General features: G+C 37.4%; 1 long non-coding RNA gene across 1 annotated transcript; it reads right to left on the bottom strand.

The window, feature by feature from the left end:
- Positions 1-36,963: 36,963 nt before the first annotated feature.
- On the bottom strand, positions 36,964-113,209 carry LOC144308385 (uncharacterized). The gene is made up of 3 exons (XR_013374847.1): positions 113,120-113,209; positions 37,996-38,089; positions 36,964-37,705 (listed from the first exon to the last, which is right to left on the bottom strand). It is a non-coding gene; the product is annotated as an uncharacterized LOC144308385 (long non-coding RNA).
- Positions 113,210-144,179: the final 30,970 nt, after the last annotated feature.

The raw sequence follows: 144,179 nt of genomic DNA, 5'->3' as shown, positions 1-144,179 counted from the left end.
AGTCTGAGAGAGTTCAGTGAATATACTCCCTAATTTGCCCTTCTTTTTCCTTGCCCTTATTCTTTATCTAGCTCCATAGGGTTAAGCAATAAGTAGTACAGGACACTTAACTTTGTTGCATTAAAGGTATGATTTTGAGACAAAAATGTCAAAGCAGAAAGGGCCAGAAAGATATTGGATATATCTTATAGAATACTGGTTCTGAAATTGCAATGCACATATCTAAGTGGTTTTCCCCACTGCACTAAAGGTACATGAACTATAGGGTCACTCTTTCCTGAAAATTTGACTTTACCAGAAGATTGGAAATATTATATTAAGGTAAAAACATATTTGTTATAGAATAGAATGCAAAAATGGGATTCCTGGGTAGCTCAGCAGTTTGGCGCCTGCTTTCGGCTCAGGGCGTGATCCTGGAGATAGGGGATCGGTCCTGCATTGGACTCCCTGCATGGGGCCTGCTTCTCCCCTCTGCCTGTGTCTCTGCCTCTCTCTCTCTCTCTCTCTCTCTCTCTGTCTCTCATGAGTTAATAAATAAAAATAGAATGCAAAAAATACAGATGAACTTTTTTTTTAAGATTTTATTTATTCATTCATGAGACACACACACAGAGAGAGAGAGAGAGAGAGAGGCAGAGACACAGGCAGAGGGAGAAGCAGGCCCCATGCAGGGAGCCTGAGGTGGGACCTGATCCCGGGTCTCTGGGATCACACCCCGGGCTGCAGGCGGCGCTAAACCACTGTGCCACCGGGGCTGGCCGACAGATGAACTTTTTAAGTTAAAACAAATTTACAAAGAATTTGTACTCTAACTTGGATTTGAAAAAGTCCAAAATGCAGTCTTCTAAATCATTATATTGCCGTTGGGAAAACGGATATTCAAACAGAGGAAGAGTCTTCTTCCTCAGATTCACAAGTCACAAAGAAATGACTTGAATCTAAATCTTCGGTCTCCTGAACAATTGAGGTTTCTTCCACCTAGTTACTACTGTCATATTAGGCACTAGAAGGCAGGAGAGAGCCAAGGAGGGGTTGAAGACTGTTCCGTGGTGGGTGAAAGAGCACCTCACTAATACGAACCAGTTGTTTTGCTTCTCAAGGCCTCAGTTTCTTCATCTGTAGGAAACTGACAGGAAATACAATGTGTGGATGATAATTCGGGCTCTGGTTTCATTTTTTTTTAAATTTATTTTTTATTGGTGTTCAATTTACTAACATACAGAATAACCCCCAGTGCCCGTCACCCATTCACTCCCACCCCCAGCCCTCCTCCCCTTCTACCACCCCTAGTTCGTTTCCCAGAGTTAGCAGTCTTTACGTTCTGTCTCCCTTTCTGATATTTCCCACACATTTCTTCTTCTGGTTTCAAAATGTTACTATCTGTCTGAAATTGGGCAAATTGTATAACTTCTCTGTGTCTCAATATCATGTAAAAATGAGGATAAATATAGCACCTAATTTAAGGGCTGTTGTGAGAACTTAATGAGTAAATAAAGGAAAAAAGCACTTAGAACAGTGCTAATTACGTAAATATTATTGTTAAAACTGTGAACCCATGGGGCACAGCTGCCTCCTTAAACATGTCTATGGGGCCATAAACATAGAGAGCATAGTTCATAACCCACAGATCATGGCAAAGGTAGTCCAGATCTGCATTGTTGGAAATGGAATGTGTGACATGCTGAGAAGCTTCCAGAAAAAAAAATCCATACTGTCCACATATTGATATAGATTTCAGGCTTTGTATGCATTCCTGAAGGGGCCATAGTAGTATCTTATAGGGGCATTGAAATATGTGCTTATATTTTCTTTTTTTTATAAATTTATTTTTTAATAAATTTATTTTTTATTGGTGTTCAATTTGCCAACATATAGAATAACACCCAGTGCTCATCCCACCAAGTGCCCTCCTCATTGCCCATCACCCAGTCACCCCCAGCCCAGCCCACCTCCCCTTCCGCCACCCCTAGTTCATTTCCCAGAGTTAGGAGTCTCTCATGTTCTGTCTCCCTTTCTGATATTTCCCACTCATGTGCTTATATTTTCATAAAAACACTAACTTCTATCAGGAAAAACATCTGATTCTTTGAATGCCAGACAGAGGAAGAAAACATAGTAAAATAGGGATCCCTGGGTGGCGCAGCGGTTTAGCGCCTGCCTCTGGCCCAGGGCGCGATCCTGGAGACCCGGGATCAAATCCCACGTCAGGCTCCCGGTGCATGGAACCTGCTTGTCCCTCTGCCTATGTCTCTGCCTCTCTCTCTCTGTGTGTGTGACTATCATGAATAAATAAAAATTTAAAAAAAATCTAAAAAAAAAACATAGTACAATAATTATTAGAAATAGTTTCAAATAGTGTGAAATGGATTGCTAGAGAAGCAGATTCTCAGACAAGGGATTTGTTACCTTTGGAAATGGAGAGACTTAGAGTAGTGGGGGAATTACTGAAGACAGAGCCTGGGGCTCTGACCTTTCCTACACAGGCATTTTGGGGTTAGCTATCTGGTTGTCCCATTTACATGGCCTCACCAAAGCCCTTTGAAGATGTCCTTATTTCTCTGTGAGTGCTTGTTATAATTTTTGTCCCCTATTATAAGGCAAACTTTGAACAGGTCTTCCAAGCCATGGTCCCAAAGTCACCTTCAGGCCCAATAGGTCTCTGAATTATGACATTTACAGTTAAATAATCATTCACCAAGAATGTATCTTAATTTTAACATATTCTTCCCCAATAGCCCTTTGAGATAATTATTTAAAAACTGTAACTCATGAGCCCTAAAGTATTCCATGGAAGTGCCTAGGAAGCACCTGAAATGGATGATTCCCCACTTCATCCAGAACCCCTCCACTTTAATCTGTTTTCTACAGATTTGTGGTAAAAACTTATACTGTTAAAAACAAGATGAATCTTCGCCAATGACATGATACTCTGCATAGACTCCACCCCAAGATTGTTAGAACTCATACAGCAATTTGGCAGCGTGGCAGGATACAAAATCAATGCCCAGAAGTCAGTGGCATTTCTATACACTAACAATGAGCCTGAAGAAAGAGAAATGAAGGAGTCAATCCCATTTACAATGGCACCCCAAAGCATAAGATACCTAAGAATAAACCTAACCAAAGAGGTAAAGGATCCATACCCTAAAAACTATAGAACACTTCTGAAAGACATTGAGGAAGACACAAAGAGATGGAAAAATATTCCATGCTCATGGATTGGAAGAATTAATATTGTGAAAATGTCAATGTTATCCAGGGCAATTTACACGTTTAATGCAATCCCTATCAAAATACCATGGGCTTTCTTCAGAGAGTTAGAACAAATTATTTTAAGGTTTGTGTGGAATCAGAGAAGACCTCGAATAGCCAGGGGAATTTTAAAAAAGAAAACCATAGCTGGGAGCATCACAATGCCAGATTTGAGGTTGTACTACAAAGCTGTGGTCATCAAGACAGAGTGGTACTGGCACAAAAACAGACACATAGATCAATGGAACAGAAGAGAGAATCCAGGAGTGGACTCTCAACTTTACGGTCAACTAATATTTGATAAAGTAGGAAAGACTATCCACTGGAAGAAAGACAGTCTCCAATAAATGGTGCTGGGAAAATTGGACAGACACATGCAGAAGAATGAAACTAGACCACTCTCTTTCACCATACACAAAGATAAACTCAAAATGGATGAAAGATCTAAATGTGAGACAAGATTCCATCAAAATCCTAGAGGAGAACACAGGCAACACCCTTTTTGAACTCGGCCACAGTAACTTCTTGCAAGATACATCCACGAAGGCAAAAGAAACAAAAGCAAAAATGAACTATTGGGACTTCATCAAGATAAGAAGCTTTTGCACAGCAAAGGATACAGTCAACAAAACTAAAAGACAACCTACAGAATGGGAGAAGATATTTGCAAATGATGCATCAGATAAAGGGCTAGTTTCCAAGATCTATAAAGAACATATTAAACTCAACAGCAAAGAAACAAACAATCCAATCATGAAATGGGCAAAAGATATGAAGAGAAATCTCACAGAGGAAGACATAGACATGTCCATCATGCACATGAGAAAATGCTCTGCATCACTTGCCATCAGGGAAATACAAATCAAAACCACAATGAGATACCACCTCACACCAGTGAGAATGGGGAAAATTAACAAGGCAGGTAGCCACAAATGTTGGAGAGGATGCAGAGAAAAGGGAACCCTCTTACACTGTTGGTGGGAATGTGAACTGGTGCAGCCACTCTGGAAAACTGTGTGGAGGTTCCTCAAAGAGTTAAAAATAGACCTGCCCTACGACCCAGCAATTGCACTGTTGGGGATTTACCCCAAAGATACAGATGCAGTGAAACACCGGGACACCTGCACCCCGATGTTTCTAGCAGCAATGTCCACAATAGCCAAACTGTGGAAGGAGCCTCGGTGTCCATCAAAAGATGAATGGATAAAGAAGATGTGGTTTACGTATACAATGGAATATTACTCAGCCATTAGAAATGACAAATACCCACCATTTGCTTCAACGTGGATGGAACTGGAGGGTATTATGCTGAGTGAAATAAGTCAATTGGAGAAGGACACACATTACATGTTCTCATTTATTTGGGGAATATAAATAATAGTGAAAGAGAATAGAAGGGAAGGGAGAAGAAATGGGTAGGAACTATCAGAAAGGGAGACAAAACATAAAGACTCCTAACTCTGGGAAGCGAACTAAGGGTGGTGGATGGGGAGGGGGGCGAGGGGTGGGGGTGAATGGGTGACTTGCACTGAGGGAGGCACTTGATGGGATGAGCACTGGGTGTTATTCTGTATGTTGGCCAATTGAACACCAATAAAAATAAATTTATTATTAAAAAAACAAGATGAAAATCTCTATAGTAAACTGCTTAAATTATTTTAATAATTCAGAAATGTCAACATGTTGGCAAACAAAGGATATTTCTTGTACTCCAACTAGTGTCAGATTGCAGGTTCTTTTTTTTAAGACTGTATCTATTTATTCATGAGAGATACAGAGAGAGAAGCAGAGACACAGGCAGAGGGAGAAGCCAGCCCCTCACAGGAAGCCTAACATGGGACTCAATCCCCAGACCTGGTATCACGCCCTGAGCCAAAGGCAGACCAGATGATCAACTGCTGAGCCACCCAGGTGTCCCTGCATGTCCTAATTTTCTTTTTGCATGTCCTAATTTTTGAGGCAAAACCAAAAATACAACACAACACAACAAAAACAAACAAAAAGCATAATGCATGAAGACTTGATTCCTTCATTCAAGATGCTGAGGTTCATTTAAAAATGCAGTCAAACAGCTTGGAATCACATGAGCCTTTAATAGTTCAGAGCTAAACTACGTGGTTCAGATTTTAAGAATTCAGATGGTATAGACCTTGAGGAAGAAGAAGTGGAATTGTAGTTGAACATCTAAAAGATGAAAAAACAAGCCAACTACAAGAAAGAAAATAGAGAGGTAAAAAGGTGAATCAAAGATTGAAGTAAGTATAGTATTGGGAATATAAGAGATTTGGGAAGAATGGATTCTGTAAGGAACTAGGCCTGAGGATCTTGGATGATTGATACAGGGGACCAGTGAAAGAGAAGGTCACTAGAGCCAAGATGGGGAGACCCTAGAATACCAAGCAGAGGAATTTGGACTTGATGTACATTCTGAGCATATTCAGGATGGGTAGAAAAGGGAAGGGGACACTGAAGGAACTAACACTAGAAGGAGGACTTAAGGAATGATCCAGGTAAGGCCAACTGAAAGTTTGCCTTGGAGACAGAGTCTCACTTACCATTGCCCCTCAGCCTAGTGTTTGTCATTCTAGTCATTATTCTTTATCTATTTCTTATTGTACTTCTCTCCATATCTCATAGCACCTAATAAGATATTCTTCACATAGTAAATGTTCAAGAAATGTTTGTGGACACAAAATGAAAGCCATTTAAAAGGTAAAACCAAAAGCCTTTGGTGGCTAATACATTTTGGGGGGAAAGTTGCAAGAAGTCCTCTATGAACCATTGTCACTACCATCACTCCAGAGTTTTCCCATACCTCAGACAATCTGCACAACTCCTATGCCCATAAGACCACTAAACAGGGTTCATTCTTCTCATTTTATTTTATTTTTTAAGATTTATTTATTTATTCATGAAAGACACAGACAGAAAGAGAGATGCAGAGACATAGGCAGAGGGAGAAGCAAGCTCCTTGCAGGGAGACTGAAGTGGGACTCGATCCCAGATCCTGGGATCATGACCCGAGTCAAAGGCAGGCACCCAACCGCTGAGCCACCCTGGTGTCCTGCATTCTTCTCATTTTAAAGATGGCAAAACTAAGATTCAGAAAAGTAAAGCAACTTGCCCAAGATCACCTAAGTAATGGCTGTGAGTGAAACCTGGATCTTCTGATTGTAAATCCGTTCCTATTTTGAACCCTCTGGTCTATTAGGAAATACAGGTGCTAAAAGCCTTCAATTGTCTGAGTACTCTCTGGTCAAACTAATTCTTTCTTCCTTTATCCACAGAGATGATTAGTAAATAAAATTAACTATTGTGACATGGCAGGGACACTGGGCTTGTAGTCAGAGACCCTGGATTCCAGTCAGTTCTGTCACAGCCTCAGGTTCCCGATCTGTAAATAGGGCACCCTGGGGAGCTTTCCTGCATAGTTCATGTTCTCAGGCCAAGAAGCATGTATCTATCTCCCTAGTCTGCCAAGGTAACACAAGGTTGCAAAGCCCTTGAGCTTGATTATTTCAAACTATTCCCTCATCTCCCAATGAGATTGATGAATTTGTCAGGGAGAGGTTTGGAGACCTAGGATTATGGGAGTTTGTTTTTTTTTTTTTTTAATGATTAGTGATTCCTTGAATCACTGGAGTAGGCTAACTCTGGTATATTCACCCCAGTACACGCTTTTATTAGAGGGGTCTCTTTGCTTACTTAGCAAGTTCTTTCCTAATCAGGAAGCTTTTAAATTCTGCTCTTTGTCTTGCTTCCTTCCTGTATTTATGCATCGTTCTTAGACACCTAGAGGCAGCTGCGATTGGCACATCCTTGCTCATAAGTCTGGGAGATCCGATGATACATTTTATTTATCACTGATGATTCAATGATGGGCAACTTCCAATGGCTGAAGCAAATAAATAAAATCAAAATGATGAACTCCCTTGTCCTTTTCTGTTAAATAAATAGTTGCCTAGGGAGATTATCGCTGAGTAAACAGAAGATTAAAACATGACCTTGCTGAAAACTTGTTTGACTGGGGCCTTGTTTCAGTAATTGATTTCCCCCCAATACCACTGGCCTTTGTGTCTGCCTGCTTTCTCATTAGTGTAGGTAACATGTGCTCATCACAAATCCCTGAGGACAGAAGACAGGGCATGAACTTCAGCCTACCTTTCTTCTCTTACATCCTTTCAAAAATCCACACCATGAGGAACCATATTCCTCATATCCTAAACTGAGTATCTGAACTCCCAACTCCCCAGAAGTAACCCACATCCACCCAACGGAGGAAATTCTTCCTTTTTGGCATCTAATGCAGCCATGTGTTATAATGGAAAGAGAAGCTCTTCAGAGACACTAGCATCTGGTTTCAAAAAACACATTTGCTAATAGTAAAATTTTGAGGAAGTGACTTCTCTGTAAGTCTCAGTTTAGAATTAGTACAGGATTACAGCTAAAAGCCTTTGCTATAAATTTACACTGAGTTCAAATTCTGTGTGGGTTTGGGCAAATTGTTTCACCTTTCCATGCCTCAATTTACTCATTTGTAAATGAGTATTATAATAAGATAAGCCTTGCAGGATTATTGAAAGGATTAAATGAGATAATTCATGTATGGGCTTAGCCTAGTGCTTTGAACATAGCAAGTAATCAATAAATATTAACCATTGTTATTAAAAATGAAATCAGGCAAACAGCAAAAACACATTGCTTGCAAAGAGTGCTGTGTTTAAAAAGTCTTGGCAATAAATTCCAGCTCTGTTACTTATTGGCTGGTTGAGACCTTGTACCCTTAACTTTTCTCAACTTCAAGTTCCTCATCCATAAAATGGCAATAATAATAGTGTCTACTTCACCAGGTTGCTACAAGAATGGCACAAGATCAGTAATTATTATTTTGCATTCAAGTTTTGTCAAGTGACCTTCTTGAAGCTCCTCTGTGTACCAAGCTATGGACTCAGGGCTGGGAAGAAAACAATTAGCAAGATTATGGTTTCTGCATTCAAGATCCCATGGTCTAATTGCGGCAAGTGGTCCATAAACAAATAATTGAGGTACAAAATGCGTCATCACTATAAAAGTGTGTACAAGGTCTAGATATTGTAAAAAAAAAAAGTGAATTCCTAGGTCAAAGCAGGGAAGTAAGATGGCAGTAGTCAGGAAAGGCTTCCTGGAGGAGGTGATACCTGAGATAGCTTTTGAAAAGAGAAGAGGAGTTTTCTTAATAAACTAGATGGAAAGATTATTGTAAGCCAAGGCTAAGCCACAGAGATATACAATCACTGATACGACTAACTAATGCTGCACCTATTTCATTCTTGGGGGATGCAATTTTAAGAACCAATATGATATGAGGATGGAGAAAAAGAGGCTTGATTAAGAAAAAAACCCTAAATATCATACTAAGGAAATAGTTTATTTAATAATTATTATTTTTAAACAACATTTATATAGCACTTGGTATGCACTAGCCACTATTCTAAGCACTTTACACATACTAATTAGTTTAATCCCCAAGAGAACTCTATAAGATAATTACTATTACTGATGCACACAGTAACCTGTCCAATATCTCACATATAGTAAGTAGCAGAGCCAGGAATCCTATCTGGGATGTCAGGTTCCAGAGTTCACACAGAGGTGAGGACTAATAATCTCTTTGTTGTATCCCCATCAAGGCCACTGTATATTTATGTGGTCTTGCTCCATCTGCCCATCAGAGCTTAGTATCTCTCTGGATCTCCTGCAGCTCCAGGGTGTGGTCTCTTCCTTAGTATTGATGATGATCTCATGACACACCTCAGTGCTTAGCATACTGTCTGACATATAATAGGCACAGTATATATGACTGCTGTTTTTCTATTTACTTTTCTACTATCCGATGTGACTGAGATCATGTATTCTCATGGTGCTCTGTATTTCAGCACAGTACAAAGTTTAGCACATAGTAAGTGCTCCGTATTTATAGAATCAAGATGTTAGTTCCCTTGTAGTCTCTTGAGGATTACCTTATATCTTAGTTTCCTTATTTGAAAGATTGGGATAATAATATATGTAACATGGGATTCTTTTACATATAATTGGTCGGGATTAAATAAGTTCATATGTGAAAAGTACTCGGTCCAGTGACTGGCACAAATTTTTTATTATTATTATTATTATTATTATTATTATTATTATTATTACCATCATTATTACTATCATGGCTTCCAGATCTGATGTTGGGAATAGGCTCCTCAAACTGTGTGGGTCTTGGTCAAGATAGGCTCCAAGAATGGGGAGGGGCAGTTGTTCCTGTAGGTTTCTCTCTCCCCTGTCCCATTACGTTGCCTTCACTAAGATACTCTGTGCTGTATTAAAGCTGCAGCTGAACCTAGAGGATATGTCCACAAAACTGGAAACTCTCTGAGGATGGGGCCAACTTACATCCAATTCTGGAATGTGACCCAGAGTCTGATCACAAGTGACCTTTCAGTGCTTACTAAATTCACTTGAATGATGGTCATGGATTATCAGTTATGGTGTGGAAGCTTCCTTCTCTTGCTGGATGTCTTGTTATCACCCTCTTTCATCTGCTTAGCAATCCTCCTACCCAGGTCCATTAAGAGAGGAGGACATGAGAATTCCATAGTACGGAAATATGGATAACACAAGAATCTGCTTGGTGAGCTGATGTTCTTCCCTTGTAAAGGGGGTGAGATGCTTATGCTACTTGCTAAGGCCACCTGCACCTTCTTTCCTCTCTCATATTACATTTAAAGGTATTAGTTGTGCAGTTTGCTGTGGAGATACTTTTAGGAGCACTAGGCCCAGAGGCAGGTAGATGAGAGAATCAGGCATGACTCTAATACAGATTTATTGTATAACCCAAATACAAATCATTCCCCCAAATAAAAGAGTAAGATCCTCATATTAATATAGCCCTTTATATCTTACAATTAACCTTTAACACTCATTTTCAAATTTTAAGGCTCAACACAACTTTTCAAAAGAAGCAAAGCAGAGATTTGTTAAAACAATATGGAAGGAACTTATATTCTCTATCTATATGACTTAAGTTCTCTTTATCCTCTGTTTCCAGAAAGCTACCCCCTCCTTGGCCTGACATCCCCAAATTCTCCAGTTCAAATAAACTCTGAGAATGAAGATCATAAGACTTTGGGTCTACTGTTTCTCCTCCTCCAGCCTTAGTTCCTCAAGAAGTCTTTCCTAACTAGTTGTTGAAGGACAATATAAATAAGAAATGCTCAGACAGAATTGAGCTTGAATCAGCTACTGTGATATAACAACTCAGAGCTTCAGGGTCAACATTTGAATAAGGGAGAATACTGCTTGTGTTACAGAGTTGTCTGAGGATTAGAGAGAAAGTAAGGATAGCATCTAACTGCGGCCAGAAATAATGAGATTTTTTTAGGATATTCAAGCCACTTTATAGTCTCATGAATACAACGTATGGAAAGAGATGCCAAAACAGAAAAAGGACCTCTTTCTGGAGATATTTCTGGCATTTCTTCACTTTAAGTCAAACCTGTAAGAAAGTATGTTTTGAGTTCTCACTGGGGGCCTAATGGGCTGTTCCACTGGTAAAATATATCATAGCACTGGATAGCCCAGTTGAAAACAAAAGACTGAAAGGAGGAGACTAAAACTAGGCAGTCTCAGGAATATGAGCCCAAGATTTACAAACATTTATCCATTTACATAAACAAATAAGGGGTGAAATAAAGTTACCCCTTCACTGAATGCCAGATACGGTATCCTATTTGACCCTGACAACTCTGGTCTCTAGAGCAGATGTAACTGCCGTAAAATAAGAATCCAGGCATTTTAACTCCAGAGCCTCATTTTAATACTACACTAATAATACTTGTACTACACTATGCTTTTCCCTGTCTTGGGCAAAGGGTTGGCCATGGCTCCAGTGGTGGGCAATCTTTCTCTGTAAAGGGACAGATTGGAAATATTTTAGGGTTTAGATGCAACAGGTGATTTATTCTTTTCTTTCTTTTTCTTTTAAAAACATCTGACAACCATTCTTAGGTTACAAACTTTTGCACAAGGACTTTAGTTTGCCTACCTCTGCTTCAATGCTCTGAAAGAGACCTGTTCTCTGACTTGCTGTGTTTCCTTCTTAAGCATTGGATGGCCACTGGCCTTGACTCTGGTTCTAGGAGTGAGAAGCAGTGAAATAGTAGAATGGATGTGTGTGTTCACTTTTACCTACCTCTTGGGGAAAAGATAAGCAGAAAAATCATACATGTGTATATGTTGTACGTCAACTGATTACTCAATGCTTATGGTGTGCCTGGCACTGTGCATTACTTCATTAAATTTTACAATATCACTTTGAAGAGAAAATTAATACCTCCCTTTTATGGTAGCAGAAAATGAGATTCAAAAGAATGAAGTAGTTTGTCCAAAGACACCCAGTGGGGAAATAGAGCCAGGATTTGAATCTAGGTGTGTCTGAATCTTGAGCCCCATATACGTAGTCATTGTGCAGTTTCAAGGAGCATTTGCTGCACCTTATACAAAAAACACCTGAAATTTATGGTTTATCATGAATAGAAAAAAGAAAAATAAAGACCAAAGAGATAGCAAGCCAGACTATTGTGGCAAATATAATTAATTACTGTATCTTGAGCTTCCTAGCAGCCAAGACAAAATGAACAGATTAGTAGTTTATGTGGAGAAACAAAGGTTTTTGTAGGAATGAATTATAAAATGAAAAAGAATATTATTACTTTTAAGGTTCAACTCTATATGTGTTTACTGTACTGTTGCAGGCTGACTTTGTTTCTGCTCTGTACCAGATACTACCTTAGGGGCTGAAGATACTGACATAACAAAGGTTTAGTCTGATCACTTCAGGAGGTCAAAATCTGGAGAGAGAGACAGATAGGTCAGTATTTGATGCTAAAACATGACAGACTAGTAATTATTCTCTATAGGTATAAGCAAAGTACAATGAAAGTTCATTTCCTAATTTCTCCTACATGTACTCTTCTTCACAGATCACAAAGTGCTGACACATTTATTTCTCATTTAATTGTCACAAAAGCCTTGAAAAATAGGTGTTTACTCTCTTATTGTACCACTGAGAAAACTGAGGCCCTGGGAGATAAAGCAATTTACCTAAAATCTTAGTTTATCTAACTCTAAGTTCTATATATCTGCTATACTCAATTGTTTTCCTTAAAAAAAAGAGAGACTGTCCAAAAATATATATAGACATAACCAATTTTGCCTAATGGATCAGGCAAGGATTAATGAAGGAAGTGTCTTTTAAGGTGGACCTAAAAAGGAAGGGTATTTGGACAAAAAGAAACTGTGAAAAGGGCTTTATGAGGACTAAACAACTGAGTCTTAAGAAGAAAAGTCAGGTCATGGGGAAGTAAACTAAAGCTGATAAGGCTCACTCTGAACCCCAGTGATAAGGCTGAGCCCTAAGGGTCAAGAGAAATGCTAGTCTTAGGTACAATAGATTAGGTTAGTTGGAAATACGGATAAATTTTAAAAATTTTATAGTTTAGACGGGACACCTGGATGGCTCCGCAGTTAAGCTCTGCTTTAAGCTCAGGTGTGATCCTGGAGTTCAGGGATCAAGTCCTGCATCAGTCTCCCTGTGGGGAGCCTGCTTCTCCCTCTGCCTATGTCTCTGCCTCTCTCTGTGTGCGTGTCTCTCATGAATAAATAAATAAAATATTTAAAAAAATATTTTATAGATTAGTGACTACCTTCTAGTATTACCACATATTCCCACCCCATTTTATAGATGATGATACTGAGGCTCAGAGTGGGGTCTATAACTCAGGACTCTAGACTCTTAATCTCAGGTTCCTCACTTCTCTCAACTTTTGGCTTCCCTTTGCTGTGAGACCTTTCTGGGTGCAGATTTGCCTGGAATCTTGCTTTACTGGTTGGGTCTCCACTTCTAATCCTTTGCCTCCACCCCACCTGTCACCATGCACCCTTTTATTCCCTGGGAAGTGTTTATTCTTCAAGGCCACTTTCAGCCACCAGTACTCCCTGCCCTGGAACACTTGGTGTCCTTGATAACAAAAAAAAAAAAAAAGAAGAAGAAAAGCACAACTCATAGCTCCTGAGCACAATATTACACCAGACCTTGTAGTGGACAATTTCATATGGTTCTGATTCAAATTCTTGTGAGGTTAGTGACTACTGTGCACATTTAACATTGAAGAAACAAAGGTTTCAAGTTATAAATGGACTGTCTTAAGGGCTAACAACTAGTGAGTGATATAGTCAAGGTTTGAACTCAAATATGTCTGACCTGGAAGCTCTTTCTACCATTTGAAATGGGCAGAACTCTGTCCTCTCCATTTTCATCAGTCATGGAAGGAAGGCAAGGCAGAGATACTTATTCCCATTTTATAGTTGTGCTAGTCAATATGATATGTAGTATCCACATGTGGCTATTTACATTTAAATGAATTGAAATTAAATGCAATTTAAAATTTAGTTCCTCAGTCACATTAGTCATATTTCAAGTGCTCAGAAGACACATGTGGTTAATGACTTCCCATATTGGATAGTGCAGATACAGAACTCCCTGAAAATTCTATTAGACATTTCATGTGGCCACAAAAGCCACATTTGGCTAGTGAGTATGATATTGGAAAGTACAAATATAGAACTCATAGAAATGAAAAAGAATTATGTTTTTATAGGATATTGTCAAGTTACCAGCTGGATTTGCCCAATCAACAAACTTGGCTAATAAATTAATAGCATATCAAGGTTTCTGTGGTTGTGCCCTAACACGTGGATGTGGATTAGATACTCCCCACATCAGTGGCTTACATATCAGTGAGCAATGAGATAGACAGCTGAACTGGATATGGAAACCCTAGATTCAAGTCCCAGCTGAGTTTCTGACTCTGTGACCCTGAAACATTACTCTCTTGCCTCTTTGCCTCAGTGTCCTTGCTCAGCATAATGAAGGAGGTAAAGTCAAAGGCCCTTACAAGCCTATGTTCTGTAGGCCTGTGAATCAATGGCCACATTTTCACTAAATTAATTTGCAAAGTTCTGTGTAATAGACTTGTGGAAAATGCTACCAGGAATTTGGCTTATGAAATGCCAGCCTTTCTGTACTAAGTGCACAAAGAGAGAGAGGTGCACAAAAAGAGAGATGATAAGGACTAAAAAAATAGTTATTTCTTGGCTTGCAGAGAGCCTTTTAATATGTGCATTGCCCATTGCTCGTCCATGTGTCTGTTTGTCCTTTGGCAATCTGTCTGCCTTCTGTCACTGGCTCCTAGAGGGCAAAGGTGGTAGCTTTAGCTTCTGTCAAAAAAAGGTTGAAAGAATGATAATCTTTGCTTTGGCAAGTTGACCTTTCTGGAAAAAACAAGTAATATTTTTATTTATTCAACAAATAATTATTGAGGCCTTATTATGTGCCAAGTATTGTACTGGTGAGCAAAACTTAATCCAGCACCAAACTTTCCTCCCCAAAGGGCAGAGCTTTGGATTCCTGTAATCCTTCCCAGATGGAAATTTGTGGAATTTCTGTTTTTTTATGCCAAAACAGATATTTCAGACAAGAGGGAGAAAGTGGCAGCTTTTGTATCATTTGGCTACTTGAGTAATCCATGGAACAAAAAGTTTTGAGAAGAGCTAATAGAATTAATTATCTGTTTGACATGCTGAAGAGCAACATGAATCTGAGAAACTCAGTGGGTGCAATGCTGGGAAACAGTACTTCTCTTTCATTTCTCTACCCACCTCCAAACAGTACCAAACCCGTGTCTCCTTAGTTTTCTTGCTTTACCTTAACCTGTTTCCCCTCCCCATTTATGTGAGCCACATCCCACTTTCTCAAGGACTTACTTCACCAATACTCAGAGAAGCAAAATAAAACTCATAGTTATGGATTAATTAGGCTTCTGATCTATAAAGCACAGTGTTGAGACTTTCACTTTTGTCTTTTCACTGAGTGCACCACAACCCTGTAAGTTACAACCCTGTGAGTATCTTCTACTTGATAGAGAAAAATGGAAGCTAAGAGAGGGTATATTCTTTTCTAAGACTCACAAAACTAGTAGACTCTAGAACCTGAACTTAAACTCATTTCTTCTACTATTGTGCCTTCTGCCTTTATTGAGGTGAAATAAAATTATTGCTTCACCTAATGAGGTCCTAACATGGCCAGGACACAAAATGGCTTAATCTACTTACCAATACAAGTCTGTTTAGTTCTGCAAACATATTTTTTAAATATTTAATTTATTTTTTCATGAGAGATACAGAGAGAGAGAGAGGCAGAGACACAGGCCAAGGGAGAAGTAGGCTCCCTGCAAGGAGCCTGATGTGGAACTCGATCCCAAGTCCCAGGATCATGCTCTAGGCCAAAGGCAGACGCTCAACCATTGAGCCACCCAGGGGTCCCTCTGCAAATATTTATGATGCACCTACTGAGTAGCAGCCCTTTCTGAACTATTGCATAAGTGTAGCCATTTAAGAGCGTGGATTCTGGAGCCAACCATCCTGGATTTGAATCCTGGCTCCATTAATTACTTGCTTGTGACCACAATGATGACAACCTCAGGGCATGAAGATAAATTAGACTGGGCCTTGTTCTTCAGGTCTCTCAGATGAGAATTAGAGCTTTAGTCTAGTATGTAGTAAGTCTTCAATAAGGGTTAGTTAGTATTATTTTGATTTTACTCATTCAACAAGTATTTATTGATTCTTACTGTGGCAAGTTCTGTTTATGTGGCTACTGGAGACTGTGGTTTCTCATGAATCTCAAAGGAAGAAGGAAGAAGTCAGAGAACTCGAAAAGTCTTTATTTCCAAGTTTTTATTTAAATTCTGGTTAGTTAATATACAATGTAATATTAGTTTCACATATATAATTTAGAGGTTCATCACTTACATACCACATCCAGTGCTCAACACAAGTGACCTCCTTGATCCTCATCACCCATTTAACCCATGCTCCCACCGACATCCCCTCCAGTAATTCTCAGTGTGTTCCAAATGGTTAAGAGTCTATTTTCTGGTTTGCTTCTCTCTTTTCGCCCTCCTATGATCATCATTTTTGTTTCTTAAATTCCACATATGAGTTAAATAATATGGTATTTATCTTTCTCTGGCTGACTTATTTAGCTTAGCATAATACACTCTAGCTCCATCCACATCCTTACAAATGGTAAGATTTCATATTTAGGGCTAAGTAATATTCTATTGTATATATACTATATATTATTAATCCATTCAACAGTTGATGGACATTTGGGTTCTTTTCATAATTTGGCTATTGTTGGTAACGCTGCTACAAACATTACAGGGTATGTATCCATTGGAATCAGTAGTTTTCTTTGCTTCCAGCAAATACCGAGTAGTGAAATTTCTGGATCATAGAGTAGTTCTATTTTTAATTATTTGAAGAACCTCCATACTTTTTTCCATGGCAGCTGAACCAATTTACACTCCCACCAACAGTGTAGGAGGATTGTCCTTTCTCTGCACTCTGACCAACGCCTATTGTTTCCTGTATTGTTAATTTTAGCCATTTGAACAAGAATGCGGTGATATCTCTCTGCAGGTTTGGTTTGTATTTCCCTGATGACGAGTGATGTTGAACATCTTTTCATGTATCTGTTAGCAATCTATATATCTTCTTTGGAAAAATATTTATTCATATCTTCTGCTCCTTTTTAAACTGGATTATATGGATTTTTTGGGTGTTGAATTTGTTAAATTCTTTATAGATTTTGGATACTAACCCTTTATCAGGGATTGTATCTTTGAGAATGTCTTCTCCCATTCTGTAGGCTGCCTTTTAGTTTTGTTCATTCTTTCCTTCACTGTGCAGAAGCTTTATATCTTGATGAAGTTCCAATAGTTCATTTTTGCTTTTGTTTTCCTTGTCTCTAAAGACATGTCTAGTAAAAACTTGCTATGGCCAATGTCAAAGAGGTTGCTGCCTGTGTTCTCTAGGATTTTGATGATTTCCTGTCTCACATTTAGGTCTTTCATCCATTTTGAATTTATTTTTGTGTATGGCATACAAAAGTGTTTCTTATATCAGTTTTATTCTTCTTCATGTTGCTGTCCAGTGTTCCTAACACCATTTGTTGAAGAGACTGTTTTTTTTCCCCCCACTGGATTTTCTTTCCTGTTTTGGGGAAGATTAGTTGAACATATACTTATGGGTCTACTTCTGGGTTTTCTATTCTGCTTCATTGATCTCTATGTATGTTTTTGGGCCAGTACCATACTCTAGTGATCACTATAGTTTTATTATATAATTTGACATTTACAGTTGTGATGTCTCCATCTTTGTTTTTCTTTTTTAAGGTTGCATTGGCTATTCGGGGTCTTTTGTAATTCCATACAAATTTAAAGATGATTTGTTCTAGCTCTGTGAAAAATGCTGCTGTCCTTTTGATAGGGATATGTGTAGATTGCTTTGGGTCGTATACACATTTTAGCAATATTCTTCCAATCCATGAACATGGAACGCCTTTTGATTTATTTGTGTCCTTGTCAATTTCTTTCATCAGTATTTTATAGTTTTCAGAGTAAAGATCTCTGAAACCTGCCTACCTACCTCTTTAGTTAGGTGTATTCCTAGGTTATCTCATTGATTTTGGTGCAATTGTACATAGGAATGATTCCCTGATTTCTCTTTCTTCTGCTTCATTATAGATGTGTAGAAATGCAACAGATTTCTGTACATTTATTTTGTATAATGTAACATTACTGAATTCCTGTGTCAGTTCTAGCAGTTTTATGGTGAACTTTTTTGGGTTTTCTACATAGAAAAGAGTGAAATTGACTTCTTCCTTGTCTGTTTAGATGCATTTTATTATTTTGCTGTTCTCTGCTTGCTGTGGATAGGACTTCCAGTGCTAAGTTAAATAGCAGTGGTGACAATGGACATCTGTGCCTTGCTCCTGACTATAAAAGAAAAGTACTCAGTATTTCCTCATGGAAAATACAGCTATAGGTTTTTGCTATAAGTCCTTTATTATATTTGCTCTGAAGCTACTTTTTTGAGGGTTTTTATCATGAATGGATGTTGTGGTTTGTGAAATGCTTTTTCGGCATCTATTGAGAGGATCATATGGTTCTTTATCTTCATTCAACTTTTTTTTTAATTATGGTTATCATATATTGTAAAACTGGTTTCAGGTGTAGAATTTAGTGACTCACCACTTACATACAACACATGGTGCTCATCATAACAAATGCCCTCTTTAATACCCATCACTTGTTTAGCTCAACCCCACCTCCCTCCCTCCATCGATCCTGTTTGTTCTCTACAGTTGAGTCTCTTATGGTTTCCTTCCATCTCTCTTTATCCCCCTGCCCTAGGCTTATCTGTTTTGTTTCTTAAATTCCACATATGTGTGAAATCATATGATATTTGTCTTGCTCTGACTGACTTATGTCACTTAGCATACTACATTCCACCTCCATCCATGGAGGATCATATTATTCCTCTCCTTTCTTTTATGAATATGGTTCTTCCCCTTTCTTTCATAATGATTGATTTGTGAATATTGATCACATTTCAGTCCATGAATAAATCCCACTTGAGCGTGGTGAATGATGCTTTTAATGTACTGTTGGATTTGATTTGGTAGTATTCTGTTGAGAATTTTTACATCCATGTCATCAGGGATATTGGCTTTACTCTTCTATAATGGTTCTTCTGATTTTGGGAACAGGGTAATGCTGGAATCATAGAACGAGTTTGGAGATTTCTTTCCATTTCTATTTTTTTAATAGTTTGAGAAAAATAGATATTAGCTCTTCTTCAAATATTTGTAGAACCCCCTTTGAAGCCATGTGGTCCTGGACTATTGTTTATTGGGAGATTTTTTATTACTAATTCAATTTCCTTGCTAGATATCAGTCTGTTCATGTTTCCTATTTCTTCCTACATCAGTTCCGTAGTTTATATGTTTCTAGGATCTTATCCATTTATCCTAGATTGTCCAATTTGTTGGACCATATGATTTTTGATAATATTCTCTTATATTTCTGTGGTAGTGTTTTTTTGTTTTTTTTATGGAAGTTCCATTTGACAACATATAGTATAACACCCAGTGCTTATCCCAATCAAGTGCCCTACTCAGTGCCCATTACCCAGTTACCCCATACCCCCATGCACCTCCCCTTCCACTACACTTTGTTTGTTTCCAAGAATTAGGAGTCTCTCATGGTTTGTCATCTTCTCTAATTTTTCCCACTCATTTTCCCTCCTTTCCCCTATAAGCTTTTTTACTATTTCTTATATTCACTGTATAAGTGAAACTAGATAATGATTGTCCTTTTCTGATTGACTTACTTCACTCAGCATAATACCCTCCAGTCCCATACCAGTCGAAGGAAATGGGGGGTATTCATCCTTTCCAATGGCTGAGTAATATTCCATTGTATATATACACCACATCTTTTTTTATGAATTCATCTGTTGAAGGACATCGAGGCTCCTTCCACAGTTTGGCTACTGTGGACATTGCTGCCATGAATATTGGGGTGCAGGTGTCCCAGCTTTTCATTGCACTGTATCTTTGGGGTAAACACCCAGTAGTGCAATTACTGGGTCATAGGGTAGCTCTATTTTTAATTCTTTGAGGAGCCTCCACACAGTTTTCCAGAGTGGATGTACCAGTTCACATTCCCACCCACAGTGCAAGAGGGTTCCCCTTTCTCCACATTCTCTCCAACATTTGTGGTTTCCTGCCTTGTTAATTTTCCCCATTCTCACTGGTGTGAGGTGGCATCTCATTGTGGTTTTGATTTGTATTTCCCTGATGGCAAGTGATGCAGAGCATTTTCTCATGTGCTTGTTGGCCATGTGTATGTCTTCTTGGGTGAAATTTCTGCTCATGACTTCTGCCCATTTCATGATTGGATTGTTTGTGTCTTTGCTGTTGAGTTTAATAAGTTCTTTATAGATCTTGAATACTAGCCCTTTATCTCATAGGTTATTTGCAAATATATTCTCCCATTCTGTAGGTTATCTTTTAGTTTTGTGGACTCTTTGTTTTGCTGTGCAGAAGCTTTTTATCTTGATGAAGTCCCAATAATCCATTTTTGCTTTTGTTTCCCTTGCCTTCATAGGTGTATCTTGCAAGAAGTTGCCGTGGCCAAGTTCAAAAAGGGTGTTGCCTGTGTTCTCCTCTAGATCTGGGGTCTTTTCTGATTCCACAGAAATCTTTTTTTTTTTCTCATTAAACTTTTGTTTTAATGGGTCTCAAAATTCTGTGACAGATTTTTGGTCAAGTTGTTTCCATTAAAAAGTACTGATTTTAAAAACTAATAACTTAAAACTGCCACACACGCACAAAAAAAAAAAAAAAGCAAATGGTCCACAAAACATTCTCCTTTCCTTCTGAAGGTTTTACGATACATTGTTATCATTAACCAGTCTTTTACTATTAAACTTAAATGGCCAATTGACACAAACAGTTCTGAGACTGTTCTTCCGCCACTGATTAAGACTGGGGTGGCAGGTATTGGGGATAATATTCATTTACCCTTCTGAGGTTTCTGGGCAGACTTGGTGACTTTGCCAGCTCCAGCTGCCTTCTTGTCCACTGCTTTGATGACACCCACAGCAACTGTCTGATTCCACAGAAATCTTAAGATGATTTGTTCCAACTGTGTGAAGAAAGTCCATGGTATTTTGATAGGGATTGCATTGAACATATAAATATCCCTGGGTAGCATAGACCTTTTCACAATATTAATTCTTCCAATCCATGAGTATGGAATTATTTTCCGTTTCTTTGTGTCTGTGTCAATTACTTTCAAAAGTGTTCTGTAGCTTTTAGGGTATAGACCCTTTACCTCCTTGATTAGGTTTATTCCTAATTACCTTATGCTTTTGTGTGCAATTGTAAATGGGATTGACTCCTTAATTTCTCTCTCTTCAGTCTCATTGTTAGTGTATAGAAATGCCACTGATTTCTGGGCATTGATTTTGTATCCTGCCACATTGCCAAATTGGTGTATGAGTTCTAGCAATCTTGGGGTGGAGTCTTTTGGGTTTTCTATGTACAGTATCATGTCATCTGTGAAGAGGGAGAATTGGACTTCTTCTTTGCCAATTTGAATGCCTTTTATTTCTTTTTGTTGCCGATTGCTGAGACTAGGACTTCTAGTATTATGTTGAATAACAGTGGTGATAGTGGACATCCCTATCATGTTCCTGAGGTTAGGGGAAAGGCTCTCTGTTTTTCCCCATTGAGAATGATATTTGCTGTGGGCTTTTCATAGATGGCTTTTAAGATACTGAGGAATGTTCCCTCTATCCCTACACTCTGAAGAGTTTTGATCATGAATGGGTGCTGCATTTTGTCAAATGCTTTCTCTGCATCTATGGAGAGGATCATATGGTTCTTGATTTTTCTCTTCTTGATGTGATCTATCATGTTGATTGTTTTACAAGTGTTGAACCAGCCTTGCATCCCAGGGATAAATCCTACTTGGTCATGGTGAATAATCTTCTTAATGTATGTTGGATCCTATTGGCTAGTATCTTGTTGAGAATATTTGCATCCATGTTCATCAGGGATATTGGTCTATAATTATCCTTTTTGTTGGGATCTTTGTCTGGTTTTGGAGTCAAGATGATGCCTCATAAAATGAGTTTGGAAGTATTCCATCCCTTTCTATCCTGCAGAACATCTTTAGTAGAATAGGTATTAATTCTTCTTTAAACGTTTGATAGAATTCACCTGAGAAGCTGTCTTACCCTGGATTTGTTGTCTTGAGAGATTTTTGAGGACTATTTCAGTTTTCTTGCTGGTTATTTACCTCTTCAGGTTTTCTATTTCTTTCTGTAACAGTTTTGATAATTTATGGTTTTCCAGAAATTCATCCGTTTCTTCTAGATTGCCTAATTTATTGGTGTATAGCTGCTCATAATAAGTTTCTTTTCCTTGGTATTGGTTGTGATCTCTCCTCTTTCAGTCATGATTTTATTAATTGGAGTCTTTTTTCTTTTTAATATGGCTGGCTAGTGGTTTACCTATCTTATTCATTCTTTAAAAGAACCAACTTCTGATTTGGATGTGTTCTATGGTTCTTTTGGTCTCTATTTCATTGAGTTCTGCTCGAATCTTTATTATCTCCCTTCTGCCTGGTGTAGGTTTTACTTGCTGTTCTTCCTCCAATTTCTTTAGATGCGTGGTTATCACAATTGTGTATTTGTGTTTTTTACAATTTTTAAATATATTTTAATGAAGTTTGATTTGCCTATATAGTGTATAACACCCAGTGCTTTTCCCATCCAGCGCCCCCCTCAGTGCCCATCATCCAGTCACACCATCCCTCCACCCACCTCCACTTATCCTACCCCTTGTTCATTTACCAGATTTAGGAGTCTCTCATGTTTGTTACCCTCTCTAATTTTTCCTACTCATTTTCCCCCACTTCCCCTATAAGTTCTTTCACTACTTCTTATATTCTTCATATGAGGGAGGCTCTTACAATACAATTGCAATGTATTTCCCTCTTAAGACTGCTTTTTACTGTATCCCAAAGATTTTGAATTGTATCTTCACTTTCATTAATTTCCATGATACTTTTTAATTCTTCTCCAATTTCCTGGTTGACCCATTCATCTTTTATTAGGATGCTCTATAACCTCCATGTGTTTGAATTTCTTCCAAATTTCTTCTTGTGATTGAGTTCTAGTTTCAAATTATTGTGGTCTGAAAATATGCATGGGACAATCCAAATATTTTAGTATCAGTTGAAACCTGATTTGTGACCCACTATCTGGTCTATTTTGGAGAAAGTTCCATGTGTACATGAGAAGAATGTGTATCCAGCTGCATTCTGATGGAAAGTTCTGCATATATCCGTGGAATCCATCTGGTCCAGTGTATCATTTAAGGGCCTTGGTTTTTTTTAGATGATGTTGAGCTTGGAAGATCTGTTATATGCAGAAAGTGCCACGTTGAAGTCTCCTACTATTAGTGTATTATTATCTAAGTATGTCTTTACTTTGGTTATTAATTGATTGATATATTTGACAGCTCCCACATTAGGGGCATAAATATTCATGACTGTTAGGTCTTATTGTTAGATAGACGCTTTAATTATGATATAGTGTCCTTCTTCATCTCTTATTACAGTCTTTGGGATAAACTTCAATTTATCTGATATGAGGATTGCCACACCTGCTTTCTTTTGATGACCATTTTTATGTTAAATGGTTCTCCAAACTTTCATTTTCAGGCTGGAGGAGTCCTTAGATCTAAAATGAGTCTCTTGTAGACAGCATATAGATGGGTCTTGCTCTTTTATCCAGTCTGAATCCCAACATCTTTTGATGGGATCATTTAGCCCATTCATGTTCAGAGTTACTATTGAAAGATATGAATTTAGTGTCATCATGATACCTATTCACTCCCTGTTTTGGTGGATTATTTCGTGTTGCCTTGTCTTTCTTTTACAGAGTCCTCTGTAATATTCCTTGCAGAGCTGTTTGGGTGGTCACCTATTCTTTCGGTTTCTGGCTTCCTGGAAACTCTTTATCTCTCCTATTCTGAATGACAGCCTTGCTGGATAAAGTATTCTTGGCTGCATGTTCTTCCCATTTAGGACCATGAATATATAATGGCAGTCCTTTCTGGCCTGCCAGGTCTCTGTTGAGAAGGCTGCTGTTAATCTGATATTTCTTCCCGTATAAGTTAAGAATCTCTTGTTTCTCACTGCTTTAGGGATTTTCCTTTATCTTTGTAGTTTGCAAGTGTCACTATTAAATGTCAAGGTGTTGAACAGTTTTTATTGACTTTTGGGTAGGACATCTCTATCCATTATCTTAATGCCTGTTTTTTCCCCATAATAGGGAAGTTCTAAGCTATGATTTGTTCAAATATACTTTCAAGCCTTCTGTCTCTTTCAACCTCTTCTGGAACCCCAATTATATGTAGATTCTTCCTTCTCAGGGTATCATTTATTTCCCTAAGCCTTTCCTCAAGGTCCCTTAAATGTTTTATCTTCTTCTCAGCTTCCTTCCTTACCATGACCTTGTCTTGTATGTCACTTGCTCCTTTTTCCACCTCATTAACCCTAGCAGTTAGGATCTCCAGTTTGATTACATCTCATTTAATTTATTTTTAATTTTAGCCTGATTACATTTCAATTCTGCGCTAACAAGGCCTCTAGAGTCCTTTATGTCTTTTTCCAGAGGCCCCAGTTGCTTTATTATTGTGCTTCTGAATTGACTTTCTGACATTGAATTGTAATCCATATTTTGTAACTCTGTGGCAGAGAGTACTGTTTCTGCTTCTTTCTTTTGTGGTGAATTCTTCCTTCCATCCATTTTGTTCAGTGTAAAGTGGCTACATGAGCGAGTTGAGTCAAAAATATCAACCAGGACCCAAGCAAAATCCATCCTAGATGATTCTGATGAGGTCAGAGACTAGAAAATGAAAAAGATCAGAACAAATAAATTTAAAAAAAGAACCACTAAGGTAAAAAACAAATTTTAAAGCAAAGTGTTAAAATATAAATGGACAAAAACCCCGAAGAAGAAGAAAAAAAAGAAAAAAGAAAGAGGAAAGAGAGAGAAAAAAAGGAGGGGCCTAGGAGATGGTGTTGGTGAAGAAGTTGTAGTGGAGAGAGAATGTTGTTTACCTGAGCAGTCCTAGTGGATGATCCTCTTGTTTCTGAGTCTAATTTGTTCTGTATGTTAGGAGATGCTCAATCCCAAATTTATATAAACTAGCAATACTTATAGAAAGCCTCAACATTGGGCAGCCCCAATGGCTGAATGGTTTAGCGCTGCCTTCAGCCAAGGGTGTGATCCTGGAGATCCAGGATCGAGTCCCACATCAGGTTCTCTGCATGGAGCCTTCTTCTCCCTCTGCTTGTGTTTCTGCCTCTCTCTCTCTCTCTCTCTCTCTCTCTCTCTCTCCGTATGTCTGTCATGAATAAATAAATAAAATCTTTTAAAAAAAAGAAAGCCTCAACATTGACCACCAAAACATATTCAAGATAAAAGAGTCAGGCAGAGTGGGAAGGAAAAGAATATAGTCTCACAGAATGAACCAGCATGGTATTCCACTTGTTTCTGGGTGTATGCTGGTCATGTTTTAGAAGGTATTACCTTCTGCCATTGAAGAACAAAACAAGGTAGAGGAAACCAAGAACACAAAACAAAAACCCGTATCTCGTATATCTCACAAATTTAAATTGAATACGTTGTCAGAAATCCAGAAGTGAAAAATATATTTAAGACATGTAATTGTAAAAATATGAAAGTCAAAAAGGAAAAAACTTAAAAATGAAGAGCTGGTAAAATACTGTAATTAAGGCAGGAAAAGAAAATATATTGGAAAATTTTAGTCTGATATAAAAATGAGATGTAATGGATAAAGGAAAAAAAAATTTAAGAGGGACCCACTAGTTCTATATACTATTTTCCCTCGATTTTCCCTTGGTCCTGGAGCTTTCCAGATCTACTTGGTCAAGTACTTGCTCTTCCTTTGTTCTTCCAGCTGGTCTACTGGCAGAGGGGTCTGCTGTGCTGATTCTCAGGTGTATCTGTGCCAGAGTGGAGATGCCTTGCCCCCTGCAGGGTCCCTGGCTCAGCTTGAGCTATTTATCCTGTGAGGTCTTTGTTTCCTGGTGGCCCCTCCCTTCCAAGGCACAAAGTTAAACAGGGAGGAAAAACATCAATGGCAGCAGCCAGATTTTCAGCTCTGGAGTCAGCTCTCCACTAGTAACTAATGCAGTCTCCCAGGCCACACTGGCTTAGATGGTCTTGGGGTCGACACGTGTGCACTAATCTGCACAGCTTGTGGGGCTTCCAGTAACAGTTGAGTTCTTGTTGTCTTGTGCTGTCCTCACAGGAGAGTCTGTCCCAGGGGGAACGCAAGATTGCTGGCTTTGTGTGCTTGGGCACCCTGCCATCCAAGGCTCTGTGCTGCTGGAACCATTCTCCCGGGGGCTGAGGCTCCCATAGGTAATGGGACACAGCCACCTCTGTCCTGAGCTGGCCCACCTAACCTACTGGCTTCTCCCAGATGTCCTGAGGGCTGCACATTCCAACCCTTTAACAAGATCTGTCCACGGTTTGTGGTGTGCTTTACCCTGGGTGCACCTCCTCTAATAGTGACTGGGAATCTGGAGGCTTCACTGCCCCTCCTGAGATGTCAGATTTCCCTGCTAAGCACTTTTCCATCTGGGAAAAATCTGGTGCAGATTTTTAAAGTTCCTGCTTCTCCAGGGCTGGGCTTTCCTCTCCTGAAGGCTCTCACTGCTCCGCTTTAGCCAGGCTCCATGCGGTGACCCTCCCCACTTTATTCTTTTTATGTATTTTTTTCCCACCCTCCTACCTTGCTAGAAGCAAAAACTCTTCTCTCTGTAGCATTCCAGCTGTTGTCTCTTTAAATCTCATGTTGAATTTGCAGGTGTTTAGGATGTTTTGAAAGTTATCTAGGTAAGTTGGTGGGACCAGGTGAGTTGAGGACCCCTACTCTTCTGCCATCTTGCCCCTTCTCCTGTTATCTCTTTTGGTTGGAACATTTAGCCCATTTAAATTCAGAGTGATTACTGCAACATGAATTTAGTGCCTTTGTGTTATTTGTAAGGTTAGTGTTTCTGGTAATGTTCTCTGTTCTCTTCTCATCTTTGTTGCTTTTCCTCTTGTTTTTTCCTCCCTACTCAAAGAATGTCATTCAATATTTCTTGCAGGGATGGTTTATTGGTAAAAAACTCCTTTTGTTTTTGTCTGTCTAGGAAGCTCTTTATCTCTCTTTCCATTCTGAATGACAGCCTTGCTGGATAAAGTATTCTTGGCTGCATATTTTTCCCATTGAGCATGATGACTATACCTTGCCACTCTCTTCTGGCCTGCCAGGTTTCTGGGGATGGATCTACTACTGGGAACCTAATATGTCTTCCCTTGTATGTTAAGGAGAATTTTTCCCTTGCTGCTTTCAGAAATCTTTCCTTGTCTGTGTATTTTGTGAATTTATTTATACATGCCTTGGTGATGGATGGTTTTTATTTAATTTAATGAGAGTTCTCTATGTTTCTTGAATTTTTATGTCTGTGTCCTTCTCAGATTAGGAAAGTTCTCAGCTATCATTTGTTCAAATAAACCATCTGGCCCTTTTTCTCTCACTTAATCTTCTGGGGCTCTTATGATATGAATGGTATTATGCTTTAAGGAGTCACTGAGTTCAATATATCTACACTCATAATCCAATACCTTTCTTTCCCTATTTTTTCCACATTTATTATTTGCTATTATTTTATCTTCTATATTACTAATTTGTTCCTCTGTTTCATCCATCTTCATTGTCATTGCATCCATTTATTTTTTCATTTCAGTTATAGCAATTTTTATTGCAGCCTGACTAGTTTTTAGCTCTTTTATCTCTACTGTCTTCTATGCTTTATTCAAGCCCAGTTAGTTTCCTTATTATTATTGTTTTAAATTCTGGTTCAGATATATTACTTGTACTTATATTGATTAAATCCCTGGCCATGACTTCTTCCTGTTCTTTTTTTGGAGTAAATTCCTCCATCTTGTCATTTTGTCTGGGTTACTGTATTTTTTATATCATTATTAGGAAAACCTGTTGTATTTTTGTTTCTGAGAGTAATGACTTTATTAAGGAGAGGTCCAAAGAAAGAAAAGAAAAAAGAAGCTTATTTTTCAGGTGTGTTTTGGTTTGCTTGTTAAAAAAAGATAGATCCAGGGATGCCTGGTTGTCTCAGCAGTTGAGCACCTGCCTTCGGCTCAGGATGTGATCCAGGATTCCCAGGATGGAGTCCTACACTGGGATCCCAGCATGGAACCTGTTTCTCCTCCCTCTGCCTGTGTCTCTGCCTCTCTGTGTCTTTCACGAATAAATAAATAAATAATCTTTTAAAAATCCAAAAAAAGGAAGTTATATCCCATTTCTCATAGAGCTGAAGCTTTGAAGCACTCTATGATCAGTAGACTTGGTGTTTGCATGGGTTTTGTGCTGGTCTCCTGGGGGTTGGACATGCTGCTCTGATTCTGATTCTGAATTCACATTAGTGGAGATGCACCTGCAGTGTGCAGGGGGACGGGCTTGGTGTAAACAGCTTGTATCTCCACTGTATGGCGCTATTTTGCTCACTGGAGTCAGTCAGTATCCTGCTCTCTGGTACCTGGAGATTGGAGTTCATGACTGTCCGTCTTCAGGAAGCCCTCATAGAAGAGCAAATAATCACCTCTCTTGTGTCTTTGGCTTCCACCAGATCCCTGCCTTCAAGTTGCCTGCATCCGAGCTGTCTGCCTGCCAAGCAACACAGTACTCCTGTGTTTCATCTCAGAGACACAACAGCATTTCAAAACTTCGTATGTTAGAGATCCACGTGGCTGGACCCATGCTGATCCTCTGAGGGACTATTTCACTGCACTGTGGCCAGTGCCAGTTTGTCCCAGAAATCAGTTGTGTGACTTTGCAGTGGTTTGGAGCTTATGGCAAACTCAGCAAAAAGCTGGGAGCAAGGCTTGCTGTCCTCAGCCAGTGTCTTTATTTTCGTGCTAGGGAACATGGCAGCACATTGGCACCACTAGTTCTTTTGTCCTGGAAGAGGCCATGCCACCACTCCCAAATGAACTACAAACAGGGGAACTGTTTCTCCCTGTGCAACCTAGGGGATCTGCAAACCATAGATGAGTGTAAATTTAGATAGGTTGAGAAGGGAAGTCTCCCAGAGAAAGTGAGATTTGAGTACACAACAGAAGTAGGTGAGAGTAGTCCAATTGAATATATGAAGAGGGAATGGCAAATGTGAAGATCATAGTGTATCTGAGTAGTTCAAAAAACGACAAAGAAGTCAGAGCAGCTGGAGTGAGCAAAGTGAATGGTAGTGGGAGATAAGACCAGAAAGGTAGTAGAGGAGATCATAAGTGGCCTTGTAGATCATTGCAATTAATTCTCAATGTTGTTATTGCTGCTGCTCTTTAAACCACCTCTGGCTTCCACCACCCAATTCTGGTGCCTTTTTAAGCTGCCTTAGTTCTCTTTTTAAGGGTCCTGATTCAGTCATTTCCCTCCTGGGCCAATTAGGGCTACGTTTGCTGCTCTGTTCTCCTAAACTGTTCTTGAACTTTCTCTCCATTCTGATTCTCCCAGGAAATGCTACAAAGCAAGACCCCTTGCATCACAGAAGCTCCAACATCTAGCCCAGTGTTAAAATGTATGACTGAGATGAGGTGTTTAGCTAAAGTTTGTTGAAGGAAGTGATTTTGCTACCTCAAAGCTGTAAGGTTACAGTGCCCTAAAAATGATATGTGATGCTTTACAGTGCAGGTCATTGTGCTTCCCTGACAAGAAGAGTCACAAATTCAGAAATTATTCCAATAGAAAGAAAAGAAATTATTCCAACAGGAAGAACATTCAGCCCAATTATCTTTTAAGCTACTATCTACTATATTTCTGTTAGGTGCCAAGCATGATGCTAAGTAATCTGAGTTAGCCTTTACTACAACTACTTGTACAGATAAGAAAACTGAGACCCAAACAGTGGGAAAGGATTTGTGAAACATCACACAGTGAATCAGTGGCAAGGTACTGGGTATTGATGCTTTGGGCCCAGAGCAGTGGGAATGGACTTCACTCTCTTGCCAGCTCAGTATCAACTCCCATGCCCAATAGCACACTTCACTTAAGATGGTCTCAGATGTAAAGTATGGAGCCTGGAACCATTATCTAAAATCAACTAAAGCTTACTGATTCAAAAAACAGAAGACAGTCTGATTTAGAGACAGATATTCTTGGAACTAAATCCTAGCTCTTTCACTTATAGTCATGTGAACTTGAGGAATCTCTCCTACTCTCCATTTTTCTCTCTGTGAAACAGGATTATAATATCTATCTTGGGTAGAAGCAGTAGGTTGTGAGAATTAAATGAGATAAAGTATATGATTTAACAACATGTCTGGCACATCGTTTAAATATTCAACGAATGACAGTTTTCTTAACTATCAGCCTTTGATTGTCCCAACTTCACTCCTGTTGAGGCTGATGGCCCTTGATAATTTCATGTTTCATTCTCTACTCATGTTTAGTCTTTCCAGCTTGCCCATAAGTAGCAAACATGTCTTGATGACACCAGCCCAACTCCAGGTTATCATCAAGTCTTCATGGTGTCAAGTCTTCATATTATTCTCCCATTCCAGGAACCTTTGATAGTTAGGTACACATATATGTACACACATACACAGAGATCTGGACATGAATAAGTCTGAGACAAATGAGTGGCTTGCAAGGGATAGGTTTAGAAAGATTTTAGACACCCCCCCCCAAAGGCTTATAATTATATGCATTATCTTTTCAAAGCCACCCCAAATACACATACCATATATAAAATCAATACACTTGCCCAAAAAAATGCCTCCCCTAATTCCTCTTTATATGAAGATACTGAGACCATCACCATTCAGGGAAGAATGGGCAAGGCTTAAAGCTTACTATCTCTTTTCCCCCTCTTTCAACTACAACTGGCACCCTGACACTATCCACTGACTAACATTGTCCCTGACTGGCAGTTTCTAAGTAAACTCAGAGATTTAGTTTCAGAGGAGCTCATACAGGAAGCTATTGGCCTGTTCTGCAATAACCAGGGCAAAAGGAGCAGCTCTGGATGTGAGCAGAGTATATAAGGAAGATTTAGGCCATGGTCTCACCAGGACCAATGTTTCTAGGGATTAAGTCAGGAAAAAAGGAGTTACCATGGATCCTATATATGTATATCCCATGTTTGGGTGTCAGTTATGAAAGGGATGGGGCACTGATGGGCATGAAATTTTGGGAAAGCAATTCATCTGGACTTGAGAGCTGAAGATTGGATTTGTAATGGTGGTACAAAGCTTTCAAGCTTTCAAGTATAGACAGACTGATCCTAGGAGAAAAGCATATTTCTGAGCTTCCTCTCAGAAGGAAGCTCATATTTTTGACACTTGGTGTACCTTCTTGCCTTAGACTACACTCCCATTCTTGGAATTTATCACATAGCTAATTGGTCAGACATTAACTGGAAAGTTATATCAAATTCTGGGCCTCACATTTTCATGGGGAAACAACAAATCAGAAACTTGTTCAGAGAAGAGTGAACAGACTAAAGAGGTAGATCCCAAGACTCTTGAGTGACAATTGAAGAAAATAGGGATGTTTTGCTGAAACAAGAAAATAATCATGAGGATATGGTGTCTGGAAGGTTTCTGAAGGGCTTCTCATAAAGTAAAGAGAATATCTAGAGTCTGGGGAGTCCAGGGGATAGAACAAAGACCTACGGATGGAATCCACAGGGAGAAAAAATTCAATTCAATGCAAATAATAATCTCTCATGATACTCCATGGAAAAAATAAATCATGTTCATGGGTAAAGATTTCTCCTTCACTGTAAGGTTTGTTTTTTGTTTTTTTGTTTTTTTTTTTTTTGTAAGTTTTTGAGTAAGGGATAGTAGCATGCATTTTCAGGCATCCAGCAACCCAGAGATTCTGTTAGATTTCTGTAAGCACAAGGCTATTAAGAGATGGATCCAGGGCTCAGAATCCATGAATCTTGATGTCTATTTTTGTACTTTTGATCTCAGATCCTGCCTCTTGACCATGGTGGGAATACAGCCCTGCCTCAAGCTTTGGGAAATGTAGTAATAGTGACTAAGGATGGTTTTGTTTTCATTTACCCAAATCTCATTCTCCTAACTGAGAAACATCTGCTACTGCCATCTCCATGTTGTCACTGCTGCAGGGCTCCTAGAAATATTCAAAGGAAGGGGTCCTGGGAGGATGAATTTTCAGGATTTCTTTTGGGCCCTGTGTCTGCCTTCTCTTCAGCCTGCCTGATTTCCTTTCAACAGTAGCCACTACAGAATGTGTGTGTGTGTGTTTGGGGTTGCTTTGGTGGTGAAAGGCAGTAATTTCCCTGGTGTGAGCAGGCCTGGAGGCAAGCTGAGAACTGACATTGTTTCTCAGAGAAGACTTCCCTCATGTGCACCCACTGCTTAAGGAGCTTCAGTTTCCACTCATTTTATTCAACATTTAATTTTCTTGATCTTGACAGGAAAGAAAAATAGGAGGAGAAGGATAAAAAGAAAAGAACAACATAGAAAGGGCTCAATGGGAGGGGTGGTGGGGCACTAAAACCACTGCTATGTAACCAGCCAACAGTGATACTGCATGTTTATGGGCTTTGGTTGCCATGGAGATGGTTATGTAACTCCAACTGGTGGTGAAATTTCATACTGCTTGTGGTGGCGAGCGATATTTCAGTCACTTAGGACTACTTTTAAAGGGAACAAATAAAGTAGCTGAGGGGCCCTTTGTCTTGCAAGCTACAGCCTGCACCAAGTTTCAGTCTCACACACCAGTCATTTTCCAGTTTTTTGTGTGTAGCAAAATGTTCCCAATTATTATCTGAGTAGAGCTGGGCACTTAGTCCTCTCCTTGGCCCAAAATGGCTAGGCATGAGGCTCAAAGCAAAAAATAAAAAAAAATGAAAAATAAAAGGCCCTCTTTTGGTGTGGAAAGTCTGTGTGGAAAATTTCAGCTTAGGAAGCTTGTTTAATTTTGTTTTGTTTTGTTTGAAAAGTTGAGTTTAGGGATCCCTGGGTGGCGCAGCGGTTTGGCGCCTGCCTTTGGCCCAGGGCGCGATCCTGGAGACCCGGGATCGAATCCCACGTCGGGCTCCCGGTGCATGGAGCCTGCTTCTCCCTCTGCCTGAGTCTCTGCCTCTCTCTCTCTCTCTCTCTGTGACTATCATAAATAAATAAAAATTAAAAAAAAAAAAGAAAAGTTGAGTTTAAAAGAAGGCATGAGTTTACTAGTACGGAGTCCAAAAGCTAAGTATGTTCTCTCTCAATTTCTCTCTCAAATTCTCTCTCTCTCTCTCTCTCTCACACACACACACACACACATACACATACACACACACATATACAGACACTGTACACATGCACACATATATGCATATACTTAAACTCACATGCATGGTCATATATAATCTTATCCTTCCTTCCAAACATTTACATTCATGTTCATTCTCATCTAGATTCACACTCACATATGCTCTACTGAAAATGTACACGTTAGATTGCATATACAGTTTATTTACACAAAAATACATATTTGCTTAAACATACACATCCACTCATATATATATGACTTTGGCTTGTTCATGCATAATTCACTGATATTTTGTGTATTTCATCCTCACATACACATGAAATTTTACATAATTACATAGTAGGCTGAACCATATGAAATTGTTAATGTTAAAGCATAATGAAAATATAAAAGAAGGAATTTCATATTGCCTTACCTATACATTTACATATACATATATATATGCTATCATTCACATTCATTCTCTGATAAACTCAAAGAATTTCATAAGCTCAAAAATGTTCATATTTCCTCACTCACAATGTCTTTCATGTGTTTCCAATCAGACATATTAGCTATCACACAAATACCCATACACATTGATTTTTCAACTATTCTCTCACACATATCCCCTCACACATTTCTTATCCCTTCCTCTACTTTCTCACACCCAATCACACACATTCAGTTACACACGCTGACATGATGATAGTCTCTCACTCATGCACACTGTATCACTCACTCATCCATACGTACTCACTGTGGAGGTGGACCTAGACCCAGCATTTTACAACATGTGAACTGTTGGTTTTCTAAACATGATCTCCCTGGGTCCTCAGAAACCACCCTCAGAAAGGAAGTACAAAAGGGACTGTTATCCCTATTAGATTAACTAAAGAACATATACAAAAGTGGCCCAAGTTCACACAACAAGTAATAAGAAGAGACTTGCACCCAGATTTTTTTAAAGATTTTATTTATTTTTATTTATTTTGTATTTTTTATAATAATAAATTTATTTTTTATTGGTGTTCAAAGAGAGAGCAAGTGAGAGAGAGAATGAGCAGGGGTGGGAGCTGTAGGGGCAGAGGGAAAAGGACAATCAGACTCCCAGCTGAGCAGGGAGCCCAATGTGGGGCTCCATATCAGAACCCCAGGATCATTACTTGAAGGCAGACACTTAACCAACTGAGCCACCCAGGCACCCTGAACTCAAATGTTTTGATGTCAAATCTGGTGCTATTCCCCTGTGGCATCTATCTGCCATGGCTGGGGTGGATACATTTTGAATGAAAGCTCTCTGCATGAGGTATTAAAACCATAAAATTTTTGCCTCTGTAGATTCATCTAGAATGTAGAAGCTAAGCTTTAGATATTTCTTGCCCCTTTCCTATCTCAACTAGCAATGGGTTAATGGTCATTCCATTTAGCCAGATCAGCATTTTTCTCTCATTTGGTACTGCTTCTGCCTCCTTAGTCCTCAAATCATTTCTTACTCTGCCTTGATGGTCCAGCCAGTAAGCAATGTCAGTCTCCAATTTATGAAACTCCTCTTTCATTATTTATAGTGACAATAGCTTGTCTGTGTTGTGCACAAAGGAGCAAAAGACCCAATACCTGCCCTAAAGCTGAAGCAATTCAGCCATGCTTCTTATACTCCAGCTAAATTGATGGGGAAAGGGGACTTCAGAATCAATTGAGTTTTCAGAACAAAGATTCCTAAAAGGATTCTGAATCAGCGAAGTTCTAGAGTCAAAGATGCCAGGGAATTTCTAATATTAGAAGCTTCTAAGACTAGAAGGTTCTAGATTGAATGCTGGAGCTAGAAGTCTTTGGAGTCCAAGAATTTGGATCTGAGAAGATGTCAGAATAGATAATAGATCCAGAATAGATTTTATGGCAGAGAAAGTGGTTTGGAGAGCTGGACTCATCAGCCAAATTGTGCGAGCTAACTTCCTTTTTCCTCTCCAGATCCACTCTACTCTTCAACATGCTTCCTGTCCCAGGAGGCTGACTTATACCTTAAAAAGCTCCAGTGCTGGGACGCCTGGGTGGCTCACGGATTGAGCATCTGCCTTTGGTTCAGGGCATGATCCTGGGGTCCTGGGATCGAGTCCCACATCAGGCTCCCTGATGGGACCCTGCTTCTCCTTCTGCCTATGTCTCTGCCTCTCTCTGCCTCTCTCTGCATCTCTCGTGAATAACTAAATAAATTCTAAAAAAAAAAAATTAAAAAAAGCTCCAGTGTCCTCTGGCTTCCAGTTAGGTTTGGTCATGGGGAAATCCTGGCAGAAGATTGGAAGGAGGGATAAGAGTAGAGTCAGGGTCTTTGTTCTCCCAGCTCCCTCACTGCAGTGTCCCTTTAAGTTACCTGCCCTTCTTAACTTAAGGTCTGAGCTCCTCTTCTGACAGTCCTTTCCTTAAGAAATTTGCCCTCCTAATTTCAGTAGCTCCCTCCATTAACCCCTTCAAGCTTAAGAGGGATGACAAGCCCCATTGTGAGCACAGTACTAGGCCCTCTGGTTTCCCTATATCCCACTCACACCTTGCCCTCTGGTTTCCCTATATCCCACTCACACCTTTGTACCCTCTATTAAACCCTCCCTCTAGTCTCCTAATTTTTATGTGCTTACTATTTCCTTTTTGGACCAAAGTGCAAGGGAGATCTGTAGAAAACAGTTCTGTTACAGTCTTTCTGTGCTTCAGACCCAAGTTAGAAGAGAAACCTAGTTTGATTTTCCTAGGATGGCCAGGGTACCCTGAAAAACCTTGCCCTTGTTACCCTGGGGACCCCCTCACAGTGCACCCTTGGGCAGTACTCAAGATGCTTGTCTAAGTGCCTTTCTAAGCAATGAGCTCATTTCAAGGGTGCAGAGCCCCAGACATTGTACAAGTCCTTTCTATTATTTTAACATGTTTCTTACTTCATGTCTTCTATGAACAGAGCCTAAGGCATGAATCCCAAACTGGAAGGAGATACATTTTTTTCTCTACTGGCCCTGGGAAGGGCCCAGAAAAAAGCATTGATGACACTTTACAGAGCTGCTTGAGGGAAGCAAGATGCTAAGGGATTCAAACATGGGACATGGAGTAGAAACAAAGGAGACTTTTGTACTCCAACAGCCAACATTTCCATCAGAGCTGCTTGAACCTACCCATGTAGGTTGGTTTTGCCTTTGGTCTCAGAAAGGCAAAAAAAAGCCCAGAGAAGGCACGAGATTTATTTGACAAATTTGACACTGCAAGTCAAGACTGGAATCAGATGCAGACTCAGGAACCCTCAGGTTCCTATCACTGGCAATATCATTTCCAAGTTGAATTTATACCTTCTAACTCCTCTTTCTCTCATTCTTATCCTTAGAGGCAGGGGTTGTGGTCAGGAAAGCCACTTTTTTAGCCTCATTCACTACCTAAAAACACATACATGTTCCTGAATTTTTTTTTCTGTGAAATATTGGGAAGAGTTGTCTTAGCTATACCTGGGCCTTTTTCTTCTTCACTATTCCCAGGTACCCCATTTTCCTTACTACCATAAACTGTAAGAACCTCCATTTAGATGGGGACCTCAAGACTAGAGCAGAAGTTTTCATGTTGTATTCCCCCAAGGTTCTTCAGGAGCTACCATGTGGGTATGAAGGTTAGTATAAGCAGGTAGGATTCCAAGACAGAATTCTCCTCTTTTAGCCACTGTTGTCCCTGCCACCCGTGCCATCCCTGTCCACAAGAGCAACTCTCCTGCTTTCCTGTTTTACATATCAGGCTTTGGTTCAATATTGCATTTGAAAAAAGAAAGTAATTTCTGCTTAAAATAATTAGAAAATTACTGATTTATTTAAACTCCTTTATCACATAGATGGAAAAAAATAAATAAATATCACATAGATGGTAAATAGTCTCACAGAGAAAAAAATAATTTGTTCATGATCAGACAGTAAATCTGTCAGTAGCACACTCAACTCAATTATCATTTAGCATCAATCTCACAGCCTTCTCTGCCAGCAGCCCCAAGGTGAATAGGGGCAGGAGGAAACACAATAGTCCTAGAGGATATAGCTATAAAAGGGGAGTTACTAAAAAATACTAATTAAAAAATTAAAAATTAAAAGGGAACTACTATCTGGGTGCTCTTGGTACCTGTAGAGAGGAGATCTCTCCCCCTGCACACAGGTGGTTTTTTGGTATACCTAGGACTAGATTGTGCAAAACTACTATCTCTGGCTGAGCAACCTATCCCTCTGCATCCAAGTTCCTTAGTCCACTAAAAATGTTTCCACCCAATCAAATAGTGAAACATAAACTTCAATCATCCTAGCTGATTACAGAGTCACAGGTAGAGAAGGAGTGATGATTGTCTTCCAGGCCAGAGGAGTTTGGCTGCTACAGTAGCAAAGTGGTGACAGTAGCTGTGTTTGGGACAAAGTACATTTGAGAAATTCTTACATATCATGCTCTTTTGCCAAAGAATTACAGTGTTGGTCTCTTCATAGGCCTAAGTCATTGAACACAAATGTGAAGGGGAAAAGTTGCAGCAGTGGGTAGTTGCAGCCTTTAGGATGGCTCTGACTTCTGCTTCTCTGGACAGGCCTTAAAGAGAAAAAAAATGAGAGTTTTGAGTTGGTGTTTTCTCCAGTCAAGCCAAGTCTAATTTTACTAGACATCTGATATAGCAGTTAGAAGCAAAGACTCTTTAAATTAGACTTTTTTGGTTCAAACTCTGGCTCTATCTCTAGCTGGGAAAATTATTGAACCTTCTTACACCTCAGTTGTTCTGGGTAGTTGTCTGGATTAAATGAGATGGTGCATGTAAAACACTTGGCTCAATGTCTGTGGCTATAGTAAGCTAACTTTGTGTAAGAATTAGCTATCATAATTACTATTTTCCAGCTCTTGAAACCAACCTAGAGTCTTGCAGGCCAGGATCCAGACAGGTTATGACTCTTCAGAAAGTAGATGCCACAGAAATCATTTCTGGTAGGAAGTAAAAGACAAAAATAAGGAAATTACTTATCCTATCCCTGTCCCATGGTAGATATCTTATTCTTACATCAAAGTTATATCATTGAACTCTCAAAATAGCTTTGCAAGCTATTTATTATATCTCCCTTTTTTTCATATGTGTAAACTGTGGCTGAAAGAAGTTTAATGATTTGCAAATGTTTTCACGGAATCAGGAGTCAAACTCATCTGTGCACTGAGTACATGCATGTTATTTCCCCTTATAGCCAGGCAGAGCTGATGGGGAACTCAGCAGAACTGTCATTGAAAATTTGAAGGCAATGAATTAGAAGTAGTGCCATTTTGACTGTGCCTTAAACAAACTGGAAAAACCTTAAAACAGAAGGTAAACGTTAGGAATCCCTTGCATCTTGATTTAGCATCTCAACTGTTCTGGCCTGCTCCCAATGGAATCTGATGACCATGTTCATTTTCTTTTTCTTTGTCTTTTGCATGTTCAGGATGGAATACTCTGGGTAAGTCTTTTATTTATGACCTCTCTGAAGAGTGCTTGTATGCAGTGGGCTCAGGACAGTCTCAAGTGCCAGAGGCAATTCTTCCGAAGCTTCACTGGGCAATTGAACACCACACACAAAAAAAACCCAAAACAGTGACCAAGGTAGAGTCATAAAAATGTTGGTGAATATGATCTGAAACCATCAGAACTAGGGTAGTGGCAGAATAAAATTCACAGCTCCTCTATCCCTTGCCCATTCTAACCTGAAGCACTACTTCTAGGGCATAGGAAAACCCAGGGCTAGCTATAAAGCTTTGCCTGTAACTTAAATATGTATTCTGCTTCTAAGAGTGAAGACATAGGCTCAAGACAAGTAGAAACACTACTCCTTGTGTGACAGTGTCATCTTATGGTCTAGGAGGTGAAATTGTGAACTTAACTGGTACAAGCAATTGTGCAATTGGAAAGCAGTAGTATAGGCTGGGAAAGGGCAGATAGAGACATCGATAATGAAGAAGTTGTCATACAAGCAGGAAAACTTTGGCCAACTCACCAAGGAGTTAAATTAAACTTACAATATGCACCAACACATACACTTAAAACACCACAAATTGCTACACATTGAGACAGTAAGAAAGAATAACAATTAGGCAAGCAAGGAAAGAATTTCAGCTGGCTGATAAAACGATTGGAACAAACTTCCTTTATCAAACATGACAATAGAAGACTGGGGAAATGTCTAGGTGTGAGTAGAGGGTATTTATGATCTTTAGAAGGGCAAAAGGTCAAGATAAGTAAAGGATTGCACTGGGCTCAAGCTTTATCTCCTTCACCAACTCCTAAGTCCCAAGGGCCTTAGAATGCCTAGCTTGCTGATGGCTTTCAGCAAAAGATATTTATTATTATGCTCATAGGATGAGACAGGCAGGAGTCATGAATATTGGCAGGAAAACAAGGCTAAAGGATTTGTTTGACTAACTCATATAACTTGAAAGGTTTATTGCTGAACTGATTATGTAATGTAGCATTGAAAGAGCAGTATCATTTAAGTAAAGATTTGAAGCCCTTAGGCAGGTTTGGAAAGAAAATTGGGGAAGGACTGAACACATTAATAGGCCATTTAAGAATTGTCTGCTTTTTATATCTAGTTTCAGACTATAAAACTGGAAGGCAGTGGGACAATGTGAAGGGCACTAATTAGGAGTCACAAGACCTGGGGTCAGGCAATAACTCACACCAGGCAATTCCTTTTCTTTCTCTGTATACATATGTTCTATAACACTAAATGGAGAAGGAGGACCTGAAGTTAGACATGCGAATCACTAAGGCCCTTTCAGATCTGATACCTTAGGCTTCAGAATAACCCTACTTACCACACCCAGGTATTTGACTCCCCCTACAACCTCGAGAGTTTGCCAAAGGACCTAACTGGATTGATCATACAGGTGGGCATTCCTCCTTCAGTCTCTTCTCTCTTGGCCATATCCAGTTTCTTTTGGCCCAGCCCAGGAGTTTTCCACTCTGTCAGTCTGTTGCACTCACACAGGAAACTTTAAAAATGCCGAGGCTCAGGCCCCACCTCAAGAGATTCTAAATTAAAAGCTTCCCTGCTGATTTCCATATACAGCTAGGGTAAAGAATCCCTGGCTTAGACAAACTTTCTGGTGGATTTCATGTAAATAGTCCTAACTTCTTCAATCTTGATTTCTTCTCTTGTTATTATTTTCACATTTGTTCAGTGGCCCTTTGATCACTCACAAACCGAACATTTCTAATGCATTTCTTTATTCGTGGGCTTATTTAACACTGCTTTTTTTTCTTGAAAATATGTCTCTTAATCACTCCAACCAGGTTCAGATTCATCTTTAGGGCTCTTATTCCTAGGCACTTAGATAATTGACTTTAAATTTGTTTGTATTTATTGATTCATAGCTTACAGAGAATAGATAATAAAATATTTAATTAATGCATGTCATATAAATTCAGATTTTATGCTATTTGGTTTAACTTATGTTCATCTTCAATTATCTACATTCATTCAATTATTAATTAATTCTTCCATATTTACACAGCTTTACAGAAATATAATTTATATAGCTTACTATTTACCCATTTAAAGTGTATAATTCAATTGTATTGGGTATATTCACAGAAATGTATAACCATCACAACAGTTAATTTTAGAACATTTGCATCATCTCAAAAAAAAATCCTGGTATCCTTTGCCTGTTGCTCACTTAGCCCCTATGCCCCCAACCCAAACCCTAACCCTATTCTCTATAGATTAGAGAATCTATAGATTCCCCTATTCTGGAGTTTCATAAGAATGAAATCATACAGTATAAAACCTGTGACTTATTTCTTCTACTTAGCATGTTTTCAGGATATATTCAATCTATAGAGTGTATTATCACTCCTTTCTTTTTATTGTTGATTAATATTCTATTACATAGATACACCACATTTCTTTATCCATTCACCTGTTGATGCACATTTGGGTTGTTTCCTGTACGCTGTTTTGAATAGTGCTACTATTCACAAGTTTCTGTCTGGAACATATATTTCCATTTTTCTTGACTGTATCACTCTAAAAGTGAAATTACTGAGTCATAATGATGTGAAATGTTGGGGCTTGGGGGTGAACAGTCAAAAAATAATTCTTGAAATCTCTTCAGTGCCAAAAAAGATGGTTTTATTAAAGCACAGGGACAGGACCCAAGGACAGAAAGAATAGCAATGGGTTTGTGAGGAGTGACTGGTTATATACTTTCAAGTTGAGAGACTGTTAGGGATAGTGTAAGTCTCTAAGGAATTTGAAGCAAGGTTTCCAGGACCTTGAGGGGCTAGCTGCTGTTAGGAGAAAGTCATTTATGACTGTTTAGTAAAACTTTAGTCATGAGACCCTTCAGATGTATATCAATGTGATATATGTTTGCAGGATGATTGCTAACATATATCTTGGGGGTAGAGATAAAAGAAATTTCCAAAGAAGGACACCTGGGTAGCTCAGCAGTTGAGTGCCTTAAGCTTGGGATGTGACCTCAGTCCAGGGATAGAGTCCCACATAGGGTTCCCTGCGAGGAGCCTGCTTCTTTCTTCCCTGCCTACTTCTTGTTGTGCCCAAGATTGCAAATCCGAGAAACCACCAAGGAGCCGACACGGATGCAAACACAGGAGGGTTTATTTACAAGCTCGAGCTTGGGTCCAAGTATACCCGACACAGCGGAACAGGGACTTGGACCCCAAGGTGGGTTTCAGCTTAGTTTTAAGGGCTGGTCTAGGGGACCTCCAGGAGGGAGGGAGGAATTTCTCAAGTTCTGTTTATATTCTGATATGGGGCTTTCAAGGGCATTGAGCTCTGTTCTTATTCTAATAGGGGGCTTTCTAGGATGTTAAGCTGTAAGCTGTTTTCTTCCTGTAACTGAAGTAAGATAAAGTTCAGCTCTTATTCACAGGGACCTGGGATGGCTGTACTTGTGCTAACGCTGAACTTAAAGTAGAATGGCCTTAATTTTCTCGGCCTCCACACTTCTCTGCCTCTCTCTCTCTCTCTCTCTCTCTGTCTACCATGAATAAATAAATAAAGTCTAAAAAAAAGAAATTTCCTAAGAGATTTTTACATGTTAAAGAAGACTTACAGGACCCTGGAGGTCAGGCTAATGTCAAGGTTGCCTTTTGCCTTAAGCAAAGTATTAACATTGAGGCAATTGAGTTACTGGAAGAAGGTCATTGCCTGTCTCAAGTACTTGTCAATGGATATCAGTTATAAGGAAGTTTAATTTTTTCTATATTTCTTTTACTTTTGCTCTCCACATCAACATGGTATCAGTATGTTTAATCATTTGAGGAACCTCCAGACAGTTTTCCAAAACAAAAATGTAGGAGATTTCTAATTTCTCCATATCCTTGAAAATACTTCTTATTCTCTGGGTTTTGATTACTCTATCCATCATAGTGGGTGTGAAGTGGTATCATATTATGGTTTTGATTTTATTTCCAGATAACTAATGATGTTGTTTTCATGTGTTTATTGTTAATTTATATATATTTTTTGAAGAAATGTCTACTGAAGTCTTTTGTTTATTTTTAAATTGGATGATTTATCTTTTTATGTAGTGTAAGCCCCTATTAGCTTTTTAAATTTTAATGTAAATGCTTAACATTAAGCTTTTGATTGTCAAGGTATCCAGTTCAAAGACGTGAATTTTCAATAAACATTGCCAGGTACACAATTAGATAAAGAACTAGGCAACCCAACTATGAAGTTCCCTTGTTTTGTTTTGTTTTGTTTTTCAGAAATTTCTGATTGACCTTGATAACTGATTATTTAACTCACTACCTGTTTTTCTCTTCCCCTTCTTTAGTTCCCACTGTTTTTTAAAGATTTTATTTATTTATTCATGAGACACACACACACACACTGAGGCAGAGACAGGCAGAAGGAGAAGCAGGTTCCCTGCAGGGACCCCAATGTGAGACTCTCTCCCAGGACTCTGGGATCATTACCTGAGATGAAGGCAGATGCTCAAACACTGAATCACCCAGTGTCTCCCCATTGTTATGTTTTAAATTCACCAGTAGTGACTCCTTGAAACCCTAGGCATCTCATTTTAAACCCTAATAAAGGCAGAACCCAAGGTCCACTCTCTCCCTCTCTCTCTCTCTCTATGACCTTGCTGCATGGCCCCAGATTTGTGGACCCTGTGTAACTTCCAGGACTTGTGAGTAATAAATTTTGTTTTGTTTTATTTCTTCCAAAGTTCCCTGATAGTTGTTACTGAGATGTGTCTTGCAATCATAAAAAGAACCACAAGCATTAGTCCAGCTACAACAATAGCTCTGGTCAAAAAAAATGTCTATAGGGTCTAGCCACAAATACTACCAGTCCAGGTGAGTGCCTCCAGGCATTCCTAGACAATAGCATAATTACTAATAGGCTAAAACAAACAAAAATACTTATATATTCAAGATACAAGTCCCTTACCAGAAAAAGGTTGGAATTCTCAACAAGATACTAGCCAATAGGATCCAACAAAACATTCAGAAGATTATTCAATAAGGTCAAGTGGGATTTATCCCCGGGATGCAAGGGTGGTTCAATACTCATAAAACAATCAACGTGACTGATCACATCAACAAGAGAAAAAACAAGAACCATATGATCCTCTCAATAGATGCAGGGAAAGCATTTGACAAAATACAGCATCCATTCCTGATCAAAACTCTTCAGAGTGTAGGGATAGAGGGAACATTCCTCAGCATCTTAAAAACCATCTATGAAAAGTTTACAGCAAATATCATTCTCAATGGGGAAACACTGAGAGCTTTAATCCTAAGATCAGGAACAAGACAGGGGTGTCTACTCTCACCACTGCTATTCAACATAGTACTAGAAGTCCTAGGCTCAGCAATCAGGCAAAAAATAAATAAATAAATAAATAAATAAAAGGCATTCAAATAGGCAAAGAAGTCAAACTCTCCCTCTTCACAGATGACATGATACTGTACATAGAAAACCCAAAAGACTCCACCCCAAGATTGCTAGAACTCCTACAGCATTTTGGCAATGTGGCAGGATACAAAATCAATGCCCAGAAATCAGTGGCATTTCTCTTCACTAACAATGAGACTGAAGAAAGAGAAATGAGGGAATCAATCTTATTTACAATTGCACCCAAAAGCATAAGATCATAGGAATAAACCTAACCAAAGAGGTAAAGGATCTATACCCTAAAAACTACAGGACACTTCTGAAAGAAATTGAGGAAGACAGAAAGAGATGGAAAATTATTCCATGCTCATGGACTGGAAGAATTAATATTGTGAAAATGTCAATGTTACCCAGGGCAATTTACATGTTCAGTGCAGTCCCTATCCAAATACCATGGACTTTCTTCAAAGAGTTGGAACAAAGAATCTTAAGATTTGTGTGGATTCAGAAAAGACCCCGAATAGCCAGAGGAATATTGAAAAAGAAAACCAGCGCCGGGGGCATCACAATGCCAGATTTCAGGTTGTACTACAAAGCTGTGACCATCAAGACAGTGAGGAACTGGCACAAAAATAGACACATTGATCATTGGAACAATATAGAGAACCCAGAAATTTGCTCTCAACTCTATGGTCAACTAATATTTGACAAAGCAGGGAAGACTATCCACTGGAAAAAGGACTGTCTCTTCAATAAATGGTGCTGGGAAAATTGGACAGCCACATGCAGAAGAATGAAACTAGACCATTATCTTACACCAGACACAAAGATAAACTCAAACTGGATGAAAGATGTAAATGTGAGACAAGAATCCATCAAAATCCTAGAGGAGAATACAGGCAATAGCCTTTTTGAACTTGGCCACAGTAACTTCTTGCAAGATATATTTATGAAGGCAAAGGAAACAAAGGAAAAATGAACTATTGGGACCTAAGATAAAAAGCTTCTGCACAGCAAAAGATACAGTCAAAAAAACTAAAAGACATCCTACAGAGTGGGAAAAGATAATTGCAAGTCACATATCAGATAAACGGCTAGTATCCAAGATCTACAAAGAACTTATTAAACTCAACACCAAAGAAACAAACAATCCAATCACAAAATGGGCAAAAGACATGAACAGAAATTTCACCCAAGAAGACATAGACATGGCCAACAAGCACATGAGAAAATGCTCCGCATCACTTGCCATCATGGAAATACAAATCAAAACCACAATGAGATATCATCTCACATCAGTGAGAATGATGACATTTAACAAGTCAGGAAACAACAAATGTTGGAGAGGATGTGGAGAAAGGGGAACCCTCTTACACTGCTGATGGGAATGTGAATTGTTACAGCCACTCTGGAAAACTGCGTGGAGGTTCTCCAAAGAGTTAAAAATAGAGCTACCCTATGACCCAGCAATTGCACTGCTGGGTATTTACCCCAAAGATACAGATGTGGTGAAATGGCAGGACACCTGCCCCCCAATGTTTATAGCAGCAATGTCCACAATAGCCAACCTGTGGAAGGAACCTCCATATCCATCGAATGATGAATGGATAAAGAAGATGTAGTATGTATATACAATGGAATATTACTCAGCCATTAGAAACAAAGAATACCCACCATTTGCTTCAATGTGGATAGAACTGGGGAGTACTATGCTGAGTGAAGTAAGTCAATGGGAGAAGGACAAACATTATATAATTTAATTCATTTGGGGAATATAAATAATAGTGAAAGGGATTATAGGGGAAAGGAGAGTAAACAAATGGGAAATATCAGAGAGGGTGACAGAACATGACAGACTCCTAACTCTGGGAAAGGAGCAAGAGGTAGTGAAAGGGGAGGTGAGCTGGGGGTTGGGGTGACTAGGTGACGGGCACTGAGGAGGGCACTTGACGGGATGAGCCCTGTGTGTTATACTATATTTATACAAATCAAACTGCAATAAAAAAACTGTCAGAAAAAAATAAAATAAATTTTATTGAGGTTCATTTATAGCTTAGCATATGTTCTTTTTTGTAGAATGATACATTTTGTACTTAAGAAAATTTTATTTTATTGTTGAGTTTTTGAATGGAGTATTCTAGTGATGTGCTAGGTCTAGTTTCTTTATAGTGCTTTTCAGGTATTTTATTTTCTTGTTGACTTTCTGTCTAGTTGCTTTATGAAAAGTGGGATATTAAATTGTTTATTATTGTTAGATTTTCTGTTCTTCCTTCATTTCTATCAATTTTAAATACATTTTGCATTCTCTTTTTAAGTGCCTGTATTTATAATTTTTATATCTTCTTGATTGATGTTCTTATCATTATAAAACTTCTTTATTTCTAGTAATATTTTCTTTTTTTAAAGAATTTATTTATTCATGAGAAACTTGGAGGGAGAGGCAGAGACACATAGGAAGAGGGAGAAGCAGTCTCCATGCAGAAAGCCTGATGTGGGACTTGATCCCAGGGCATTGGGTTCACACCCTGAGCCAAAGGCAGATGCTCAATCGCTGAACCTCCCAGGAGTCCCTTTAGTAACATTTGCCTGTTTAAATTTTTTTTGAAAAGATTTTATTTACTTATGAGAGAGAGAGAGAGAGAGAGAGAGAGAGGTTGAGACACAGGCAGAGGGAGAAGCAGGCTATACGTAGGGAGCCCGAAGTGGGACTTGATCCTGGATCTCCAGGATCATGCCCTGGGCTGAAGGCAGCTCTAAACCGCTGAGCCACCTGGGCTTCTCTCTCTTTTAAACTCAATTCTTCTGTTTTTAGTATAGACTCTCCATCTTTCCTGTGGTTTCTATTTCCATGACATATACTTTTCCTTTTATTTTCAAGTTGTGTCTTTTAATCTAAAGTGTGTCTCATGAATATAATTTAGTGGAACTCTTTTATTCCTGTCTAGAAATGTTTTGTCTTTCATTTTAATTGTTAATACATTCATATTTATTGATAATACATTTGGAATTATGTGTGGCATTTTGTTTTGTTTCCTATATGGCTCATGTCTTTGTTACTTTATTTTTTATAATTCTTTAAAATTTTTATTTATTTATGATAGTCACAGAGAGAGAGAGAGAGGCAGAGACACAGGCAGAGGGAGAAGCAGGCTCCATACACCGGGAGCCCGATGTGGGATTCGAACCCGGGTCTCCAGGATCGTGCCCTGGGCCAAAGACAGGCGCTAAACCGCTGCACCACCCAGGGATCCCATCTTTGTTACTTTAGTCTTGCTTGCTCCATTGTTTTTCCAATTAAAAATTAAAATGAAAAGCTATCATTTTAATTTCATTAGAATTATTTAATTATATTTTCAAGGTTATTTTAGTGATTGCCATAGGATTTATCTTTACACCTTAATTTATCAGAATCAGCTTCAGGTTTATACTTGTATAATTCTAGTGATATGTAGAAATGTAATTCCTGTGTAGCTATAGCCCTTTCTACCCCATTTTATGATATTATTGTAATACATCTTATATCCATTAATGATACAAACCCAACAGTATGTTGTAATATTATCTTATCATCTATTGTTATTTTCTTAGACTGTTATAGCTTTTCTCCCATCTACTTCCTTTGTGCTATTATTGGCAAATATGTTAATATATTTTGTTACATTTTTAGTATAAGTCCAAGAATGCAATTTATACATATTTTATGCAATTAATTTTTAAATCAGTTTAAAAAAAGGACAAAATAATATACATTTATAATTTATCTTATAATTATGTAATTACCTTTATTAATGCTCTCTGTTTAGGTGGACTCAAATTACCATCTATGGTCACTTGCTTTCACCCTTAGGAACTTCCTTTAGTATTTCATGTAAGGCAAGTCCAAGCAATAAATTATCTCAGCTTTTTTTATCTGCGAGAGTATTTTTTCTTTATTTCTGAACAATAGTTTAGCTGAATAAAGTATTTTTGGTTTATTTCTTTGAGCACTTCTCAAAGAATATGTTATCCCACTGCCTTTGGCCTTCACTGTTTCTGATGAAAAGTCAACTGTTAATCTTACTGGAGTTCCTTTAAGTGATGTGCCATTATTCTCTTGCTGATTTCAAGATTTTCTTTTTATATTTGGCTTTCAGCATTTTACTATGTTATATCTGTTTGCGAGTCTCTTTGTATTTATACTACTTGGAGTTTACTATGTTTTCTGAATATATAGGTTTGCTTTTCAATAAATTTGGGGAGATTATTGCTATTTTTTTTAGATAGTTTTTCTTCTTTTTATCTTTTATCTCTTTCCAGTACTCCCATTACACATATTTTGATGCCCCTAATGGTGTCCTACATTTTTTTGAAGTTCTGTTCTGATTTCTTCATTTATTTTCATTTGTTCTTTGGCTAACTTTTGATCTTTTGATCTAGCTTCATGTGTGCCAATTATTTTTCTGACAGTTCAATGCTACTATAGAAGGATAATTTGTTTTTTTTCTTTTTAATTTCAGTTATTTTACTTTTCACTCCAGAATTTTAACTGGGTTCCTATTAAAAATTTCTGTCTGCTTATTGATATTTTCTATTTGATGTAACATTACCATTATACCTTCCTTAACTTCTTTAATCATGTTTTCCTTTAGTTCTGTAAACATGTTTAAAGACTATTTCAAAATATTCTCTTATTAAATCCAACTTTGGATTATTCTCTCAGGTGATTTCTCTTGCCTTATTTTTTACTGATGTGTAGATTATATAGACATAGGCATTGTCTTCAATCCTAATAATTTTTATTTAATAACCAGACATTTTAGATAATATATTCTAGCAACTTTGGGTTCTTCTCATCCTTCTGGGATTTGTTATTATTATTTGCTTGCTTTAATTAAGTAACTAGCTAGGTTATTTTGGTGAGGTATGTTCCTTACTATAGTGTTAAGTCTACGATGCTCCTCAAGACAGCTTTGGGCATGCTCATACTCATCTTGGGAGGACAGTGGTACCAGTAGGATTTTCTTCCACTCTTACTTTGACCACCTTCAGTTGTTATGCTCCACCAATTGTCGGCTGATTCCTCTACAGTTTCCAACAATGTCTTGAACGATAAATGCCTCTACAAACTAATTTCTTCAAATTATAACTCCTTTGATAAAATAGGTATTCTGAGATCAGTATTTGATATTTGTTCTGATCCCAGGAGGATGTCTTCCACCAATTTACCAACTATAAGGCAACTGGCCTATGTTACTGTTTGTAACTTCATTAAGCTCATGAATCCACCTAAGTGCCTTTCACTATAGCCTCCACAGTTCTTGAGTATGCTCTAGATTTAAAGTTTTCCATGTTCTATTGCAAATGAAGTTTATACTTTTGGGGAGAGATTAGGAACTACATGCTTTATAGTCTGTTTCTCCCTCCAGGGATAATATCTGAGCCAGGACTCTGGAGCTAAGGATGGATATGATAAGCTTATCTATAAGTGACACCCTTGCTTTAGAAGCTGATCATTTAGTGGAGGTTGAGATGCATAATGGTCAGCAGCCTGGAGTGATCTGGGCTTGTCTGCCTTTGAGGGAAGCATTACCTCATGAGCTGGAAGGATGGCTGTCAATACTCTAATATTTTCAGTGTGTCACACCTAGTGGAGAGCCAGCATTCCAAAAGTGGAAGCCAGGTGGACAATGTTAGCCTCCACCTCTCAAAAACACTTGTGTAGGCCTTAGCCACTCAAACAGGCAGCTGGATACAGGATACAAATACTGAAGTCATATTTTCCTGGGGACAAAGTCCTTTGGTTCAGAGCTGGGAAGACAGGGATCATTGTTTTGGCTGCAGCAGTCTGGGGTGAATTCATTACCTCACTGAACTGGGAGAAATGAGGAAGTAAGAAGTCATGGTTCAAACAAAATAGACTATCACTTTTCTTTCCATATTTTCATAGATTATCTTAAATAGATGTTCCTCATTTGATGTTTGACTTTGAGATTATTTCCAGAGGACTCAATTTTTTCTTTACTGTTTTCACCAGTTTCACTAGAGAGCAAGGAAATAGAGTTACTCATGCAGTTATGCCAGAAAAATACTTTCCATTCTTTTATTCTTACATCAGAGAATTATTGATGACTGATGTGTGCCAGATCCTGTGATGGTTGATGAGTAATATTATGGTTTGAATGTTTGTACCCCCATTTCATATGTGACTTGTTTGGACATAGAAACATTGGAAGATAATTAATGTCAGGTGATATAAGGGGACCCTCATGAAGAGATTCACTGATTAATTAATCGAAAATGTTGCTATCTTCATGGACTTTTGTTTGAAGGAGACAAACACTAATCAAATAACAACACAAAAATATGTAAAATAGAAATGTGATTGACAAGAATGACAGTACAGTGACATGCAGCATATAAAACTTTATTTGACAAAACTTAAAAAAGGTCAGGAAGAAAATATTGAGTCCCAAAAGAAGAATAGGAAATTAATTGTTGAAGAAGTATCCCAGGATTAAGCAACAGCATTTCTTTCTCTATGACTACTTAATGGGGAAAACATTACAAAGTTTTTAACAGGGAGGTTAAAACAATACAAATGACCACATTTGTATTGTAAAAACATTCCTCTAGCAGAAACATGGAAAACGCTTTGCTGTGTGCCAAAAGCAAAAGCAAGAAGACAAGTAAAGAGATGACAATAGCCTAAATTAGAGTGCTGGTGGAGATGGGAAGTTGAGGATATAGTGGTAAGAGATAAGAGAAGTGGAGAAATTAGCTATATACATAGGAAGCAATTGTGAGAGGACCACTTCACGGATTGAAAGAAGTGAGGGCAGCCCCGGTGGCTCAGCGGTTTAGGGCCACCTTCAGCCCAGGGTGTGATCCTGGAGACCCAGGATTGAGTCTCATGTCAGGCTCCCTGTGTGGAGCCTGCTTCTCCCTCTGCCTCTCTCTCTCTCTCTCTCTCTCTCTGTGTGTGTGTGTGTGTGTGTCTCACGAATAAATAAATAAAATCTTAAAAAAAAGAGGGGATCCCTGTGTGGCTCAGCAGTTTGGTGCCTGCCTTTGCCCCCTGGCATGATCCTGGAGACCCGGGATCAAATCCCGCGTCAGGTTCCCTGCATGGAGCCTGCTTCTCCCTCTGCCTGTGTCTCTGCCTCTCTCTCTCTCTCTCTCTCTCTCTCTCTCTCTCTCTCTCTGTGTCTCTCATGAATAAATAAATAAAATATTTTAAAAAATAAAAAATAAAAAAAATAAAGAAAGGAGAAGTGAGATGGAATAAGGGAGATAATGATGAAATGCCCAAGGTTTAAACATGATTCAGAGAGATGGCGAACACTGACAGAGAATCATATTTGAAGGAATATGCCATAAGATTTGTTTTTGAGAGGGATCCCTGGGTGGCTCAGTGGTTTAGCACCTGCCTTCAGCCCAGGGCATGATCCTGGAGTCCTGGGATGGAGTCCCACTTCAGGCCACCTGCATGGACCCTGCTTCTCTCACTGCCTGTGTCTCTTCCTCTCTCTCTCTTTCTCTCTCTCTCATGAATAAATAAAAAAATCTTTAAAAAAAGATTTGTTTTTGATCCTCTTAGTATCAATCCTTCAGATTGGGTTGCAGGAAGACTGTAAGCAGAACTTTTAAATAATATGGTTAATTATAATTTATTCATTTCTGTTCATTCAAAGCTTATTCATAGACTATATATTTGGTAGCCCTGTACTCAGTAAAGTTTTCCATGTATACCAATAAACCCCATGTTACAGGAAAGAAGAACATTATTTTCAAAATCAATTATATCCTATCTAGACAATACTAATTGTCCCAGAGAATCTAAGATATGTGTTTCCACAGTTATGGAAAACTGAAGCTCTGTCCCAGAAGGAAAAGACCTAAATTATGGTGCCAAATTTTAAAACCTTGAGCTATTTTCTTCTTTGCAAGGACTCTCTGAAAAAAAATATTTTAATGGTCCATTGACCGTGGGTTGTTTAGAGCTCTATCAAGAAGTCCATGAGCACTAGGATGCCTTGTGGCTCAGTGGTTTGGCACCTGCCTTCAGCCCAGGGCATGATCCTGGAGTCAATGGATCGAGTCCTGAGTCAGGCTCCCTGCATGGAGACTGTTTCTCCCATCGACTTTGTCTCTGCCTCTCTCTTTCTCTGTCTCTCATGAATAAATAAATAGAATCTTAAAAAAAAGAAGTCCATGAGCACTATGATGGCTTCAGAGGAAAAAAAAATAAATGAAATAATTTGTTCATATCACTTTTGAATATTTAAATTTCATTTTTATTAAGTTTTACATTTTAATTCTAGTATTGTTAATATAAAGTGTTATATTAGTTTCAGGTGTATAATACAGTAATTCAGCAATTGTATACATTACTCACTGGTCTTCATGATAAATATATTATTTAATCTCCATCACATATTTCAACTAACTGCCCTCCTACTTCCCCTCTGGTAACCTTCAGTTTGTTCTCTGTAAATAAGAGTCTATTCCTTGGTTTGTCTTTCTCTTTTATTTTCTTTGTTTTATTCCTTAAATTCCACATATGAATGAAATCATATGGTATTTGTCTTTCTCTGACTGACTTATTTCACTTAGTTTTATACTATCTCACTCCAACCATGTTATTGCAAATAGCAATATTCCATTCTTTTTAAGTCTAAATAATATTCCATTGAATATATATACCACATCTTCTTTATACATTTATCTATCAATGGACACATAACCTACTTCCATGATTTGGCTATGGCAAACCATGCTGCCATAAACATATGGGTATATGTAACCTTTGTGCTTCTTTAAGATTTTATTTATTTATTAATGAGAGACACAGAAAGAGAGAAACAGAGACACAGGCAGAGGGAGAAGCAGGCTCCATGCAGGGAGCCCCATGTGGGACTCGATCCTGGGTCGCCAAGATCACGCCCTGGACTGAAGGTGGCGCTAAACCGCTGAGCCACCCGGGCTGCCCACATCCCTTTGAATTAGTGTTTTTTGTTTTTTGTTTTGTTTTGTTTTTTTGTAAATACCTAGTATTGTGATTGCTGAATCAGAATAGTTCTATTTTTAACTTTTTGAGGAATTTCCATACTGATTTCCAGAGTGGCTGCACCAGTTTGCATTTCCACCAACAGTGCACATAGATCCTGTGTCTCCATATTCTTGCCAACACTTGTAGTTTCCTGTGTTGCTAATTTTAGTCATTCTGACAGATGTGAGGTAATATATCATTGTAGTTTGGATTTGCATTTCTCTGATGATGAATTATGTTGAGAATATTTTCATGTTTCTGTTGAACATCTGAGACTCTTCTTTGGAGAAATGTTGTTTATGTCTTCTGCCCATTTTTAAATTGAACTATTTGTTTTTTGGATGTTTAGTTTTATCTTTTCTTTACATTTTTGTATAATAAACATTTATTGGATATGTCATTTGCAAATATCTTCTCCCATTCAGTATGTTGCTTTTCAGTTTTGGTGATTGCTTCCTTCACCGTGCAGAAGTTTTTATTTTGATGTAATGAAAATAGTTTGTTTTTTATTTTGTTTCCCTTGCCACAGGATACATATACAGAAAGATGTTGCTATCACTGACATCAGAGAAATTACTGCCTGTGCTCTTTTCTCAGATCTTTATGGTTTTGAGTTTCATATATAGGACTTTAATCCATTTTGATTTTATTTTTGTGTATGGTGTAAAAAAAGTGGTCCAGTTTCATTCTTTTGAATGTTGTACAGTTTTCCCAATACCATTCCCAATATTTGTTATCTGACTCCTCTGGCTAGGACTTTCCACTATTGTGTTGAATAAAGTGATAAGAATGGACCTCCTAGTAAAAAAAAAAAAAAAAAAAAAAAAAGAATGGACCTCCTTTTCTTGTTCCTGACCTTAGGGGAAAAACTCTCAGTTTTTTACCATTGAGTATGATGTTAACTGTGTGTTTATATATGGCTTTTATTATGCTGAGGTATATTACCTCTAAAACTCCTTTGTTGAGGTTTTTATCGAGACTATTTGTTGTAAGTTTTCAAATGCTTTTTTCTGCATTTATTGAAATAATCATATTTGTTTATCCTATCTTTTATTGAGGTGATGTATCAAATTGATCTGCAAGTGTTGAACCACCCTTGCAATCCAATAAATAAATCACATTTCATCATGTTGAAAACTTTTTAAATGTATTATTGGATTTGGTTTGCTAATATTTGATGGAAAATTTTTGCATCTGTTATCAGAGATATGGATTTGTATTGTAATTGTTCTTTAATAATTTTTTTGTAGTATCCTTACCTGGTGTTGATATTGGTATAATGTTGGTCTCATAAAATGAATTTGGAAGCTATACTTTCTCTGCCATTTTTGGAACTATTTGAAAATAGGCATTAATTCTTCATTAAATGATTGGTAGAATTCACCTGTGAAGCCATCTGGTCCTGGACCTTGTTTTGTTTGTTTGTTTTTGATCACTGACTCAAATTCCTTACTTGTAAATTGTCTCTTCGACTTTTCTTTATTTTTCTTTAAATATTTTATTTATTTATTCATGAGAAACACAGAGAGAGAAAGAGGTAGGGACATAGGCAGAGAAAGAATCAGGCTCCACGCAGGGAGCTGATGTGGGACTCAATCCTGGGACTCCAGGATCATGACCTGGGCCGAAGGCAGGGACTAAACCACTGAGCCACCTAGGGATCCCTGAATTTTTTTTATTTCTTTCTGACTTTTGGGAGGTTATCTTTCTAGGAATGTTTCAATTTTTCTCGGTCATCCAATTTGTTGGAATATAATTTTCATAATATTCTCTTACAATTATTTCTATTTCTATGGTGTTATCTCCTCTCACTGTGATTTTATTTATTTGATTTTTTAAAATCCTTTTCTCTTGCTAAATAAGGCTAGAAGTTGACCAATTTTATTGATTATTTTCAGTGAACCAGTCACTGGTTTCATTGATCAGTTCTGTGTTTTTTTAGTTTCTATATCACATATTTTGGCTCTAATCTTCATTATTTCCTTCTTTCTACTGATTTTGGGTTTTGTTTGCTGTTCTTTTCTAGCTCTTTTAGGTTATTCAAAAGTTTTCTTGGTTCTTGAGGTAGGCCTTTATTCTATAAACTTTTAAAACTGCTATTGCTGGATCCAAAAGATTTTGTACAATTGTGTTTTTATTTTCATTTGTTTCCGTGTAATTTTTTATTTCTTATTTGATTTCATGGTTGAGCCATTTATTGTTTAGTATGGTGTTATTTAACTTCCATGAATTTGTGCTCTTTCAGAGTTTTCTTGTGTATGTTTGATTTCCAGTTTCATAGCATTGTGTTAAGAAAATGTGCATAGTATGGCTTTGCTCATTTTGAATTTCTGAGATTTTTTGTGGCTTAATATGTGATTGATTCTAGAGAATTTTTCCATGTGCACCTGTAATGAATGATATTCTGCTGTATTAGTGTGGGATGTTCTGAATATATCTGTTAAATTCATCTGGTCTATCCTGAACACCTATGAATTCAACATGAGATGTAAAGACAGCTGGAGAACTACAGAGAGAAGTTTTCTCTCCTAACAAGATAGGACGGTGGAATAAAAATAAAAATAAAATAAATAAATAAATAAATAAATAAATAAATAAATAAATGGTGGAGGGGAACCATGACAAGCCTGGGAAAGCAGAGCAATGAAAGTCTTCTGCAAGAGGACTTGATTAAGTCCCAAGATATATATAGATATATATATATATATATATATATATATATATATATATATATATATAATGATTTTGGGTTTTGTTTGCTGTTATATATATATATCTTGCAAGAAGTTACTGTGGCCATGTTCAAAAAGGGTGTTCTCCTCTAGGATGAAGCCCAACACTGGACAAGTTGGAACTTTAAAAATCTGCGCCTGAGTTTTCCCTGACTGAAAAGTGCTTAGCAGGGAAACATGGCAGAATTGCAGGACGCAGGATGGGCAGTGAAACCTCAAGATTCCCAGAGACAATAAGAGTAGGGCTGCCCAGGAGAAAGCTCACCACAAACCGCAGTCTGATCTCTGTAAAGGGCTGGAGCCCCACAGCCCTCTGGGGCATTTGGAAGAAGCCAGCCAGTTGTGTGGGCTGGCTCCAGAGCTCCTTTTACCCTAGAGCCTCGTGATGGATGGAGATAGCTGTCCTCCATTCCCTTCTGGAGAGATGGTCCCCAGGAGAGCTGGCCCAGCAGCAAAGGATCCTCTATCCAAAGGCACAAAAGTGGGCAAAGCCAACTATCCTCCATTCCCCCTGGGACAGCTGGAAGCTTGGAGGCCACAGGAAATCGAGAACTCTCCTACCACTGGTTGCCCTGCAAGCTGTGCAGATAGTGCACCTGCACCTGCCCCCAGGAGCATTAAGGCCATTGTTGACTGGGAAATTGCCGTTCGGTACTCGCAGGGAGCTCTTGGCTCTGGAACTGGAAATCTGACTGCTGCCATTTTTTTTCTTTTTCCATTTCTTTTTGCCTTTTACCTGAGAGAGGCACAGTCTCTAGGGAACAAAGGCCTCACAGGATAAACAGTTCATACTGAGCCCAGCACCTGGCAAAGGGTGGAGCATCTCCCCCCAGGCACAGACACCTGAGAATCAGCACAGCAGACCCCTCCCATAGAAGAACTGCTGGAAGAACAAGGGAAAAGCAAGTTAACTGAACAACCAGGACTGTAAAGGTCCAGGACTGAGAGAAAATAGTATACAAAATTAGGGTTTTTTTTTTTTTTTCATTATGATTCATTTTTATTTCAGGTTAAAAATTTCCAGTATTTTTTCCCTTTTTCCACCTTAACTACAATATTTTACCAACTTTCGTTTTTAAGCTTTTTCCTTTTTGACTTTCATATTTCTACAATTACATGTCTTAGATAGATTTTTCACTTTTGGATTCCTTTCAATATATTCAATTTAATTATGGTAGATATATGAGATATGGATTTTTGTTTTTTGTTGTTTTGTTTGTTTCTTTTTTTCTCTCATTTTGTTTTACAATGGTGGAAGTTAGTACCTACTAACACATGAACCAAAATACACTCAGAACCAGGTGGAACACTATGTTGATTCATTCTGTGAGACTATATTCTCTCTTCCTTCCCATTATTTCCCCCCCCCCATTAGATCGTGTTTATGTTTTTGTGGTTGATGTTGGATCTTTATATAAGATTTGTTGGTTCATACAAATTTGAAGTTGAACATCTTCTAACATACAGAACAAAATACTCTCCAAAGCAAGAGGATCACCCTCTAGTTCCCCTTGGGAGACTATATCCTCTCTCCACACCTTTTTTACTTCCGCTTTGTTTTTTTGTTTTTATTTTTTATGATTTTGTTTTAAAATTAGTTTTTCACTTTAGTGTCCATTTGCTTTATTTTATTCTGTCCTTTTTCTTTTATTTTCTGGTCTCTGACCATTTTGGAATAAACTAGTGTATATTTTACCTGGGGTCTGATTGATATTTTTTACTCAGCTTGCTCATAAAGCCACTCTGCACTGGAAAAAATAACTAGAAGGAATAATTCACCACACAGGAAAGAACCAGAAGCAATACCAATTGCCACAGAGTTACTGAACATGAATTTAACTACCATGCCAGAAATTCAATTTAGAAGTACAATTATAAAGTTACTGATGGCTCTGGAGAAAAGCATAAAGGACTCTAGGACTCTGTTACTGAAGAATTGAGATCTAATCAGAGTGAAATTAAAAATAGATTAAATGAGATGCATTCCAAACTGGTTGCCTTAACTGCTAGAGTTAATGAGATGAAAGAGAGAGTGAGTGACATAGCATACAAGGTGACGGAAAGGAAGGAAACTGAGGAAAAAATAGAAAAACAATTAAGAACCGACAAGGAAAGGCTTAGGGAAATAAGTGATAGCTTAAGAAGGAAGAATATGAGTCTAATCAGGATTCTAGAAGAGGCTGAGAGAGATGAACACAAGGTATATTTGAACAAATCATAGCCCAGAACTTTCCTAATCAGATCCAAGAGATAGAGAGGACCTCCCCAAATCAATAAAAACCATTCAACACCTCAACATTTAATAGTGATACTTGCAAATTTCAAAGATAAAAAGAAAATTCTTAAAGCAGCCCAAGACAAGAGATACTTAGCTTAAGTGGGGAGAAATATCAGATTAACAGCAGACATGGTACTGTATACAGAAAACCCAAAAGACTCTACCCCAAGATGGTTAGAACTTATAAAGCAATTCTGCAATTTGGCAGGATTCAAAATCAATTCACCGAAATCAGAGCATTTCTGTACACTAACAATGAAACTGAAAAAAGAGAAATTAAGGAGTCCATCCCATTTACAATTGCACCCCAAACCATAAGATGAATAGGAATAAACCTAACCAAAGAGGTAAAATACCTGCAAACTACAGAATAGGGATATCCCTGGGTGGCTCAGTGGTTTAGCACCTGCCTTCTGCCCAGAGCATGATCCTGGAGTCCTGGGATCGAGTCCCATATCAGGCTCCCTGCATGGAGCCTGCTTCTCCCTCTGCCTGTATCTCTGCCTCTCTCTCTCCCCCGCCCCTCTGTGTGTGTGTGTCTCATGAATAAATAAATAAAATAAATTAAAAAGTAAGTAAAAAAATAAAAAAAGCTACAGAACACTTAAGAAATTGAGGAAGACAAAGCGATGGAAAAACATTCTATGCTCAAATATTGGAAGAATAAATATTTGAAAAAGTCTATGCTACCCAGGGCAATGTACATGTTCAATGAAACCCCTATCAAAATACCATGGACTTTCTTCAAATAGTTGGAACAAATCATCTTAAGATTTGTGTGGAATCAGAAAAAAGCCAGAGGAATATTGAATAAGAAAACCAATGCCGGGGGCATCACAATGCTGGATTTCAAGCTGTATTACTAAAACTGTGATCATCAAGACAATATGGTCCTGGCACAAAAACAGACACATAGATCAATGGAACAGAGTAGAGAACCCAGAAATGGGCACTCAACCATATGGTCAACTAATATTTGACAAAGTGGGAAAGAATATCCCCTGGAAAAAGGACAGTCTCTTCAATAAATGGTGTTGGGAAAATTGGACATCCACATGCAGAAGAATGAAACTAGACCATTCTCTTACACCATACACAATGATAAACTCAAAATGGATGAAAGATCTCAATATGAGACAAGATTCCATCAGAATCCTAGAGGAGAACACAGGCAACACCCTTTTTGAACGTGGCCACAGCAACTTCTTGCAAGATACATCCACGAAGGGAAAAGAAACAAAAGCAAAAATGAATTACTGGGACTTCCTCAAGATAAAAAACTTCTGCACAGCAAAAGAAACAATCAACAAAACTAAAAGACAACACACAGAATGGGAAGAGATATTTGCGAATTACCTATCAGATAAAGGGCTAGTATCCAAGATCTCTAAAGAACTTATTAGGGATCCCTGGGTGGCGCAGCGGTTTGGCGCCTGCCTTTGGCCCAGGGCGCGATCCTGGAAACCCGGGATCGAATCCCACGTCGGGCTCCCGGTGCATGGAGCCTGCTTCTCCCTCTGCCTGTGTCTCTGCCTCTCTCTCTCTCTCTGTGACTATCACAAATAAATAAAAATTAAAAAAATTTTAAGAAAAAAAAAGAACTTATTAAACTCAACAGCAAAGAAACAAACAATCCAATCATGAAATGGGCAAAAGACATGAACAGAAATCTCACAGAGGAAGACATAGACATGGCCAACATGCACATGAGAAAATGCTCCACATCACTTGCCATCAGGGGAATACAAATCAAAACCACAATGAGATACCACCTCACACCAGTGAGAATGGGGAAAATTAACAAGGCAGGAAACCACAAATGTTGGAGAGGATGCGGAGAAAAGGGAACCCTCTTACACTGTTGGTGGGAATGTGAAATGGTGCAGCCACTCTGGAAAACTGTGTGGAGGTTCCTCAAAGAGTTAAAAATAGACTTGCCCTACGACCCAGCAATTGCACTGTTGGGGATTTACCCCAAAGATTCAGATGCAATGAAACGCCGGGACACCTGCACCCTGATGTTTCTAGCAGCAATGTCCACAATAGCCAAACTGTGGAAGGAGCCTCGGTGTCCATCAAAAGATGAATGGATAAAGAAGATGTGGTTTATGTATACAATGGAATATTACTCAGCCATTAGAAATGACAAATACCCACCATTTGCTTCAACGTGGATGGAACTGGAGGGTATTATGCTGAGTGATGTAAGTCAATCAGAGAAGGACAAACATTATATGTTCTCATTCATTTGGGGAATATAAATAATAGTGAAAGGGAATATAAGGGAAGGGAGAAGAAATGTGTGGGAAATATCAGAAAGGGAGACAGAACATGAGAGACTCCTAACTCTGGGAAACGAACTAGGGGTGGTAGAAGGGGAAGAGGGCGGGGGGTGGGGGTGAATGGGTGACGGGCACTGAGGGGGGCACTTGATGGGATGAGCCCTGGGTGTTATTCTGTATGTTGGTAAATTGAACACCAATAAAAAATAAATTTATTTAAAAAAAGACAGGAAATACAAATGTTGACAAGGATGTGGAGAAAGGGGAACCATCTTGTACTGTTGGTGGGAAAGCAAACTGGTACAGCCACTCTGGAAAACAGTATTAATCCAATTTTAGTTTATTTTTATATAAGGTGCAAGAAAGGTGTCCAGTTTCATTTTTTTTTGCATGTTGCTGTCCTGTTTTCCCAACACTATTTGTTTTTTCCCCATTGCATATTCTTTCTTGCTTTGTTGAAGACTAAATGGCCTTAGAGTTGTGGGTTTATTTCTGGGTTTTCTATTATATTATATTGATCTGTGTTTCTAATTTTATGCCTGTGCCATAATGTTTTTTTTATGTGCCATAATGTTTTCATCACTACAACTTTGGAATACTACTTGCAGTCTGGAATTGTGATGCCTCCAGCTTTGCTTTTATTTTTTAATTTTTCTATGGCTGTCTGGATTCTTTTCTAATTCCATACAAATTTTAGGATTTTTTTCTAGCTCTGTAAAGAAAGGTGTCAGTTTCTTGACTCAAGATTTCATGAAATTTGTAGAATGCTTTGAGTTAAATTATTTTAACAATAATTTTTCTTCTGATTCAAGAGCATTTAATGTCTTTCAATTGGTCTATATCATCTTCAATTACTTTCATCAATGCTTTATATTTTTCAGAGTATAGGTCTTTCACCTCTTTGGTTAGATTTATTCCCAGGTATTTAATTGTCTTTGCTGCAATTGTGAGTGGGAGTGATTAATTAATTTCTATTTTTGCTGCTTCATTACTGGAATATGGAAATGCAACAGATTTGGTAAATTGATTTTTAATCCTGTGACTTTACTGATTTCATGTGTCAGTTCTAACAGTTTATTGCTAGAGTGCTTCAGATTTTATATATAAAGTATCATGCCCTTTGCAAATGGTGAAACTTTTACTTCTTCCTTGGTGATTTTCATGCCTTTGATTTCTTTTGTTGTCTGATTGCTATGACTAGGACGTCTTGTACTGCATTAAATAGCAGTGGTGAGAGTGACCAGTTTTTCTCAATTGAGGATGATATTAGCTGTGGGTTTTTTATATATGGTCTTACTATGTTGATGTCTGTTCCCTCTAAAGCTACATTGTTGAGGGGTTTTAACATTAATGGATATTGTACTTTGTAGTTTGCCTTCTCTGCATCTATTGAAATGATCATATGGTACTTATCCTTTCTTTTCTTAATATGTGGTATCAAGTTTATTGATTTGTGAATATTGAACCACTCCTGAAATCCAGGAATAATTTACAGTTGATTGTGTTGAATCATTTTTTTCAGTTAATGACATAAAGCTCTATCTAGCCAGTACAATGAAAAACAAAAAGAAGGAATCAATCAACAAATTGGATAACCTGGAAGAAATGGATAAATTCCTAGAAACATGTAAAATATTCAAAGTGAAACGGGATGAAATAGAAAACTTTAGCAGACCAATAACTAGCAAGGAAATTGAATCAGTAATCCACAATCTCCCAACAAACAAATGTTCAAGATTAAAAGTCTTCACAGGTGAATTCTACTGAGTATTTAAAGAAGAATTAATACTTATTCTTCTCAAACTACTCCATAAAATAAAAAAGAAAGAAAAATCTCCAAATTCATTATGAGACTACCTAGAGTGATACCAAAACCAGATAAAGACTTCACTAAGACTTTAGTCTTAGACTTTGCTTCTCTAGCCTTTGAAGATGTCATTAAAAAGAGTATGATGTGCTGAACACTGGGTGTTATATGTAAGTGATGAATCACTAAATTCCACACTTGAAATTAATTTTACACATATTTTAACTAACTAGAATTTAAATGAAAAACTGAAATAGAAAAAAAAAACCCAAACTATAAAAAAAGTACAAATTAGGCCAGTATTCTTGATGAACATGGATGTAAGAATTCTCAATTAAATTGTATGTCATTAATTTCAGAGGTAGAGTTAAGTGATTCATCAGTTACATATAACACCAAGTGCTCATTACATTATGTGCCCTCCTTAATGCCCATCATGCAGTTACCCCATTCCACATTCCCTCCCCTCCAGCAACCCTCAGTTTGTTTCCTATAGTTAAAAATCTCTCATGGTTTTTCTTCCTCTCTGAATTCTTCCCATTCAGTTTTCCCTCCCTTTCTCTATGATCCTCTGCACTGTTTCTTATATTCCACATATAAGTGAAACCATATGATAATTGCCTTTCTCTGATTGGCTTATTTCATTCAGCCTAATACTCTCCAGTTCCATCTACAGTGATGTAAATGTAAGTATTCATCCTTTCTTATGGCTGAGTAATATTCCATTGCATATATACACACACCACATCTTCTTTATCCATTAATTTGTTGATGGATTTCTTGGCTCTGTTGACAGTTTGGCTATTGTGGACATTATTGTTATAAACATTGGGGATCAGGTGCCCATTTGGATCACTACATTTGTATCTTTGGGGTAAATATCTAGTAGTGCAATTGCTGGATCATAGGGTAGCTCTACTTTTAAGTTCTTGAGGAACCTCCACACTTTTTTCCAGAGTGGCTGGCTATACCAGCTTACATTCCTACCAACAGTGTACAAGGGTTCCCCTTTCTCCACATCCTCTCCAACATTTGTTGTTTCCTGTCTTGTTAATTTTAGCCATTCTGACTGGCATGAGGTGGTATCTCATTGTGGTTTTGATTTGTATTTCCCTGATGCCAAGTGATGTGGAACATTTTTTCATTGTGTCTGTTGGCCATTTGGATGTCTTCTTTGAAGAAATGTCTGTTCATGTCTTGTGCCTATTTCTTGACTGGATTATTGATTTTTGGGTATTAAGTTTGATAATTTCTTTGTATGTCTTGGACACTAGCCCTCTATCTGATATATCATTTGCAAATATCTTCTTCCATCCTGTTGGTTTTCTTTTGGTTTTGTCGACTATTTCCTTTGTTGTGCAAAAGCTTTTTATCTTGATGAAGTCCCAAGATTTCATTTTTGCTTTTGCTTCTCTTGTCTTTGAAGATGTGTCTAGCAAGAAGTTACTGCAGTTGAGGTCAAAGACCTTGCTGACTATATACCCCTTTAGGATATTGATGGATTCTTGTCTCATATTCATCCATGTTGAGTTTATTTTTTTATGGAGTAAGAAAGTGATGCAGTTTCATTCTTCTGCATGTAGCTGTCCAATTTTCCCAACACCATTTGTTGAAGAGACTGTCTTTTTCCTTACAATCAATTTTTCTGTATTCAAAATATAATTTGCTGCTATTTTGTTTAGGATCACATTGAATCTGTAGTTAAACCTGGAAAAAATGATATATTGAAAATATTGAGTATTCCTGGCCATGAACAAGGAATATTGCTTCATTTATTTAGTTCTTCTTTAATTTTGCTCATAGGTTTTGTCATTTTTTTCTCATACATACCTTGTACATGTTTTGTTGAATTTACACCTTTTTCATTTTTGGGGGTGCTAATGCACATGATATTGTTCTTTAATTTCAAATTCCACTTGTTGATGGCTGATATAAAGTAAAGCGAATGACTTCTGTATATTAATTTTGTATCCTAAAATCTTGCTATAACCAAAGAGATTTTTTGTTGTTTCAGATTTTCTACATAAGTGATCATTCAATCTACAAAATAAATAGTTTTTCTTTCTTCCTAATCTGTATGCTTATTTCCTTTTCTTATTATGTTACCTAGTCCTTTCAGTATGATGTTTAAAAGGAGTGTTGACAGGGGTAGCCTTGCCTTATTCTTGATCTTAATGGGAATGTCTAGTATCTTACATTAACTATGATGTTAGCTATAAGTTTTCTCTAGATATTCTTTATCAAGTTGAGAATATTTGCTTCCTCCAGGTATACTAATAGTGGGTTTTTAATCATGCTATTATTGACTGAATCTATTGATGTGATCATGTGATTTTTATTTTTTAGCCTTTTGTAAGTTACATTAATTGATTTTCAAAACTGGAACTATCCTTGCATACCAGATATTCTACATGGTCATGGGATATAATTATTTTTACATAATTTTGCATATAATTTGTTAATTTTTTGAGAATTTTTACATTTATGTTTATGAGAGTTATTGGTCTATAATTTTTTCTTGTATGTCTTACATTACCTTACTGGCTTTTGTATTAGGGTAATGCTGGCTTTATCAAATGAATTAGGAAGTGCTCTCTGTTTCTATCCTGAGAGAGATTATAGAGTGTTGGTGCCATTTCTTCCTTAACGAATTTACCAGGGAATACATCTAGGTTTGTTGCTTTCTGTTTGGAAATATATTAATTATTGATTCAATTTCTTTAAGAGATAAAAGCCTATTTAGATTTTTGGTTTCTTCTTTTGTGGGTTTTGAGAAATTATGTCTTTCAATGAATTGGCCCATTACTTCTAAGGTATCAGATTTGTGGGCATATATTTGTTCATGATATTCCTTTATTATCTATTAAGTGTTGATAACATATGTATTGATGTTTCTTCTTTCATTCTGATATTAGTAATATGTGTCCTGTGTCTTTTTAAAAAAATTAGCCTGGATAGCAGCTTATCAATTCTATATAAATTTTCAAAGAACAAGCTTCTGATTTAGTTGATTTTCTCTATTGATTTTTTTGTTCAACTTCATTGATTTATGCAAATTTTTATTATTTATTTTCTTCTTACTTTACATTTAATTTCTTCTTCTTTTTATAATTTACTTAATTAATATAGCTACCTTTGTATCTTCTAGATTAGTTTTAACAGGTATTTTTTCTTCATTTATTTACTTTTTATCTATTTGTGCCTTTATATTTCATATGGCTTTCTTATACACAAAATGTAGTTGAGCCATTTTTACAGACTCTGAAAATCTCTCTTTTCTTTGCATTGCAATTATTTTTGTTATAGACCACATGAATACATTTTCAGCTTATAGATTTAAACAAAATGTTGTACATTTTGTCCCCAATGAGTGCTCCTTCATTTATACATTTCATTTTTTGTTGATTTCATTATTTCTTAATTTGATATTTACCTCTGAAATTTTACTTCAAGCTGGATGAAATAGTGGTATTTTATAGAAATAGGAAAGGTTATATTGTTTATTTACTTTATGGCTTTAGGGTACAGAATCAACATTTTTTAAGTTTTTATTTTAATTTAAGATAGCTAATACATAGAGTCATATTAGTTTCATGTATACAATACAATGATTGAACAATTCCATATATCACCTGGTGCTCATCATGATAAGTCACTTCTTAATCCCCATCACTTATTAAACCTATTGCCTACACACCTCTTTTCTGGTAACTATCAGTTTGTTCTCCATGATTCAGTCTTTTTCTTGTAATCTATCTCTCTCTCTTCTCTTTCATATTACTTGTCTTGTTTCTTAATTTCTACATGTGAGTAAAATCAGGTGGTATTTGTCTTTCTCTAACTGACATGTTTCACTTAACATTATACTCTCTAGCATCATCTATTTCACTGTAATGGCAAGATTCCGTTTCTTGTGGCTGTATTATATTCCATTGTATATATAGACCATATCTTCTTCTTTCTTTCTTTCTTTCTTTCTTTATCTATTTATTTATTTATTTATGGCTTGATCCCAGGACCCTGGGATCATGACCTGAGCTAAGGGCATATGTGTATCTGACTGAGCCACCCAGGTGTCCCTAAAAGATATCTTCTTTACCCATTTATCAGTTGATGAATATCTGAGCTGCCTCCATATCTTGGCTATTATAAATAATGCTGCTATAAATATTGGGGTGCATGTATCCTTTTTAATTAGTCTCTTTGTATTCTTTGGGTAAATACCCAGTTGTGCAATTGCTGGATCATAAGGTAGTTCTATTTTTAACTTTTTAAAAAACTTCCATCCTCTTTCCCACAGTGGCTGCACCACTTTGCTTTCCCAACAGTGCATGAGTATTTCTTTTTTTCCACATCCTGGTCAACAACTCTTATTTCTTGTGTTGTTGATTTTAGTCATTCTAACAGGTGAGAGGTGATATCTCATTGTAGCTTTGATTTGCATTTCCCTGATGGAAAGTGAAGATAAACATATTTTTGTGTATCTCTTGACGCTTTGTATGTCTTTGGAGAAATGCGTGCTCAAGCCCTCTGCTCATTATTTAGTGGATTATCTATTTTTCAAGTGTTAAGTTTCATAAGTTCTTTATATATTTTGAGTACTCTTTATCTGGCATGCCATTTGCAAAAATATTTTCCCATTCAATAGATTGCTTTTTAGTTTTTCTTATTGTTTCTTTCAATATACAGAAGCTTTTTATTTTGAAGAATTCCCAATAGTTTGTTTTTGCTTTTATTTCCCTTGACACAAGATACATACCTAGAAGGATGTTGCTAATGGCCAACATCAGGGAAATTACTGCCTGTGTTCTCTTCTAGGACTTCCAAGATTTCAGATCTCACATTTAGGTCTTAAATCCATTTTTTAAATATTTTATTTATTTATTCATGAGAAACACAGAGAGAGGGAGAAACATTGGCAGAGGGAGAAGCAGGATCCTCTCAGGGAGCCCTATGTGGGACTTGATCCCTGGACCTCAAGATCATGCCCTGAGCTGAAAGTAGACACTAAACCACTGAACCACACAGGGGTCCCTTTAATCCATTTCGAATTCATTTTTCTGCATGGTGTAACAAAGCGGTTCAGTTTGTTTCTTTTGCATGTTGTCCAGTTTGTCCTTTTGTGGTAGATTGTCTTTTTCCATTGGATATTCTTTCCTGCTTTGTTGAAAATTAATTGACTGTAGAGTTGTGGGTTTATTTTTGGATTTTCTATTATTTTCTATTGACCTATATGTCTATTTGTGAACCAGTACAATACAGTTTTGATTGCTACAGCCTTGTAATAACTTGAAGTCCAGAACCATGATCGATCATCCAACAAAGCTTCCAACTCTGCTTTTCTTTTTCAAGGTTGTTTTATTCAGGGTCTTTTATGGTTCCATACAAATTTTAGGGTAGTTTGTTGTAGTTCTGTGAAAAATGCTGTTAGTATTTTGATTAGTATTGCATTAAACATAGTGTATACATTTTAACAATATAACTTCTTTCAATTCATAAACATGGAATATCTTTCCATTTGTTTGTGTTCTGTTCAGGTTCTTTCATCAGTGTTTTATAGTTTTCAGAGTACAGGTCTTTGATTTCTTTGGTTAGGTTTATTCCTAGGTATCTCATTACTTTTTGTGAATTTGTAAATGGGATAGTTTTCCTAATCTATATTTAAGCTGCTTCATTATTAGTGTATAGAAATGCGACAGATTTCTTTGCATTTGGGTAGTTTATATATTTCTAGGAATTTATCCATTTTTTGTTGGCATATAATTTTTCATAGTATTCTCACAATTGTTTCCATTTAAGTGGTGGTGTTCGGATTTTTCCTCTCTCATTTGTGATTTTATTTATGGTCCTTTCTGTTGTCTTTTTGATAAGTCTGGCTAGATGTTTATCAATTGTATCGATTTTTTCAAAGAACCAGCTCCTGGTTTTGTTGATCTGTTGTTTGTTTCTTTGTTTTGGGGGTTTGTTTATTTGCTTTAGTTTCTATATCATTTATTTCTGCTCTAGTCTGTATTATTCCTTACTTCTACTGGTTTTAGATTATGTTTATTATTCTTATTCTGACTTCTTTGGGTGTAAGGTGAAGTTGTTTATTTGAGATTTTTCTTGCTTCTTGAGGTAAAACTGTAGACTGTATTGCTATATACTTCCCTCTTAGAACAGCTCTTGCTGCATCCCAAAGGTTTCAGATCACTGTATTTTCATTTTATTTATTTTCATGTACTTTTCCATTTATTTTTGTTTTATTTCCTGGTTTACTCATTCATTGTTTAGTAACATGTTATTTAACTTCTATGTATTATAGTCTTTACAGAATTTTTCATGTGGTTCACTTCTAGTTTCATGGTCTTATGTTCAGAAAAGTTGCATAGTATGTCTCAATCTTCTTGAATTTGTTGAATTTTGTTTTGTGAGCTTATACGTGACCTCTTTTGGAGAATAATCCATGTGCACTTGAAAAGAATGTATATTCTACTCTTTTAGGAAGGAATATTCTGAATATATCTGTTAAATCCATATGTTCCATTGTGTCATTCAAAGCTATTTTTTCTTTTTCATTTTCTATTTAGATGGTATACTCATTGATATAAGTGGAGTATTAAAGTCCTCTACTATTATTATCATTTTCAATTAGTTCCTTTATGTTTGTTATTGTTTTGTAAACTTGAGTGCTCATCTGTTGATTACATATTTACCATTGTTATATCTTCTTGTTGAATTTTTTCTTTCATTACGGTACAGTGTCGTTTTTCTTTTGTTGCAGTCTTCATTTTAAAGTCTAGTTTGTCTGATGCAAGTATTGCTACTCTGGTTTTTTTTTAACAAATATGCATATCTAAATGCTTCTCCATCCCCTCACTTTCAATGTCCAGGTTTCTTTCAGTCTGAAATGAGTCTCTTGTAGGCAGCATATAGATGGATCTCTTTTTTTAATCCATTCTGTAACTTATTTTAAAATTTCTTGCAAAGCAGGTCTACTTGCAGAAAGTTCCCTCAATTTTTGTTTTTCTGATTTTTTTTAAATTTTTATTTATTTATGATAGTCACACAGAGAGAGAGGGAGAGAGGTAGAGACATAGGCAGAGGGAGAAGCAGGCTCCCCCTGAAGGGAGCCTGCTGTGGGACTCGATCCCAGGACCTCAGGATCACAAAGTGAGCCAAAGGCAGATGGTCAACCACTGAGCCACCCAGACATTCTTTTGATTTTTTTTATTGATAACTGGGCATAATGTGCCATGTATATAGACATTTCAGTAATGTGATGGTAATCTGTGAGAGGAGAGGAAGCATTCTATGATTCAATCTCAGTATTTTAGTAAGCATGTGGCTCTGGATTATGAACTCCATGAATTTTTCTGTTTCTTTTCTACCTCTCTTAGGTGGGGCAGGATGGCTAGAGTGGGATAGCATTTTTCCCCCTTCTTGAGTGTGAAAGAGTTGAGCTGGGTGAAGTTGGCTATTTCCCTCACCCTGGTCATTTAGGTTCTGATATTACTCCCAACATGGTTAGGCTTGGGTTAACCAGGGTTTTTCCTGAGGCTTATTAAGAGCAAAGTGCTGTGTTATATTTCAAAATTATCTCTTTTCCCCTTCCTTTGCTGGACACACAAGAAAATTATTTTTCTAGCTTTATTGAGATTTAACTGACATATAGCATTGTGTATATTTAAGGTGTACAATGTAATGATTTGATACATGTATAGATTGTGAAATGTTTACCACAATAAGTTTTGTTAACACATTTTTACTTCACATAATTACAATTTGTTGTTGCTATGATAAGATTAAAGATCTATTTTCATAGTAACTTTCAAGTATAAAATATTGTTAACTGTAGTCACCATACTATATACATTATATCTCTGGAACTTATTTATTTTAAAATAAAAGTTGTATGCTTTGACATACTAACATCTTCCCATTTTTCCCCATACCTCAGCTTCTGACAACCACAGTTTTACTCCCTATTTCTGAGTTAGATGTTTTTAGATTCCACATATAAGTGAAAGCATACATTATTTGTCCTCCTCTTTGTGACTTATTTCACTTAGCATTATATATATTCACATTTTAATTAACATATAGCACACATTATGTGTGATAATAGACTCTATATTCACATTTTATTTATCCATTCATCCACCATCAATGGACATTTGCTTGTTTCCATCTTGGCTATGGTGAATAATGCTGCAATGAACACAGGAGTGCAGGTAGGTCTTAGAACTGGTGATTTCATGTTTGGATTTATATCCAGAATTGAGATTGTTGTGTTATATGAGATCACTAATTTACATTTTTTGAGAAGCTACCATACTGTTTTCCATAGTTCCTGTACCAATTTACATTTCCACCAAAGTCCACAAGGATTTTTTTTTTGCTCCATGTTTTCACCAGCACTTGTAATCTCTTGTCTTTTTTTATAATAGCCATTCAAACAGGTATAAGATAATATATTATTGTGATTTTGACTTCCATTCCCCTGATTAGTGATATTGAGCATATCTTCATATACTTGCTGGCCATTTGTATGTCTTCTTTGGATAAACATTTATTTGAGTCTTCTGCTCATTTTTTAATCAGGTTGCTTGTGTTTCTGTTATTGAGTTGTATGTGTTATATATTTTGGATATTAATCCCTTATCAGATATATGATTTAAATTTTTCTATCTCATTCTACAGGATGACTTTTCATTTTGTTGATTGTTTCTTTTTTTTAAGATAGATAGATTTATTTATTTATTTATTTATTATAGACAGAGAGAGAGAGAGAGAGAGAGAGAGAGAGGCAGAGACACAGGATGAGGGAGAAGCAGGCTCCATGCTGGGAGCCCAATCCCGGGACTCCAGGATCAACCCTGGGCCAAAGGCAGGCGCTAAACCATTGAGCCACCCAGGGATCCCCTGTTGATTGTTTCTTTTGTTATGTGGAAGCTTTTTAGTTTGATGCAGTTCCACTTGCTTATTTTTACTTTTGTTGCTTAAGCCTTTGGTACAACTAAAAAAATATTGCCAAGACCAATGTCAAGGAGCTTTTCCCTATGTTTTCTTCTAGAAGTTTTAAGTTTTATGTTTAAATCCTTAATCCATTTTAATATCATTTCTGAGAGTAGTGTAAGTTATGAATTAGATTTTTTTAATGATGGGATCCCTGGGTGGCGCAGCGGTTTGGCGCCTGCCTTTGGCCCAGGGCGCGATCCTGGAGACCCGGGATGGAATCCCACGTCGGGCTCCCGGTGCATGGAGCCTGCTTCTCCTTCTGCCTATGTCTCTGCCTCTCTCTCTCTCTCTCTGTGTGACTATCATAAATAAATAAAAAAATAAAAAAAAAGATTTTTTTAATGTTCCCATTGTTTTCCAAGCACCATGTATTGAAGAGATTATCCTTTCTCCTTTAAATGTTCTTGGCTCTCTTCTCAAATGTCATTTGACCATGTGGGTGGGGGTTTATTTCTGGGATTTCAATTCTTGTTCTATTCAGGGATTTTTCTGCAAATTTAGTGAGAACACAGTTGAGCTTTTGGAAGTAAATTTCACAAAATTGTGTTCCCCCTCCTATGACTGGCCCTTTCTGGAGTTTTTAACTCTAAGAGTTACTCACACTAAGCCTCAAGCAATTCATCAATCCCAGTTCAAGTTTTCTTATATTGGCAATGTTTGCTATGAGTTTTGCTTGTAAGACATTGCTTTCATAAACCATTACTCAGTATTTCCTTGTTTGTCTCTCCAACCTTGGTGGTAGTAGTTTGCCCTTTGTCCTCCTGTCCCTTACTAATCACAAAAAAGTTTTTGATTTTTCAGTCTGTTTAGCTTTTTACTTGTTAGGATGGAGTGGCTAATTTCAAGTTCCTTACATGCATAAATGAGCCAATACTTATTGTAATATGTATAAAATAAATAGTCTGACTATGTGTAAGGTAGTGCTCTGGGAACTGGAGAGAAAACTCTAAATAAGACAAGTGCTTTCCTTCTCTGCTGGTCTTCTATACTAGTGTAGGAAACAGATATTATAACAAATAAGCAAGAAATCCCAAAAACTATGTTTCCTTGCTTTTTGGCAAGGAATAAAATACTTGGCAGAGCAGAGACTTGAAGAGAGGATTGTAATACTCTTGTTCCAGAACTCACCCCTAACAGAGTTCTGCCAATGCTTGAGGGACCTAAGACTTCCTTTGATCCCCAAAGGAGTGTATAAAATTTCAGCTGGGGGATCCCTGGGTGGCACAGTGGTTTGGTGCCTGCCTGTGGCCCAGGGCGCCATCCTGGAGACCCGGGATCGAATCCCACGTCGGGCTCCCGGTGCATGGAGCCTGCTTCTCCCTCTGCCTATGTCTCTGCCTCTCTCTCTCTCTCTGTGTGTGTGTGTGTGTGTGACTATCATAAATAAATAAAAATTAAAAAAATAATTTCAGCTGGGTTGCAAATGGATGGTTGAAAGGCAGAATCCTGAAACAATCACAGAAACTCTCTTGGAGCCTAGGGGCTAGAGAAATCCATACTTAAAAAAAAAGAGCATAGAGGTTTCTCATAAAAGACTTCAGGTCTTCCAAGATGGAAGCTCCATAGAAAAAAAAATGTTACTATTGTTATCACTAATAAGAATTAAAATAAATTAATAAGGGATAGACACCTTAGGTCAACTCTGGTAATTGTGAAATATCTCCACCTATTTTTCCAAATGTTTTGGGTTTAATGTTAGCCATGCTTTATTTTGCCCTGAGTCTTTTTCGCTGTAGTTGAGTTGGTGGGGGGGGGCACAAATATGTATTTTAAGGAAAATGCAGATAAATTGAACAAAATCCACGTGGTGTTCAATTTATCTGCATTTAAATAATTTAAGATGTTCTTTTAGAATGCGCTGGATCCTGTCAGCCTAAATAAATAAATTTTCTTAAAGAAATTTTCTGAGTTTCTTTTCCCTTGGCTTATAAATAGGAAATTCTCTTCAATTGGAAGCCAGTAATGGGGTTGGGTATGGTGGAGTGGGAAAAGTTACCATATTCTGAAGTTTTATCCTGAAGCAAAAGAGGATCTCTTTTTACTATTACCTTTCAAAGAGTCTAGTTGTTTTTGCTGTGGCCTTATTTTATTTTATTTTTCAATACACCTGAATCTAGAATATGTTCAATATGAGCCCTTCAAGGCAAGGATATGATACTTAGATGGCAGGGGGATAGAAATCATATCATAACTAATGTAAAAAATAACTCTACTCCCTCCAGACGGTTGCAAGATAAGAAGTTTCTGCTCCTTCAGGATCAAGAAAATCAGTTCCCACATTAGCTTACAGTCCCCTGTCACATCTTAGATCTTTTATATTTATCTGTAGCTATTATATGTGACATAATAGAGCAATGATACTGTGCTTTGGAGCCTGGCAGGTCCTGAGTTCAAATCCCAGCCTCATCTTCTGTGCCACATGGCTTTTGTTCATAGACAAGATAGTGAATGCCCCAGACTCATTTCCTTACCTGCCTCCTGAATTCCTGTCAGGAAGTATTGGAGACATGATTTCAAAGGATTCAACTTTTTTGGTCTTCTTCAGCAGTTTCACTTCCCTTTAAAGCTCAAATGGCCTTTATATCAATTACCAGGAAGTCACATCTCTTACCATATTTTCCTCCCCAGTTTATCTCTGATATTTGCTTAGGAATGAACACATGTTGTAATGGTATGTCCTTGTCATTTTGCTTCTGTTTATCTAAAACATTCTGAGATGTAATCTAAACTGGATGTTCTAACAGCAAGGTTAATGAGGCTGTAGAGAGAATAAGTGATGTAGAAGACAAGCTGATGAGAAGGAAGGAAGTTGAGGAAGATAGAAAAACAACTAATAGACTATGAGTAGGGGCTTCAAGAGATATGTGATGCCATAAAAAAAGAAAAAAAATCTGAATTATTGGAACTGAGGATGCAGAGAGAGAGAGGGGACCAGAGGGTATATTTGAACAAATCATAGCTGAGAGCTTCCCAAATCTGTGGAAGGAAACAGGCATTCATATTCAAGAGGTAGAGAGGAACCCTTCAAAAATAAAAAAGTAGATCAACACCCCAACATATAATAGTGAAGCTTGCAACTTCATAGATAAAAAAAAAAATCCCAAAAGCAGCTAGAGAAAAGAGATTCCAAATATACAAAGGGAGAAATATTATACTGACAACAGACCTATCCACAGAGACCTGACAGGCCAGAAAAGGTTGGCCTAGTATATTCAGAGTACTAAATGAGAAAAAACATGCAACCAAGCATACTTTATCCAGCACAGCTGTCACTCAAAATGGAAGGAAAGATAAAGTGCTTTCAAGACCAACAGAAACTGAAAGAATATGTGACCACCAAGACAGCACTATAAGAAATATTAAGGAGGGTCCTGTAAGTGAAGAGGGAACCAAAGAGTAACATAAACCACAAAGATACAGAAATAATCCACAGAAACAGGGACTGTATAGGTTATACAATGGCACTAAATTCATATCTTTCAGTAGTTCTTCTGAAAGTGAATGGGCTAAATGCTCCAATCAAAAGACACAAGGTAAAAAAAAAAGACACAAGGTATCAGATTGGATAAAAAAAGAAACAACAACAACAAAAAAGAAAAGAAACAAAGCCCATCCATATGCTGTCAAAAAGAGTCTCATTTTAGACCTAAAGACACCTTCAGACTGAAAATGAGGGGGCGGAGTACTATATTCCACGCAAATTGATCTCAAAAGTAAGCTGGGGTAGCAATCCTCATGTCATAAAAATTAGATTTTAAATCAAAGACTATAATAAGAGATGAAGAGGGACACTATATCATATATTATGGGTCTATCCAACAAGAAGATCCAGCAATTATATTTATGCATTAAGGAGGGTCCTGTAAGTGAAGAGGGAACCAAAGAGTAACATAAACCACATGTTCAACTATGTTCAAAAAAGGTAATCTCCAATTATATCAACCAATTAATAACCAAAATAAAGAAAGATATTATAATACATTAATACTAGGGGAACTCAACACTCCATTAACAGATTACCTAAGCAGATTAACAAAGAAACAAGGGCTTAGAACAGCACACTGGAGCTACACTTTACAGATATATACAGAAAATTCCATCCTAATGCAACTGAATACACATTCTTCTCAAGTGCACATGGAACTTTTTTCCAGAATAGACCACATCCTGGGTCACAAATCAGGTCTCAAATGATACAAAAAGATTGAGATTATACCATGCATAGTTTCATAGCACAATGCTTTGAAACTTGAACTCAATCAAAGAGGAAACTTGGAAGGAACTCAAACACTTGGAGGTTAAAAAGCATCCTACTAAAGAATAAATGTGTCAACCAGGAAATTGGAGAAGAATTAAAAAGATTCATGCAAAGGGGTGCCTGACAAACAGGAAGTGAAACTCTCACTCTTTACAGATGACATGATACAGTATATGGAGAATCCAAAAAATTTTACCCTCAAATTGCTAGAATTCATACAGCAATTCAGGAATGTCGCAGGATACAAAATCAATGCACAGAAATAACTTGCATTACTTTACATTAACAATGAGACTAAAGAAAGAGAAATTAGGGAATCAATCCCATTTACAATTGCACCCATAACTAGGAATAAACTTAACCAAAGAGGTAAATGATCTGTACTCTAAAAACTACAGAACACTTATGAGAGAAATTGGGGAAGACACAAGGAAATGGAAAAACATTTCATGCTCATAGATTGGAAGAAAAAACATTGTTAAAATATCTATGCTCCCTAGAGCAATCTACTCATTCAATGCAAATTTTATCAATATACAGTGGACATTTTTCACAGAGTTGGAACAAATAATGCCAAGATTTGTATGAAACCGGAAAAGATGCCAAAGAGCCAAAGGAATGTTGAAAAAAAAGCTGGGGACATCACAATGCCTGAATTCAAGCTGTATTACAAAGCTGTTATCATAAAGACAGTATTATATTGGTACAAAAGCAGACATACAGATCAATAGAACAGAATAAAGAACCCAAAAATGGACTCTCAAGTCTATGTTCAACTAATCAAAGCTAGAAATAATATTCAATGGAAAAAGGGTAATCTCTTCAATAAATGGTATTGGGAAAATTGGACAGCCAAATGTGGAATAATGAAATTGGACACAAAAGGATAAACTAAAAGTGCTTGAAGGATCTAAATGTGAGACAGGAATCCATCAAAATCCTAGAGAAGAACACAGGCAGTAACCTCTTTGACCTTAGCCACAACAACTTCCTGCAAGACACATCTATAGAGGCAAGGGAAACAAAAACAAAAATGAACTATTGGGACTTCATCAAAATAAAAAGCTTCTGCACAGCAAAGGAAACAGTCAACAAAACAGGCAAACTGTGGAATGGGAGAAGATACTTGCAAATGACATATCAAATAAAGGTTAGTATGCAAGCTCTATAAAGAACTTATCAAACTCAACACCCAAAAAACAAAAAATCCAATCAAGAAATTGGCAGAAGACATGAATAGATATTTCTCTAAAGAAGAACTACAAATGGCCAACAGGCACATGAGAAAATGTTCCACATCTCTTGGTACCAGGGAAATACAAATCAAAACCAAAATCATATACCACTTTACACCAGTTGGAATGGCTAAAATTAACAAGGCAGGAAAGAACAAATGTTGGCGAGGATATGGAGAAATTTCATTGATATTTATAATGTCCTTTAATTAATTTGAGTATTTTTTTTTCTTTTTCTAAACCCTTTAGGTATAAAGTTAAATAATTTATTTGAGATTTTTCTTGTTTCTTGAAGTAAATCTGTATTATTATAAATTTCCCTCTTAGAACTGCTTTCACTGCATCAGAGACTGTTTTTATATAACTGTCTGCAGACCATTGTGTATTTTCATTTGTCTCAGGATATTTTTGGATTTCCTGTTTGATTTTTTTGTTGACCATTGGCTGTTTAGTAGCAATTTATTTAGCTTCTACGTGTTTCTTCCAGTTTCTTTTTTTCTTGTGATTCATTGCTGGTTTCATACCATGCAGTCTGAAAAGATATATGATACTTTATTAATATTTTTAAATTTATTGAGACATTTGGTCCACATTTTATGGTATAAAATATGATCTATTCTGGAGAGTGTTTCACGTGCAGTGGCAAAGAATGTGTATTCTGTTGTTTTTGAATGGAATGTTGTGAATATATCTGTTAAGTCCTCTGGTCTTCATTCAAAGACACTGTTTTCTTATTGATTTACTACCTGTATAATTTACCAATTGATTTAAATAGAGTGTTAAACTTTCCTACCATTATTTTATTATTGTAAAGTTCTCCCTTTAAATCTTTTAAAGTTTTCTCTATGTATTTAGTTCTTCATATGTTGGGTACATAAATATTTATAATTGTTTTTACCCCTTATTCAATTGATCCCTTCATTATTATGTAATGCTCTATTTCTCTCTTGCTACCATTTTGTTTATTTTTTCTTAGTATTGCTATCTTGGACATTTTTTAATCTGTTTAATTTGCATGGAGTATCTTTTTTCCATCCTTTCACTTTCAACTGCACATGTCTTTAGGTTAAAAGTGAGTCTCTTGTAGGAAGTATATACATGGATCTTTTTTAATGCATTCTGCCATCCTATGGTTTTTTATTGGAGCATTTAGACCATTACATTCAATAAAATTATTGATAGGTATGTACTTATTGCCATTTTATTAATTGTTTTCTAGTTGTTTCTGTAGTTTTTTTATGTTATTTTCTTATCCTGTTATTTTCTTGTGATTAATAACTTTCTATAGTGTTATGCTTTGCTTTCTTTCTCATTTTTTGTTTATCTGCCATAGATTTTGAATTTGTGGTTACCATGAGGCTCATATATAACATACTGAGCATATAGCAACAAATATTAAGTTAATGGTCACTTAAGTTCAAACACATAGTAAAATAATTTTTTTCCTCCTCCATATTATATATATATATTGCCATATTTTACATTTTTATTCATTATTTTCTTCCTCCTAATTACAGCCTTTTCTATTTCAGTAAAATATGTCTCTTACACATTTCTTATAAGTATGTTTTAGTGTTGATGAGTTAACAAAGTTAAACTTTGTTCATCTGGGAGACTCTATGTCTCCTACAATTCTGAATGATAACCCTGCCTCTGGCTAGAGTGTTTTAGTTTTAGTATCATTTTTTTCCTTTCTGCTCTTTGAATATGTTATATCACTTCTCTCTGGCCTGCCGAGTTTCTGCTCAAAAGTCAGCTGACAGCCATTTGACATTTCCTTTGTGTGTTCATTTTTTGTTTCTTGATATTTTAATTTTTTGTTTATTTTTAACTTTTTTTGAGAAAGAGAGTGGAGGAGGAGAGGGAGAGGGAAAGAGAGAATCTTAAGCAGGCTCCCTCTCAGCACAGAGTCCAACTGAGGTTCCTTCTCATGACCTAAGCAGAATCAAGAGTTGGATGCTTAACTGATTGAAACACTATTTTTAGTTTCTATTTTTAACCATTGATATTTTAATTACTATATGTTATCATATGGACATCCTTGGGTTCATCTTTTTTAGAGTATTCTGTTCTTCCCGAACCTAGATGTCTGTTCCCTTTCTCAGATTATGGAAGTAAGCTGTTCGTATCCTTTCCTTCTCTCTTCCTCTTCTAGGACCCCTGTATATAAATGTTTATTTGTTTGATGTTGTCCAAAAGATTCCTTAATTTATCATTTTTAATTTTTCCCTTTTGTTATTTAGCTTGGGTGTTTTCCATTAGTTTCTCTTTCAGATTACTGATCTGTTCTTCTGCATCCTCTAATATGCTACTGATTCACTCTAGTGTATTTTTCGTTTCAGTTATTGCATTCTTCAACTCTGATTGGTACTTTTAAAAATATTTTCCATCTTTTTGTTGATGTTCTCTCTAAGTGCTTCCACTCTCTTCTTCAGTCTGGTGAGCATCTTTATGATTAATGCTTTAAACATTTCATCCTAGGCATATTTATTATCTTTATTTCACTTAGTTCTTTTTCTGAGGTCTTGTCTGTTTCTTTCATTTGGAGCATATTTCTTTCATTTCCAACTTTGCTTGACTTTCTGTGTTTGTTTCTGATTTCAGTGGAACTACTGCCCCTATACTTGAAGAAATGGTCTTGTGCACAGTGATCCCATGTGTATACTGACTGACTAGTGATTTTGGCTAGCTGGCTATTTCTGTGGCTAGTGTAAACTGGGTTTCAGCACTCTGTGCTGAGTCTTTCCTGGTAAGATAGCTGGAGCTGAAGTGAGAATGGGCCAGGGAAGTCTGAGGGATCTCTATGTAGAGGTGCCTTTTGAGAATATCCAAAGGTGACAAGAGTATAAGCCAGGGTTCCCTCAGTCTCTCCATGTGCAGGACATTCTGGGAGGACAGATGAAACTGAAATAAGTCTAGGCTGGGGTGTCTTGATGTTCTCAGTTCAGAGCATGACCAGGCAGGGTGGCTAAAGCTGAGGCTGGCACAGACTGGGGTGTTCTGGCATGTTCTTTGCAGTGAATGCCATGGCAGGGCAGCTGGAACCGAAGTAGGCATGAGCCAGGTAATCCCAGAGTATTCTGTTTTGGGGATATCTTAGCAAGCCATCTGGAACTTAGGTTGTGTGGGCCTGGAGTCTTCTAAATTTCTTTACACATGTGTCACCTTAGCACAATGGTTGGAGCTTTAGTGAGCATAAACCAGGGGTCTCCCAGTGTGTACCATGATAAGGCCACAATGGTAGGATGCCTGGGGCTTATTTAGGCTAGGGGCCCAAGGCTCACTGAGGTGATAGGTCTGCTAGGGAAAAAAGATTCTGCTTGCATCCATGTTATCAAGGTGGAGAGGGAACATAAACCATGGTGCTGTCTGTCTTCTATGACCCAGAGCTAGTTTCAATAGCTCCCTTGCCATTTGGCTAGACATAAGGCTAGTTCCTATATATATTTTTAAATATTTTATTTATTTATTCATGAGAGGTGAAGAGAGAGACAGAGACACAGGCAGAGAGAGAAGCAGGCTCCATGCAGGGAGCCCCAAAAGGGACTCGATACCGGGTCTCCAGGATCGCTCACGGGGCTAAAGACAGGCGCCAAACCACTTAGGCACCCAGGTATCCTGAACAAGTTGTTTTGTAAACAAATTAAAATATTTACCTTTTCTCCCTACCTGTGACCATCCAGAGTTCTGAAACTCCCAGCGAGTAACCTTTCTTTAATGGAAATTGGAGATCATATGCGGAAATTGCATGGGAATCTGTTCTCATTGTATTCAGACACCAATGGAAAGATTGGTGGAATTACCAAGGCCTTGAAAAGAATAGCATCTATTTTTCTTTTTCTTCCTCACATGCTCCCCTCGGCCACTTACTGCATTACATTTTTCAATGTAATCTCTACTTTATTTATTTTTGAATATTTTTTATTGGAGTTCAATTTGCTAACATATAACACCCAGTGCTCATCCATCAAGTGCCCTGCTCAGTGCCCATCACCCAATCAACCCATCCCACCACCCACCTCCTCCTTCCACTACCCGTTGTTCCTTTCACAGAGTTAATAGTCTCTCATGTTCTGGCACCCTCTCTGATATTTCCCACTCATTTTCCTTCCTTTCCCCTATAATCGCTTTCACTATTTCTTACATTCCCCATATGACTGGAACCATATAATGTGTGTCCTCCTCTGACCGACTTACTTCACTCAGCATAATACCCTTCAGTTCTATTCACAGTGAAGCAAATGGTGGGTATGTGTCCTTTCTAATGGCTAATATAGATAGATAGATAGATAGATAGATAGATAGATAGATAGACACACAAATTATGCATATGTGTGTGTGTCTTCTTTGGTGAAATTTCTGTTCATGTATTTCTCCCATTTCATGATCACATTGTTTGTTTCTTTGCTGTTGAGTTTAATATGTTCTTTACATATCTTGGATACTAGGCCTTTATCTGATAGGTCATTTGCAAAAAAACTTTTCCATTCTGTCTTTTAGTTTTGTTGACTGTTCCTTTTGCTATGAAGAAGCTTTGTATCTTAATTAAGTCCCAATAGTTCATTTTGTATTCAGTTTCTCTTGCCTTCATAGATGTATCTTGCAAGAAGTTGCTGTGGCCAAGTTCAAAAAGAGTGTTCAAAAAGAATGTATTCTCCTCTAGGATTTTGATAGATTCTTGTCTCACATTTAGATCTTTCATCCATTTTGAGTTTATCTTTGTGTATAGTGTAAGAGAATGGTCTAGTTTCATTCTTCCGCATGTGGTTGTCCAATTTTCTCAGCACCATTTGTTGAAAAGACTCACCTTTTCCCAGTGGATAGTCTTTCCTGTTTTGTTGAATATTAGTTGACCACAGAGTTAGGGTCCATTTCTGGGTTCTCTATTATGATCCATTGATCTATGTGTCTGTCTTTGTGCCAGTACCACACTGACTTGATGATCACAGCTTTGTAGTACAACTTGAAATATGGCATTGTGATGCCCCCATCTCTGGTTTTCTTTTTCAATACTCCCCTGGCTATTAGGGGTCTTTTCTGATGCCACACAAATCTTAAGATTCTTTGTTCCAACTCTATGAAGAAAGTCCATGTTATTTTGATAGGAATTGCATTGAATGTGTAAATTGTCCTGGGTAGCATAGACATTTTCACAATATTAATACTTCCAATCCATGAACATGAAAAATTTTCTCATTTCTTTGTGTCTTCCTAAATTTTTTTCAGAAGTGTTCTGTAGGTTTTGGGGTATAGATCCTTTACCTCTTTGGTTAGGTTTATTCCTAGGTATCTTATGCTTTTGGATGCCATTGTAAATAGGATTGACTCCTTCACTTCTCTTTCTTCAGTCTCATTGTTAGTGTAGAGAAATGCCACTGATTTCTGGGTATTGATTTTGTATCTTTCCACATTGCCAAATTGCTGTATCAGTTCCAGCAATCTTGAGGTGGAGTCTTTTGGGTTTTCCATGTACACTATCATGTCATCTGCAAAAAGGGAGAGTTTGACTTCTTCTTTGCCAATTTGAATACTTTTATTTCTTTTTGTTGTCTGATTGCTGGGCTAGGACTTCTAGTACTACGTTGAATAGCAGTGGTGAAAGTAGACATCCCTATTCTGTTCCTGATCTTATGCGAAAGGCTCTCAGTGTTTCCCCATTGAGTATGATATTTGTTGTGGGCTTTTCGTAGATGTCTTTTAAGATGCTGAGGAATGTTCCCTCTATCCCTACACTCTGAAGAGTTTTGATCAGGAATGGATACTGTATTTTGTCAAATGCTTTCTCTACATCTATTGAGAGTATCATATGGTTCTTGTTTTTTCTCTTGTTGATATGATCTATCATGTTGATTATTTTATGAGTGTTGAGCCAACCTTGTATCCCAAGGATAAATCCCACCTGGTCATAGTGAATAATCTTAATGTACTGTTGGATCCTATTGGCTAGTATCTTGTTGAGAATTTTTGCATCTGTTTTCACCAGTGATATTGGTCTATAATTCTCCTTTTTGGTGGGGTCTTTGTCTGGTTTTGGAATTAAGGTGATGCTGGCCTCATAAAACAAGTGTGGAGGTATTCTGTCCCTTTCTGTTCTTCAGAACAGCTTTAGTAGAATAGGTATCTTTTCTCCTTAAACTTTTGACAGAATTCCTCTGGGAAGCCATCTGGCCCTGGACTTTTGTGTCTTGGGAGGTTTTTGATGACTGCTTCAATATTCTCCCAGTTATTGGCCTGTTAAGGTTTCCTATTTCTTCCTGTTCCAGGTTTGGTAATTTGTGGTTTTCCAGAAATTCGTCCATTTCTTCTAGAATGCATAACTTATTGGCGTATAGCTGCTCATAATACATTTTTAAAATCATTTGTAGGGCAGCCCGGGTGGCTCAGTAGTTTAACACTTGCCTTCAGTCCAGGGCCTGATCCTGGAGACCTGGGATCAAGTCCCACATCAGGCTCCCTGCATGGAGCCTGCTTCTCCCTCTGCCTGTGTCTCTTACTCTTTCTCTCTGTGTCTCTCATTAATAAATAAATAAAATCTTTTAAAAAATAAAATCATTTGTATTTCCTTGGTATTGTTTGTGATCTCTCCTTTTTCATTCATGATTTTATTAATTTGATTCATTTCTCTTTTTAATAAGGCTGGCTAATGGTTTATCTATCAATTAATTTTTTCACTGAACCAACTCCTAGTTTTTTTTTTATCTGTTCTGTGGTTCTTCTGGTCTCTGTTTTTGAGTTCTGCTCGAATCTTTATTAACTCTCTTCTCCTGCTTGGTGTAGGTTTTATTTGCTGTTTTCTCTGAAGTCCCTTTAGGTGTGATGCTAGCTTGTGTATTTGATTTTTTTCCAATTTTTTGAAGGATGCTTGCCTTGAAATATATTTGCCCCTTAGGACTGCTTTTGCTGTATCCCAAAGATTTTGAATGGTTGTATCTTCATTCTCATTAGTTTCCATGAGTCTTTTTAGTTCTTCCCTAATTTCCTGGTTGACCCTTTCATCATTTCACAGGAGGCTCTTTAACCTCCATGTGCTTGAATTTCTTCCAAATTTCTCCTTCTGATTGAGTTCAAGTTTCAAAGCACTATGGTCTGAAAATATGCAGGGGACAATCCCAGTCTTTTGGTATCAGTTGAGACCTGACTTGTGACCCAGTATGTGGTCTATCCTGGAGAAAGTTCCATGTGCACTTGAGAAGAATGTGTATTCAGTTGCGTTTGGATGCAAAGTTCTGTAAATATCTGTGAAATCCATCTGGTCCAGTGTATTATTTAACACTATTGTTTCTTTGGAGATGTTGTGCTTAGAAGATCTGTCAATTACAGAAAGCACTGTGTTCAAGTCTCCCAGTATATGTGTATTATTATTATCTAAATATGTCTTAACTTTGGTTATTAATTGATTGATATACTTGGCAGCTCCCACATTAGGGGCATAAATATTCATGATTGTTTTGTCCTCTTATTGGATAGATCCTTTAAATATGATATAATGTCCCCCTTCATCTCTTATGACAGTCTTTGGGATAAACTTTAATTTATCTGATATGAGGATAGCTACCCCTGCTTTCTTTTGAGGACTATTTTAATGATAAATGGTTCTCCAACCTTTTATTTTCAGGTTGAATGTGTCCTTAGGTCTCAAATGAGTCTCTTTTAGACAGCAAATAGATGGGTCTTGCTGTTTTATCCAGTTGGAAACCCTTTGTCTTTTGATAGGAGCATTTAGCCCATTCACGTTCAGAGTAAATATTGAAAGATATGAAGTCAGTGTCATCGTAATACATATTCAGTACCTGTTTTTGTGGATTGTTTCTATGGGCTTCCTCTTCTTTTACAGAGTCCCCCTTAATATTTCTTACAGAGGTAGTTTGTGGTCACATAGTCTTTCAGTTTCTGCTCATCTTCGAAGTTCTTTATCTCTCCTTCTATTCTGAATGAGAGCCTTGCTGGATAAAGTATTCTTGGCTGCATGTTCTTCTCATTTAGGACCCTGAATATATCCTGCCAGCCCTTTCTGGCCTGCCAGGTCTCTGTGGAGAGGTCTGTGGATAATCTAATATTTCTCTCCATATAATTTAGGAATCTCTTGTCTCTCGATGCTTTAAGCATTTTCTTTCTTCTCTTCAGAATTTGCAAGTTTCACAATAAAATATCGAGGTGTTGAATGTTTTTTCTTGATTTAGGGCGGGGACCTATCTATCTCCTGGATCTGAATGCCTGTTTCCCTCCCCAAATCAGGAAGTTTTCAGCTTTGATTTGTGGAAATATGCTTCCTGGCCCTCTGTCCCTCTCAGTGTTTTCTGGAACCCCAATTATATGTAGATTTTTCTTTCTCAGCCTATCGTTTATTTACCTTAATCTTTCTCATGGTCTCTTAATTGTTTTACTCTTTTTTTTTTTTCTCAGCATCCTTCTTTGCCATCAACTTGTCTTCTATGTCACTCATTCTTTCATCCTTCTCATTTACCCACGTCATTAGGACCTCCAGTTTGGATTGCATCTCTTTTAACTGATTTTTAATTTCGGCCTGATTAGATCTAAATTCTGCAGTCATGAAGTCTCTAAAATCCCTTATGTTTTTTTTTTTTTTCAGAGTTACTAGTAGCTTTATTTTTGTGCTTCTGAGTTGGCTTTCTGACATTTAATTGTAATGCATATTCTGTAACTCTGTTGCAGAGAGTACTGTTTCTGATTCTTTCTTTTCTGGTGAGTTTTTCCTTCTAGTCATTTTGTTTAGGGCAAAGTGGCTGTATGAGTGGGCTGAGTTAAGAATATCAACTACGACCTAAGTAAATTTAACCCAAATGATTCTGACGAGTTCAAAGACCAGAGGTTGAAAACAAAGTCAGAATGAAATAAAACAAAACAAAGTGGAAAACAAACAAAAAAATAGTAAAAAATAAAAAGCCATGAATCCCAAAGAAGAAAAGAAATGAGAAAAAAAGGAAGAAAAAATCAAAAATGAAGAGGAAAAAATAAAAAGGAGAAGAGGGAAAAGGCAGGCACTGGGAGATGGTGGTGGTGATGAAGTTGTAGTGGATGGAGAATGTAGTATACCTGAGGGGCCCCAGAGGGTGATCCTCTTGATTCTGAGTATATTAAGTTCTGTATGTTAGATGATGCTCAGTCCCAAATTTATATAAATCAGAAATACTTGTAAAAAGCCCCACCATTGACCACCAAATCATAAGTGAGATAAAAGAGGGGGGCAGAATGGGAATGAATAGAGAATATAATCTCACAGAATGAACCAGCGCAGTATACCACATGGCTCTCAGTGCATGCTGGTCATGTTTTAGAAGGTTTTTACTTCCACCATTGTAGAACAAAATGAGGCAGAGAAAACAAAAAACACAATACCAAAAAAATATTTTGTATAGCTCCGAAAATTGAGTATGTTGAAGGGAATCCAGAAGTGGAAAATATATTTAAGACCTGTAATTGTAGAAATATGAAAGTCAAAAAGGAAGAAACTTAAAAATGAAGAGGTGGTAAAATATTGTAGTTAAGGTGGGAAAAGAGAAAAAATATTGCAAATTTTTATTCTGATATAAAAACAAGTTGTACTGGAAAAAAGGAGGGGGTAAAGGAGGGGTATCTTCTAGTTGTATGTACTGTAAATCCCTTAGACTTCTCCTGGAGCTTTCCAGCGCTGCTCGGTAAAGAACTTGGTCTTCCCCTGTTCTTCCAGCTGGTCTTCTTTGGGAGGAGTATTCTGTGCTGATTCTCAGGTGTGTGTACCTGGGGGAGATGCCCCACCCCCTGTCATGTGCTGGGCTCAGTGGGAGCCGTTTACTCCATGAGGCCTCTGTTCCCTGGTGGCCCTGACTCTCCCAGGCACAAGGTGAAACAAGGAGGAAAAACAACACAGGTGGCAGCCAGATTTCTAGCCCTGGAGTCAGTTCCCTACTAGTAACTAACACGGTCTCCCAGTCCACACTGGCCTAGATCATCTCAGGTTGGCACAGGTGAGCTGATCTGCACAGCTTGGGGGTACCTAGCAGAAGGAGATTCCTTGTTGTCCTGTGCCCTCCCCACCTCCACCTGTCCCAGGGAGGATTACAGGATCATGGGCTATGTCTGCTCAGTGTCCTGGCATCTAGGTCCATTGCACTACTGGAAATTGTGCTCCCAGGTCTGTGGCTCCCGAAGGCAGCAGGGTGCAGAACCTTCCATCTGGAGTCACCTGCCTGCCTGACTGGCTTCTCCCAGATGCTCTGCAGGGTGCTTGCTCCAGCCCTTTACAGAGATGGTCCCACAGTTTGTGTGCACTTTCCCCCAGGTGCACTTCCTCTATTAGTGACTCCAGGAAACTGGAGGCTTCACTGGCCCTCCTGCGATTCTGCCGGATTCATCTGCTAAGTGCTTTTCTGTCTGGGAAGAATCCAGTGTGGATTTTTTAAAGTTCCTGCTTCTCGAAAGCTGGGTTTTCCTGTCCTGGAGACTTTAGCAGCTGGCCTTAGCCTGGCTCCTCATGATGCCCCTCCCCAACTTGATTCTTTTTTATTTTATTTTATTTTCTGCCTTCCTACCTTGTTAGAAGCAAAAACCCTTCTCTCTGTAGTGTTCTGGCTGTTCTCTCTTTAAGTTTCAGGTTGAATTCATAGATGTTCAGGATTGTTTGAAGGTTATCTAGGTAAGTTGGTGGGGCCAGGTAAGTTGATGACCCCTACTCCTCTGCCATCTTGTCCCACCTCCACTGTAATCTCTACTTTTCTAGTTCCTCTATATTTTAACTAATTTTTTTCTGTACCCCAGGACAGATGAATCTGTTCAAAACCAGTACTGCCCCTTATTGCTAAAGTTCACAGTGTTGGTGGTGGGCATTCCATTCATTATCTGCATCTCCTTGTGGTCTCGTTTGTTGCACAGAAGTTGCTTAGTCAGCCCTCAGTTCCTCTTCAGGAGGATTTGCTCTATAAATAGATGTGGATTCAATGTGTCCACGGAGGATGTGAGCTTAGAGTTCTTACATTGCTATCTTGGAATACAAATCTCTTCTTTTTTTTTCTATATTTCCATAAGCCATTTAATATTCTTTTCTAGAATTTTTATTTTCATCAAATTTCTCAGTTACAAGTTTCCAGGATCTGATGTTTACTGTTTTATTTTTTTAAAGAAATCAGTACATTTGCTAATCAGTAGTCTTCAAAGATTAACAGAAATGTTCTTGGACTGGGCTACTTTGAAAAATAGTGGCCAAATTCCAATTCTGGGCCCTTTGAAGCCTTAAGGCATCTAACTTGAGACAAGGTGCACTCTAAGTATGCCTTTTCCCTACTTAAACTCTTTCCAGAATTAATAAGCTATTGATGGAAGTAGACTTCAAGAGAAAACTGAGCCTAGAGAGACCATGGCTTTGGTAATGGTTTTGTAACATTTGTCAATGAGTTCAGAAAATACTATATTCTGAAAATATTTTACATGTATTATTACAATTTAGTACTTGAAAAGTCATTTATTCATTCAACAAAACAAATTTAATAACTATTACAAATACGGAAATGCATCAGATATGGGACCTGCTCTTAAGAAGCTCACAGTCCAGAGAGATGATAATAACTGAAAAGGACCTTTGATACTAAGTGGCAGGACTGAGAACAACTTTATTTGCTAAAAATACTCATATTTTCATAGCCATATTGTCCTGTAATTTACCTTATGTGGCATCTAGAAAATAACTATATCATCAATGGAGACAGCATGATAGAAAGATATTAGCCTTATCAGGAAATATAGACCCCATTCTTAGCTCTGTCACTGCCTGTCCAGTGTGACCTCAGGCCAGTACCATTGTCTTTCTCAGCCTCTATCTCCCCATTTGTAATATGATCAGGTGGGAGAATATTAAATAATCATAATTAGTTCTTTCCCAAATTATACATGCCAACCCAGAATGTATCATAAAGCTTCAAGTAGATTCTCTTAGTACTGCTTGTACTGAGCATATTTAACAAAACTGAAGTATATAGTAATCACTTCTTCTCTTGATCAAGCAAGAAATAGAGCCTTATCTATTAGATTTTCATAAATTCTGGATCAGCTAAAGTGAGGCAATCCGTGAGAGCACAGAGCATGTTAATGAAAGACAGTCTTAGGCTGGAGATACAAACAGTTCTTTGTAAAAACAGAATTGCAGAATAACTGGAATAAAGAAAAATTCTATACATCTAGGTTTCCTCAAGCTAAAAGAAATCTGTCTTTCAACAGTACGAATAAGGTCAACAAAAGAAAAGGGTGGGTAAAACAGGAAAAGAACTCACATACTATGTTCCAGACTCCCTGGTAAGCTTTGACAGGAGGAAATTAAGGCAACTACACCTCCAAAGAGTTAATTAATTATTCATCAAGAATATACTTTTCCGGATCCCTGGGTGGCGCAGCGGTTTAGCACCTGCCTTTGGGCCGGGGCGAGATCCTGGAGGCCCGGGATCGAGTCCCACGTCAGGCTCCCGGTGCATGGAGCCTGCTTCTCCCTCTGCCTGTGTCTCTGCCTCTCTCTCTCTCTCTCTCTCTGTGTGACTATCATAAATAAATAAAAATTTAAAAAAAAGAATATACTTTTCCCCCAAATCCACCTATGTATTCAATGTAATCCCTATCAAAATTCCAATGGAGTTTTTCACAGACATAGAAAAGAATCCTAAAATTTGTACAGAACCACAAAAGGCTAAAGAGCCAAAGCAATCCTGAGAAAGAAGAACACAGCTAGAGGCAAAACACTTCCTGGTTTATGCTACAGAGATATAGTAATTAAAACAGTATGGTACCATAGTAAAAATAGACACATAGACCAACTTAATAGAATAGAGATCCCAGAAATAAACCCCCACATATACGGTCAATATTTGGAAATGAGGCTAATAAATTGAAAGAAGAAAAGATAGTCTTTTCAACAAATGGCATTGGGAAAACTGGATAACTACATGCAGAAAGACATCCCATGGATGGCAAAAGAGTAGGGGTCCTTGATTCATCTGGTCCACCAAACATACCTAGATAATTTTCAAAACATCCTGAACACCTACGAATTCAACCTGAGATGTAAAGAGAGAATAGCTGGAATGCTACAGAGAGAAAAGTATTCACTTCTGACAAGGCAGGAAGGCAGAGAAGAGGAACTTTGGGAAAAGGAGCCATGGAAAGCCACTGCAGGAAAGCCAGGCAGCAGACAATTGGAAACTTTATCAATCTGGCCTGAAAGAGTCTTCCCTGGCTGAAAAATGCTCAGTTGGGAAAGAGGGTAGAGTCACAGGAGGAGCAGTGAATTCTCAATATTCCTGGAGACACAGTAAGAATAGGGATGCCAGGGAAAAAGCTCACCACAAACTGTGGTCTGATCATGGTAAGGGGTTGGAATGCCACAACCTGCCTTGGGCACCTGGGAGAAATGTACCAGGTAGGCAGGCTAGCACCTGAACTTTCTTTACTCCCCAGCCCAGCAATGATCAGAACTTGGGTTATCCTCTATTCCCTTTGGGAGAGGTGGACCCTGAAAATGCAAATCCAGCAGCTCAGGGCTCTCAGTCCCAGGGTTCCACAATGGACAAAGCAAGTTATCCTCTGTTGCCTCCAGAACAGGCGGAACCAGGGAGGGCTCAAGACAGTGAGAGCTCTCCTGCTGCTAGGTGCCCTTCAATTTGTAGAGAGCAGTGTCTCCACAATTGCCCCCAGGAGGATCTAGGCCAATGTGCACTGAGGGACTGTAGTTGGATCAAGTGGGGGAACTCTTGACTAGGGGCTGGATCTCTGGCTGTGGCCATTTTTTTTCTTTTCACCTTTCACCTGGGAGAGGTGCAGCCTCTAGGGAATAAAGGCTCCACAGGACAAACAGCTGCACACTGAGCCTGTCCACCTGGCAAGAGGCAAGACATCTCTGCCCAGGCAAAGACACCTGAGAATCAGCTGGCCCCACCCCCAGAAGAACTGCTGGAAGAACAGGGGAAGAGCAAGTTTTCTGAGCAAGCATCACTGGAAAGTGCCAGGACTGAGAGAAAAAAGTATATAGAACTCAACGCTTTTTTTTTCTGTAGAATTCATTCATCTTTCAGCTTAAAAACTTCCAATATTTTTTTCTCTTTTCCTGCCCTAACTATAATATTTTACCAACTCATTATTTTTAAGCTTTTTCCTTCTTACTTTCATATTTCTCCAATTACGTGTCTTATATATATTCTTCATTTTTGGATTCCTTTCAATGTATTCAATTTATTTTGGTAGATATATAAGTTATGGGTTTTTAATTTTTTGTTTATTTGTTGGGGGGGGGGTGTTGTCTTCTCTTGTTTTATAATGGTGGAAATTAGTACCTTCTAACTGACCGAAATATACTTGGAACCAAGTGGAGCACCATGCTGTCCATTCTGAGATTAATATTCTCTCTTCCTTCCCATTCTGCCCTTCTATTTTATCTTGTTTCTGTTTTTGTGTTCAATGTTGGGTCTCTATATAAGTTTCACTGGTTAGAAGGTGCTAAATTTGGAACTTAGAAACTTCCAACATACAGAACAAAATACACTCAGAACCAAGAGGATCACCCTCTAAGTCAACTCTGTGAGACCATATTTTCTCTCCACCACCACTTCCTCCCCACTTTTTTTCAAAACAAATTTACTGTTTTTATTTTTCACTATCATGGTCTTCTTGTTTTGTTTTGTTCTGTTTTTCTTTTTCTTTTATTTTCTGGTCTCTGACCTCTTCATAATAGTCTAGGGTGAATTTTACTTAGGTCTTGGTTGATATTTTTGACTCAGCTCACTCATACAGCCACCCTGACTGGACAAAATGACTAGAAGGAAGAATTCACCACAAAAGAAAGAACCAGAAGTAAAACTGTCTACCAGAGACCTACTACATATAGATTTAATACCATGTCAGAGATACAATTCAGAAGTACAGAGAAGCATAGTTATAAAATTACTGGTGGCTCTGGAAAAAAGCATAAAGGACGATTCTCGTACTGCAGAATTGAGATCTAATCAGGGTAAAATTGAAAATACTTCAACTGAGATTCAGACTAAACTGATAGCTGTAACTGCTAGGGTTAATGAGGTAGAAGACAGTGAGTGATAGAGAAGACAAAGGAAAGGAAGGAAGCTGTGGAATAAAGAGAAAAACAATTAAGAACCCACAAGGAGTGGCTTTGGGAAATAAAGGATAGATTGAGAAGGAATAATATTTGTCTTATTACGATTCCAGAAGAGGTAAAGAGAGAGAGAGACAGAGACAGAGACAGAGAGGCAGAGAATCACAAAGTATATTTGCACATATCATAGCTGAGAACATCTGTAATCTCTGGAAGAAAACAGGCATTCATATCCAAGAGATAGAAAGGACTTCCTAAAATCAACAAATACCAATCAACATTCCAATATATAATAGTGAAACTTGCAAATTTCAAAGATAAAGAGAAAATTCTAAAAGCTGCTAGAGACAAGAGATTCTTAACATATTTGGGGAGAAATGTCAGGTTAAGAGCAAACCTATCCACAGACACCTGGCAGGCAAAAAAGGGCTAGCATAATATATTTATTGTACTAAACAAGAAAAACATGTAAGCATCCTTTATTCAGAAAAGCTATCATTTGGAATAGAAGGAGATATAAAGATCTTCCAGGATACACAGAAACTGAAAGAATATATGACTACCAAACTAGCTCTGCAAGAAATACTAAGGGAGACACTGTAAGCAAAGGAGGGAAAACAAAGAAACAATCTGCAGAAACCGGGACTGTATAGGTAATACTATGACACTAATTTCCTATCTTTCAATAGTTACTCTGAATGTGAACTGGCTACATGATCCAATCAAAAGATGCAGGGTATCAGAGTGGATTAAAAAAAGCAAGACCCATCTATATGCTGTCTAGAAGAGACCCATTTTAGAACTAAAGACACCTCTAGTCTGAAAATGAAGGGGTGGATAAACCATTTACCATTGAAATAGTCCTCAAAAGAAAGCTGGGGTAAGAATTCTCATACCAGATAAATTAGATGTTACAACAAAGACTGTAATAAGAGATGAAGACGGACATTATATCATACTTAAAGGGTCTAGCCAACAAGAAGACATAACAATTATGAATATTTATGCCTCTAATGTGGGAGCAACCAAGTATATCAATTGATTAATAACCAAAGCAAATAAATACATAGATAATAATACATTAATAGTAGGAGACTTCAACACAGCACTCTCAGCAAAGGACAGATCTCCTAAATCGAACATCTCCAAAGAAATAAGGGCCTTGAATGACACAATGGATTTGACAGAAATATACAGAACACTCCATCCTAATACAATGGAATACAAAATATTCTCAAGTGCACATGGAACATTCTACAAAATATACAACATCCTGGATCACAAGTCAAGCTTCAACTGATACAAAAAGATTGAGATTATAAAAGAAAAAAAAAGATTGAGATTATATGCTGCAAATTTTCATACCACAATGCTTTGAAACTGGAGCTCAATAGAAGAGGATATTTGGAAGGAACTCAAACACCTGGAGGTTAAACAGTATCCTATTAAAAGATGAATGTGTCAACTAGGAAATCAGATAATTTAAAAGATTCATGGAATCAAATGGAAATGAAAATACAACCATTCAAAGTCTTTGAGATGCAGCCAAAGCAGTCCTAAGAGGGAAATATATTTCAATACAAGCCTCCCTCAAAAAATTGGGAAAATCTCCAATATACAAGCTAACCTTGCACCTAAAGGAGCTGGAGAAAGAACAGCAAATAAAGCCTGATCCAAGCAGAAAAGCGATAATAAAGACTAGAGTAGAACTCAATGAAATAGAGATCAAAAGATCTGTAGAACAGATCAATAAACCAAGGAAATAGTTCTTAGAAAGAATTAATAAGATAGGTAAACCCGTAGCTTCACTTGCTAAAAAGAAAAAAGACTCAAATTAATAAAATGACAAATAAAGAGCAAAAATCACAACCAGTACCAAGAAAACGCAAGTGATTTTCAAAACGTATTATGAGCAAGTTTTTGCCAACAAATTGGGTGATCTGGAAGAAATAGATGCATTCCTGGAAACCTACAAATTACCAAAACAAAAACAGGAAGGAAGAAAACCTGAACAGACCAATAACCAGCGATGAAATTGAAGTAGTCATCAAAAATCTCCCAAGAAACAAAAGTCCGGGGTTAGATGACTTCCCAGGGGAGTTGTGCAAAACATTTAAAGAAGAAATAATACCGGGCAGCCCGATGGCCCAGCGGTTTAGTCCTGCCTGCAGCCCAGGGTGTGATCCTGGAGACCTGTGATCGAGTCCCACATCAGGCTTCCTGCATGGAGCCTGCTTCTCCTGCCTGTGTCTCTCCCTCTCTCTCTCTGTGTGTGTCTGTCATGAATATATGAATAAATTCCTAAAAAGAAAACAGAAGAAATAATACCTATTCTACTAATGCTGTTTCAAAGGATAGAAAGGAATGAAATACTTCCAAACTCGTTTTATGAGGCCAACATTACCTGGATCCCCAAACCAGATAAAGACCGCACCAAAAATGAGAATTATAGAACAATATCCCTGATGAACATGGATGCAAAAATTTTCACCAAGATATTAGTGAATAGGATCCAACAATACATTAAACAGATTATTCACCAAGACCAACTGGGATTTATCCCTTAGATGCAAGGGTGGTTCAACATTCATAAAACAATCAATGTAATAGATCACATCATTAAAAGAAAAGACAAGAAGCATATGATCCTCTCAATAGGTGCAGAGCAAGCATTTGATAAAAACAGCATCTAAGCCTGATTAAAACTCTTTAAAGTGTAAGGATAGAGGGAACATTTCTCAATATCATGAAAGCCATTTATGAAAACCCAACAGCGAATATCATTCTCAATGGGGAAAATCTGAAAGCCTTTCCCCTAAGATCAGGAACATGACAGAAATGCCCACTCTCACCACTGTTATTCAACATTGTACTAGAAGTCATAGCCTCCACAGACAACAAAAAGAAATAAAAGGCATTCATATTGGCAAAGAAGAATTCAAACTCTCCCCTTCACAGATGACTTGATACTGAATACAGAAAACCCCCAAAAAACCATCTCAAGAATGTTAGAACTCATACAGCAATTAAGCAATGTGACAGGATACAAAATCAATTCACAGAAATCAGTGGCATTTCTGTACATTAATGATGAGACTGAAGAAAGAGAAATTAAGGAATCAATCCCATTTACAATTGCACCCAAAACCATAAGGTACCTAGGAATAAACCTAACCAAAGAGGTAAAAACATAGGAATAAACCTAACCAAAGAGGTAAAAGATCTATACTCTAAAAACTACAGGACACTTATGAATGAAATTAAGGAAGACACAAAGAGATGGAAAAATAGTCCATGCTCATGCATTAGATGAATAAATATTGTGAAAATTTCTATGTTATCCAGATCAATTTACAGGTTCAATGCAATCCCTATCAAAATACCATGGACTTTCTTCACAGCTTTGGACCAAATAATCTTAAAATTTATATGGAACCAGAAAAGACCCCAAATAGCCAGAGGAATGTTGAAGAAAACCAAAGATGAGGGCATCACAATGCCTGACTTCAAACTATATTATGAAGCAATGATCATCAAGACAGTATGGTATTGGCACAACAACAGACACATAGATGAATGGAACAGAATAGAGAACCCAGAATTGGGACCTCAACTCTATGGTCAAAAAAGGAAGATATCTACTGGAAAAAGGACAGTATCTTCAATAAATGGTGCAAGGAAAATTGGACAGCCACGTGCAAAAGAATTAAACTGGGTCATTCTCTTACACCATACATAAAGATAAACTCAAAATGGTTGAAAGATCTAAATGTGAGGCAAGAACTCATCAAAATCCTAAAGGAGAACACAGGCAACACCCTTTTTGAACTTGGCCACAGCAACTTCTTACAAGATACATCTATGAAGGCACAGGAAATAAAATAAAAAATGAACTATTGGGACTTAATCAGGATAAAGAACTTCTGCACAAAAAAAAGAACTTCTGCACAGAAAAGGAAACAATCAACAATACTAAAAGACAACCTATAGAATGGGAGAAGATATTTGCAAATCCAATCCAGTCATGAAATGGGCAAAAGACATTAACAGACATTTCTCCAAAAAAGACATACACATGGCCAAAAAGCACATGAAAAAATGCTCTGCATCACTTGCCATCAGGGAAATACAAATCAAAACCACAATTAGATACCATCTCATAGCAGTGAGAATGACTAAAATTAAAAAGACAGGAAACAAAAAATGTTGGAGAGGATGTGGAGAAAGGAGAACCCTCTTGCACTGATGGTGGGAATGCCAGTAGTACAGCCACTCTGAAAAACAGTGTGGAGGTTCCTCAAGAAATTAAAAATAGAGGTACCCTATGACCCAGCAATTGCACTACTGGGTATTTACCCTAAAGATAAAGATGCATTGAAACGCCAGGACACCTGCACCCCAATGTTCATAGCAACCATGTCCACAGTAGCCAAACTGTGGAAGGAACCACAATGGCCTTTCACAGATGAACAGATAAAGAAAACATAGAATACACACACACACACACACACACACACACACACACAATGGAATATTACTCAACCATCAAAAGGAAGGAATACCTACAATTTGCTTCAACACAGAAGGAACTGGATGACATTATGTTGAGAGTGAAATAAGTCAATCAGAGAAAGCCAATTATCATCTGGTTTCACTCATATGTAGAATATAAGACATACTGAAAGGGCCTATAAGGGAAAGGAGGGAAACTGAGTGGGGGGAAATTAGAGAGGAAGACAAACCATGAGAGACTCCTAACTCTGAGAAAGAAACAAAAGGTTGAAGAAGGGAGTAGGGTGAGGGGGATGGGGTGACTGGGTGACAGGTACTAAGGAGGACAGTTGATGGGATGGGCACTGGGTGTTTTACTGTATGTTGGCAAATTGAATTTAAGTAACAAAAAATTACATGGAGAAAGATGAAACTGAATGCCTATCTGATACCACCTACAAAAATTAACTCAAAATGTATCAAAAACATACATGTGAAACCTGATTATGTAAAATTCCCAGAAAAAAACATTAAGAAGAAACTTCCTGACAGGGGACTAAGCAAAGATTTTTTGGATGTGATACCAAAGCACAAGCAACAAAAGTAAAAATGAAGAAGTGAAACATCAAACTAAACATCTTCTAAACAATAAAAAGTTAAAAAATTAAAAGGCAGCCTATGGAATAGGAGAATATACCTGCAGTCCATATATTGAATAAGGGGTTAATATTCAAAATATATAAGAACTCATTCAACTCAAAAACAACATGCTTTTAAGAATGAGCAGGTGAAGTAAATAGGCATCTTTTTCCAAAAAAGACATCCAAATGGCCCATATGTATATAAAAATATATTCAAAATCTATAATCAACAGGGAAATTAAAATCAAAACCATAATGAGATACTATTCAACACCTAATAGAATGGATATTGTCAAGAAGACAAGTGTTGTCTAGAGATAGCAAGTATTGGTGAGGATATGGCAAAAGGGAATTCTTGTGAATTGTTTTGGGAATATATATTGATTTAGCCACTATAAAAACAGTATGAAGTTTACTCAAAAATTAAAAATATAACTACCATGATCCAGCAATACCACTTCCAGATATATACCCAAAGGAAATGAAAACTGGATATTGAAAAACATATCTACATTCCATATTCATTGTAGCATTATAATAGACAAGATATGGAAACAACCCTAAAATCCATCAACAGATGAATAGATAAAAATGTGGTTTTTATACACAATGAAATAAATCCTGCCTTTTGCAGCAACATGGATGGACCTTGCAGGCATTATCTTAGTAAGATAATCCAGACATAGAAAGACAGATATTGTATATCATTTAAAAGTAGAATCTAAAAGAGCCAAACTTACAGAAATGGAGAGTAGAATGATTGTTACAAAGCTATAGGGTGTGGATGAGTTGTGGTAAATGTTGTTAAAGGGTATAAGCTTTCAACTAGAAGATGATATAGAAGATTTTATAATCTGAAAATCTAATGAACAACACAGTGATTCTGGTCAACAATACTATATTATATACTTCAAAATTTCTAAGAGAATAGATCTGAATTTTTTCACCACAAAAGTAGAAATAATTTTGTGACCTAAGAGGGATATTTCCTAAAGCTACAGTGGTAATCATATTGCAATATATAAATAAATCAAAACAACCTATTGTATACTTTGAACTTACACAATGTTATCTGTAAAGTATACCTCAATTTAAAATTATATTTTTACTTCTTATGTGAAAGACACTCTTCTAGGTCCTTAGGATACACCAGAGGGGGAAAAACAGAAATAAATTTAATAAAATTAATAAATATACATTCCCAAATCCTGAATTTGAAAAATACAATGCAACATGATGAGGAGCTTGAATTATAATCAACCATCCCTCCTCAAAATTAATTGCTCATTTAGATAAATGTCTGAGACAGAATTTAATTAAAAATTACCTTCTGTAACATGGAAAGGTTTTCTTCTCTTGTCTATACTGCTACAGCATCCATTTATGTCAAGGGTTGAATTAATCATATTTCTTAGTTTATGGCGCTTATCACCACTGGTAAAAGCAAGATTCCTCTTTAGTTTATATTTACCTATCTATATGTTTATCCGTGTATTTATTTTTCTCTTTTATTTTCATTACCCACTTTTATTTCCCTTCCTTTTTTTATTTTTTAAATATATTTTTTATTGGAGTTTGATTTGCCAACATATAGTATAACACCTAGTACTCATCCCATCAAGTGCGTCCCTCAGTGCCTTCACCCAGTCACCCCATCCCCCCGCCCACCTCCCCTTCTGCTACCCCTTGTTCATTTCCCAGAGTTAGGAGTCTTTCATGTTTTGTCACCCTCTCTAATTTTTCCTACTCACTTTCTCTCCTTTTCCCTATAATCCCTTTCCCTATTTTTTTATATTCCCCATATGAGTGAAACCATATAATGATTGCCCTTCTCCGATTGACTTACTTCACTCAGCATAATACTCTCCAGTTCCATCCACGTCGAAGCAAATGGTGGTAATGGCTAGGTAATGTTCCATTGTGAATATATTCACATCTTCTTTTTTTTATTATTATTTTTTATTTACGATAGTCACACAGGGAGAGAGAGAGAGAGGCAGAGACATAGGCAGAGGGAGAAGCAGGCTCCATGCACCGGGAGCCTGACGTGGGATTCGATCCTCGGTCCAAACCGCTGTGCCACCCAGGGATCCCTATTCACATCTTCTTCTTCTTCTTTATCCTAACCATACTATTCTACAGGCACTTATTCAATTCACGAACCTTGCATGGTTCTCTGATTGAATGTCACTTCCTCAAAGAAGACTGTCCTGATTTCTACATATAATACCACCTCCTTGTCATTCCCTACCCACTTACCCTGTCCATTATTTCTTTACAGAAAGTACCATTACTTAAACTTTAATTATTTACCTCATTTAATATAATGTAAGCTCCATAGGAGTAGGTACTTTGGATTATACACCACTGTATTCCTAGAGTCTAAAACAGTGCCTGGCATATAGTAGGTGGCCAAGTGATAGTTGAAGAATGAATGTATGAGTAAATGAATAAAGTTAAATTTATTCCCCAGTAATATGAGGCAGTTGAGAAGTCTCCATTTATAATTCATATATCTCCAAAGAGTTTATAATTAATGTATACATTTATAATTAACCCTATGCTTTGTTTTTACTTTTTATTGAGGTGTTCCTTCAAATACTACTTTGTGCCAGACACTGTGCTAAGTATTGCAGAGATCAATGGTAATAAGGCAAGATAATACTTTCTCACAAGGAGAATGCAGTCTAATGATCAAAATGGATACATAAATAGGAGCTTTCAGGGAAGATGGTGATGTATGAGGACCCTAAGCTCACCTCATCCCAGAGATAGAACTAGATAACTCTCATATCGGTGTAAACAACCCATAACATGTGTCAAAGACTGGCAGAAAAATGAACTCCACAGCTAAATGTAGAAACGGTTCTACACACATGAGACTAGGAAGGGTGGAGATGTCATCAGGAGCTAAAGGGAACAGAAGGACTGTATGCATTCAGGAAGGATCCCACAGGCATGAAGAGGGGAAAGAAGCAGTTTCTCACACTGTGAATCCCACATGGGAAATATGAATTCCTATAACATTTGGCTTTGAAAACCACAGTGGCCAAATATTGTGAGTTCTTACAACCAATGGGACTTAAAACCTGGAATTCTTTTTTAAATTTTAATTTCAGTATAGTTAGCATACAGTGTTCTGTTAGCTTCAGGCATACAATATAGTGATTTAACAATTCCTTACAACACTCAGTTCTCATCATAAGTGCCTCCCTAGTCCCATCATCCATTTCACCCATCCTGCCAAACACCTCCTCTCTGGAAACCATCAATTTGTTCTCAATAGTTAAGAGTCTGTTACTTGGTCTTTCTCTCTCTCTCTCTCTCTCTCTCTCTCATTTTTCTTTGCTCATTTGTTTTGTTTCTTAAACTCCACATATGAGTGAAATCATATGGTATTGGACTTTTTCTGGCCAAATTATTTTACTTAGCATTATTTTCTATAGCTCCATCCATTTCATTGTAAATTAAAGCTTGGAATTTTAAAAATTGGTGGGCTCAGGTCTGAGAGAGCTGGGAGGGTAAGAAGAAGCTGAGTCCTCATTCCTAAAGTGACAGCACAATGAACACTCCATAGAGATAGAGATAGAAGCAGCAGTGTGAGAAAAACCTGGAGCATACAGGAAGCAGATTTATTTATTAATTGGAGACATCTATCTGAAGGGCAGGAATCCCTGAGGGACTTTTATAGCAACACAAGAGCTGGCAGATGCTATTTCCCTTCTCCACCCACCCCCACTATACACAGTTACCTGTGCTACACTAACTACCTAACTTACTTAAACCCCACCTCCTATTCTCCCTGTGCATTGCATATTGGCCCCCCTCCAATACACTCTTGGTCAGAGCCCATCCAGGGCAATGCCACAGACCTGGCAATGTACAAGAATCCCTGATGGAAGCCACATCACTCCAAAGTGATGCCTGCCTCAGGGAAAGGGAAAGATAATGACACAGGCTTGATAGACTCTGACACCAGCAGAGGGCTAGGGGCAGACATCTGGTCTGACTGCAGGTGACACCCACCAACAAAAGCTTTTCAGGGGAAAACACACTGCAGTTTAGTGCTACTACATCTCTGGCAAAGGCTTGGTGGCATTGGAGTTGACTCAACTCAAGTGCAAGGCAGCCACAGACTGGTCCACTAACACCATAAGAACAAATATTGCACACAACAGGTAAAGAGAACCACTGTGGATAACTAACTGAAAGGAAAAGCAGCTCAGTCACAACAGCAGCATGTGCACATCATACATAGGAGACACTCCTAAAGCATCAGGTTCCAGTGAACAGGAGACACTGTACTGCAAGGCATTGCAGGATCTCTTACTCATAAGGCCACTGCCTTATAGAGCAGGAAATATAATGGACTTTCCTAACACACAGAAACAGGCACAGAAAACTGCACAAAATAAGAAGACAGAGACATATATCCCAAATAAAAGAATAAGACTCATATCAAGAGACCTAAATGAAAAGGAGATGAGTCGTATGCCTGATAGAGAATTTAAAGTAATGGCCATAAAGATACTCACTGGATTTCAGAAAGAAGTGGGGGACCTTAGTGAGACCCTCAACAAAGACATAAAAAGAACCAATCAGAGATGAAGAACACAATAAATTAAATTAAGTGTACATGATACAGGATGCCTGGGTGGCTCAGCGGTTTAGCACCTGCCTTTGACCCAGGGCGTGATCCTGGAGTCCCAGAATCAAGTCCCACATTGGGCTCCCTGTGTGAAGCCTGCTTCTCCTTCTGCCTGTGTCTCTGCCTCTCTCTCTCTCTCTCATAAATAAATAAATAAAATCTTTAATTTTTTTAAAAAATAAAAGTACATGATATAGAATAAATACTATGCTAAAATAAGCAGAAGAATGAATCAGCTACCTGGAAAAAAGATGATGGAAAGTAAACAAGCTAAAGAAATGAGAGAAAAAATATGCAAAAAGACAATAGACTTAGAGAACCCAGCAACACCATCAACTGTAGTAACATTTGTATTATAGGGATCCCAGAAGGATAAGAGAGACAAAAGGGGGCTTAAAATTTATTTGAAGAAATAATAGCTGAAAACTTATCTGGGGAAGAAAATAGAAATCCAGATAAAAAAGGCACAGATATCCTGCAACAAACTCAAACCAGTGACGTCCACAATAAGCTGTATAGTAATTAAAATGGGAAAACATAGTGATAGAGAATTTTAAAAGCAGCAAGAAAAAAAAGCAGTTACATACAAGGGAAACTGAATAAGAGTACTAGCTGATTTATGAGCAGAAACTTTGTAGGTCAGAAGAAAGTGGCATGATATATTCAATGTGTTGAAAGGAAAAAAATTCTGCAGCTGAAAATATTCAGCAATGCTATTATTCAGAAAAGAAGGAAATATTTAGTTTCCCAGACATGATAGGATGGATAAAAAACCAAGACCCATCTATATTCTGCTTACAAAAGACCCATTTTAGACCTAAAGACATCTGCAGATTAAAAATAAGAGGATGGAGTAACATCAGTCATACAAATGGAAGTCAAAAGAAAGCCAGAGTCACAACACTTATATCAGAAAACTAGACTTGGGGGGGGGGGGGAGGAGCAAGATGGCGGAAGAGTAGGGCCTCCAAATCACCTGTCTCCACCAAATTACCTAGAAAACCTTCAAATTATCCTGAAAATCTATCAATTCGGCCTGAGATTTAAAGAGAGACCAGCTGGAATGCAACAGTGAGAAGAGTTCGCGCTTCTATCAAGGTAGGAAGACGGGGAAAAAGAAATAAAGAAACAAAGGCCTCCAAGGGGGAGGGGCCCCGCGAGGAGCCGGGCTGAGGCCGGGGCGAGTGTCCCCAGGACAGGAGAGCCCCGTCCCGGAGAAGCAGGAGCTGCACCAACCTTCCCGGGCGGAAAGGGGCTCGCAGGAAGTTGGAGCAGGACCCAGGAGGGCGAGGATGCCCTCGGGCTCCCCGGGACGGTAACAGCAACTGCGTGCTGGGAGAGTGCGCCGAGCTCCCTAAGGGCTGCAGCGCGCACGGCGGGACCCGGAGCAGCTCGGAGGGGCTCGGGCGGCGGCTCCGCGGAGGGGGGCTGCGCGGCCCCGGGAGCAGCTCGGAGGGGCTCGGGCAGAGGAAGAGGCTCCGTCCGGAGGGGGCTGCGCGGTTCCAGGAGCAGCTCAGAGGGGCTCGGGCGGCGGCTCCGCGGAGGGGGTTGCGCGGCCCGGGAACGCGAATCCACCAGCGCAGGCTCCGGAGCACAGGGCGCCGGGACACAGCCCAGGATCCGGCCTCCCCCCGGGACAGGCAGAGGCCGGGAGGGCCCAGGACAGCAAGGACGCTCCTGTCCCGAGCTGAGCAGATCAGCGGCCCCGCCCCAGAGCCTCCAGGCCCTGCAGACGGAGTTCCTGCCGGAGCTGAATCCAGGTTTCCAGAGCTGCCCCGCCACTGGGGCTATTCCTCCTGCGGCCTCACGGGGTAAACAACCCCCACTGAGCCCTGCACCAGGCAGGGGCACAGCAGCTCCCCCAACTGCTAACACCTGAAAATCAGCACAACAGGCCCCTCCCCCAGAACACCAGCTAGACTGACAACTTCCAGGAAAAGCCAAGGGACTTAAAGTACACAGAATCAGAAGATACACCCCGTGGTTCTTTTTTGTTTTGTTTTGTTTTTTTTTGTTTTGTTTTGTTTTGTTTTGTTTAGCTTTTTGATTTGTTTCCTTCCCCCACCTCCTTTTTTTTCTCCTTTCTTTTTCTTTCTCTTTTTCTTCTTCTTTTTTTTTTTCGTTTTTTTTTCTTCCCTTTTTTTTCTCTTTCTCTTTTCTTTCCTTCTTTCTCTCCTCTCTTTTTCTCCTTTTCCCAATACAACTTGCTTTTGGCCACTCTGCACTGAGCAAAATGACTAGAAGGAAAACCTCACCTCAAAAGAAAGAATCAGAAACAGTCCTCTCTCCCACAGAGTTACAAAATCTGGATTACAATTCAATGTCAGAAAGCCAACTCAGAAGCACTATTATACAGCTACTGGTGGCTCTAGAAAAAAGTATAAAGGACTCAAGAGACTTCATGACTGCAGAATTTAGAGCTAATCAGGCAGAAATTAAAAATCAATGGAATGAGATGCAATCCAAACTAGAAGTCCTAACGATGAGGGTTAACGAGGTGGAAGAACGAGTGAGTGACATAGAAGACAAGTTGATAGCAAAGAGGGAAACTGAGGAAAAAAGAGACAAACAATTAAAAGACCATGAAGATAGATTAAGGGAAATAAACGACAGCCTGAGAAAGAAAAACCTACGTTTAATTGGGGTTCCCGAGGGCGCCGAAAGGGACAGAGGGCCAGAATATGTATTTGAACAAATTCTAGCTGAAAACTTTCCTAATCTGGGAAGGGGAATAGGCATTCAGATCCAGGAAATAGATCCCCCCCTAAAATCAATAAAAACCGTTCAACACCTCGACATCTAATAGTGAAGCTTGCAAATTCCAAAGATAAAGAGAAGATCCTTAAAGCAGCAAGAGACAAGAAATCCCTGACTTTTATGGGGAGGAGTATTAGGATAACAGCAGACCTCTCCACAGAGACCTGGCAGGCCAGAAAGGGCTGGCAGGATATATTCAGGGTCCTAAATGAGAAGAATATGCAACCAAGAATACTTTATCCAGCAAGGCTCTCATTCAAAATGGAAGGAGAGATAAAGAGCTTCCAAGACAGGCAGCAACTAAAAGAATATGTGACCTCCAAACCAGCTCTGCAAGAAATTTTAAGGGGGATTCTTAAAATTCCCCTTTAAGAAGAAGTTCAGTGGAACAGTCCACAAAAACAAGGACTGAATAGATATCATGATGACACTAAACTCATATCTCTCAATAGTAACTCTGAATGTGAACGGGCTTAATGACCCCATCAAAAGGCGCAGGGTTTCAGACTGGATAAAAAAGCAGCACCCATCTATTTGCTGTCTACAAGAGACTCATTTTAGACATAAGGACACCTACAGCCTGAAAATAAAAGGTTGGAGAACCATTTACCATTCGAATGGTCCTCAAAAGAAAGCAGGGGTAGCCATCCTTATATCAGATAAACTAAAATTTACCCCGAAGACTGTAGTGAGAGATGAAGAGGGACACTATATCATACTTAAAGGATCTATTCAACAAGAGGACTTAAGAATCCTCAATATATATGCCCCGAATGTGGGAGCTGCCAAATATATCAATCAATTATTAACTAAAGTGAAGAAATACTTAGATAATAGTACACTTATACTTGGTGACTTCAATCTAGCTCTTTCTATACCCGATAGGTCTTCTAAGCACAACATCTCCAAAGAAACGAGAGCTTTAAATGATACACTGGACCAGATGGATTTCACAGATATCTACAGAACTTTACATCCAAACTCAACTGAATACACATTCTTCTCAAGCACACATGGAACTTTCTCCAGAATAGACCACATATTGGGACACAAATCGGGTCTGAACCGATACCAAAAGATTGGGATTGTCCCCTGCATATTCTCAGACCATAATGCCTTGAAATTAGAACTAAATCACAACAAGAAGTTTGGAAGGACCTCAAACACGTGGAGGTTAAGGACCATCCTGCTAAAAGATGAAGGACCATCCTGCTAAAAGAGGTTAAGGACCATCCTGCTAAAAGATGAAAGGGTCAACCAGGAAATTAAGGAAGAATTAAAAAGATTCATGGAAACTAATGAGAATGAAGATACAACCGTTCAAAATCTTTGGGATGCAGCAAAAGCAGTCCTAAGGGGGAAATACATCGCAATACAAGCATCCATTCAAAAAGTGGAAGGAACTCAAATACAAAAGCTAACCTTACACCTAAAGGAGCTAGAGAAAAAACAGCAAATAGATCCTACACCCAAGAGAAGAAGGGAGTTAATAAAGATTCGAGCAGAACTCAATGAAATCGAGACCAGAAGAACTGTGGAACAGATCAACAAAACCAGGAGTTGGTTCTTTGAAAGAATTAATAAGATAGGTAAACCATTAGCCAGCCTTATTAAAAAGAAGAGAGAGAAGACTCAAATTAATAAAATCATGAATGAGAAAGGAGAGATCACTACCAACACCAAGGAAATACAAACGATTTTAAAAACATATTATGAACAGCTATATGCCAATAAATTAGGCAATCTAGAAGAAATGGACACATTCTTGGAAAGCCACAAACTACCAAAACTGGAACAGGAAGAAATAGAAAACCTGAACAGGCCAATAACCAGGGAGGAAATTGAAGCAGTCATCATAAACCTCCCAAGACACAAGAGTCCAGGGCCAGATGGCTTCCCAGGGGAATTTTATCAAACGTTTAAAGAAGAAACCATACCTATTCTCCTAAAGCTGTTTGGAAAGATAGAAAGAGATGGAGGACTTCCAAATTCGTTCTATGAGGCCAGCATCACCTTAATTCCAAAACCAGACAAAGACCCCACCAAAAAGGAGAATTACAGACTAATATCCCTGATGAACATGGATGCAAAAATTCTCAACAAGATACTGGCCAATAGGATCCAACAGTACATTAAGAAAATTATTCACCATGACCAAGTAGGATTTATCCCTGGGACACAAGGCTGGTTCAACACCCGTAAAACAATCAATGTGATTCATCATATCAGCAAGAGAAAAACCAAGAACCATATGATCCTCTCATTGGATGCAGAGAAAGCATTTGACAAAATACAGCATCCATTCCTGATCAAAACTCTTCAGAGTGTAGGGATAGAGGGAACATTCCTCGACATCTTAAAAGCCATCTATGAAAAGCCCACAGCAAATATCATTCTCAATGGGGAAGCACTGGGAGCCTTTCCCCTAAGATCAGGAACAAGACAGGGATGTCCACTCTCACCACTGCTGTTCAACATAGTACTGGAAGTCCTAGCCACAGCAATCAGACAACAAAAAGACATTAAAGGCATTCAAATTGGCAAAGAAGAAGTCAAACTCTCCCTCTTCGCCGATGACATGATACTCTACATAGAAAACCCAAAAGACTCCACCCCAAGATTGCTAGAACTCATACAGCAATTCGGTAGCTTGGCAGGATACAAAATCAATGCCCAGAAGTCAGTGGCATTTCTATACACTAACAATGAGACTGAAGAAAGAGAAATTAAGAAGTCAATCCCATTTACAATTGCACCCAAAAGCATAAGATACCTAGGAATAAACCTAACCAAAGATGTAAAGGATCTATACCCTCAAAACTATAGAACACTTCTGAAAGAAATTGAGGAAGACACAAAGAGATGGAAAAATATTCCATGCTCATGGATTGGCAGAATTAATATTGTGAAAATGTCAATGTTACCCAGGGCAATATACACGTTTAATGCAATCCCTATCAAAATACCATGGACTTTCTTCAGAGAGTTAGAACAAATTAGTTTAAGATTTGTGTGGAATCAGAAAAGACCCCGAATAGCCAGGGGAATTTTAAAAAAGAAAACCATATCTGGGGGCATCACAATGCCAGATTTCAGGTTGTACTACAAAGCTGTGGTCATCAAGACAGTGTGGTACTGGCACAAAAACAGACACATAGATCAGTGGAACAGAATAGAATCCAGAAGTGGACCCTGAACTTTATGGGCAACTAATATTCGATAAAGGAGGAAAGACTATCCATTGGAAGAAAGACAGTCTCTTCAATAAATGGTGCTGGGAAAATTGGACATCCACATGCAGAAGAATGAAACTAGACCACTCTCTTTCACCATACACAAAGATAAACTCAAAATGGATGAAAGATCTAAATGTGAGACAAGATTCCATCAAAATCCTAGAGAAGAACACAGGCAACACCCTTTTTGAACTCGGCCATAGTAACTTCTTGCAAGATACATCCACGAAGGCAAAAGAAACAAAAGCAAAAATGAACTATTGGGACTTCATCAAGATAAGAAGCTTTTGCACAGCAAAGGATACAGTCAACAAAACTCAAAGACAACCTACAGAATGGGAGAAGATATTTGCAAATGACATATCAGATAAAGGGCTAGTTTCCAAGATCTATAAAGAACTTCTTAAAGTCAACACCAAAGAAACAAACAATCCAATCATGAAATGGGCAAAAGACATGAACAGAAATCTCACAGAGGAAGACATAGACATGGCCAAGATGCACATGAGAAAATGCTCTGCATCACTTGCCATCAGGGAAATACAAATCAAAACCACAATGAGATACCACCTCACACCAGTGAGAATGGGGAAAATTAACAAGGCAGGAAACAACAAATGTTGGAGAGGATGCGGAGAAAAGGGAACCCTCATACACTGCTGGTGGGACTGTGAACTGGTGCAGCCACTCTGGAAAACTGTGTGGAGGTTCCTCAAAGAGTTAAAAATATACCTGCCCTACGACCCAGCAATTGCACTGTTGGGGATTTACCCCAAAGATACAAATGCAATGAAACGCCGGGACACCTGCACCCCGATGTTTATAGCAGCAATGGCCACGATAGCCAAACTGTGGAAGGAGCCTCGGTGTCCAACGAAAGATGAATGGATAAAGAGGATGTGGTTTATGTATACAATGGAATATTACTCAGCTATTAGAAATGACAAGTACCCACCATTTGCTTCAACGTGGATGGAACTGGAGGGTATTATGCTGAGTGAAGTAAGTCAGTCGGAGAAGGACAAACATTATATGTTCTCATTCATTTGGGGAATATAAATAGTAGTGAAAGGGAATATAAGGGAAGGGAGAAGAAATGTGTGGGAAATATCAGAAAGGGAGACAGAACGTAAAGACTGCTAACTCTGGGAAACGAACTAGGGGTGGTAGAAGGGGAGGAGGGCGGGGGGTGGGAGTGAATGGGTGTCGGGCACTGGGGGTTATTCTGTATGTTAGTAAATTGAACACCAATAAAAAATAAATTAAAAAAAAAAGAAAAGTAGACTTTACAACAAAAACTGCACCAAAAGACAAACACTATATAATAATAAAGAAGACAATAAAACAAGAAGATACAATAATTGTAAATATTTACTCACCCAGCATAGGAGCACCGAAATACATAAAACAGTTAATAACAAAGATAAAGGAACTAATAGATAATAATACAATAATAGTAGGGGACATTAACAGCCCATTTAATATCAATGGACAGATGATCTAAACATAAAATAAAGAAGGAAAATTGGCTTTGAGTTACGCACTAAAACAAGTGGTTTTAACAAATATGTTCAGAATATTGCAGCCTAAAACCCCAGAATACATATTATTTTCTAGTACATATGGAACATTCTCCAGAATAGGTCATATATTAACCCCCCCAAAAGCAAACCTCAACAAATTCAAGAATACTGAAATCATACCATGCATCTTTTCTGACTACAAAGTTATGAAGCTAGAAATCAACCACAAGAAAAAATCTGGAAAAAACACAAATATATGGAGATAAAATAACATGCTACTAAACAATTAGTGGATAAACCAAGAAATCAAAGAGGATATCACAAAATATACAGAACCAAATGAAAATGGAATGCAATGGTCCAAAACCCTTGGGATGCAGCAAAAGCAGCCTTAAGATAGAAGTTTATAGCAATATAGGCTTACTTCAAGAAGCAAGAAAAATTTCATATAGCCTAAACTTAGCCCTAAAGGAGCTAGAAAAAGAACAACAAATGAGTCTTAAGCAGAATGAAGGAAATAATAAAGATTAAAGAAAAAAGAATAAATGATATAGAGACTAAAATATAATAGAACAGATCAATGAAACCAGGAGCTGGTTCATTGAATAAAATAATAAAATTGGTAAACCAATAGCCAGACTTACCAAGAAAAGAGAGAAAGGATTAAAAACATAATATCACAAATGAGAGAGGAGAAATAATCAACATCACAGAAATACAATCATAAAAAAATAAAAAAACAAAATATTATGAAAACTTGTATGCCAACTAGACAAGCTAGAAGAAATGGATAAATTGCTAGAAGCATATAAACTACCAAAAAAAATAGAAAATATTAACACACCAATAACCAGCAAAGAAATTGGGTCAGCAATCAAAAAACTTGAAACAGAAATTCAGGACCAGATGGCTTCACAGGTGAATTCTACCAAACATTTAAAGAATAATAAATATCTATTCTTTTTGAAATTCTATTTCAAAAAATGGAAAAGGAATGAAAACTTCCAAATTCATTCTATGAGGCCATTACCTCATTACCTGATTCCAAAACCAGATATGGAAACTAGTAAGAAAGAAAACTACAGGCCAGTATTCCTAATGAACACAGATGCAAAAATTCTCAAGAAAATTCTAGCAACACATTAAAAATATAATTTGCTACAAACAAGTGAAATTTATTTGTGGGTTGCAAGAGTAGTTCAATATTCACAAATCAATCAATGTGATACATAACATTAATAAGAGAAAGGATTACCAATAAAATAGAAAATAAGAGAAAGGATTAGAACCATATGATCCACAAAAAAGAACCATATGATCATTTCAGTAGATGCAGAAAAAGCATTTGATCAAGTACAATATCCATTCATGGTAAAAAAAAAAAAAACCCTCAGCCAAAGTAGATTTTTTTTAGATTTTTATTTATTCATTCATGACAGATAGAGAGAGAGAGAGACAGAGGCAGAGACACAGGCAGAGGGAGAAGCAGGCTCCATGCAGGGAGCCAGACGTGGGACTCAATCCCAGGTCTCCAGGATCATACCCTGGGTCAAAGGCAGGCGCTAAACTGCTGAGCCACCAGGGCTGCCCAGCAAAGTAGTTTTATAGAGAACATACCTCAACAAAATAAAAGCCATATATGAAAACTCCACAGTTAACATCATCCTTAATGGGAAAAAACTGAGAACTTTTCCACGAAGATCAGAGATAAAACAAGGATATCCATTATTAGGACTTACTCAACATCGTACTGGAAGTCCTGGCTGCAGAAATCAGAGAACAGAAAGAAATAAAAGGCATCCAAATTGTCAGGGGTAAGTAAAACTTTCAGTATTTGCAGATGACATGATACTCCATACAGAAAAAAGGAAAGACTTCACCAAAAAACTGCCAGAACTGATAAAGGAATTCAGTAAAGTTGCAGCATACAGATCAATGTATGGAAAAATCTGTTACATTTCTATACACCAACAATGAAGCAGCAGAAAGGGAAATTAAGAAAACAAACTCATTTACAATTGCATTCCAAATAATAAAATACATGGAATAACCTTAACCACAGAGTTCAATGACCTGTACTCTGAAAGCTCCAAAACGCTGATGAAAGAAATTGAAGAGGACACAAATCTAAAAATACTCAATGCTCATGGATTGAAAGAAAAAATTATTAAAATGTCTATGTTACCCCAAGCAATTCACACATTTAATGCAATCCCTATTAAAATGCCAGCAGCATTTTTCACAGAACTAGAATGAACAATCCTAAAATTTGTATGGAACCACAAAAGACCCTGAATGGCCAAAGCAATCTTGAAAAGAAAAGCACAGCTGCTGGCATCACAAGTTGATACTTTAAGTCATATTATGAAGCTGTACTTATTAAAACAGTATGATATTGGAACAAAAACAGAGACATAGGTGAATAGATAGAATTAAAAACCCAAAAATAAATCCACAATTATACAGTCAATTAATCTTTGACAAAGAGGAAGGAATATCCAATGGGAAAAAACATCTCTTCAACAAACAGTGTTGGGAAAACTGGACAGAAACATGAAAAAGAATGAAACTTTCTTATACCATACACAAAAATAAATTCAAAATGAATTAAAGATCTAAATGTAAGATGTGTAACCATTAAAATCCTAGAGAGGAACATAGGCAGTAACCACTTTGACATCAGCTGTAGCAACTTCTTTCTAGGTATGTCTCCTGAGGCAAGGGAAACAAAAGCAAAAATAAACTATCTAGCTAAAATGTTTCTGCACAGCAAGGGAAACAAGCCACATAGCTAAAACGGGATATACTGAATGGGAGAAGATATTTGCAAATGACATATCTGAGAAAGAGTTATTATCCTAAATATATAAAAGACCTATAAAACTCAACACCAAAAGACACACAAATTATCCAATTAACCAATTGGGCGGAAAACATGAACAGACATTTCTTCAAAGAAGATACACAGATGGTCAACAGACACATTAAAAGATTTTCAACAGATGTGCAACTCATTATCAGGGAAATGCAAATCAAAACTACAGTGACATATCATCTCACGCCTGTTAGAATGACTAATATCAAAACCTCAAGAAACAATAAGTAGGTGAGGATGTGGAGAAAAAGGAACTGTTGCACTGTTAAAGGGAATGCAAACTGGTGCAGTCACTGTGGAAAACAGTATGGGATTTCTTCAAAAATTAAAAATAGAGCTACCCTATGACTCAGTAATTCCAGTACTGGATATTTACCCAAAGACTATGATTACACTAATTTGAAAGGATATTTACAACTCTTCGTTTATTGCAGGACTATTTACAATAACCAAATGATTGAAGCAGCCCATGTGTCCATGTATAGATAGATGGATAACAAAGAAATGGTATATATATCATATATATTATATTCATATACATATTCATAAACAGTGGAATATTATTCAGCCATATAAAAAATGAGATCTTGCCATTTACAACAATATGAATGAAGCTAGAGAGTATAATGCTAAGTAAAATAGAAATGTGTCATAGTAAAATAAATACTATATGATTTCACTCATACATTGAATTTAAGAAACAAAACAAATGAGCAAAGTAAAAAAAAAAAGAGATAAATCAAGAAGCAAACTATTAATTATAGAGAACTGATGATTACCAGAGGAAGGTAAGTGAGGGAATGGGTGAAATATGTGAAGGGGATTAAGTGTAACTTTATTTTGATCAGCACTAGGTAACATATAGAATTGTTGAATATATACGTGAAAAAAATAGAACACTGTATGCTAACTAATTTGGAATAAAAATAAAATGTATACATAAATAGATCATTATAATATGATGTTAAAAATGGGTTTAATAAACATGTGGACAAATTCCATTAGATCTAAAAGAAGGAAGCAATAAAGTTTGGATGGACCAGAGATGCCTTATACACAAAGTGACATTTCATTAATTCTTTCGACAAATTTCTGGGTCCTCTACCATATGTCTAGCTTGCATTAGAGGCCATTGACATAGCAGCAACTGTGACTGAGGCCCAACATGAAAGAAAGCTGAGTACCAGAAAATAAGCATTTGCTTACAAAACAGATGAAAGCAAGATATAATCCAGGACTCACTTGATTGCCAACACAAGCGAGTCTTGCCCATGTAGTTGATAAGTCCAGCAAAAAGAACGTTTGGCAGCCATTTGGAAGGATACGTGCCCTGGAAAGAGAAAACAAACAGGTTTCAAATAAGCTCAAATAGGCTAAGTAATTTAACATTGCTTCAGTCCCTGAAATGGAAAGGTGAGCCTGAAAGTACACTCTGTTCTAATGGTCAGGTCATGTTGGAGCCAGCTTCTCAGATCCCAATGCACAGAAAACTGAATTTGTGAAGTACATTTGGAACACAACTAAAACCAGAGGTTACATCAGCATATTTCAAAATGGTGTGGTAAAGGGCATAAATATAAATTATTCAACTACCCTTGGATGACCTCACTTGCTATCAAAATCTTTTAATATCTGGGAGCATTTGCTCTATAGCACAACCACTATTATAAGTCACAATACCAAATGTTCCAAAAGTAGGATGTGATGAAGCTTCTTCTCACATGGGCAACTCTACATAGCATGCTATAAAGTGAGGAGCTTCATGGATTTATAATAGCACAAGAAAAGTACTCTATAAAGTACTTTGCTTCAAAGTTTTAAATGATCACAGTTAATATAATTAATAGTATAAATCCAAGAATATTTTATTAGTTCTTTTAAACTTTATTTAATTAGGTTCTTGATGTCTCTGAGTGGCACCAGTTAAGACAGCTAGTAATAAATGTAAAGGTTAGAAAATACATATCTAAACTTTAGTGCAAGTGCTTAAACTATATATATAATAGACTATTATCAGAATCCAACATGTTACATACTTGTTGATATTGTGCATTTATCATGCACAAAGAAATGCGTATACCAAACCAACAGGCATGAACCTTAGTTGTTCACTTGAGTGGACATGTACAGGCTGCATTTAAAGAAAGACTAGGACAGAACTAGCACTTTCATTAACAATTACAAGCTTAGAAGAAGGTTAAATATAAAGTGTAGACCCACCAGGAGCCTTATTTCAATGTCTGCATGAAAAACAAATTAACCATGCAGGCCAGGTTAATGCATAACTGGTTTCTAAAGAGTCTACATTTAGTGCAAAAAACATTTTGACATTTGAGTGTAATTTTTTAGTACAGTTATTTATTTTTTTTATTTAAAATCAATTAGCCAATGTATAGTAATCATTGCTTTCAGATGTAATGTTCAATAACTTACCAGTTGTGTATAACATCCAATGCTCATTACATCACAAGCCCTCCTTAATTAATGCCCATCACCCAGCTACCCCATCCCTCAACCCACCTCCCCTCCAGCAACCCTCAGTTTGTTTCCTATACTTAAGAGTCTCTCATGGTTTGTCTCCCTCTCTGATTTCTTCCCATTTAGTTTTCCCTCCTTTCCACTATGATCCTCTGCACTGTTTCTTATATTCCACATATAAGTGAAACCATATGATAATTGTCTTTCTCTAATTGACTTCTTTCATTCAGCAAAATACTCCCCAGTTACATCCATATTTATGTAAATGATAGGTATTCATCCTTCCTGATGGCTAAGTAATATTCCGTTGTGTGTGTGTGTGTGTGTGTGTGTGTATACCACATCTTCATTATCCATTAATCTGTCAATGAACTTCTTGGCTCTGTCCACAGTTTGGCTATTGTGGACATTACTTCTATAAGCATTGGGGAGCAGGTGCCCCTTTGGATCACTACATTTGTATCTTTTGGGTAAATATTTACTAGTGAAATTGCTGGGTCATAGAGTAGCTCTGTTTTTAACTTCATGAGGAACCTCCATACCATTTTCCAGAATGACTATACGAGCTTGCATTCCCACCAACAGTGCAAAAGGGTTCCCTTTTCTCCACACCCTCACCAACACCTGTCATTTTTTTGTGTTGTTGATTTTATCCAGTCTGCCAGGTGATGTAGTTTTGATTTACATTTCCCTGATGATGGATGATGCTGAACATCTTTTCATGTGTCTGTTGGCCATCTGGATGTCTTCTTTAGAAAAAATGTCTACTCATGTCTTCTGCCCATTTTTAATTGGATTATTCATTTTGGGAGTATTGAGTCTAATAAGTTCTTTTTATATTTTGGATTCTAGCCCTTTATTGGATATGTCAACTACAAATATCTTCTCGCCTTGCGTAGGTTGCCTTTTAGTTTTGTTGATTGTTTCCTTTGCTGTGCAGAAGCTTTTTATCTTGATGAAGTCCCAATAGTTTATTTTTGCTTTTGTTTCCCTTGCCTCAGGTGACATATCTAGAAAGAAGTTGCTAGAGCTGATGTCAAAGATGTTACTGCCTCTAGGATTTCTATGGTTTTTCTTTCTTTTTTTTTTAAATTTTTATTTATTTATGATAGTCACAGAGAGAGAAAGAGAGAGAGGCAGAGACACAGGCAGAGGGAGAAGCAGGCTCCATGCACCGGAAGCCTGATATGGGATTCGATCCCGGGTCTCCAGGATCGCACCCTGGGCCAAAGGCAGGCGCCAAACTGCTGCGCCACCCAAGGATCCCGGTTTTTCATGTTTTACAGTTAGGTCCTTAATCCATTTTGAATTAATTTTTGTGTATGGTATAAGAAAGTGGTCTAGTTTCACTCTTTTGCACTTTGTTTTCCAGTTTTCCCAACACCCTTTGTTGAAGAGACTATCTTTTACCCATTGGATATTCCTTCCTGCTCTGTCAAAGATTAATTGGGCATATACCTGTGGGTTCATTTCTCGGTTTTCTATTCTATTGCATTGATGTATGTTTATTTTTTTGTGCCACTACCTTACTGTTTTAAATCTTTTTTTTTTAATTTTTATTTATTTATGATAGTCACAGAGAGAGAGAGAGGCAGAGACATAGGCAGAGGGAGAAGCAGGCTCCATGCACCGGGAGCCCGACGTGGGATTCGATCCCGGGTCTCCAGGATCGCGCCCTAGGCCAAAGGCAGGCGCCAAACCGCTGCGCCACCCGGGGATCCCTACCTTACTGTTTTGATCACTATAGTGATGGATATATTAACCAAAGCCTGCAATTGTGAAATCTACAGCTTTGCTTTTCTTTGTCAAGGATACTTTGGCTATTCAGGGTCTTTTGGGGTTCCATACAAATTTTAGGATTTTTTTCTAGCTCTGAGAAAAATGATACTGTTAGTTTGATAGGGATTGCATTAAATGTATAGATTGCTTTGGGCTGTATAGACATTTTAACAATGTTTGTTCTTCCAATCCATCCTAAATATATATTTCAAAAATGAAACCAAGATAAAACATCTGTGGATTTTCTGAAACATTTCCATTAGATCAGTTAACAGTTGCTTATAAGGATTAAAAGTAATCAGAAAGGATAGAAATTACCTAATTTCCTTTATATCAGTGTTTCTCAAGCTGTGGTTTATAACCCATTATGAAGTTGTGAAATTAATTTAGTTGATGGAGTGGTATTAGCAGTTCCATAAATATATGTATATATATGCATATATAATATATATATTCAATTGATATGTGTAATTCACATACCTGTGTGTATATATTTAATTTATATTTATAATGTGCATATATTAAACTTACATACCTGTATATTCAGTTTACTTCATACATACACAAATATACATGACATCAGAGTGTATCACATTGGTTCTTAATAATGATTATTTTCAGGAAAGTTTAGTTTCTGCCATGCACACACATACAGACACAAATGCACACATATATGATTGTATCAAATAGTGATGCACTTATTCAGAAAAATTTCCAAAATATTGCTTTTAAACAGCCTTTTTTCCATGCTTAAGGCCCTTATTTGTTTCTCAAATATAAATTCTCTGAGTAGCATCCAATACTCATTTTTATTTTGTCCCCTCTCTACCAAAGTTATCTGTCTCTTTGGAGACTGATTGGGTTCCTTAATCTTGGCCTTCTCACCACACCTCAGCACACACAAAAAACAATCACTTCTGTCTGTGAAGCCATCTTTGACCAATTCATTTCTAACTATTGACATTCACTTTTCTCCCCCTTTGTTTTTTAAAGATTTTATTTATTTATTCATGAGAGACACACAGAGAGAGGCAGAGACACAGACAGAGGGAGAAGCAGGCTCCCTGTGCGGAGCCCAATATGGAACTCTATCCAGGTAATCCAGGATCACACCCCAAGCCGAAGGCAGATGCTCAACCACTGAGCCACTCAGTGGTCCCTCCCCCTTCTCTATCTTATTTGACCAGGATACTTATCTTTTATGCCAGGCAGCTTAATACTTAATAAACAGTGAGGATCTCAAAGCTGGAAGAGATTCTCTCCTAAGGTCAAGGTGCTCCAGAGATACTTGCATCCAAATCACTTGGGAAGTGTATTCCATATGCGGATTCTTAGGTCTTATGGCAATTCCTTGATCAGAATTTCTGGGATGGGGCCCAGGAACCTGTATCATTTTATGTGAGGCTCTTACACCCAATCAAGATAGAAAACTATGGGTCTAATTTGACCTACCACCCAGCCCAGGTACTGCTGTTTTCCTAGGAAAAGCCAAGAGTCATTACAACCATTGGTGCTTCCTCCCCCTTTTCTGGCACTGCCCATCTAACCAGTAAGAGATTCCCATCTTGCAGATTTGTGAAGATTCAGAGCAGAATTTTTCCACACATAGGAACAGAACTGAAAAAGTAATGACGTATTCCCAGGACCACAGGAAGCTAAACATCACACTCCACTAGAATCTTGTGCTTATTCCTCTAGAATGGCCAGAGTAACCTCCATCTACTGCTATGCACCATGCAGTTCAAAATTACCACCTCAGTGATCACCAGAGCATCGGCCCATAATCCCAACTCTGTATTTAGATCTCAGCTAACTACTCTGAGTTTGAGTTTCCCCGTCTAGAAAACAAGGTTGCTAATGGTATTGACTTCACAGGGTTGATATAAAAATTAAATGAGGCAATGAACAGAAAATTGGCTGACATACAAAAGAGACTTGATAAATAGTAGCTGTTCTTATTTTCTCCACAGTGTCTCTGGTTCCAAATGGCTTTCAACTGCTTTTTTTTTTTAATCAAGCAGTTCAAGCAGACAATTTTTTTCAGACATTTTTTTTTAAAGTAGGCTCCATGCCCAATGTGGATCCCAGTGCAAGGCTTGAAGTCATGACTCTGAGATCCAGACCTGAGCTGATATCAAGAGTCAGATACTTAACGAACCGAGCCACCCAGACACCCCATCAGGCAGACTGATTCTAAGATATTTTGACTACTGGATTCTATGAATGTTGAATATATTAAACCTCTATATAGCCAGTCCTCAGACAGCAACAAAGTCTGGTGACTCAGATGAGGCTAGAGATAAAGCTGGGGAAAAAGCAGAGGCTGATCACCAAGGACTCTTGGTCTTCCTTGCATGGGAAGCCATCTGAAGTGATGTAGTCATAGAACAGACTTGAGAGACAATTTGGGGGACTGAAGCCTAGATCAGAAGATCTGGGGGAGACTTTCCAAAGCCCTGTTCAAAGTTATTTCCAGGTACAGGAATGCAGTGTGAACTAGAGGCTGGGCAACAAAACAGGCATGGGCTGGAGGAAGACAGGCAGGTCCTGGAGAGGAGTGAGAGGCCAGTGACCTGACATGAGGTAGAAGAGAAACCCTTGCTAAGAGGCCTAAGGGGGCATAGTGTTCACTTCCTCTCAATGTGTGCAGGATAGAGGGTGATGGCAGGGCTGGACACAGGTACCAGATTAAGGACAAGTATAAGAACTCAGGCATGAGGGCCACAAAATCCAAATGCCCTCAATCACCAGAGCCTAGGCATCTGGCAGACCCCAGAGCAGTGGCTTTCAAACACCATAGAGGAACCTCTGGGGCTTTGGGTAGTGTGTGGTGAGTGGGCAAGACACTCCTCTATTATGCATACATACATACATACATACATACATACAAACACACACACACAGAGGCACCAGAATGGCTCAATGTTTGCTTCAAATATTGGAGGTCTTATAAGATTTTGTTTGAAGAAAGAATAAATTACTCTGATTTAAAGTGAAGATGTTAAAAGGACATTCACCATGGTGCAGACTAGGTCCCAAAAGGGGAAGAGATTTGCAAAGGTTTCTATGGGGCAAGAGCCAGAACAGGAGATCACCTTGCCTCACTACCAGGCTGGTGCTTTTACCCCTCCTCAACACCGGCCTCAGTAAGTCTTAATCAATCAACCCTCAACGGGCTATTTCCAAAAGTGGGATTAAAATTACTTAGGAACATTTGTTAGAGATGCACATCCACAGGTCATCCAAGACCTCCTGAATTGTAACCTGAGTCTGAAAGCCCAAGAATCTGGATCTGTATCTATCTTCCCAGGTGATACTGATGCACTACACCCCCAAGTTTGAAAAACATCATTATATTTAATGTGGAAATCTGGTTCCACACTAATAATACTAAGGCAGCTTCTCTTTGTATATATAGCTCTACTGGCAAAAAAAGTTACTACTCCTTGCCCACTCTTTCCAGGGACATTGTTTACTGCCTAAAAGTCTTTTATTATAATATAAAGTATCTTCTTGTTCTGAATTGCCTAACTGGGTCTCTTAGACTCAGTCTGCTTCTTCAGTCCTGTGAAAGCCCTCTCAAGGTCTAAGTCCCTGTCCATCAGAATCTTCTTCAGGCAGAACACTCCCATCTTCTTCAGCTGTCCTTTATGGAACCTAAGTTCCAGGTTTCTCTCCAATCTCCTCACTGCCCTCTGGACACATCTCAATGTATCTGCAATCCTATTACTAATAATATTAATATTATCAATATTAAAGGGCCCAAGCTTGGCATGCATAATAAATGAGGGTCTGTTCAGTAGAGACAGACTCTGAATGCTGTCTGACACTGAGATTCTCATCACAGTCTAGTTTATACATGCTGCCTTGACTCTGTATGGTCAACCATGTACTTACACAGGGATTTGATACTTTTCCACTAAAGGTCACTTTGCTCCAACCTAAACAAATATGCAATTATTTAAAATCCTAACTAACTATCCTATCCAGCTTGATACCATCCATAAATTAGAAAAACCAATCTCTTTATCTAAGTTACTGATAGAAATGTAAAGTATGATAGAGCTAAAGGTAGAACTGTGGCACTTTGATAGACTCCCACATTAATTAGCCTCGATGGAAATCAGTTGTTCAGTGACAAACTCACCCAACAGTCCACCAAGATGTCACAACTTTGAATAACTTAATTTCAATAAGGTATTAGTTAACATCTGCTTGCATGCTGTCTACTAATCCTGTCAAGGGACAAAATAATATTAATACTGTATCATTTTTATAACTATCATAGGAAATTTTATTTGCATCATTATTGACAAAGATTTCTGAAAATGGGAAATCTTGTCTGAATTGCAACCTTTCCATGGTAAAATATTGTACTTTATCCTTCCTAAATATTTATTTTGGGAGGTATGTAGTTCTGCAAGCTCCCATACTTGCATCAATTAATGTACCCATCACCACAATCAGAATAAAGCACAGTTTTAATGACCCCAAATTATGCCCTTACACTGTCCATCACAGTTTCACTCCCCCTATTCCTAACTTCTGGCAACCACTTATCTGTTCTCTGTTCCTATGGTTTTACTTTTTTTTTTTATTTTTATTTTTTTGGTTTTACTTTTACTAAAATGACATGTATATGGAGTAATAAAGTAAGTAGGCTTTTCTTATTCAAGTGTAAATAACATACAGAATGATATTATTTTCAGGTGTATGATATAATGATTCAAAAAATACATTACTCAGTGCTCATCATGGTAAGTGTACTCTTAATCCCCTTCCCCTATTTCATCTGTCTGCCCACCTACCTCCAAGCCTTTTGTCTCTGTCTCCTTTTACTTAGCATAATGTATTTGCAAATCCATCCATTTTGCCACATGTATCAGTAGTTGGTTCTTTTACATTCTTGGGTAGCATTCCATGGCAAGGATGTATCACAGTTTGTTCCTTCAACTATTGATGGACATTTGGGTCACTTCAGGGTTTTGGTGATTTTGAATAGAGCTATTATAAATATCCATATACAGATTTTCAGGTTAATATAGCTTTTTAATTCTCTAGATTAAATAGCTAGAAGTGGGTCACATGGTAAGTGTATTTTTAACTTTTTAAGAAACTGCCAAGCTGTCTCCCAAAGTGGTTGTATTATTTTAAATTCATACTACATCATTTGGATTTGATAAATCAGTTTTGCTTTTATTTTATCACCTTTACTGGTTAGAATTCAGGAGCTTCATCTTAATATGTTTCACAGCATCCAGGTTAAGACCATATATAAAGCAAGTGGTTGTTTGGTATCATTTTTAGCTATGTGGGTTTTTTCCACTTTACACACATGCTGTTTTAAAATCCATTCTGCATAATAGATACCTTGTCACTTGTAGAATAAAAGGCAAATGCTTTAGGGTCATATTTAAAGTATTCCATAAGCTGGTCCTTGCATTTCTTTCACAGCCTCATTACCACATATCATAGTCAATCGTGCAGCAACACCAGAAAACTTTAGTCTATTCCCTTTACCTGTAAGGTACCCTTATTTTATACTAACCCTACTATAAATAATGACAATTACACTTACTAATTATCTATTATAGGCCAATCTGTGGTATTGTATATCATAGTTAATCCTCATGATATTTTATATCACCTTAAGTTTACAAATTTAGAAATGGGAGTTCAGATAAACAAAGTAATTTGCCCAAGGTCAGTCAACTTGTAAGTAATTTCTAGAGCTGGAAATCAAACAAAAAAAAAGTAAGATAGATCCCCAAATCCTTATACTGGCATTCTAGGATATTCATAATCTTCTTCCAGCCAACGTAGAAAGGTAAAGTGGAGGTTGTGAGCATAGGTTTTGTCTAGTTACGAACTTCCATGTTTAAACCTTGGCTCTGTTGCTTACTGGCTGTGGGCTTTTGAGCAAGTTACTTAATTTCCCTAGGCTTCAGTTTTTGATCTGTCAAATGCAGATGAAGATAATACTAACCTTAACCTCATAGATTTTTTTGAGGATTAAATAAATTAATTCATATTAAATTCTCAGTACTGTGCATAGCCTATAGTAAGTGATCCACAAATACTATCAATATTACTTTCTGTCTTCATCTTCTCTCTCTAGCATCACTACACACAGTATTCTGCATTGTCCTGGCTGTGAACTTACCAATGCTGTTCCCTGCACTTCATCTGTATATAAAGAGATCCAATTCATTTTCCTTGGCTCAGTCCAAATGCTACCTCCTCTGTGTATCCTTCTTGGATTCTTATAGTTAGAACACTAACCACCCCACTCAGGACTCTCAGAGTAACTTATTTGTACCTATCTCATTATACTGTTTATCAATTTTTGCCTTTGATTAACATGTGTGTGTGTCTCTTCCATTCCTCCTTATTTTCAAGGACAGCAAATTATTATTTTAATTATCATTCACAGTGTGTAGCACAATACATGACGCGAGTTCTTTAAGTGAAGTAATTGCTGTTGAAATGTATTCATCTTTTTCTTGTTACTTTTAGTAGTGCCAACTGCAGCTTGGAAAAAGCTGATGAAAGCTTCACTCTGAAGTTAATCTAGTCATGGCTTTCATATCCTCTTTGCAGCTACTTTCTTTTTGTATTAATATTTTCCACGTGGGCATCTTTTTTATTTTATTTTTAATTTCTTTTTATTGAAGTTCAATTTGCCAACATATAGCATAACACCCAGTGCTCATCCCATCAAGTCATGTGGGCATCTTTTAAACAAAGCCCTGCAGGTAGAGTTGGCAAGATTAGACCTGCCCCAGGAAAACCATCTTACAATTAGGAGTTTTTGTTTGATTTGGGTTCTACTTTTCTAGGGGGAGATGAGAGTGAGAGTGAAATTAGAGGAGCACATCTAATTTCTTGACACTGATTCTGAAGACACCAGGTACCCCAACCAATTGCACAGAGCTGGAGCTCTCCAGAGTTTTAGAATTTGGAGTAGCTTCCAAGTTGGCCCTATTTGGTTTCATCCAGGCCCAAACAATATACTCCAAAACTTAAGTACAAGTAATGCCCAGCTTTCTGCCTCTTGTGAGGATGCAGACAGGAGTCTCCCAGAATGATCTAGCCTCTGGTATCTGTTTTGGAGTGCGTTGGGAGAATTGGTGGGGAGTATGGATAGACAGAACTAAGAATTAAAAGTAATTTGGACTGGGATGCCTGGGTAGTTCAGCGGTTGAGCATCTTCCTTTGGCTTAGGGCATGATCCCGGGGTCCTGGGATCGAGTCCCTTATTGGGTTCCCCGCAGGAAGCCTCCTCCCTCCGCCTATGCCTCTGCCTCTCTCTCTCTCTCTCTCTCTGTGTGTGTGTGTGTGTCTATCATGAATAAATAAACAATTTTTTAAAAGAAAGAAATGTAATTTGGACTAACAAGAGAATTAGTAGTCATTTACCCAAAAAATATTGGGGGTGAGCTCAATAGGAAAGCTATTATTTCTTGAACCAATACATCCATTTGTTCCTCTATCTCTATGGGGTAGAAAAAGCCTTTGAGCTTTAGACTCGTGAGTATATTGACCTTCACACCTTTCCTTTGCTATTACCTCCTAATTTCCTGGTCAGTCCTCATCATTTGTTGTATGCATTGGCACCTCACTGTCTTCTTCCCTGCCACCACCTTGGATGACTTCAGAATTCTGAAAGAAGTCCCAGATTACATCTGGGCTCTGCAGTCCTTTGACATACTCATCTGTACTCTTTTTGTCTTCCATCTTTCCTCAGCTACCCTGGCTATTGTCAGCACCCAAAACTGTTCCACCCTTAAAATATTAAATTGAAATAGATGATCACTACTTCACATCCTTCCAGTCTTCCCTTCAGTTACTCCCAGACAACCCCTCTGCATTCTGCCTATCTAAGCAGTTCCCTGTTTTCATACAGTCTTGTTTATGGTGTCTCCAAAAGAAAGGATCCAGATCCTTAGTCCTTTCCATTTTCTGTTTTCACCTTATAGTTTAGCAGGTGTTCATATTACCAATGGTTTTCTTTCTCAGCCTGGGAAAGTACATGTAGGTCAAACCACCAAGATCATGCCCTGTCAGCCCATTGCTCTCTATAGGGTTGTTATCTTAAAGTTAACCAATAATTAGGTTAACTAGAACCCCAGTATCAGCACTAGGGATAGAGTATGTGAGTGTAATAGTAGTCTTGCTAGGTTATTGTGTGTAGTGAGTGGAGTGTGCAATTATAAAGGTTGTGGGAGAATCTGCTTTGGAGGCATTGGGACTCTAAGCATATGATATTTTTAAGTGAGACTGTCTTTTTGGTCAATAGTGTTCTTTTAGGGCACCTGGGTGGCTCAGTGGGTGTCTGCCTTTGGCTCAGGTCATGATCCCAGAGTCCCGGGATCGAGTCCCACTTCGAGCTCTCTGTATCAAGCCTGCTTCACCCTCTGTCTGTGTCTCTGCCTCTCTCTCTGTGTCTCTCATGAATAAATACATTTTTTAAAAAAATAGTGCTTTTTAATGATTTAAAGCCTATAAGCCTTAAATTTAAAGCAGACAAAAACAAATTGATTATAATGCATCAGTATGATTGGGACCCATATACTACATTTAAAATGTAACAGTTACTTTTATTAGTGTAATTGAAAAGGACTGGTGAATTACTAGTGCCTGGTAAACCTAGGTCTTGAATAGTTGGCTGCTCTTGATAAAAGCTGTGACTATATCCAAGAACTTCAGGGCAGCCTGAAATAGCAGGACACGTTGTTATCATTCCTGCTTGAACCTTTTGTTGGAATTATTTTCTACAATCAAAGAGGACAAACCTGCCTTTCTTTTCTATAGTCTGCCCAAGAAGACAAAATAAATAAAAGAATAAAAAAATTATTTTATTCCCCTGGTACTAGACAAGAGGTGACTCTAATCCCTGCCCTTTTTTACTTACTTTTGCTAATCTGTGCTTCCTCTATAAAGGCCCACACATTTAGAAGAGGCAAAACTACTCTTAGTTCCACCTTTAGAACTAAAATATTGGTCATAATCAGATAAGGATGGATATGGGATTGCTGGGTCATAGAGTTCCCCTTTTTCTGCATCCTTGCCAGCATCTCTTTTCAAAGTCTTTAAAACTCTCTTTAAAAACTTGTTAATTTTAGCCATTCTGACTGGTGTGGTAACTCATTGTAGTTTTGGTTTGTATTTCCCTGATGCCAAATGATGTTGAGCATTTTTTCATGTGTCTGTTGGCCATTTATATGTCTTCTTTGGAGCATTTGCACTACTGATTATTTACCCCAAAGAGACAAATGTAGTGGTCCTAAGGGGCACCTGCACCCCAATGTTTATAGCAGCTATGTTCACAATAGCCAAACTATGGAAAGAGCCCAGATGTCTATCAGCAGATGAATAAAGAAGATAAAGAAGATAAAGAAGTTGTCACACACACACACACACACACACACACACACACACAGGAATACTACTCAGCCACCAGAAAAATGAAATCTTGCCATTTGCAATAACATGGATGGAACATAGAGGAACTAGAGGGTATTATGCTAAGCAAAATAAGTCAATCAGAGAAAGACAGTTTTCATATGATCTCATTCGTGTGAAATTTAAGAAACACAGAAGATCATAGAGGAAAAGAGGGAAAAATAAAACAAGATTAAATCAGAGAGGGAGATAAAACATAAAAGATTCTTAATCGTAAGAAACAAACTGAGAGTTCCTGGAGGGGAGGAGAGTGGGGATTGGGTAATTGGGTCATGGACATTAAGGAGGGCATGTGATGTAATGAGCACTGGGTATTATATAAGACTGATGAATCACTGACCTCTACTTATTAAACATTTTTAATTAAAAAAGTAAAAATAAAAAGTGAGTTTTGATACAAATATGACAAAATGTTAATATTTTAAAATTCTAGATGTCAATTATAATAGGGATTTTTACATTATATTTTCTGTATCTAAATCTCTTCATAAAATAAAAACATCTAAGCTATATTGCTCAAAAAAAGGACAGATGTGAGAGAGGTAGGGTTGGGAAGACAAATGGATCTGAGTCACACCAGGAGGCTCCGAGACCACCACTGGAATCCATGGGAGGGGTCTGAGAGACCATTCCACTGCCACAGTCAATAGATTTCTCCAAAATATCATAATACAGTCAGGAAAATAACTCTAGCCTCAGAATACTTGGGTTTCAAATTCTAACTACTTCTTAGTTGTGTAAACTTAAGCAAGACACTTCACTTCTCTGAATCTCAGATTCTCCCTCTATAAATATGTAGCATTACCTGTCCCATAAGGTTATAGTGAGTTTTGAATGAAATGGTATGTAAGGAAGCATTTGACTTGTTAATCCATCTATAGGATCTGTTGGGGATTGGACAGGGAATCCGCCAATTAGCAATGTCTCCAGAGGCTGAAGATTAGCAGAGCAACAGGTGGAATTTTTTGTAATGATTTTATTTATTTATTCATAGAGAGAGACACACACAGAGAGAGAGAGAGAGAGAGAGAGAGAGGCAGAGGCACAGGCAGAGGGAGAAGTAGGCTCCATGCAGGGAGCCTGATGTGGGACTCCATCCAGGGTCCCCAGGATCAAACCACAGGCTGCAGGCGGCGCTAAACCACTGCGCCACCGGGGCTGCCCGCGGAATTTTTGAGCTTGGTGTGATAATCTGCCCTTTGGTGTAATCCCCCAGGATCACATGAGGTACATTACTTAGGAAACCCACTTGATCACTGTGAATCCCTTGGCTGAATCTAATAGTTAAGAGCATGGATTTCAGAGTCAGACTGACTGCATTGAAATCCTGTTCTATCATTTATTAACTGTGTGACCTTATGAAAATGACTTAATTTTCAGGCTTCAGTGTCTAAAATTGGGATAATAATGAGGTAAATGTATTTAAAACACTTAGAAAAATGCCAAACAACACTATAAATGCTACAGAAGCGTTTACTTTTATTTCCATCATCCCAGTGTTACTCACAATGCATTGGCCTCATCTGTTATTAGCTTATGACACACTTCCCCATACTTGACCAGGAACTCAACCAGTTCAAATAATATACAGTCATTAGAAAAATTGGAAAGAATAGTGCATGAGTTAAATAAATAATGAACATCTTCCAAAAATTCTGAGGTTTCCTATAAGATCAGTGTTTTAGTATAAGATGATTGGAAAAAAAATATACATAAACTGAAAGCCACACTATCAGAACTATATGTACAAATCTTTGAAAAAATGTAGCCCCTTTGTGCCAAAAACAAATTATTTAGCCTATAGATGTTCCTATGGATTAAAAGAATTCTTACTATAACTATGATGCCACAGGGATCAATGGCCCACAGGATAGAAGGCTGTGATACTATCAAAGGAGTCTTAGGATCTAACAGCCTATGGCTTTATGCAGGATGATCGATCCTGGAAGGTCCTGGTGGTCTCTTTTGCTAATAAACCCCCTTAGCTGACCTTGAATTCCAGGTAAAATTGCCCTGTTGTTTAGGAATAAGCCCTCTGCACAAGCCACACAGTTCCAAGGGAGAAAAAGAAGGAGAAATGAAGAGAGGGAGGAAAGAAATGCAGCTACTTTACAGTCCACCAGGACCCATCAAAGCAAGCCTATTATCAGGGAAATGACGAGGAATTTAGTTATGAGGAGAAGATATTTAAGTTTTTAGAACTTTGCAGTTCCTGTTGAGGCTTAAAGAGAACACTTAATATAAGGTAGTGAAATTATGTATTTTTTACTTCAAATTTTCAAATGAAAAAATAAAACAAACATAAAAGTCTCCCACTTCTCCTATAGCCTGGAAATCAAAATATGCTTAGAAGTCATAGACACTTTTTAACAAGGCAAAAGAATCTGTGATTCATTCTTCTAGTGTTTTTAGCCACAAATAGCTCAGAGCAGGAAGTAAAAGAAAAAAAAGTTTGGATAGTAATGTGTATCAGGTCCAACTGTCAGCCTCAGAAAAACTTAACTCTGAAATCCCTGGACAGGTGGGCAGACTTTTGCCTGGTGCTTCCTAGACTTGTGGATTTCACAGACTAATACATTTTCTTTTAGGGGGATCTTCATAAGGTTGTCTGCTCTTGTTTCATCACATAAGGACATTAAGACAATAAAACTATTTTTACTGATTCCACAATTTCTTAAAAGGAAGGATATTTCAGCACCAAAAAAGTAAGAATGTTTAATCTCATAAAATCCACTTTTTTAACTGGAAAAATTTAGCTTTATGCTATCCTACAACATAGCTCTTATTTTTATCATTTACTATGAGCTGGTGCAAATATAGCCAAATAGCCTTTGGGCCCCACTGTTTAGATATATCAACCTAAATTATGTTCTTAATAATCTTACTAATCAACACTAAAATCATTTAGTCAAACAGATCACTTTTATGCCAAATACCATGCTCTTCTATTCCAGCACCTGAACTTTATCCCTTCCTTTACCTTCAACAGAAACAAAATACTTGGCCAGCACCTTTCTCAGGGTAAATCTTCAGATTCTGTAAGAGCATCAGGTCACCCCCTCTATCAGTTAGGGTCCTGACAGGTAACGGATGGCACATACAATTGGAAATTTAAAGTGAGTTAAATACGAAAAATAGCCTGTTTTCTGAAGATTCAGACAAGGTAAAGATACCTTGAGGCAGTAACAGTAGAATGCCGAACTGCCACCACCACCACCTTGAAAAAGGAAGAACACCAGAAGATGCAGCCATAGAAAAGCCCCCTCCTTCAAGGGAGAAAATGGGGGAGATAAATATTCTAAATTCACTATTCCCTCTCTCTCCAATCTCCTTCCAGGCACCCCTTTGATCAAATCCAACCAAAAACTACTTGGTTCAGCCTACTAATGAACAGATAAAGAAGGAACAAAGATCTGAAAGGACAAATATAAGATATCTAGCCTACCCTAGGTCAATTCCAACAATATCAGAGTTATAGGAGTCCTTTGCCCTACAGTTTTATCTATGGAGAAAGTAAGGCCCAAAGAGGGAAAATGGTCTTCTCAATATTACACATAAACGTGTGGCAGATTCAGAGAATTCTTTCATCTAATTTTATATAGATCCCATTTCAAGTCTTTGGACTCCCTTTAATGATTGATGTATTTTTCAACAGCTGCTATCCTTACAAATAATATACCAAAATACTAAGAGGCAAAAACATATATTAACGTATGTTTTACCTCATGGAGTGGATTTTACCTGAAGGAAAAAAATCCGTAAATCAAGTTGCACTCTAGTACTGAATTCCACCAAAACTTTAAATATTTTTCTTAGTAATTAGTTTTTAGATGTTAATCTTGTAAATAATAGTAATAAATGAGCATATAATGAGAGATATACAAAATATAATTTTCAAAGACTCAATGATAAGCATAACAATACCATAAACTATAGAATTTATTAATAAAAGGTATACACTATAATAAACATAATGTTTAAAACAGTTAAACTTATATTTCCCAAACAGAAAGCTTTCCCAAATCATATAAAGGAAAATGTAAAATCTCCACTTAAGTGTTAGTACCCAAAATGTCACAAAGAGCAAATATCAAAATGAAACTTAAAATATTATACTGGAAAATGAATTCCCTCAGAAAGAGAGCCATGCATTGGAAATAAATACTATGTGTGTTCACTGGCGATTTAAAGTTTATCAGTGACTTCCTCTCAATCCCTAGGTAAATATAGTTTCTTAAATTAAAATTTCAAGCATTTGTTTGCTCCCTTTGAAGTGGGTTTATTCCAGAAAATTCTTTAATTTTTGCTATTTCTCATTTTGGTAAGCAGAGTTAATGATTTTCCATGTGTTTGGATAGTATCTTGTGCAAAACACAGTGATGACACTATCATAGTTCAATGTAGTTCCCATTAAATAGATAATTTTCAGGTTAATTTGTGTTTTCTTAGATCACACAGCTCTGGAATTTTAATTAATAAGCTGCATTTTTCTAGTCCTCCTTCTTGCCTACTATTTAAGGACTTCAAAGCACCCTTTATTATTTTTTTACTTATTTCTTTAATGATTTTGTGCCACATAGTGGTTATACATGAGGACTGTGTAGTTGGGAGGGACTTCGGTTAAATCCAGACTTCACCACCTACTGGCTTTTGACCTTGGAAAAGTTAATTTTAATTTTTATAGGCCTTAGTTTCCTAATAGCTAACAAAAGAATTTACACAGCTGTTCTGAAGATTTAATGAGAGAATGCACATAAAAACTTTCAATATGGTACCTGGCATATAGGAAGTGCATGGTAGATTTTAAAGAATAGTTAAGGAGCAAGATCTTTGAGCCTCTACTAGTTAATGTGGTTTCCATACTCTGTTCTAGGATATATTAAGTGTATAGAAACCTAAGATACATGTTATCAGACAAGAAAAACATATCCCTTCACCCTTTAGTGTTATATTTTGTCACATTTCGTATCCTTGTTTCTTTAAAAGTTTTCACGAAATCATCTATTTCATTTTTTTATTGTTTCCTCTGTCAAGGACTTAAAAATTAGGGCTTGAAGATCTGGAGCAGTGGACAAATACAAATTTCTTCCATGTTGTAGTTAGTATCATTTTTTCTCTTTAATTGAAGCATGCTATTGAGCTAATCTTGTTTTGTTGACCCTCTCTGATTTTAGGGTGAGTTGTTTCTTCTAGAATACTCACTTGTCCTTTATATGTAAAAATACCCCTGGTAGGTTAACCATTCCAATAATGGCTGAATATCAGTGACAAACCCGTTACACTAAAAATGAGATCTGTACTGTTGAAGAAACTGCTAATTATCTCTTAATATCCATTTTCTCCTCTTTTAGTAATAGAATTGTCCCTAACTTCAGCTAAATGGGGGCCTCCTGCTAGAGGTGATATTTTCTAGCTTCCCTTGCAAATATGTATGGCAATAAAACTGAGTTCTATCCAATAGGCTGCAAGTGGACATGATGTATGCAACTTACTGATTATGTTCTGAAAGATGAATCTATTGCCATACAATTTCTCTTACTCATCCATACCCATGGGCTTGAAAGAATAGTTGATAGTGAATTAATAGAAGTCATTCATATAAAAAAAATCCAAGAACTGGTGGAGTAACTAACGGCAAAGTTCCAGTTGTTCTATTTCCAGAAAATGTCTCACAGGACAGGCTCATTTCATCCTCTTGACTTCTGGAGATTTCCCTTAGCTAAACACATGAATCTAAGAGTCTTTACCAGCCTAAACTACTCACCTTTGGACAGTTACAGGGCATAAAAGCTATTGTGCTAATTAATCCCACTGCATTTTTGAGTCTTTTTTTTAATAGCGACTTATCTATCTAACTTTAATTAATTCATGGCTATATTTTTAAATTTTACATATTTTTTTCTGAGGAAGAATGATACACAGTGGTTCCATAGTTGAAGGTCCATTGTGTTTTATGTCCTTTTTGATTAGATAAAGCTTACATTGCCTGCCTAAAGACAACTCTTAACAAAGACCAGGGAATTGAGAGGAAGAATGGCAAAAGGGGAACCTTCTGCAAAGATCAAGGTGGTACATGTATAAACCTTCTGTCTGGGGTATTTTCTGGGAATGTGTCAAGTGGAATCTAAACCAATGCTTTCTTCCCTGTAAGCTAAACTTTAAAAAGTAACTCAGGATCATGAAAAAGCCTCCATTCGATTTGTCACTGCTAGTATTTCAACATAGTAATTCTATTTAAAAAAATATCTTTGGGAGTTCTGGGAGAGATAAAGTGATATAAAATTTCTACTTTCTCCAAACCCAATTTTCCTTGCACAAAATCAGTAGTTACATGGAAACAATATAGAATAGTGTTTAATAACAGACTCTAAAACCAGACTACCTGGGTTGAAATGTTGACTGTTGTATATACTAGTTATGTGACCTTGGACAATTAACCTCTACTACCTGAGTTTCCAATCTGTAAAATAAACATAATGATGGCATGTAGCTTATAGATTCATTTTTAATACACTTAAAATATTTAGAATGTAATCTTAATATCATTTTATTATACTGATTAAGGTAGCCCTGGGGCCCACAGCTTAAAGCCTATACTCAGAAATATACTTTGCCTCCATATATACCACTATTCCATACCTTACATCTCATAAGAATCAGCACAGGGGAACAGTAATAGAACATATGGCCATTATTTCTAGGTTGAGCTTTACCCTTTATGTGTTCTAATCTTTTCTGGTGGGGTTGTACTACAAAGCCTGAGAAATATTTTGGTTTGGGGAATGGGGCCAGGTATCCTTATTTCTTTGTTTGGATCCATAGGATCAATATAGGATTGAAAGAGCTAATTGAACTGAACAGTAAATTACACCTATGTTACTAATCAGCTTATTTACGACCTTCTTATTTCTAAAATAGATTTTGGTCCCTTTATAAGTAGTATACAGATAAAATATGGCCTTTTATATATTGAAGTATGTTCCCTCTATACTTCATTAGGAATTTTTTATCAGGAGCAGATACTGAATTTATCAAAAGCTTTTTCTGCATCTATTGAGATGATCATATGATTTTATCCTTTGTTTCATTAACATGATGTATCACATTGACTGATTTGCAAATGTTGAACCATCCTTGCATCCCTGGAATAAATCCCACATGATTCTGGTGAATGGTCTTTTTAATACATTGTTGATTGTGGTTTGCTAATATATGTAGTCCTATGTTTAAGGCAGCATTATTTACAGTAGCCAAGATTTGAAAACATCTGAAATACCTATCAATAGAATAATGAATATAGAAGATGTTGTAAATATGTACAGTGAAATATTACTCAGCCATAAAAGAAAGATGAGATCTTACGATTTGTGACAACATGGACAGATGTTGAGGATATTATGCTAAGTGAAATAAGTCACACAGAGGAAAATAAATACCATATGATTTTACTTATATGTGGAATCTAAAAACAGAACAAAACAAAAGAATAGCAAGGAAACAAAAAAACAAATTCTGACCTATAAATACAAAGAACAAACTGATGGTTTCCAGAAGGGAGGATGGTATGGGTTGGGCAAAATGGGTAAAGGGAAGTAGAAAATATGGGCTTTCAGTTATGGATGAATAATTCACAGGAATAAAAAGTACAGCATAGCAAATATAGTCAATGGTATTGTAATAGTGCTACATGGTGACAGATGTAAGGTACAGTTGTGGTGAGCATAGCATAACATAGAGAGTTGTAGAATCACTATGTTGTACACTTAAAACTAATGTAATGTGTGACAACTATACTCAAATAAAAATAAACAAAGAAATACACAGAGGAAATAAATATTTATTATGAGAGTAAAGGGAAGAGAAAATAGGTTAGTGAAAAGAAAAAAAGAGAGGGAACTAATTATAGTCATAAATCTTGGGATAGCTCTGAGAATCCGAACAGCCAAGGGAAAGAAATAATGAGACAGGATACAGGGCATGTTACTAATGAAAGAAAACTACCATTCCATGAGGAGAGGAATTATTTCCCACCTCCATGCAGATTCTTTTTTTTTATGTGACATTTTCAGTAACCATTATGGTGTCACTGAGCAGCAGTTTTACAAGCAATACAGTAATAATCTATACATAAATATTTTAAAAATAAATTTGGCTTTAAAAATAATTAAAGGCATAATGAAATTATGACCCAATAAGAAATATTATGGGGCACAGAATACACTGCTCTGAACAAAAGAAAGAGTTTGGCATAATTAAGTAAATACTGGGCACCCAAGACAAGACTAGAGAGCATTTTTTACATTTCAAAAAAACTTTATAAATTATTATCATCCTTATTAAATAACTTGCTCAAGTACATTGCCTTTCTTTATTTGTTCACTAAAAATGTTTATTGAGAAACTACTATGCGCCAAGCATTATTCTAGTTGTTAGAAATACAGTAGTGGAAAAAAAAATGTCAATCCTTGGGTTCATATAACTCATAGTCTAAAAACAGTGACACTGAATATCAGGAGGTGAAATTAAAAATGCTAAAATCAGAAATGAATAATCCTTTGTGCTATGTAAATGAGTTTGAGATAAAATTTTGTAGATTTCATGTTATAAGTAGTGACATTCCCATTTGTGTTTAACAGAAAAAAAGAAAATTTCTTCCTTTTACTTATGTTTTTTTTTCTGGAAAAAAATGAGAAGTTCCCTAAAAACATCTGTGCACAAACAATAATTAATCATTCTATATTTTAAGAATGATAGGACTTGGAGCAATATCTAAGAAAACAAGAGCATTTTACTAAGTTTAGTCTATTTCTCATTGACCTTTATGTACTAAAAATTAAAGCTTAATTGTTATAAGAATACCAGTTATTCTTATAATAAAATAATATTTTCTCATCATAACGAGGCTAAAAATGCACACATGTATGCAATATAATATGGATGTCTTCTGCAAGCCACATCCCCACACTGAAATAAAAGTATCAACTGATTTATATCCTTTCATATACTTTTAATAATATAAAACAAAAACATATGTATATTTTTTTCAAAAAATAGACCATTCTATACCTCCATTTTACTATAAGAACAGCTAAATAAAACTTAATTAATTTTAATTCTTCCCTGATCTCTAGCGGCTCTTCTACTTTGTGTGCCGCTACTGCCTGGAAGATACTAACTACTCCATAGCTTAACTAGTTTAGATATTGCAGGATGTCCCCAAATCAAAATAAATAAAGGAAAAAGAAGTTAACAATGATGGTACATTTTAAAAGGAGCAGAACAAATATGGAAAGACTCATAATCTAATGTAATTACCTGATAAATGGCTCTAGAGAAAGACTCACAGCCTACTTAAAGCAATTACTGGTGGAGGGAGAGAAAAAGCTCTATAATAAACCTTAATCTCAATATGGGAAAAAAAAAAACAAGAGAAGGGTTTGTGCAGGAAAACTCCAAATCTCTTGAGAATAAACACCTCTTTTTTTGTTTGTTTCCCTCTACTTCAGTATCTAAGCAGAGGCCTGTCATTTTCATTTCACCTAACTGGAAGGAAAGGTAGAGATAAAATAGAATGATCATAAACACTAAGCAATATTTGAGGGTTTAGAAGTTCAGAAGAGAATAGAGAAAATAAATACAACAATATTATTCAAGGGAGTGAACAAGCCAAGAAGAGGGATTCAAAGAAGAATGACAATTAAAGCCTCCTCAAAATTTTTATTTAATAGTGCCTAGGTCATAGTGCATGAGTTTTATCTATCTTCTCCATCCAGTTTTTGGGAAGATAATAAGTAATTAGCATGGTTGTTAGAAAGATGAGGGTGAGATGGAGGAAGGAAACAACACAATTGACTGCTTCTGTTGGAGACAAAGTTACTAATGTTACACCTTAAATTAGGAACATGTTCTAGAGTGAAGTGGCACCCTCCAAATATAGGAACAGGATATAATTTAGCTAAGGGAGAGTGAATTGTGTACAGGGTATATATCAAAATTAAATAAAGAAAGCCAAGTCCAGGTTCTTGAATCAAAATTGTTCACAACACCTGCAAAATTGTTCCAGTCTACTTAAGCTCTCTAGCCACAGAAAACAATGAAATTAGCAATAACCAGTCCTTAAATGGAAAATTTTGAAGAAAAACAGACTCAGATAAAGTGGAGCAGAAGTCAAGGATTTACCCACATTATGTCTGAGCAGAAATAATATTTGATTAGGCTACCCACTTTGAAACACTTTGAAAATGTGAACAATTTGGGGCAACTGGGTAGCTCAGTCAGTTAAGTATCCAATTCTTGATTTCAGCTCAGGTCATGATTTCAAGGTCATGGGATGGAGCCCCCATGTGGGCTCTGTGTTCAGTAGAGAGTCTGCTTGGGATTTTCTCTCTCCCTCTCCTTTTGCCTCACCCTCTAAATAATAAATAAATAAATCTTTTTTAAAAAGAAAATGTGAACAATTCAAATAAATGTTTTAGATGATGTGCAAAAATATTACAACCATATAAGAAAAGAAATAAAAGGGAAAAAAAGATGTGACAATAAGATGAATAACCCATTATTGGAGAAAACATGGTACCAAAGCTGAAACAAAAATTTCATCAGTGCTTCAAACTAGAGTGGTAATTAAATTAAATATTAATTTAATGAGGCAAGACTTCAAAGACTACATAAAAAAGGAAAACTTGAATGGGAGGAAAATGGAGACTGAGGAGCTAATTAAGCAAACAAAGGACCAAGGCCACATTACAGAAGAAATAAATGTGATACCAAAAATGCAAAAACAGAATATATATGGCTGAACACATAGAGGGAAGGGGCTTGCAATGATCATAATGAATGCAAAGAAATATACACAATCATTAACAGAATTAGAGAAAAGATAATAGTGCAAGAAGTTCAACAATGGGCCACAAAAGGGGAAAACTGTTGCCCCTCAGGTAGAATACTCAGCAAATGGGATTAAAAAAAATTGAAAACATGAGAGACTCCTAACTCTGGGAAAGGAACGAGGAGTAGTGGAAGGGGAGGAGGTGAGGGGATATGGTGACTGGGTGATGGGCACTTGATGGGATGAGCAGTGGGTGTTATACTATATGTTGGCACTTGATAGGAGGAGCACTGGGTGTTACACTATATGTTGGCAAATTGAACTTCAATATTGAAAACATAATGTAAATTTTCTTGAACTGAAAAAAATTAATCTCTTAGACCAAAAAGCATACTATATTTCAGGAGGAAAAAGAGACAGACTTATAAATACCAATTCACATTCTGATAATACTTTAAAATTTCAGAATAAAAATTTTCTTTGGACATTCATAAAATAAAAACAAGTCACAACAAAACAAATAATTAAGTTTGTGAACTCTTGTTAACATCACAAATAAATAAAATAAGAAACTTGAAGGTGGCAGCAAGGAAAGTAAGAAGTATAAATGCAGTTGTAAATGGCAGAGTTTCATTATTTTTAAGGCTGGATAATATTTGATTGCATATATATAACACATCTTCCTTATACATTCATCTATTGATGGATACTTGGGCTGCTTCAGTTATCTATTGTAAAAAGTGCTGCTATAAACACATATCACTTTGAATTAGTGTTCTTGTGTTCTTTGGGTAAATAGTAGAGTGACTGCTAATTCATAAGGTAGTTCTATTTTTAACTTTTTGAGGAATCTCCACACTGCTTTATGCATTGAATGCTCCAGTTTCATTCTGACCAAATTGCACAAGTGTTCATTTACTACACATACTTATCAACACCTGATGGTTCATGTGTTGTTGATTTTAGCCACCCTGACAAGTATGAGGTGATATCTCATTGCAGTTTGATTTGTACTTCCCTGATGATCGGTGATGTTGAATATCTTTTAATACATGTTAGCTATCCGTATGTTTTCCTTAGAAAAAATGACTGTGGATTCACGTCTTCAGATCAATTTTAATTGGATTGCTCATTATTACATGGTAAAGTTTACATATTCTTTATATATTTTGTATACTAAACCCTTATAAGACATGTAATTTGCAAATGTCTTCTCCCATTCTGTAGGTTACATCTCAGTTTTGTTTACTATTTCCTTCATCGTGCAGAAACTTTTTTCTTTTGATATAATCTAAATAGTTTATTTTTGCTTTCATTTCTCTTGCCTCAGGAGATAGATCTAGAAAGAAACTGCTATAGCCTACGTCAAAGAGGTTACTGCCTATATTCTCCTCTAGGATTTTTTATGTTTTCGCATCTCACATTTAGGTCTTTAATTCTTTCTTCTACAGGATCTCCCTTAATCTTTCTTGCAGAGCTGGATTGGTGGTCACACATTCTTTCAGTTTCTGCCTATCTTGGAAGCTCTTTATCTCTCCTTCTATTCTGAACGACAGGCGTGATGGATAAAGTATTCTTGGCTGCATGTTTTTCTCATTTAGTTCCCTGAAAATATCATACCAGCACTTTATAGGCTGCCAGGTCTCTGTAGAGAAGTCTGCTGTTAATCTGATATTTCTCCCCATATAAGTTAAGAATCTCTTGCCTCTTGTAGCTTTGAGGGTTTTCTCTTTATCTTTGGAACTTGCAAGTTTCACTTTTAAATGTCAAAGTGTTGAATGGTTTTTATTGAGCTTTGCGGGGGACTACTTTGTCTCTTGGATCAGAATGCCTGTTTCCTTCCCCAAATTAGCAATACTCTCAGCTATGATTTGTTCAAATATACTTTCTGGCCCTCTCCTTCTCAGTGTCCTTAGAACCCCAATTATATATAGATTCTTCCTTCTCAGGCTATCATTTATTTCCCTTAGCCTATCCTCATAATCTCCCTCTTCTTTTTTTGGTATACACATATTTTTCACTGGAGTTATATTTGCCAACATATAGCATAAATCCCAGTGCTCATCCTGAAAAGTGCTGCCCCTCAGTGCCCATCACCCAGTCACCCCAACCTTCAGCACACCTCTCTTTCCACCACCCTTTGATCATTTCCCAGAGTTAGGTATCTCTCATGTTCTGTCAGCCTCACAGATATTTCCCACTCTTTTTCTCTCCTTTCCCCTTTATTCCCTTTCACTATCTTTCATATTCCCCAAATGAATGAGACCATATAATGTTTATCCTTCTATGATTGACTTACTTCACTCAGCATAATATCATCCAGTTCCACCCATGTTGAAGCAAATGGTATTTGTCATTTTTAATGGCTGAGTAATATTACAATGTATACATATACCGCAGGCTCTTTATCCATTTATCATTCGATGGACATTGAGGCTCCTTCCACAGTCTGGCTTTTGTGGAAATTACTGCTATAAACATTGAGGTGCAGGTGTTCCAGCATTTCACTGCATCTGTATCTTGGGATAAATCCCCAGTAGTGCAATTGCTGGGTCATAGGGCAGTTCTATTTTTAACTCTTTGAAGAAAATCCACATAATTTTTCAGAGTGGCTGTAAAAGTTCACATTCCCACCAACAGTCCAAGAGGGTTCCCCTTTCTCCACATCCTCTCCAACATTTGTGGTTTCCTGCCTTGTTAATTTTCCCCATTCTCACTGGAGTGAGGTGGTATCTCAATGTGGTTTTGATTTGTATTTCCCTGATGGCAAGGGATGCGGAGCATTTTCTCATGTGCTTGTTGGCTGTGTCTATGTCTTCTTCTGTAAAAATTTCTGTTCATGTCTTTTGCCCATTTCACAATTGGATTTTTTGTTTCTTTGCTGTTGAGTTTAATAAATACTTTATAAATTTGGATACTTGCCCTTTATGTGATATGTCATTTACGAATATCTTCTCCCATTCTGTAGGTTGTCTTTTAGTTTTGTTGACTGTTTCTTTTGCTGTGCAGAAGCTTCTTATCTTGATGAAGTCCCAATAATTCATTTTTACTTTTGTTTTCCTTGCCTTCATAGATATAACTTGCAAGAAGTTACTGTGATTAAGTTCAAAAAGGGCATAGCCTGTGTTTTTCTGTAGTATTTTGATGGATTCTTGTCTCAGGTTTAGATCTTTCATCCATTTTGAGTTTATCTTTGTGTATGGTGAACGCGAGTGGTCTAGTTTCATCCTTCTCTGCGTGGCTGTAAAACTTTCTCTGCACTATGTATTGAAGTGAGTGTCCTTTTTCCAGTGCATAGTCTTTCCTACTTAGTCAAATATTAGTTGACTGTAGAGTTGAGGCCCCTTTTCTGGATTCTCTATTCTGTTCCATTAATCTATGTGTCTGCTTTTTTGCCAGTACCACACTGACTTGATGGTCATAGCTTTGTAGTACAACCTGAAATCTGGAATTGTGATGCCCCCACCTCTGTTTTTTAATACTCCCCTGGTTATTCGGGGTCTTTCCTGATTCCACACAAATCTTAAGATGATTTGTTCCAACTTTCTGAAGAAAGTCCATGGTATTTTGAAAAGGATTGCATTAAATGTGTAAATTGTACTGGGTAGCATTGACATTTACAATATTAATTCTTCCAATCCATGCGCATGGAATATTTTTCCATCCCTTTGTGTTTTCCTCAATTCCTTTCAGAAGTGTTCTGTACTTTTTAGGGTATAGATACATTACCTCTTTGGTTGGGTTTATTCTTAGGTATCTTATGCTTTTGGGTGCAATTGTAAATGTGATTGACTATTTATTTGCTTTTTCTTCAGTCTCATTGTTAGTGTATGGAAATGCCACTGATTTCTGGGCATTGATTTTGTATCCTGCCACAGTGCAGAATTGTGTATGAGTTCTAGCAATCTTGGGGTGGAGTCTTTTGCATTTTCTGTATACAGTATCATGTCATCTTCAAAGAGGGAGAGTTTGACTTTTTCTTTGCCAATTTGAATGCCTTTTATTTTTTTGTTGTCTGATTCCTGAGACTAGGACTTCTAATACTATGTTGAATAGCAGTGGTGAGAGTAGACATCCCTGTCGTGTTCCTGATCTTAGGGGAAAGGATCCCAGTGTTTCCCCATTGAGAATGATATTTGCTGTGGGCTTTTCGTAGATGGCTTGTAAGATGCTGAGGAATGTTCCCTCTATCCCTACACTCTGAAGAGTTTTGATCAGGAATGAGTGCTGTATTTTGTCAAATGCTTTCTCTGCATCTATTGAGATTATCATGTGGTTCTTGTTTTCTTCTCTTGTTGATAGGATCTATCATGTTGATTGCTTTACGAGTGTTGAACCAGCCTTGCATCCCGGGGATAAATCCCACTTGGTCATGGTGAATAATCCTCTTAATGTACTATTGGATTCTATTGACAAGTACTTTTTGAAAATTTTTGCATCCCTGTTCATCAGGGATATTGTTCTATAATTCACTGTTTTGGTTGCGGTCTTTGTTTTTGGAATTAAATTGATTTTGGCCTCATAAAACGACTTTGGAAGTATTCCATCCCTTTCTATCATTCAGAACTGCTTTAGTAGAATAGGTATTGTTTCCTCGCTAAACATTTGATAGAATTCCCCTGGAAAGCCATCTGGCCCTGGAATTTTGTGTCTTGGCAGGTTTTTGATGACTCCTTGAATTTCCTCCCTCGTTATTGGCCTGTTAAGGTTTTCTATTTCTTCCTTTCCAGATTCGGTAGTTTGTAGTTTTCCAGAAATGCACCCATTTCTTCTAGATTGCCTAATTTATTGGCCTATAGCTGCTCATAATATGTTTTTAAAATTGTTTGTATTCCCTTTGTATTGCTTGTGATCTCTTTCATTCGTGATTTTATTAGAGTCTTTTTTCTTTTAATAAGGCTGGCTAATGGTTTTATCTATCTTAATAATTCTTTAAAGAACCAACTCCTGGTTTTGTGATCTGTTCTACACTTCTTCTGGTCTCTTTATTTGAGTACTGCTCAAATCATTATTAACTCTCTTCTTCTGCTTGGTGTAGGTTTTATTTGCTGTTCTTTCTCCAGTTCCGTTAGGTGCAAGGTTAGATTGTGTATTTGATTTTTTTCCATTTTTTGCTCTATGCTTGTATTGCAATGTATTTCTCTCTTAGGACTGCTTTTGCAGTATCCCAAAGATTTCGAACAGTTTTATCCTCATTTTCATTAGTTTCCATGAATCTTTTTAATTCTTCTCTAATTTTCTGGTTGACCCTTTCATCTTTTAGCAGAATGTCATTTAACCTCCACGTGCTTGAATTTCTTCCAAGTTTCTCCTTTTGATTGAGTTCAAGTTTCAAATAATTATGGTCTGAAAAAATGCCCGGGACAATCCCAGTCTTTTGGTATCAGTTGAGACCTGACTTGTGACCCAGTATGTGGTCTATCCTGGAGAAAGTTCCATGTGCCCTTGAGAAGAATGTGTATTCAGTTGCGTTTGGATGCAAAGTTCTGTAAATATCTGTGAAACCCATCTGGTCCAGTGTACCATTGAAAGCTCTTGTTTCTTTGGAGACCTTGTGCTTAGAAATCTGTCATTTGCAGAAAGTGTCATGTTGAAGTCTCCCAGTATAAGTGTATTATTATCTAAGTATATCTTAACTTTGGTTTTTAACTGACTGATATACTAGGCAGTTCCCACATTAGGGGCATAAAAATTCATGATTGTTAAGTCTTCTTGTTGGATAGACCCTTTAAGTATGATATAATGTCCCTTTTCATATCTTACTACAGTCTTTGGGATAAATTTTAATGTATCTGATATCAGAATGGCTACCCCTGCTTTCTTTTGAGGACCAGTTGAATGGTAAATGGTTCTCCAAACTTTCATTTTCAGGCTGTAGGTGTCCTTACGCTTAAAATGAATCTCCTGTAGACAGCAAGTAGATGGTTCTTGCTTTTATATTCAGTCTGAAACCCTGCATCTTTTTATAGGACCATTAAGCCCATTCACCTTTAGAGTTAGTATTGAAAGATATGAGTTTAGTGTCGTTTTCACAATTATTCAGTCCCAGTTTTTGTGAATTATTTATTTGGGCCTCCCCTTTCTTTTACAGGGTCCCTCTTAATATTTCTTGTGGAGCTGGTTTGGTGGTCACATGTTCTTTCAGCTTCTGCCTATCTTGGAAGCTCTTTATCTCTCCTTCTATTCTGAATGAGAGCCTTGTTGGATATAGTATTCTTGGCTGCATGGTCTTCTCATTTATGACCCTGAATATATCTTGCCAGTCCTTTCTTGCCTGCTAGGTCTCTGTGGAGAGGTCTGCTGTTAACCTAATACTTCTTGCAATAATGGTTAGGGATCTCTTTTCTCTTGCTGCTTTAATGATCTTCTCTTTACCTTTGGAATTTGCATTTTTCACTATTAAATGTCAAGGTGTTGAACAATTTTTATTAATTTTAGGGGGGTATCTCTTTACCTCCTGGGTCTGATTGCCTGTTCCTCTGCCAAAATTAGGGAAGTTCTCAGCTATGATTTGTTTAAATATGCTTTCTGGTCCTCTGTCCCTCTTGGCACCATCTGGAACCCCAAGTAAACGTAGATTTTTCCTTCTGAGTCTGCCATCTATTTCCCTTCACCTTTTGTCACGGTCTCTTAATTGTTTTTTTTTTTTCTTCTTTTTTCCTCAGCTTCCTTCCTTACCATCAACTTATCCTCTATGTCACTCACTCTTTCTTCCACCTCATTAACTCTCATTTTTAGGACCTCCAGTTTGGATTGCATCTGATTTAATTGATTTTTAATTTTGGCCTAATTAGATCTCAATTCTTCAGTAATCTAGTCTCTAGAGTCCTTTTTAATATTTTTCCAGAGTCATTAGTAGCTTTATAATTCTGCCTCTGAATTGGCTTTCTGACATAAAATTCAAATCCATATTCTGTAACTCTGTGGCAGAGTACTGTTTCTGATTATTATCTTTTATAGTGAATTCTTTCTTCTATTCATTTTTTTTTCAGTGCAGAGTGACCCTATGAGTGGGTGAGTCAAAAATATCAACCATGACTTAAGTAAAATCCACCCTAGGTGACTCTCAAAAGGTCAGAGATCAGAACATGTAAAAGAAGACCAGAACAAAATAAAAGGACCACTAAAGTGTAAAACAAATTTTAAAACAAATTAGTAAAAATAAAAGGCCAAAAACCCCTAAGAAGCAGAAAAAAGGAAAAGAGAATAAAAGTAAAGAGGAAAAGAGAAAAAAGAAAAAGGGGGAGTTGGTGAAAGGTGGTGGTGAATAAGTGGTAATGGAAAGAGAATGTAGTCTATCTGAGGAGTCCTAGGGGGTGATCATTTTGGTTCTGAGTCTATTTTGTTCTGTATGTTAGAAGATGTTCTATCCCAAATTTATATAAATGAGCAATACTTATAGAAAGCCTGACATTGACCATCAAAACATACACAAGATAAAAAAAAAAAAAAAGAGGGGCAGAATGGAAATGAAGAGAGAATATAGTTTCACAGAACGAACCAGCAGGGTATTCCACTTGATTCTTGGTGTATGCTGGCCATGTTTCAGAAGGTATTAACTTCCACCATTGTAGAACAAAATGAGGCAGAGAATAGCAGTGGTGAGAGTGGACATCCCTGTCTTGTTCCTGAAATTAGGGGAAAGGCTCCCAGTGCTTCCCCATTGAGAATGATATTTGCTGTGGGCTTTTCGTAGATGGCATTTAAGATGTTGAGGAATGTTCCCTCTATCCCTACACTCTGAAGAGTTTT

This window comes from Canis aureus, chromosome X (assembly GCF_053574225.1).
Source record: "Canis aureus isolate CA01 chromosome X, VMU_Caureus_v.1.0, whole genome shotgun sequence".
In the NCBI taxonomy this organism is placed as follows: domain Eukaryota; kingdom Metazoa; phylum Chordata; class Mammalia; order Carnivora; family Canidae; genus Canis; species Canis aureus.
This window is presented reverse-complemented; position numbering and strand designations above follow the sequence as displayed.